Genomic DNA, 121,896 nt, shown 5'->3' on the forward strand with positions numbered 1-121,896 from the left:
TGTTTAGTTTTCCTAAATTCTTTATTCTTGCCACTTTTCAATAAAATATTGATGACCGAAATCGAAAATTCGAAACGAACAGTCACAAGGATTTAAGTTTTTCTTTTAAATGCGATGAACTTCGTCAAATTTGGTGCAGTGGTCGCGGAGAAAAACGAATTCTCCTTCTACATGTATTTAGAAAGGAGCATCCGACCTAAAGTTTCCTCTTAAGGATGAGGCCGAGCTGGAACGTGAGCACCCCCCCCCTCCCCGAACGAAATTTCTGGCTGCGCCACTGGTCGTTTTCGCTCACCTAGGGATCTAGTGAGGACAGAGTGTTTATAAGCAGCCGTGGCGCGACTGCTGGGAGTGCATTCCTCTTTCAGTCATGCTAGACTGATGAACTGTAACGTTCTCCATGTAGATACTGTACATAAATCCCATATTCCTCGTTCTCGACGAGAAGAATTCCTTCCCTTCAACAACGTCCTCAGCGTGGTTGAGTAGGACGACGGCATGGGCCAGCTACCGTCTATTTCATGCCCGACCCCAACCCTTACAGCTGGCTGGCAGCGGTGAGACGGACTTTGCGACGTGGTGCTGTGTCTGCGGCGAGTGCTTGGTTCTTGCTTTGACTCTAGGCTTCATTTTGTGGTTGTTCTGTTTAGAAGAGTAGGGAAGCTCGATTGTTGATTGTTAGCTAGGTTGTGTTTTCCTATGTAGGTTTAGCGAGCAGGACCAAGGCAGTGAAGCAGCAATCATGGAGTTAAGGACACTGCTGAGAGACGAATTGTTGATTGTTGGTGCGGAACTGGGCCTAGAAGTACACAAGGAAATGCTATAATGGGAATTATTGAAGCTGATTTCCGAAAAGGCCTGTGAGGAGGACATTGAAATTGGGCTAGAACTTCTTAGGAAAAGAGAGAAACGGGACACAGAGAGAGAAGAACGGGACAGAGAGGAACGAGAGTTGAGAAAAATGCAACTTGAGCTTGAAAGAAAACGTTTGGAGTTGTCTCAAAGAGGTGAAGGGGCTCTGGGACGATCAAGTAAGGCAGAATCATACCGCATGGACAGGCTGTTAAAGCCATTTGAGGTCCGGAACGACATAGGCTTGTTCCTAGGGAATTTTGAAAGGACTTGCGAGACGATGAACTTCGGCCCGAGTACATGGCCACAGCGGTTGCTGTCTATGTTGCCGTGTGAGGCTGCGGAAGTAATCGCCAGACTCAGTGCGCAGGATGCATATGATTATGCGAAAGTTAAGGCTGGTCTTTTGAAAAAGTACCGCCTTTCAGCCGAAGTTTTTCGGCAGAGGTTTAGAAGCACAGGCAAGAAGGATAGCGAGGAATATCCTGAGTTTGCGTATAGCTTAAAGGCCAACCTAGTCGAGTGGTTGAAAAGCGCGGAAGCGTACGAGAGCAGAGACATGATTATTGACTGCATGTGTCTAGAGCAGTTTTACAGAAGCATCCCACAATCTGTGAAGCTATGGGTGCAAGACAGAGGAAATGTAAACACTGTGGAAAGGGTGGCTGAATTAGCCGAAGAGTACGCAACGCGTAGAAAGCTGAACGCCGAGGACGGAAATTGGGACGGCCGAAATGGACCACGGAAGCCATTTCCGTTCAAAAAGGGTTCGCAGACTAGATGACTGGAGCTTGTAGACGTGGACGAAAAGCTCCTCAGAAAAGAGCGAGGAGAAATCAAACGGGGAAACCGTACAAAAAGAGCAGTGACGAAAATTCGAATCCTTTAGACCAATCCGCTGCTGTAAGTGCCACAAACTCGGACATATCGCTGTAAACTGCGGAAAGCCTAGCGTAGTTTTCTCCTACGTGGATGAAAAAGACGAGAATATGGAACTTTTAAGCCCATATTTTCACGACCTACATGTTAATGGCAAACCATGCCGGGTGCTGCGACTAAGTGCCGCCACGATGGACATTGTCTTACGTGACGGCAGATGACTTCACTGGAGAACCAGCATGGATTAAACAGGTTGTAGAAGAACACAGCGTGTGTCTGCCCATGGCCAAAGTCAAAATCAGTGGACCGTTCGGGGAGCTAGTGACCGAGGCTGCAGTTTCCAAATTTTTTTCGCTGCAGTACCCTTACATTTTTTCGATTCGGTCAGATCAGTTACTGCGTGACAAATGGCATAAACTGGGAGAGGGCGTAGTACAGGCGTTGACGCGACGCCAAGCTCGTAAAATCGCGTCGCTTTCGGCGGAAAATGCAAAAGCTGCTCCAGCGGAAGTAGCAAAAGAGGTAACTTCAGTAACCGAATCCGAGCTAGGCTCGAGGGACGAAAAAAACGGTTGAGGAAACACTGCCAGCTCACCAGCACAATGAGAGCGGATCACTAGGGTGTCAAAGTTCACGCCGGCAGGAAGAGCCAGCCGACGCACTCGTAAGCGAGACAGGGTCGTTACTATCACCGGGCTCAAAGAACTTTGATCAGCTCTTACTTGTGGAAAGGGAGTCACTGACAGCAGAGCAAAAGAATGATGACAGCTTAGCGAAACTGCATCACACAGCTAAAGAAGGCATTCCTAGGCGCAACGTGACGATACAAGAGAGAGGAGGATTGTTGTATCGGTACTAAAGAGACCGAAAGGGTAGGATTCTAGATCAGTTAGTCGTATCTACTAAGTACAGGGAGGACAACTTGAGTCTCTGTCATGGAAATGGGTGGTCTGGCCACCTAGGCATAAACAAATCGAAGGAAAGATTGCTTTTGGGATACTACTAGCCTGGCTGTTTCAAAGACGTAGAAAACTTTGTAAGATCATGCGAAGCCTGCCAGCGCTCGGGAAAACCAGGAGAAATATGGAAAGCTCCACTATAGGTAGTGCCCTTAATAACAGAACCTTTCAGACTTGTGATAGACACGGTAGGGCCTCTACCAAAGACGAAGTCGGGTTACAGGTACTTGTTTACCATGCTGTGTCCGGCTACAAACTTTCCAGAAGCAATCCCCCTGAAAGAGCTCAGCTCCATCGAAGTAGTAGACGCGCTTTTGACAGTATTCGCACGAGTTGGGTTTTCAGCCGAAATTCAGGCGGATCAAGGGTCAGTATTCACCAGAGCACTGACTTCCACATTCTTACAAAAGTGCGGGGTAAAGCTGATACACAGTTCCGTCTATCACCCTCAGTCAAATAGTGCAGAGAGGTGGCATTCAGTGTTTAAGCGAGTTTTGCGCGCGCTTTGTTACGAGCACAAGGAGGACTGGGAGAACTGTCTGCCGGCAACTTTGTTTGCTTTGCGAACGGTTCCACATGAAGCGACAGGGTTCTCGCTAGCAGAACTAGTGTATGGGAGGACACTCCGTTCTCCAGAAGAGAGATGTGGGAGGAAAGAGGAGAGAGTCCTACAGTGGTTGAATACGTGCTAAATCTGCTGGAACGGCTAAGCGCAACCCAAGAACTAGTCGGAAAGAACATGGGAGTAGCTCAAAAGAACGCCAAATTCTATTACGACAAGAATGCGAGGCTTCGTACGTTTAACGCCGGAGACCAGGTAATGATCCTCAAACCTTCAAGAAAAAAGCTTGAAGTTCACTGTGACGGGCCTGTTAAAGTGTTGCACAAACTTTCAGATACTAACTATGCTCTGAAAATGGCCGGTCGCAGGAAGGAGGTGAGGGTATACCACTGCAATTTGATGAAGCCATAGGTAGAGCGGAGCGGAGTCGTTAACTGTGCCATCAAGGAGCAGGATGACACTAGTACCAAGTTTAATGAGTATAAGGCGACCTCCAACTCTGAAATCAGCCTAGAAGAAGTAGTAAAACGTTCGGTAAGCTTGCACGCTCTTGTACCCGAGCAGCTAGATGAGCTAAGAGGGGTGTTAGGGGAATATCTCAGCAGATTCAGCGATCGGAAAGGTAGAACAGAACTAATAACGCACGAAATAGAGCTGACATCAACCAAACCCGTAAGATTAAAGCCTTAAAGGTGTCTACATGACAGAGAGAAATTATGGAGGCAGAGATACAGCGCATGCTAGAGTTGGGAGTTATTGAGTCTGCTGAGAGCGACTACACGTCACCGCCAATACTTGTAGAAACCCCTAATAAGGACCCTCGTCCCTGTGTTGGCTACAGGAAGTTAAATGCTATCACTAGGGATCAGCTGTACCCGATACCCAACATTGAGGAACGAATTGAAAGAGTCAGCGCTGCTAAATACATTTCAACTATAGATCTCGTGCGGGGATACTGGCAAGTTCCCCTTTCAGAAAGTGCCAGCCGGTATGCCGCCTTTATCTCACCTGTAGACACTTTTCGCCCTCTCGTCCTCAGCTTCGGGCTGAAGTACGCGCCCTTTACCTTCTCTAACTTAATGGATATTGTCCTAAAAGACTTGCAGGAGTTTGCCTTGCCATATCTTGATGATGTAGCAATTTTTTCGGACAGCTGCGAACAGCACGTATCGCACCTCAAACAGGTGTTCTCACGGTTGAGAGAAGGTGGCTTAACGATGAAAGCGGAAAAGTGTAGGTTTGGCTGTTCGCACATTACTTATCTGGGCCATGTTGTCGGCCAGGGCACGAGACGGCCGGCCGAGCTGAAAATAGCAACGATTGGAGAATTTTCACAGCCGTGCACGAAAAAAAACATCCGTTCATTTTTGGGACTTGTGGGGTACTATCAACGGTACATTCCGAATTACTCGCAAATAGCAAGTCATTTAACGGACGCCCTCCGAGAGGGAGCACCAAGTAACGTGCACTGGGATAAGGACAAAGAGAACGCTTTCCAAAATTTGAAAACGCTATTGGTTTCTCATCCTGTGCTCCGCGCACCGGACTACGCAAAGGAATTTATAGTTCAGTGCGACGCAAGCGACAGGGGTATGGGCGTGGTACTTTGAGGTCGGCGACGATAGCGAGGAGCATCCTATTCTCTATGCCAGCCGTAAAGTAACTGTAAGAGAGGAAGCCTACAGCGCTTCGGAGAAGGAATGTGCTTGTTTAGTTTATGCAGCCCAGAAGTTGTCGTGTTACTTGTACGGAGCGAGGTGTGCACTGTCCTCTGACGTGGCTCAATCAAATGTCACAAAAATGGCCGCTTGCTCCGATGGAGCCTCACTCTCCAAGAGTACAACTTCTCCGTTAGATATAAGAAGGGGAAAGTTGCATAGCAATGCGGATGGTTTGAGCAGGCTAATTTGAATTCTGTGTTTAAGCATCCCGCCTAAATTTCGGGGTTGTTATTGTTAATTTTGTTAAGCCAAGAAGATCCCCTCTCATTTAGCAGGACTCCCTCCATGATTGCTCAATTTTGTCAGCACGAAATTCATTCAGAAATTGGCGTAGCGAAATGCAGCATTCGTTGTTTCTGCACTTACGTTTTTTTTTTGAAGCCGAGCGGGTCTAAAGTGATATCCATGATACGTCATCACGGCGCAGAGCCGTGTTGTGGGGTTCGTTTTGCAGTTGCCTGTCCTTGTTGGATGTTATGGGGCGGTGTCATCATTTCACCGCTGGTCGCTGCAAGCCCTTGCCACCAGCCATTCTCTTCCTGCCCAGCGGTTATCAGCACTGGCCAGTCGAGATTTTCCTCTTCTTCGTGATTTGGGATAGGGAAAGTACGCTCAATTCTGCAGCCCATATGGGAGCACGGCGCAGCGTAATGGGGGTGGGAGTGGGGGATGAAAGATTAGGGGATAGAGGGGGAAAGGGAGAGTAGGTTTCAGGCAACATACGTCAGCATCATCCAGGGGCGATTGCCGGTGCGCGAGGCAGAGGCCATGGGAGGCCGAAGTCTAGTGGCGATCTATAGGAGCCCGTTTGAGTACACATATTCAAGCAGGATTGCCAGTGCTGGAAAGTGGTAGCGGGCCGGAAAGAGTAGGTGTGTTTCTGATGTAGCGGGGAGTCCATACCGTCGGTAGGTGGCAGTGACTCGAGCGCGCTCCTGGGCTAATGCAGGACAGGTGCAGAGTAGGTGCTCGAGGGTCTCGGCGTCACCGCACCTCCTGCAGGCCGGCGAGGCGAATCGTCCCTTGGCATGAAGCCAAGCTGCCGTCCACGCGGAGCCCGTGCGCAGACGAAGGAGTGTGGTACGGTCCCGTCGCGAGAGACCGTTCTCAGGGAGGAGTTTTGGGGCTCGGTTGGTAGCTACCCTGTTATTCGGATGGCTGGAAGTGAGCAGCTGTTTTAGTCGTTGCCTGGAGAAATCCGATGCTGCGACTGCTCTGGTGAGTGGAACGGTTGGGTGGTGGGCAGCCTTAGCAAGGACATCCGCCTCCTCGTTTCCGGCGATCCCTACTTGGGAAGGCAGCCAGTGGAAGGAGGTGGCTACCCCCACTGCAGAGAGGGCCCATATTTTTGCTCTCAGGAGGGTCTCAGTGACTCCGTGTCGATGGTGATGGGATAGTGCCTGGAGAGCCGGTCGCGAGTCACTTAGCACCGCCACTGGTTTTGTCGGGGGGTCCTCAGCCAGAAGGTCTGCAGCCAGGTGGAGTCCCGCCAGCTCAGCTGCTGTGGAGCTCGCGCGAAAAGGAAGTCGGCACTGCCTGCTCCTGCCCTCAGATGGGATGGTACAGGCCGCCGCTGCGGAGCCATTGGAGAGCACGGAGCCATCCGTGTACACGAGCAGCCTGCCGTCCAGCTCTTCCAGGAGTTTGCCAGTAGCAGCCTGTTGTAGTGGTGCTGCTGGCGTCCGGCTCTTTGATGCTCCATTCAGGGATAGGTGCACCTCTGGAGGTTGCTCGTGTGGCGGAGATGTAACCATGGGCACTGGTCGCTGCACAATCAGCTCCTCGTAGAGCTGACAGAGGCCCCCCATGCGATATAGCGGCTGGCTCCGCAGTCGGCAGAGCAGAGTCCCACGATCTGGAGCACGGTGCAGACGGTCAATGTGCCCAAGGGCACGCTGGAGCATGTGCAGCGACAATGGCCATTCGCCAGCCTCAGCCAGTGTGGCAGCAATTCAGGAGTGCTTGGGGAGACCGAGGATGCTCCTTACTGCACTCCTGTGCAGTCTCTCGAGCTGTTGCTTCCTGGCTGGAGAAAGTAGAACCAGCGGCAGGGCATATAGCAGGATGGATGTGGCTGCAGCTTGGTTCATCCGCAGCGCCCACTTGACGGTGCAGCCCCGACCACGCGGCTGCATCTTGCTCACTGCCCCCTGGACTCTTCGGACTTTGGAGGTGACATCCTTGGCAGCAGGAATCCAGGAGAGCCGATGATCAATGGTTAGGCCCAAATATGTGACCTCCCACTTCCATGGGACGGTGGTGTTTGCAATGCGCAGCTGTTTCACGTAGTGGGGTGCGGAGGCCAGCGGGTGTACAAGTAGTGCCTCTGTCTTTGCCGGGGACACGGAGAGGACAATGCCACCGAGGAAGGAGGTGACCGCTTCTAATGCCCTCTGTAGAGAGCCCCGGATGGCAGCGATGCTTCTCCTGGGTCCTCGTATCCACAGCGCCACGTCATCTGCGTAGATAGTGCAGCAGACTCGGTAGCGGCTGTCAGCCGGTAGTGCTGCTGCGAGTCCTGCCAGAGCCAAGTTGAAGAGGAAAGAGCTCAGCACTGGTCCGAGATTTTCTGGGCCATGGAGGAGCTGTTACGTTCGACCAGCGGGGGCTGGCGATGTTCGGGGAAGCGACCGTCGGAAAGGCGCCACCATGTCTGCTGCGACGGCTCGCTTTGAAAGGACGGCAATACGTCAGTCCCCAGCCCATCGGCGCCACCATGGCTGCGGCGGCGACTCGTTTTGTAAGGAGGACAATGCGCCGCGTCCCCAACGGAATGGTGCCGAGATGTCGAGACGCAGTCGGCGGAGCAAGTATTGTTAGTGTGTACGCCGTCGCCTTCACGGTATGACTGGAGCGGGGGAACTCCTGGAATAAGAAGTTTTGTGGCACCGTCTCACGGTTCTTAGAAGTCGTCAGTCAATGGACAGACGCGGCGGCCACTGTCTGCGGCGTCGACTCTGGGATAAAGAGGCGCCTGCTCGGGGCAGCACCGTGTCTGCGAGAACCATCTCACCTTGGTGTGGTCAGTGCAACCTGTGCGGAAGTGAGTGCGTAAACCCTCCCCCTCAAAGGCGGGTCGGCTACAATGAGTTTGGACGCTCCGTTTGGTCCGACGGCCATTTTCGCTCACCTAGGGATCTAGGGAGGACGGAGTGTTTACAAGCAGCCGTGGCGCGACTGCTGGGAGTGCATTCCTCTTTCAGTCATGCTAGACTGATGAACTGTAACGTTCTCATGTAGATACTGTAAATAAATCCCATATTCCTCGTTCTCGATGAGAACAAGTCCTTTCCCTGAACAACGTCCTCAGCGTGGATGAGTTGGCCGACGGCAGGGGCCATCTATTTCATGCCCGAACCCAAACATTACAATGCCCAGGTGTCCAAACTAGGTGAACTAGTGGGATATGTTGGTTTTTGTGTAGCAATTTATGAGCCATCGGAGAAATCCGGCCTTGTGAGTAGTTTCAACGTGCTTGCTGGGAATCTGTAAGAATATATATTATCTTATCCGGGGGTTCAGCGCTGATGGCGAGAGCTATGGCACATTCTTCCGCTTCCGTGCAGTTGTCGGTCCGTATTGTGGCTGATAATACTGCTTCGCCCTTCCAGTCGGCCACCGCTACCGCTTTAGCTGTAATGTCGGAGTAGCACGTGGCGTCTGTATCGGTCGTCTGTGTATCGGTCACGGCATCTCTCGCGGTCGTTGCCGTATTCTTGGTGCAGCGCCATTACACGTGCAGCGGGCCTGCCTTTATGGTGTTTGGGGTGCATATTCCGATGTATGGGGGACACTGTAATGTATTCTCTGATGTTTAATGCGATTGACAGGGGCTCGCGTGGGGCAAACTCTGATGTTGCATGGGTATCGTAATTGTCTGAGTACGTGCCCTCCAGTCGATGTGCGTTTCAGTCCTTCGATCCGATTGACTTTCTGAGCTTCGATTAATTCGACCATGGTGTTGTGCTAACCAAGCTGTAATAGTGTCACTGTTCAGGTGTAGATTGAAGGCCTGTCTCCGTCTTCGCCGCTGTGCGTATGAGGATGTCTAGCTGGTTTGTTTGATTTTGGGTGAGTCGGTGGTAAGGTGCGTCATAAGTAATGCGGCTTACGATTAAGGCGTGTATGATGCAAATGACGTCGGATTCTTTTAGGCCGTGGCGGCAGTTGGTGACCCGACGGATCATGTGGGCTACCCGATTAATTTGTTTCTTCAGCAGCGTCAGGGTATATGCCGCCTTCGCGTTGGCTTGGATGTGGAGTCCCAGTAACCGTAATTTGTTTACCTTATTCACAGGTTCACTCTCGATAGTCACCGTGATGTCAGGTGGTAGGTGATTTTTTTTTTTTTGGAGTTCTTTTACTATAAGCAGTACTAACTTTTGAGCTGAGAACGTAAGTCCTCCTGCTCGTGAATATTGGTGAGTGACATCCGCTGCTGTTTGTAGTGCGTCCTGTATTTCACCATCTGAGCCACTGGTGGCCCAGATGGTGATGATCATCAGCATAAAGCGCATGCCTAATTTCTCGGTATGGCATCCAGTAGTGGAGGTATATAGTCTGCTCATAGCTATGTTAAATAGTACGGGGGAAAGCACTGACCCTTGTAGCGTGCCTTTTCCCGCAAGAGGAATGGTTTCGCGCGGCCAATCTGCGTGTATTTGCGGGCTTCTTTCATGTTTTGAAAAACACTTTTATGTAGCACGTATTGGGAACAGAAAACTGTATGAGGAGTTTTTCACGCCGCTCTACAATTTTCTCATTGACACTTTTCATCTAATTACAATATTTGAGATGTTGATTTATTAATTAAGACTGATTATGTAATTCGGCAGAATGCGGAAAAGTAATCTGAGTATCTCCAAGCGACGGCAAACAACATTACCTTGGTTCTGTCCAGCTACGTGGCATCCGCATATTTTTAAACTCTGGCTAAACTTAGCTGGGGCACCCTGTATAACGGGAGAACAGTTTGTTCGGACCACTCAAACCTTGAGCCCCTCCGGAAAAAAAAAGAAAAGTCTAGCGACGTGCCTGCTTCAGCAAAAACTTAGTTTTTGATCTTTTCAGATAAATTTTATTCTTTTCCCACGTACCTTATACTGTGTACTTGACGATCGCGCTGCAGGCTCATATATGCAAATTTTTGATAGCTGATTTGTGGACATGGGCCGGTATAACGCAAAACTATGCCTATCTGTGTTTATTCCAAATCGGCCATTAGCCCTTAGTGATAGGTCAGAATGTTTCGGGCTATGCCCATATGGGCGTGGCGCCCGCTCATATAGGCTTGACTCGAACCATTCTGACCTATCACCGAGGGCTAATGGCCGATTTGGAATAAACACAGATGGGCAAATTTTCACGTTATACCGGCTCATATGATGCATTGTACGTTGTCATTTCTTTAAAGGTTTGTCGCTTGTCACCCTGTGAATGTGCTAGCTATATATCAGACTTTTAGAAGTATTTAAATTTTGTATATATTCACGACAAGGTCTTTTTTTTTTTATGCCTGCACTGGTATGTCGCTAAATTACAATGTACCACTTATGAAGCAAAAAAAAAAAGCACTTTATAATTCGGTTGCGACCGTGTGATTTTATGTTTACAAATACCTAAATCCGCGTGCTTATGCGTCTCAGAAGGCTATTTTCTACGATTTCTGGAAAGAGGAAGAGGCGCGCCGCACCACATGGCACACACTGTATAGCGATGCCACTGTCAAGATGGCTGTCTTTATGTGCATGCCTGCTGTAGGTGTATAACTATAAACTTCATTAATCACATTCATGTAAAAACATCAGCTGCTTTCTCCCATGTTCCAGGGAGTCCCTTTCTGTCTCCTCCAGGCAAAAGTTGCGCATGCGCCATGCGGGTAAGTCGATAGCGCTGGGCAACCTGCCGCCATGAGGCTATAAATAAAATGGACTACGCCGAAACAGTTCGTGAACCGTTGTACCTTTATTGCAATAGCAATTATAGGGACACTCGAGGCCAATTTCCGCCGTCACCATCGGCGTCGCCGTGAGGTTCAGTGTAAAGCCCAAGTGTGATAAGACCCTACTGTACCCCGCGCGCCGTATATACTCGAAATAAAAGGAACAAAGCATGGGCAACGTAGAAAAACGATGGCTAACTCTTGGTATATTTCTCGATTTTACGAAAGCCTTCGGTTATTTGCGACATGGTGCTCTTTTCGAAAAGTTACCTCTTTATGAAATCCGCAGTGTCGCTTTATCTTTGATGAAAAGCTACCTCACCTCAAGCATGCAGTTCACAATAATAAATAGCGCCCTAGTTCTGAAATTTAGTATATTAAATACAGGGTGCCACAAGGATACGCTTTAGGAGCTGTTTTATTTTTACTGTACATTAATGATATTGTAAGTGTTCAAGGCTGTTCTAATATTATATGCAGATGACACTAACGCGTTCTGTTCAAGTAGAGAGATACATATTCTTTTTGAGGAAGCTAACATTTGGTTTCAGCAACTAAGTTTATGGCTGAACAAACTTCAGTTTAGCGTCAGCAAAACAAAGTATTTCTTATTCAAATCCAAAGGGACGATAACGGCATCCGCAATTACACCTACAATTTCAAAAAGTTGACATCGAGCAGGCGTCAACAGTTACATTCTTGGGTATCATATTCCATGAGAACCTGTCTTGGTCACAGGACTTAATTAGATCTTCTCAGAAACAATATTTCTCGTTTTTAGGTGCATAAAACACATTGCGTTGTTCACTACTGATAACTCTGGCATGCACATTTTACATTCCACTTATACAGTCTCGATTTACTTAATACTGGCTGGTTTGGTCGACAACTACACAATCTAACTTAAGGTATATTGAAACATTTAAAAAGCGTGCGCTGCACGCAATAGGATACTTGGGACGTACTGAATCTGCTAAACCATACTATAGCAAACATAAAACACTAACAATACTAAAACTTCAGACTCATAAAATCTTTCTGAAAATTTCGCGGCAATATTGGGCAGGTAAATGTTCTTTCCAAAACAAATACCGCGTTAAAACGATTGGCTAAGAATTCAGAAAAAGTTTGATAGTTAAAGCACGTTGCAAAACAACAAACGAAAAAAAAAATGGCAGTACAACTTCCTGATCTTCCAAACAAATAAGCCACTGTATTAGACTTGCAATAAGATCTGGAAGATTTTAAGAAGAACATAAAATAATTGTCGTTATCAAATGGCTGGTGCAAATGCCACCCTACGAGTATAAAATGTTTCATGATGTTTCTTTGTGTTTGAAGTCCTTAACAAACTGTATGAGGCAACTTTTCATTTTCTTTTCTTTATGAATTATTGAACTTCTTAAGCCCCAACCACTGGCACGCGCCGAAAGCTTCGGCGCGCGCTGGCAAGCGAATGCGTCGCTTCGCTTCGGCTGGAGGTAAAGGGCGCGCAACCACTGGAGAAAAGCTCCGACGCGCGCCGAAGCTCGCTCCTCGGCTGCGGCGCACTGTTGCTGGACTACTCCGTCTTCATCCGTCAAAGTCCGGCCTAAAACAGCTTGCTGTAAACTAAGCTCGAAACAATAAGTTATTGATCTGTATGTGCTTTTAGATATTAAAAACACGTTTGAATAATGAATATACACCTACCGCAACAGTTTGTTTTTATTTTTGAAGTAACAATAGTGTATAAAATATCGACATCAGCGCTCGCGCGTCGTCTGTCTGCAAGATCGCTTTGCAAACACCTGCACGACGATGCCATATATCAAAAACTGTTGCACCATTTCATTTTTTGGTAGCTTATTGCACAGCCAACTATGTAAGATATAGGCGTGCAATGTGTAACTGAAAAAAATCTGTGTTGGAAATATTGCCACGTAGTAGTGACGGTAAATGAATAGTGCCGGCTCAATCGCAACGATAGCGGCGAGCAATGTCGGCAATCGTAGAAAATCTCATCTGCGGGTCAAGCGCGTCGGTTTGCATACGGCAGTCGTCGAAAGTTACAGCCTATTCGCTGGTGTCCGCGTGCCTTCCAGAAACTACAACACAATTCGTGTCGCGTATGCAATCAGATTAGCAAGGTTCGTCGACAACAGACAGAACCATCGATAACATTCGCGAAACTTCCGATACGTTCAGGTGCATCCTGCACCGAGCGATAACGTTTAACATTTTTTAGCCGGTGAAATACGGTAACCGCATACAGATAAAGCATCCGTGTCAATATAATTATGCTTGTTGGTGCATGAGAGAAACGTGAACAAGTGGGTTCTGAGAAAATCAGCAAAACAGAATTGAAACCCCTGTAGCATTCAAAAAAAAAAAAAAAACTAGAATAGCTAAAATGTATGCAATTCGTATCTTGTCTCCCCCCAATTCTTGATTCTGCCAAATCTAGCCTATGGAGCACCTCTATTATTCTAGGTTGTTTTGACGCATCAACACCCCACCCGGAGGCCTTCACATTGAGTGAATTGCTACAAAACATTTTCACAGTGTATGGGCCATGTTCTATTGTAACTGGTTTCCACATATCAAGTTTGCCTTTCTTTACATTAATGAAATGACATACCGTCAGATAATACAAGCTTGAGAATTAGAGGGTTTTAATAGGAGTCTTTCGTTGCCCTTTGCCAAGTCGTACTATTGAAGCACTTATTCGAATGTATGGGAGCAGCTCATTTGCATAATATAAGAAATATATAAACAGGTTATTTTCACAATTTATACACTTCGTCACCACAAAAAGAAAAATTGCAGTTTATTGTTTTCAGCCTGCTATGATGTTTTGACTGAGAAAGATATATTCAATTTGTTCTGCGAGGCCCGCAATAATTGCTGTGGCATATTATTTTATTGCACAACACTGCATACAGTAGCCAGCCATTATTAAAACTCAGAAGAAATAAATAGCACAATGCATATGATCAGGCACATAGCATATTATTGCACTTTCTTAATTCATGCCAGAATGACGACCACAGGCGTCCTTCTCCAACAAGGTCAGCATCCATCGTGCCTCCTTACCATCGGGCTTCACACCCTCAGCACGTTCAACCTTAGCTCTGTGGTGTTTACAGCAACCTCAAGTGCGTCTTACGGTTCCAGGGATAAGAAAGAAGACCGTCCTGCCTACCTTGGCCTTGAAGCAAGCAGCTCTGGATTGTTTGCACACTTTCTACTTTGATCGAGTCCACATATATACGGATGGTTCTTCCACTCAGACCAGCTCCACCAGCGCAGTGGTTATACCATCACGATCACTAAGCATCCAATACAAGATTTCTCATTTGACAACATCGACCGGTTCGGAGCTTGTTGCCCTCCGAGGTGCCGTTGATTATATTAATAACCAACCGGCTAATCGGTGGGCAATATTCTGCGATTCAAAGGCGGCCTTACAATGTCTTCTGTCATCTCTTCGTCGCGGGTCATGTGAAACACTCGTGTCGAAGATACGAGAAATGCACCATCACGAGATCATGAAAGGACACGACGTCGTGTTTCAGTGGCTGCCTGGTCATTGCGGTATCTCCGGCAACGACCTCGCTGACGAAGCTGCTACGAAAGCCCACGAAGGAGCAACCCTTATTTCTGTACCTTTATCGCAGACTGACACAGCCCAACACTTAGGCAAGCTAGCACACTCTTTTAACATAGGAAAAGTGGCACACACCTGGATTCACTCTACATCGATTGCATTCCCTCGATCCCTCTATGCAACTGCGGCTGTTACCAGGTCTTCTGCGAAATGAGGAAACAGTGCTGTGCCGCTTACGTTTGGGCGTCGCATTCACCAGTGCATATGCATTTTTGATTAGAATGGCTGATAGCGCCGAGTGCAATGCCTGCGGTGTCGAGGAAACCATAGAACACCTAATGTGCTACTGCCCATCTTTTGAAGATGAAAGGCAAGACCTCTGCAGAGCTCTCAATCAGCTAGATGGAAAGCCGTTCACCTTGAACAAGATCTTGGGACCATGGCCTCGCATATCGCAGCTACAAAAGGCCACAAAAGCGCTGCTGCGATATTTGAAAGATACCGGATTGAGTCAGCGTCTGTGATCCAGACTGAGTGACTGACTGATACCCCCAGTGGACTTTCTCTTCTTTTAATCTTTCCGTCCCCCTTTCCCTTTCCCCAGTGTAGGGTAGCCAACCGGGCTCAGTCCTGGTTAACCTCCCTACCTTTCATTTATCATTTTCTCTCTCTCTTCTTAATTCATGCCCTTTTTTTAATTGCACGAAAGCTACTACACTAAAATAGTATACTAGTACATACTTAAAAAGCACAATTTTATACTACGATAATAGTCAATCATTCAAATTTTTATTGTAGTGCCCAAGAACAGCTAGAGAGCCTTTGTACTGGTGCACTTAACGAGCACTAACTATGTGAGACAAAATGTAGAGAAAACATGAATGCAGTAGACAAAAAAATGGAAGATAGAGAAACAAATAGGGAAAAAAAGAAACGCGAAAAAGTAAAAGGGAGTTAATCCTACGTGATTATTTACAGATACACAAAACACAGGAAATGAACTCTGAAGTATGTTTTGGAGTCGAGTCTTATTAGCACAATCTTGTAACAAGCCCAGGCAACGAATGTGGAATGCTACCTGGTATACTGTTGCGGCACAAACAAATGCATATGATCAAGGAGCTTTAAGGAATGTGTAATGTCATGGACCACCTTATACAGGAACAAAAGGTGCAGGAACAAAGGCTCAACTGTGGTCGCCAGAATGGCAAAAGTGGTGCTTGAAGATAGACATCAATTTATTCTGGATGCGTTCAATGAGGTCAGAATTAGATTTGCTCATTGCACCCCCCTCCTACAGAGGCATACTCTAGTAGTTGGAGGCACACAGCAGAATTTCAGAAACACAACAGGTGAGTGGAAATCATGCAATATACGGCATGCAATTCCAAGAGCGTGAAGGACATCTTGTGTAATTATCTATGTGAAGAGAAGCTTAGCATTTTGTCGAAGTACACACCAAGATCTTTCATTTCATCGACCCTAAGGAGTGGAGCATCACGTAGGGTGTATCAAAATTTCACATGGTGCGTTTTGTGCATATAACTTAATGCCATAGTGTTGGAAGCATTTAAGAGTACTTATTGTTTCTGCACCAGTTCGAGAGTGAAAAAATGTCTTTTTGGAAGTCGATGCAGTAGTGAACACTGTTGACAGTCTGAAAGTCTGAAATGTCGGCACACAAAGTCATGCTGTTCATTTATTAAAATGCTCTTAGCACTAACAGAAAGCGAGGAATCCCATATCGATTCAAACACCTGACGCACTGAAGAGGATAGATATAGGTCGGCAGTTAGTAACTGCACATCTAGCACCTGATTTGTGCATGGGCAATGTTCATGCTACCTTCCGAGTGCTAGAAAAGGTACTAGACTTTAGGGAACTATTGAAGATGCTTGTGAGAACGAGGAACAAGAATGCTTCCATACATCTTAACCCTTTCAGACACCACTTTATCCCGTTGATTGAAAAGTTGCTTTCACCACATCTCTTGCATCCTCAGAATCGTAGAAAGTGTACAGCCGCAGCAAATATTAAGAATTTTCAATAGTTTAGCGAGTTTTGTCAAGTTTACAAAATTTCGACTCCATGCGAAAACTCACTACAGGAGCACAAAATATGAAAACATGTACTATTTCGTGTTTTGAAAAGCTTGAAAAGCACTTATCCAGCCACTTGACAATTATGCCTGGTGCACAACATTGTAAAAAACAATGAAAGAAGTGAACCCGCTACATACAACATACTGACACAGAGTAACAACACCCAGCCGTCCACCTTCTCACTCATTTTGTTAAAACATTCTGCACATTATTCAAAATTGCAGCACAGTTCCAATAATAAGTGTTTCAAGATGTATGAAACACATTTTAAATACCATTACTTTCATCAGTGCTTTTGCTATTGATGCACGCTCCTGCTGTGCCCAATTGTGTAGACAGCGTCTCAAAGGGTTAAGCTCTGTGGAGGAAATACCATCAACAGCACAAGAAAGGGAAAGTTTAAGGCAAAGTTTAAGGCACTTCATATACTTGGAAACGAGGTTTTCATTGACTGTTAGCATACACTGCGCCAGACTGAGAAGGAAGGTTACTTGAAGCATATTTCACGCCATATAGCAAACAGAAATGTTCTGCAAAGGCATCAGCAGTGTTCGAGACAACACCACTATTTTCATGCAGCAGACTTACATCTTTGGCACTCCTTTTAGAAGAGAGAGCCCACAAAGCTCCAGAAATATTTTGAATTATGTGTCACGCTGGCTTCAACACAATCAATTTGGTCAAAGTAATGATTCTAATAATAATAATAATAATAATAATAATAATAATCTTAGTGGTAACTTGGCACACTAGACTACAAAGAAGGCTGATGCCTGTATGTTAGAGAATCTGATAACCAGCCATCTAAAGCAGGAATTTGCAGGATGCAGAAGACACTTCCTTCCCCTCCACGTGCACACACACTTGCTCAATAACACAGCACAGCACACACGCACACACTCGACAGGTGCACAACACACAGGAGTGCCAATGAAGTCTGGTTCCAAGGAAGGAGAATCCAAATCGCCAGGGGGGTGGAGAGAAAGCTCTGCATGCCAGATATAATCATGAGTTGTGGTGTCGGGCCATACAGGCGTGATGAGGGCTCAGGCTGTGCTGACCACTTGTTCAGACGAAGTGAAAAAAGATTAGTGCTGTTTAGAGAGACGTCAAACACCCTGCAGTATAGACTAGTGCAATGTTGCGTTGGTATTGCAGGGTGTGCTACTTGAGGGGTTTGAGGCAATCCTCGAAGGCTGGCATGAGCTTGTGACAACCGAAAAAACGGGAGTAAAGGGTGCGTATTGTCCGGCACAAAACAAGCTGAAGTTTTGTAGCCTCGCGAGTTTGGTACGGGAACTATACTGATGAGCAGTACTCAAGTCGTGACAGAATGATAGAAGTGTAGAGTGCTCGGAAAACCTTAGGTCATCAGGGAAGGGACACACGGGACACAAACCCAAGAAAGGGCCGGTGCTTACATACAGTGCTGGTGACATATGTGGAAAATTTGAGAGAACAGCTAAATGCTACACCCAGAATGAGAAGGGCCCGAACAGTCTTTATAGAAGTGCCTCCAAGGAAGAAGGTTGGACGTGCAGCAGTTTCGTTGTGGCTGATACGCATGGCAGCACTTTTTACGGTGCTACTACAAAGTTTGATATTGTAGGCCCAGTCGTTCACCTTTACGGAATGTATTTATTGTAAGCACATATGCTGTTCATCGGCATATTGTTGTTGTGGAAGCGTTAACTTGTTAATCAAACACATTCTGGGCAGATGCATTAGTAACTTGGTTTTGAGTACATCTTTGTCCTGACTACAATTTATAGTATCGCAGCAAGAAACATTTTAGTAGAGGCTGAAGGGATTCCAGCAGTTTAAGCATACTGACTGCACAAAACACTGATGACACCTTTTCACCTTCCCCACAATGCACTCACACCATCTACACTTTCCATAAGCAAAAAGTGAGATAAAAATTCAATTACAGTTTCATTGACTCAGTACTTGCTGCTTCTGAAGCGGGCATCGAAGCAATCATGGTATACGCTGCTACATGCATAGGTCTTGCATGATGCAGGTCCTGCTATGCACTGCACACAGGGCACACGTTGCAAACAGATAATTTCTTTTTGCAGTGCTCAACTATAACGACACACTGACTCAAATATGACTGCGTTGCCACGTATGCTTCAGTGCGTCAGTGTTCTTGATTGCTACACGAGCGATTTATCCCCAACTAGCCCAAAAGACGGTCGCACTTGAAAGAAGTGAGTGAATGAGTACAGTGAACTTGTACTGAACTGGATTCACATGCCGAATAAAAGAGCGCAATGTCATCTGAAACAGGCGGCACGGCTGATTATGTAAGTACTTCCAATAGTTCGGCTACTAGTGTAGTTCGCTTTCGGGAGTTATCTTTACCACTGGAAACAGCGCAGAGCTTGCCTCGTTAAACTTGAGTCAACCGACACCACACGAAACACGCCGCGGTTGACCAACCCAACTTCCACACGGTTCATTCACCACATCACAGGTCACACGAAGTCAAGAGTGCCATATTTTAAATCACTGCAGCACCAAACGGACCTGAAAATTCATTTCCTTCGACAGATTTCTCGTTCACTCGCCAGTTACGAACTCGATGGACGCGCTAGGCCTACGCGTAACGTAAACAACATCGGCGATAGGCGAGTGTTGATTATCCAGACTTCGGAGCTCGTAAACGTGTTTCCATTCGTTTTGAGCACAACAAAATGCACATACAACAAGCACAGACGTTGCGGCAATCGTGATTCGGTTGGCTGTTTTAGCAGACGATCGTACCGAGCCCGGCGGAACCCAGTGGGCAGGTTGGATTAGTCGGCGTCGTTCGAAGTCGCTTCGAATCCACGTCGCACTGCCACAACCTACGGTCGTCGGTCGGTTGATCGTGTCGTTGTCGGCCTACTTTTACAACACTGTCTTTCAGGAACACTGTCGCGCGCGTCGTGCGTCCAAAACACTCGGACGATCGTTGGTGCCGGCGTCTCCGCACGGTCGGCCACCGTGGTCGGCCATTACAGTCCTAGCAGCCAGAGGCTCCGCAGCCTCCGATTGGTTGACGCCTGCGAGGCGTCGCAGCCTCCCATTGGTGCACGCCGGCGCAGCTTCGCCGCGCGCCGGCAAACTTCTAGCATCGGCAGTAGACGTAATCGCTGCGCGACGTTCCGCTTCAGCGAGTTCCCGACCGACGCTTTGACGCATTTGACCCTTCGGCGCGCGCCGAAGCTTTCCAGCGCGTGCCAGTGGTTGGGGCATTAGGCTAGCAGTGACAGCTGGTGGCTTCGTGTGCGCCATATTCTCGCGTGCCTATATATAGTGTTGGATGTCGCGTAATCTCAATTTTTGGAGACGCGTTGAAGTGATCGATAGGCGGCGCAAAGCGTTCGGTCGCCGCTGCTGCCAGATTTCCTCACGCCAGCATTGTGCATCGAGTGCCCGCGGCCATCGATTGAAATATAGATATGTTCATGTTTGCCTGTGCGCGATGACACCATGCATGTTAATTTAATTAGTAAGAGAACGCTTACTGCAATTTACGCGGCGGATAAAGCTACGTATACCACCCTTACTTCTTGTAATTGTCTAATAATTTGCTATCGGTATCAATGCTTCGCCTTTCGGGCGAAACTGCGACTTCTTTTTTTTAATTTTGTACGAACTAGAACTGAATCGGGACCGAAATCGGAGCTTTGAACACGAATCGAACCGTTATTTCCTTCGGTTCGGCGCCCTGGTTTGGTTATGCCAGTGAGCACCGGTTAGTGCGAATGGACGCCATTATAAGCGTGAACGAGCAAGTGCGAGTGTGAGCAGAAGAGTGTGCAAGTGAGTGAGTTGCATTGCATGTGGGTATACGATATGTGTGAACGTGACTTTATGAGCGATCCTTATGAGTGATCGTTTTAGTGAGCTGGTAATTCACACGACCTTTCATCATCATCAGCCTAGTTACGCCCACTGCAGGGCAAAGGCCTCTCCCATACTTCTCCAACTACTCCGGTCATGTACTAAATGTGGCCATGTTGTCCCTGCAAACGTCTTAATGTCATCCGCCCAGCTAACTTTCTGCCGCCCCCTACTACGCTTCCCTTCCCTTGGAATCCAGTCCGTAACCCTTAATGACCATCGGTTATCTTCCCTCCTCATTACATGTCCGGCCCATGCCCATTTCTTTTTCTTGATTTCAACTAAGATGTCATTTACCCGCGTTTGTTCCCTCACCCAATCTGCTCTTTTCTTATCCCTTAACGTTACACCTATCATTCTTCTTTCCATAGCTCGTTGCGTCGTCCTCAATTTCAGCAGAACTCTTTTCGTAAGCCTCCAGGTTTCTGCCCCGTAGGTGAGTACTGGTAAGACACAGCTGTTATACACTTTCCTCTTGATGGATAGTGGCAACCTGCTGTTCATGATTTGAGAATGCCTGCCAAACGCAACCCAGCCCATTCTTATTCTTCTGGTTATTTCAGTCTCATGATCGGGATCCGTGGTCACTACCTGCCCTAAGTAGATGTATTCCCTTACTACTTCCAGTGCCTCGCTACCTATCGTAAACTGCTGTTCTCTTCCGAGACTGTTAAACATTACTTTAGTTTTCTGTAGATTAATTTTCAGACCCACCCTTCTGCTTTGCCTCTCCAGGTCAGTGAGCATGCATTGCAATTGGTCTCCTGAGTTACTAAGCAAGGCAATATCATCAGCGAATCGCAAGTTACTAAGGTATTCTCCATTAACTTTTATCCCCAATTCTTTCCCACTCCAGGTCTCTGAATACCTCCTGTAAACATGCTGTGAATAGCATTGGAGATATCGTATCTCCCTGTCTGACGCCTTTCTTTATTGGGATTTTGTTGCTTTTTTTGTGGAGGATTACGGTGGCTGTGGAACCGCTATAGATATCTTCCAGTATATTTACATATGGCTCATCTACACCCTGATTCCGTAATGCCTTCATGACTGCTGAGGTTTCGACTGAATCAAATGCTTTTTCGTAATCAATGAAGGCTATATATAAGGGTTGGTTATATTCCGCACATTTCTCTATCACCTGATTGATAGTGTGAATATGGTCTATTGTTGAGTAGCCTTTACGGAATCCTGCCTGGTCCTTTGGTTGACAGAAGTCTAAGGTATTCCTGATTCTATTTGCGATTACCTTAGTAAATACTTTGTAGGCAACGGACAGTAAGCTGATCGGTCTATAATTTTTCAAGTCTTTGGCGTCCCCTTTCTTATGGATTAGGATTATGTTAGCGTTCTTCCAAGATTCCGGTACGTTCGAGGTCATGAGGCATTGTATATATAGGGCGGCCAATCTTTCTAGTACAGTGTTCCCACCATCCTTCAACAAATCTGCTGTTACCTGATCCTCCCCAGCTGCCTTCCCCCTTTGCATAGCTCCCAAGGCGTTCTTTACCTCTTCCGGTGTTACTTGTGGGATTTCAAGTTCCTCTAGCCTATTCTCTCTCACCTTATCCTCGTGGGTGTTACTGGTACTGTATAAATCTCTATAAAACTCTTCAGCCACTTGAACTATCTCATGCATATTAGTAACGATATTGCCGGCTTTGTCTCTTAACGCACACATCTGATTCTTGCCTATTCCTAGTTTCTTCTTCACTGCTTTTAGGCTTCCTCCGTTCCTGAGAGCCTGTTCAATTCTATCCATATTATAGTTCCTTATGTCCGCTGTCTTACGCTTGTTGATTAACTTAGAAAGTTCTGCCAGTTCTAATCTAGCTGTAGGGTTAGAGGCTTTCATACATTGGCGTTTCTTGATCAGATCTTTCGTCTCCTGCGATAACTTACTGGTTTCCTGTTTAACGGCGTTACCACCGACTTCTATTGCGCACTCCTTAATGATGCCCATAAGATTGTCGTTCATTGCTTCAACACTATGGTCCTCTTCCTGGGTTAAAGCCGAATACCTGAGTTTAAATCGAATGAGTCAATGGGTGATTTCATGATTCTAACGGGAGCCTGAGTCCATGATTCCGTTAGTATGAGGGTCCGTAATTATGTGAATTTGAGTGAGCCCGAGCGAGTGAGAGTCCGTGAATCGAAGCGGGTTTGCCTGAATTTGAGTCCGAGTGATCCAATAACAAAAAGAAAGTATTCTGTGAATGAGTCTGATTAAGTTACGTTTATTTTGCTGCCCATGATGACCAGTTTGGTCAATGTAAGCCTTGCTGCAAGACAGCGGGACTTTCAAAACAGCACCCTTACAACAGCGTCTAAAGCTGGCGGTGTAGTTAACTGTACACGCGCATACCCTGATGAGCCTTACCCACCCTGCGCCCTTCTCTGAATGGCCACATTAATGCTGCAAGGCTTTCTTTTGTGAACAGAAAATGACGTCGAAATCGTACCTAGTATACCAACCTTCGTGAGGCGGTGTGACATCGAGTGCAGGTACGAAATAACGACTATTTAGCGATTTTCCACTAGGAGCAGGATTGTCAAGATTCTGTCATGTTGCTGCTTTCATTTTACGAAACGAACTTTCGGTAGCATATGTTTCCGAACGTTTTGGGGCGCAGGTCGACCGTTTTCTGCCGGCTGGGTACTCTACAAGTTTATTAGCTCGCGTGCATTCATAGACACATTGCATTCACCTTTTGACACTGTCGAAGACTTCACAGGCGAAGTAAAGTAGGTGAAGCCGCTGCTTGAGGAACACAGCGCTTACCTGCCCGTATAGCACGGGTTACACTTACAGATTACAGGTCGCACTTGCCGCGCTTACAGACTGCCGCGAGACTGGCCGCTCGAGGCACTTTGCGTGCATTTGCGGGCTTCTTTCACGCTCCGAAAAACACTTTTATGTAGCACGTATTGAGGAGCAGAAAGCTGTATCGGGAGTTTTTCATGTCGCTCTACAATTTTCTCATTGACACTCTTCATGTAATTATAATATTTGAGAAGTTGATTATTAATTAAGACTAATTATGTAATTAGACGGAATGCAAAAAATAATCTCCGTATTTCCAAGCGACGGCAAACAACATTACCTTGGTTCTTTCCAGCTATACGTGGCATTCGTATATCTTTAAACTCTGGCTAAATTTAGCTGGGCTTTCAGATCGTTGGGGTGCACAGCATATAGAAGCAGTTAGTCATTTTCACTTCTTGGTGTCCGCTGGATTCGCCTCAATTACCACCCATAAAGATATGCTTACACAGCCCTAGCAAAAAATTAACTATCTTCGTTCTCGTTGAGAAGAGGATGTGAATAGCTGTGATGATTACAGCATTGACTAAGAAACTTTCGTCTTGTAATAAAGGAACATGTCCTTGCTCGAAAAAAGCAAGTTACTTTTTCTCCAACCAAATACTACAGGAGAAAAATGTTTCGGCTATCCGAATCATGTTAAAATGTCAAACGATTAAACCAAAATTGCACACGTACAGTTTGGTTTAACTGAAATTCTCGGCTATCCTAGTTTAGTTTATAAAATTCTAATTAATCTGGACTCCGCTGCATTCATTCCTTGCACTTAATTCGATGCAACTAAGGACAGCTGGGTCATTTTGCAAAGGTAGAAACGCTGCGCAAGCGACAAGAGAGCCGACAGAACAGGACATCAAGCCGCGCATCGTCAGCGGTGTACTCTTCTTGATCTCTTCGTGCCATATTTCAAGCATGTAGACAATGGAAAGCCGGTGCAGAATTGATCCTCCTAGCATGCGCAATCAGACAACCAACAACATCATCTCGAGCGAACCGAGCTCTTGTTATGATTCTGAGCGTATGGCATTGTTTTGCCATCTAGCCATCCCTTTCGGACGCTATAAAAACCACATGTACTTACACATTAACCTTTGCAGACATTGTATTTGTAAATACGATATATATACGCGATATAAAAAAGGAAGTATCTCAAGCAAGTTACCTAATAATATGCGTTTGCCGAGAACAGATTTATATTGCACCGATAATACAACACTAAAAGTCAAGTTCCGAATTTTCCTATCAAGTGAAAATGTCTACTGGAATTCCAGTTGTATTTTTCAGGAATGCCTTCGTTCGGCATACAAAAGAATACAACATGTATACAACATGAAGTTAGGCGTATGGGTCGCTGAACAAGCGCTCGGGCGTTTCTGAAACAGCTATCCTTTAATCTATGTGGTTTTAGCCACCAGCCAGATTTTAAACGTAATATCTAAGCGATTTTATTGTATGAAAGACTATTTCGAAGGCTAATCTGCTAATTAGTAAGCCAAATGTCCGAGTTAGAATAATATATGGCGTATGTCCAAATTACAATAGGCAGACAGTCTAACTATATGTCGATAATCAGATATATCATGCATAAACATATAATTTATGTTGAGGGACACAGTTCATCTTGCTAACACTGTATTATTCGCACATTCAAGTTTGCTAAGAAAACTAGCGAAGAACCAAGAGCTGTGAGCATTACACCATGTACGTTTGCTATTTGTCGATCTGCGTGGTCACCATGCTCATAGGAGCACAACTTTTTCCACGCTTACTGACATATTGAAATACAACTTTTCCCGACTCACCAGTTCAACCACTGGAACCTCTAGTGCCAGGCAGCATTCGCTCACTGCCGCTACCACCGTTCTGACCAGCCGTCGAAGACGTTTAATTCTGTTCGAGTTCGCACCATTACAGTTCGCTCGTGCTCGTGCGTTCCTGCTGTACGCTCCAGTTGTCGCAGCAGTTAACATTGAGCACCATTTGTATCTAGTATTTTATATATAGACAATCCAGGCGCATTTCTGGCGTCGCCGTTAGGTTCCGTATAAAGTCAAACGGCGATCAAATCGTCGCCGCGCGCCGTATGTGCGAGTGAAAGCGTGCGAGGGTGAGCCAGCTCTCGCGGCGCACTGCATCTTGGGAACCGTCTGCGGAAAGCCCGAAGGGGTCCATTCGCTCGCTGCTGCTGCCGCGCTTTCGCACTCCAGCGTTTCGACAGCGAGCGTGTGCGGTCATCGAGTGATACGTATTGAGATTTGCTTGTGCGCGCGTTACACCATACTTGCTAATTTAGTTAGTATGTCTATGTTTAGAAGTTTACAACGACTATCCTTACTTCGTACAGCTTTCCGCTAAATTGCTATCGCAATCGATGCTTCGCCTTTCGGGCGAAACTGCGACCTCTTTTTTTTACCCTTCGCCCTATGTGATGGATTTTAATTATGTACACGGCGGTATGTATTCTCATCTTGTCTATCTTTCGCCCCCTCCTGCTACGGCACACACGGGCTGCTGCAGCATGCATGCAGGAGTAAATAAATAAATAAATAAATAAATAAATAAATAAATAAACTTCACGTTACCACTTTGCTGCTGTGTCGGTCTCTGGGGGCGTTGAATTCTTCTTTGATGTTCCTATTCTGATGACCCTGTTGCGCCATATGCGGGGTTATCATATTTAAGTTTTATGGAACTTTTAAGAATCGCCTGTGGCAGATATCCTAATTCTTGTCCTTGAGCTGGATAATTCGAAGAGGCGGACATTATTAGCGCGAGAAGACGAAACACTTATTCAACTAATTAACAAAAATTAGCTATTTAAACTCTTAATTACTTTACGGCGCTTAAAACGGGGACAAACGGGGCGCTGCGTGAGTGACCGCATGCGCAAACACGCAAATAAGGCCAGTAAGCAAGGAAGAAATCGCCACCTGTCGCAGTGTTGCGTTGAATGTGGCTGTGAGCAATTTTTGAAAGATTGCGCCACACTGTCAAACTATCACGACAACGCGCACGACTCATCTCTGAAGCATTCCCCATCCAGAAGAGTGGCGATGCTTGTGTAAGCATTCCTTCAATTTCATTCATTCCGAAGGAAATTGGATTCCTATCGGAGTGATTACATTCTTCTTTTTACTTCCAAGAATGCTCCCTTCACGTGTTTTCTGGTTTTTCTTGCAAAGTGGTTTACCTATACGGTCTCACCGTCTCTGCAAATGCTTTAAGTAATATTTAAAGATCAGCTGTAGCAGATAGCAGAATTCTAATCCTTGAGCTGAATTACTCACACAGGCGGACACTATTTGCACGTGACATTGAAATGCACAATCAACAAATTAACAAAAATAATTAATTATGTTACAACTAATTTTCTTGTGGAACTTATTGCAATTTACAAATTGTATCCGGGAAATTCGCAAGGCGGATACAATTAGAACGAATTCTCAGGATGACATCATTTTCTAGATAGTCATTCCCGAACTTTGCGAACAAGTACATTGGCGATGCAGTTACTTTTGTGCTTCAATGCATAAAACGGCGTCTTAAAAAAGTAAGCGGCACGACAATGCATTTTTACTCCAAGTTTGATGGCCCATATCTCGAAAATGATGTCATCCACAGAATTCTTTTTGAAGTAGACATACCTTGCGGTCACCGGCTATAATTTTTTAAATTGCAATATGTGCCATAACGTAACTAATTAGACACGTAATCAGTTTTATCTGGTAATTAGTACATCATGCATTTCAATTTCTTGTGCACGTAATGTCTGTCTCTTCGAGTAGGCCAGCACAATGGCTAGAATTGTGATAGATGCCACAGGCAATCTTTAAAAATTACTTAATGTCTTCGCAGAAGCATCTCGTATACGCTGCTCAAAACAATAAACATTACCTGCCGTGGTGGCGTTGGCTGTTAAGCACGAGGTAGCGGGATCGAATCCCGGCTGCGGCGGCCGCGTTTCGATGGGGGCGAAATGCAAAAACGCCCGTGTCTCGTGCATTGCGCGCACGCTAAAGAACCCCAGGTGGTCAAAACTAATCCGGAGCCCCTCACTACGGCGTGTCTCGTAATCAAATCGTGGTTTCAGTACGCAAAACACCAGGATTTTTGAAGAATGAACGTTTGCTTTTATATGTAGTCAATGCTTATATCTGTCCGTTTCTTACGTCCCGGTATTTTACCTTGCTTCTGCTCAACTCGCTTCAAGTTTTCTTTTATTATTCAACATATAGTTGCGAAATTAATAAAAATAGCGTTTTGAAAGAATACTTTCCCAGCTTAAACTGCATCGTTCTTTCTCTTTAGTAGCGTATGCTCTTCGCAGGTCCCTCAGTACAGCGCTCACGGATTGAAATAGGACACGGAGCATTTAGTACAACCCTACATATGTGCAAAGTACGCGAGAGCACAATGTCATGTCGCTAGGAATTTGGTCACCAAAGGTGACGAGGGCACCGATGTAAGTGTACGCGCCAGAATTACGTCGATGTGACACGAACTGCAGCCGGTTGAAGCGAAAGTATGCGCATTACTTAGCCCTAAATTGACGCGTTTCATTCCGTGAGCACTGTACGTCGCATTATTCCATGACTGCCGTGTAATTTGAGACCTACTTGAAATCAACGAAGCTGAGCGCAGTTTGACGAGGTCAATGAACAGTTGACGTCCATTTTTAGTCACGAAAAACCACTGACACGGCCAGCATATAGCATATAGCGGTTCGCACGAAGGTGATCGTGCGGATTTCCAGAAAATCGTATAAAGGAAGCCGTATAAGAGTGCAGAGAAAATAGGCAAATAAAAAGCAGATTCCTCTTCATCTTTTCTTTTTTCACGACTCTTCGCACATCGTTTCGACGCCGCTTACTGCATAATAATCACCTTGAGCGCAGCGATGAGAAAAAGAAGCGGGGAGGGAAGATGGGTGGGTGGGTATGAGCTCGCTGTGTAAATGCGCGCGACTTGGCTCCGATCTTTTTCATCCGGCAGCAGCGAAGGCGCACTGAAAGGTGTTCCTCCCTCGTCTCCCTCTGCAGTTGTTGCATACATTCCTCACCTCCACCTCCTCCTGGGCGACGCGCAATCCCGCCTTTCAAAGTGCAGCCGCGTCTTGCACCCCCTCTCTCCTCTGCCACGCTGGGAGAGCGACAAAAAGCCACGCGCGTCCCGGCGTGTATGTCGCAGTGCTGCAGTCGTGCCGGAGCACAGCGTGCCCTTCGAAGGATCGGATTGGCGGGGGCAACTCGGTCCCTCAGACGCGAGCCCGTGCGTGGTCGCCGGGAGTCGCTCTTGTTATTGCCGTCTTGCGGTTCGCGCTCTCCCCCCGTGGACGACGGCAGGCGGGCAGGCTCGGGCCGTCCAGGAGCGGGGTCCGTTTTTTATGGGCTTAGTCACACGGTGCCCGCTCGCCCCCCTCTCCGCGTCCTCCTCCTTAATCTCACGTGGAATCGCCGACTGGTGGCTGTGCGGAGTCGCCGCCGCCGCCGCCACTTGTGTAGTTTCGCCGACGATCGCCAGCCGGCCGCAGCGCCGAGCCACCGGTGCCCGGACACGTCGCCACGAGGGCGATCTGCTGCTGACCGCGAACCTGCCCGACGTCTCCTCGCACGCAGCCCTGCAACAGGCGAGTGGTGCATGGCGGGCCGGACGCGCTGTGCCGGCACGCAGGTGCTCCCTGCGAAGACGTGTGTTGCGATGCTGATTGATTGATGGGGGCGCGCGTAACGTCGCAAAGCTACGCCGAGACTGCGAGACACGCCGTAGCTTGTAGATTCATTTAGACCAACTGGTCCGTCGCATTCTAGCGCATTGTGCCGCGGCTGCTCTTGCATTCTGCATCCGGCCGTGGGAATGCGCGCTCCGCGGCTTGGAATCGAACCGGCCACCTCGCGCTCAGGAGAAGAGCGCCATCGATGCTGGCGTCCTCAGCAAAACGGCGCATAGGGATAGTAGAAACGATGAGTCCTGTCATCCTTTCTTGTGTCGTCAAAAAAAAAAAAAAAAAGGGATGAACGCTGCCGTGTGCCAGCAAAACACGAAACCGCTGCAGCTTTTCCAAACCTTAAGATATCAGATACTGCTTGAACGCCCGCCCACAAAAGCTTCAGAGACGGCGGAAGCTGCGACAAGGCTCAAATGCTTCGCCGCCTGAGCAAGCAGCCTGCATGGGCGCTGCGCAGGCTGCACACGAACGAGTGCGCAGCCTGCGAAGCGTTAGTGTGCAGAATGCGCCGTTCACTTTCAGGTTTCCGTGTTCCGAAAACTTCCACCCACGACAGTTTTCGGAAGACAACATTTTTGGATGGAGAGGGTAGGTGGGCAACCAGGGCGTGAACGTTAAATTCCTGACGAATCTGAATTTATGCATGAACCTTCCTTCAGAACTCCTTCGAATCCTTATTCGCTTGTGCTTCACAATTCCTGGCGTGAATTTACCGTCACACGCTGATAAAATGCTTTTGGTAATGGTGAAATACGAAATTGGCGCGTGCGGAAATTGTGTGATGAACTAAGCAAGGTTGCTGTAATAACTGGCGTCTATGACGCCAGTTGTACGAACTGATATCGTAAAGGTGATGCAGTGTATAAGTGTGCTCGCACATGTAAGCGTTACGAACGGAGCGCGCGCTAACCTGTTTGCGCCATGCATGGGAGGATGCATAACGTGCCTATCATCGCCTATCATTCGATTAACAGCGCTTACAAGTTCTTGCGAATGAAACGAGAACACATATACTTCAATATAGTTCCTATATATTTCAATGTGTAGCATCCGTATTTATTATATAATATTCAGGACAGATAACATTGTTTATTTAGAAAAAAAACGTATTATTTTCTTCTCACCCTGTACATTTTGACTATCACGCTGGGCCATGTACGCAAAATACTTGTTGAGCAGATATCATAATAGCTGTAGAAAAATATAAGACTCCGCTGGATGATTGGCACGTAAGCCCGCCGCGGTGGCTTAGCGGCTGTTGCGCTGCTATAGCACGAGGTCGCGGGCAAATCCCGGATGCAGCGGCGGCATTTTGAAAAAAAAAAAAAAAATCCATGTACCGTGCATTGGGTGCAGTTAAGGAACCCCAGGTGGTAAAAATTCATCCGGAGTCCTCCACTACGGCGTGCCTCGTATTCACATCGTGGTTTTGGCCCGTAAAAAAAAAAAAACCCCACGATTTAATTTAATTCGCACGGAACGAAGTGATTCCACAAGCGTGAGGTATTGGTGTGCGTGCGCTGCCGGTTTATTATATTCAAAGTCTGCCAAGTGAATACGTGTCTGCGATCTAAACAATTTGGCCGCTGACTCGTTTCAAAGTGAAGTCGTTAAGCTGTTGCAGCGTCACAAAATGTGCGCGGTGTGCTGAATCTTGCTTGTGCGAGCGCCACCACGCGTTCACGCCAGAAACGGCTGAGAGAGTAACATAGTATCCTTCTCCTTTCCTGACGACACACCATTTGTCGTGGTGACATACCAGAGGCTCATATAAAGCGGCGAAAGGATCATGCAGTGACGCCAACAGTGCGAGCGGAATGGGAAACATATTTTTGCCCGTCGCGCGCTATGCACTCTTGCTTATTCTTTTTTTCTTCTCTCCACCACTGTAGTTATTTCGGAAGCCAGAACGTAACCAGCACTCCGAGAGTGCCACTATACCGCCACTTGCGGAATGATAACTTACGGGGACGAAGCCTTGCGAGAACTACACAGCGAGTGATCATCCGAGACGGGCCGGCTGCATGGTTGGCGTCACGATCTAGCCTGAATCTGCTGCGCACATGCTGCCTGCCGCCACAAGTGCAATGAAGGCACGTTGGCGTGTGTACGGCGCCGGCGGGAAACACGCAAACACTATACAGGACGATATGAAGTGGCTGCCAACCCGCTGTTTACACGTTCCCGCGAGAAGCCCAAGGCGTCACCTTTCTGTATATATACCGATGGCCTCTATACGTGGCTCTTCAGCAGGCGGGGTGACCCGTAGAGCTCCTGCAGTCAGCTTTTGCTTACGCGAACTCGGTTGAGAAAACGTCTCAGCAGACTCTCGTATCATCAGCGTAGTGTTTAGCGAGAAGGGTAAGCCGAGATACAAGACATATTCGTTGGCTTATTTTGCGTGCATGGTATCCCGACATGGCGCCTGGCGGTGAGGTGAGTGAAAGGTGAGTGAAGGTGAATTACCGGCGGTCGCGTTTATATCGTGGAGAAATGCACGCCCGTGTGCTTGCATCTCGGCGCATATACGAAAACAGCCGCAGGTGGTCGAACGTCGAACGTCGCTCCGCTATGCATGACTCCTCGAAAAGCCAAATGTATGACTTTGTGACATAAAAGAAACTTAGCCCAGGTTCCAACGGGACTCTTCTATATCGCGTGATTGTTAGGCATGCATTAAAACGCTGTTATATATATGTCGTACTTCGTCGAGAACCCCGTCTAATACAGATATCACGAATGTGCGAAATCGCTGCCTACGATGCAATCGAACAAAGGTGCATAATAGCAGGCGTAGAAGCGTCGCAATTGTTATATGGCCTTGCATGCATAATTATCTTCCCTACGCATACTGTCAAAGAACTTTGCATAAAAGGACGAAATACACACACACGCACACACACACACACACACACACACACACACAAAAGAAAAACGGGGTGGGGGGATGTGGATATTACTGGGGATTGATTCGCAAAAAGAAAGGAAAGCAAAGATTAGAAGAAAAAATCTACAAAGCAAGAATTTGCCACCTTAGAAAGGAGATGAGAGAGAGAGAGAGAGAGAGATGAACAGGAACAGGTACCAGAAAAGGCCTTCCAATCGCAGGCGTTTGCACAGGCCGGTCGATCTCAACAAGCGCAGTATCGCTTGCACGGCCTTCTGATGCGATGTTAAATCGCGTCGATGTTGTAAAATTCTTTCTTCCGGCAGAGGCTGGTCGTCCAACTGGTTCAGCACAACGAAAAGCGATTGTCTCTGCACACTGTACTGAGGGCACTGGCAAAGAACATGAAGAATCGATTCCGCGTCGCTGCAATCGCCACATGCTGCGGTGTCGGCCATCCCTATTCGCAACACGCAGGCATTAGCCTACACAAAAGGGTCGCGTCTCTTCGGGGAAGTCTTGGTGAAAGTCGGAGGCTTAACGTTGGACCCAGGGTATATAAACGGGCGTGCATAAAGTGTGGTTCATTCCACTCTGATGTAGTGCGTTGGCGCGCAAGTAGGCGGAGCATCCTTGCAGATGTTCCGCCCACTAGACAGACAGCGGGATCGATAGGCGGTTGTCTTCTACATGAGCTGAACGAGGAGCTTGATCGGCACGTTCATTGCTGACGATACCACAGTGACTTGGCAGCCACTGAAAAAAAATATTTTGTGTCCTTTCTCAGTCAGGTGGTGTATGGCCTCTGTGATTTCAAATACCAACTGTTCATGCAGACCGCGCCGTAAGGCTGACAATAAACACTGTCTTCAAGTCGCAGAAAATCGACCATTTGCGTGTTGGCTCGTCATTAATAAAATGTAGTGCGACTAGAAGCGCTGCGAGTTCTGCTGCCCTACAGACGCTGTCAAGTGAGACGTTTTCGACTTGATAGTGGTGCCTTTTGCTGGAATGACGACAGCTGTGGTAGAGCTGTTCGGCAGGAAGGAGCCGTCAGTGTATATGTGAGTGTAATACCGGTACTTCTCATTTAATAGGAGTAAGGTAAGTTGTTTAAGAGCTGGCGATGGCATATCTGCCTTTTTCCGGATGCCAGGTATTGTCAGGTTGATCTTTGGCTGAATGAAGCAGGAGTCGATGGTCTCGCGGCAGGTGTGAATCAAGATGGCATATAGCCTCACGATGTGCGGGTACCGTTCGGAAGAACGAGGCACGTGGTCTCTCCGCAGGTGTAGACAGGCTAGATGGTGGCAGTGAGTGCGGGCAAGGTGCCTTACGTGCAATCTTAGTACTTCAACTGTGATGTGTGTCTTCATGAGGTGGTCTCTGGCGATTGCAATAGTTGACGCACTTCGAGGTAGGCCTAGACAAATCCGGAGCGCCTGGACCAAAACACTTTGTATAGTACGTAAGCTTATTTTACTTACGTTAGTCAATGCTGGCAAGCTGTGCTGCACAAAGCCGAGAAAAAATACCCTATGTAGTTGCGGCATAGCTCTTGTGGATATTCCCGAGGTCTTTCCTGCGAGTAACTTCAAAAGGTGACAGATGCCTCTCAACCGCTTTTTCATGCACAATACATGGGGGCTCCATTATATGTCTGTCAATTATGAGATCCAAGAATTTGTACGACTGTGCAGGTGGTATCATCTGCCCATTGATTAATACACTTTAGTGTGTCGTGGGCTTACGCGTAAATGCCACAAGTGCACATTATCAGATGAAATCTCCAGGCCTTGATTGCGGAGGTAGAGTGTATAGTCTTGAGTGGCAGCTTTCTGAAGCCTTGCGCGCACCTGTAAGTGCGTCACTCCAGACGCCGAAACGCATATGTCATCCGCGCACATTGATAATTTAATTTATCAATGTGCCGTTGATAAATTTAATTTATCAATGTGCCGTTGATAATCAATGTGCCATTGATAATTTATCAACGGGGGGGGGGGGGGTCCAGATTAATTTCGACCACTTGGGACTCTTTAACCCGCCCGCATCTAAACATAAATATACGAGAGCTTTTTGTATTCCGCCTCCGAGTTTCGAACCCGCGACCTCGTGCACAACAGCAGAACGCCATGTCCCATACACACTAGCATCATCATGACGTCACACATTTCAACACGGTTTGCTGGCAACTAATGGGATGTACATGGATAAGCAAATCATTACACTGCATTCATGAGCAACCGAATAACAAATCTTGAGAAGCATATCCTGCACAAAAAAATGGTCCAAACACACGAAAATACGCTGAAATCCGGGAAGTCATGCTGACGCACCGGCACTGCTGTTCAGGTGCTAAAAATGCAAAAAGGAAAACTTTGCCGCCTCTTTTTTTTTTCGCCAGAAAACAACCGATTCTCGCCAGACAAACGCCAAAGATAGCCTTGAAAGAACACTTTTCGCTTTAGAGTTGCTCTTCAGTGCACTTTTAACTAGAGAGCCTTGCAAGTTCTACTCGAGCTTCCCGACATTTATTTAATATTTCTTTAATAGTTCTAGACATTCGTTTAAACTTTTGTCCCCTATTATACATTTGGATTCTGGGCCTAGCTATCCCCTTAGTAAGCTGTGATCGTTTTCACTTGGAGCCAACCAACCAAACTCCTCTTGCTGGGACTAGCTGCAAATTCCGCTTCACTGAAGGAAAAGCACGCGCTTTTTGACGACGGTGACGGTGACTGCACCAACGTGGGAGGACGCGGAACATCAGACGCAGGTGCATTAAAGTTGTTGTTGTTGTTGTTTTTGTTGTTGTTGTGGCCTTAAATAATAACAACGGCTTTTAAAATATTTTCTGTTTACCCGTTGTCACGCTGCTGCTGCTACAAAAAAACAAAAAAAAAAGTCTTTTTTGTTTCAATTTGCTTGCCGGGATTACCATCGCAAGTGAAGCATCGCGAAGAAGTGCAACGAATACGGTTTTCTTTCGTACGGGTTTGTCAGTAGAAATATTCAAAACCGGCGCGAGGACACATTAGCGATGGCAGTCATTAAGTGGGTCGCGCTGTGAGTGGCTATCCAAAGCTGCGCGGCCTTCCCTAAAGCTTGAATTGGATGAGGACGGTTGTCACAAGCTCACTCCAAAGTCAGCCAAATTGTCTCGACAATAAAGCCATTGCGGAAGTTATATGACTCGGCCGTAGCAGTGCTCGATAACCTTTGCATATTCAGTTCCACTCTTTCTCTCGATTTCAATTGCATGCCGACACTTCGATACAACTTGCTGCCAGCGGACGGCATTTCATTTAATTAAGGTACCCGGGCGAGCGTTTAAATGTCCGCTCGAAAATATACGGAGCTTCGATACTACCCTGTCCAGGCGTCATAGGTCTATACAAAGGCGTGGAGAAAGCCTATGCGTGCCTCATGAGACCGACAGTGTATGTCTTAATATGGCTGCGCAATGTCCGCGTCCTCGACCCCGGCATCCCTCCTGACCTGTTTTGCAACACAGTGTCCGCCTCTTCATCCCCTTTAACGATTAATCCAAAGGATTCAGAGCCCTCATGTTTCAGGTTAACTTAGGATTCGGAGTATTCGTTTTGGAAGAAATGACATTTGACTCGAAGTAATGGTAGGCACCATACCAAGCGCGCTAAATCTTGCCACCCAGTCGCTGAATGCAGCAGCGGGCGAAAAACTGTGGCGCAGTAATATATACCGGCTGTGAAACTTCAAGGAGCATTGCAGCCCGCAACCCAATGAAGAAAAACGAATGATTAAAGAATAAATAAACGGAAAGGGTATATACAGGGAAACTGATTTAATAGGTTGAGGAGAGAACTGACGATGACATAAAAAATGCTTATAAAGCCGGTTCTTCGACATTGAACCGAATTATTAAGAATGATATAATCACTTACTGATAATTTCATGTTTTCACTACACCGGGTGTTCTATAAGCGCATAGACTAAATAATTCTTACAAATAGTGAAATAGTAATAAATAGGTCAAGTTTCTGGCAGCACATTATTCGCTCAGGCGGACATCAGAAATTCTTTGAGAATCGCTCATTAGTTGGTAAACTAGGCGATATTTATTAATATAGTCGGCCACTTTAGGACACATATTGCAACAGTAGAATGAAAGCTGGTTAGTTTTGAAGGTGTGTCCACTGAGTACGTACACCGAGACTATATAGAACCAGTTGCAATATATATGGGGTGCTTTTTTAATCGTTAACGTAATTTTTATAAATCGCCCGTCCCACTTAGTAAAATTCCAATTCTGGAGCTAGATAACTCTCAAAGGCACACATTCTTTACGCGATAAATCAAAATTCGAAAGTCATATTCCCTTGGAACGAATCCTGAGGATGACACCACTTTCTGGATATGCGTTCCCAAAGTTTGCGATAAAATTGATTGGTTTCCCGGTAACTTTTGAGCTTCAATGCGTGAAAAGGATGTTTTAAAAAAGTAAATGGAACAGCAGTGCATTTTTATCGTAAGTTTATAGAACTAGGTTCTACTGTGCCGTAAATCATGCCTGCTACCGATTATGTTATTTGCAACAGTACAGAATCAAAAAGCTTTGATCGCAACAACAGAACGCAGGATTCGCAGTTGCCTTTAGTAAACCGTTGCCCGGCCGGTAGGTGCAGTCGGCCGTGTACATTTATCGCTGGCAGCGATTTCCAGCGGTAGCTGGCCAGCGGAGCAGCATGCCTGGCACTCCGTAACTGGTCCGCTTTCTAGCCTGCAGCCAAAATTCGTTTTCCAGACTCATCCTCAGCGAACAGCGCTAGTAGCCCTAAGCGGCCCCGCTACATGCAGATCCAAGTTAAACACAAATAATTAAGTGAAAATCAAACATCCACCCATTTGTAGCAATCGCTACATAGGAAACCCATACGGGTTCCTCGAAAAAAAAGCCTCGTAGTTGAAGAAAAATTCGTCCTGGTCCGGGACTCGAACTCGGGACCACCGCTTTTCCGAGGCAGCCGCTCTACCATGTGAGCTAATTAGGCGGCTAGCAGATGGCAGGGTGAAGTCGAATTTGTCAACAACTAGAAGCAAAGGCAAGAGCTTAATTAATTACTTCTCTCCACCTTGCATCTCAAGGATCCTTCGACAGACCGCCAATACATCCAGACTGCTGAAACGAGTGACCAACCGGCGAGGGGGTATGAAGGAAGACAGCCTCATCCGCCTTGTCCAATCTTTTATCGTCTGTCACATTACTTATGTTGCGCCCTTTCTCAACTGGTACAAAGCTGAAAAGACTAAACTGGACATCATCATTAGAGGAGCCTATAAGCAGGCCTTAGGACTACCCAACCACACCAGCACGGATCTTCTACTACAATTATTATCCTGGAAGGACGACGACGACGAAGTGATCCTATTGCTGAGTGTTTGTTCTCCGTCACCAGTATTTTGTGGTAATTCTCGCTTTCTTCCGGGGAACACTGTTCCCTGCCCGACGGGAATGGAAGTGGAGCCACCCGCACTCCGACCTGATGTAGCGGCGCCCGCGTCGGCAGCCTCAAGGAAGCGGAACAGCCTCTCGAGCGACAGCGAGGCTACCCTGATAGACTCGACCGAGAGCGACGACAGCTGCGACGACGACTACGTGACTGCCCTGAGTCACAAAGCAAAGCGGCGGATGCTTAGGGCCTCTGTGGACACATCTACTATGAGGACTCCGCAGAGTTCGCCAAAGTACACCATCCTTTTCTTACCTGTGCTACCCTCCGACAACATGAGGTTCCTCAACAGGCAAGTTGCATCGGTTGAACTCGAGAGACTGTTGCCAAATGGCATTGAGGACGTACGAGTCAACCCTCGGAAGAATATTGTCGCCGTAGACGTCGCCCAAGCGTCGGCGTTAGATTCTCTGCGAGCTGTCACTGTTCTCGGTGGCATGAACGTCCGTACCATCATCCCGATGGGAAAAGAGACTACTACAGGCGTCATATATGACATTGATGCGGCCATTTCAGGCGAGGATTTACCACTTTTGATAAAGCCTGCCAATCATGGGACCCACATACTACAGGTGGCCCGTCTCGGAACTTCCAGATGCGTGAAAATTGTCTTTAAAGGTGACTGCCTTCCATCGCATGTGAAGGTAGGTCATTTTCGACATGCTGTCCGGCCATTTGTTCCCAAGCCGCTTCAGTGCAGAAACTGTCAGAAATTCGGCCACGTGAGCGCCGTCTGTGGAAAGTCTGCTATATGTTCCCGCTGTGCAGCACAACACTCTGCAGGCAACTGCCAGGCAAAAACTTATAAGTGTCCGAACTGTCAAGGGCCCCACGATGCCTCATCAAAGGATTGTCCTAGAGTTAGGCGAGAACTCTCCATCTTGAAGAAAATGGTGAGGGACCGGTCGACCCATCGTGAAGCAGCTGCTGACGTCAGGCGACGTCGTTCTCGTCGCAGACGCTCATCAAGGAATTCTGCTCTCCGCACAAAGAATACGCGTGCCGCACAGCCTCTTGCTGTTGAATCTGCTCCAACCTCAGTGCAGAATGTTTCCAAACCGTGTATAGATAACGGAGCATCTGAAAAGACTGCCGTGAATGAGGAATGGCCACCACTGCCAAGGATAAGCCCTGTGGAAAAACCCCAACAAGGAAAGGCACCACAATGCTCCACCCCTCACCCAGATGAGCTGACAGATCATGACCGCCGAATTGTAACAATGCTCAAGTCTTTGATAAATGCGATTCGCACGCTTGTGGGCAACTCGAATACGCCAACAGCTCGAAGCGCAGTTCAAGTGTTGGATGCCCTGAGCCCAGTGCTTGCAAATCTTGCATAAGCACAATGGCTCTTCCACTGCCTTCACTCCGTGATGAAGTGCGTAGCGCGACAATTTTCCAGTGGAATGCCAGAGGACTTAAATCACGGATTTCATGTTTCCGCCAATACGTTTTCACGAACCGATTTCCTGTATTGGTAATATGTGAACCTTGTCTTTGTCTTTGAGGCACTCACCCGCAACAAGAACGCCATCCCCTATGTGGTGCTTGAAGAAGCCTCCTGTGTACCTTGCTTGTGTACCAGGAATAGTGAAGAAAGCTAGCCTGACCACCGCGGCTCTCAAGCAGATCACATCGGAACTTCTGCATTGTTCATACTCTAACCGCATTCATGTTTACACGGATGGTTCCGTCTCGGAAAATTCTACGGGCGCCGTTGTTCTACCATCTCAATCGGTCGTCATCAAGTTTAAGACATCACACGCAACGACATCTACAGGCTCTGAACTGGCCGCTCTTCGCGCTGCTGTCGAATACATTGAAAAAGAACCGCCCAACAAATGGGCAATATTTTGTGACTCGAAAGCAGCCCTCCAGAGCTTGAGAAGTTTACGACGTGGCAATTATGAACAGATGGTGTCACAAATCCACGAAACCTGCCATTGCGCTTCTGAAAGAGGACATAATATCATATTTCAGTGGCTGCCAGGACATTGTGGCATCATTGGTAATCACCTCGCCGATGACGCTGCCCGACGCGCCCAGGCTGGCTCACCGACACTCCTTATACCTTTATCCAGAGTCGACGCTGCAAGAGAGCTTCGCAGTCTCGCTCGTACAATCACGTTAGGTTGCTGGCATACACCTCAGAACTCTAAGTGTCGTTTACACAGCCTCGACCCATCACTGAAACTTACATTGCCAGCGAACCTTCCACGACGTGACGCAACACTGCTGTGTCGGCTGTGGGTAGGAGTAGCATTCACCAACTCCTACAGCTATCGTATTGGAATGGCGGATTCACCAATGTGCGCGAAGTGCAAGTGTGAAGAGACCATCAGTCACCTTCTGTGCCACTGTTCTCGCTTCGATAATCAACGCGAGACTCTCCAGTGTGCCTTAAATAGACTGGATGACAGGCCATTTACGGAAGCGAAGATCTTGGGGGCCTGGCCTCATAGTTCATTGGCCCAGAAAGCAGTTCGAGCGCTTTTTCGCTACCTGAGGGAAACAGACTTGAGTGCCAGACTGTAGACATCCTATACCTAAGTTCTCTCTCTCCCTCTTTCACTCCCCATTCCCCTCCCCACGTGTAGGGTAGCAAACTGGACTCAGTCTAGTTAACCTCCCTGCCTTTCTGTCTTCCCTTCTCTCTCTCTCTCTTCTACTACAATTAGGTATCCACAACACGCTAGACGAGTTAATCGAGGCCCAACGTCGATCTCAACTAGAGCGCCTTACTCTCACGGAAACGGGCCGCAGCATTCTAAACAAGCTTAATATCACCTACCACCGTCAACATGGAGACAAACACCCAATACCACGCGAAATTCAGCAATGGATACACGCCGACCCTATTCCGAAAAACATGCACCCAGACTACAACAAAGAACGCAGGAAGGCACGAGCTACTTCCCTCATCAAAGCTTACGCCAACACAGCGGGCGTCACCTTCGTCGACGCAGCTGAGTACCAAGATGGACGGCGCTTTGCGGTGATTACCACAGCAGGCGGCTTGCTCCGACATGCTGCCAGCATCATTACAAAAAATGCCGAGACGGCCGAGGAAGTGGCCATTGCCCTGGCCACTCTTGACCCATCCTGTCACACCATACTGAGCGATTCTCGCGCAGCAGTCAACAACTACATCAAAGGTCGTATTTCTCATCAATCACTCCGTATCTTACGACAAGCCCCGCATTCGTCTGAAAATCAAATCACCCTCGTCTGGATCCCAGCACACGCCGGCGTTGTCCACCCGCACCTCACCAACCTCAACGAGGTTACACACTCCATAGCACGAGGACTAGTCAACCGTGCCGGAGACGGTGCAGGTGCACCCGCAGGGCGCGACCGCCTTACGAGATACAACGACCTTGTAAAGTCATTTTACCTCGCAAGAAGAACCTTCCCCACCCCTCACCGCAAGTTAAACAGGGCACAGGCAACCACCCTTCGCCTGCTACAGACGAATACATACCCCTCCCTCACACGCTATCACACTATATACCCCGACATCTACCCGAGCCAGACGTGCAAGGTCTGTAAAACTGAATCGGCAACACTCCCCCACATGCTATGGGAGTGCAGAGATCAATACCAAGAGCTTAATCCCGTGACCCTCTCGTCGAGATGGCACGCCGCCCTGCGCAGCTCCCATCTCGACGACCAACTCTGGGCGACCCAGCAGGCCTACGAAGCGGCGAAGAGGCAAGACCTCGACGTCCCATCGTGGGAGGCCTAGGCCCAGCCGACAGAACTGCTGGTGTTGATTAAAGTTTACTCTCTCTCTCTCTCTCCACCTTGCAGATTTCCGCAGAACTATTATGTCAAGTTATATACAGTGGAATCTCGTTGATACAAATCTGCATAATACGTTCTTTTTCGGATAATACGCTTGGCTTTCTTTTCCCGGCCAACGTCCCATAGGAGCAATGTATTTTCATAAGGTTATTGCGATCAAGTTTTCACCTGAAATCGAATACGATTGCAGTAGTGGGCTTGTACCGGTATTTCTAAAATTCACAGCTTTTATACTGCTGTGTAATAGCTTAAATAACACTCCAATGACCTACAAAGAACTCGTTAAGCGCTAGCCACGCTGGAGGAAAAACGCACGCGGTGCGCTGACGCCGGTAAAACGCTGTTGCGGCAGTGCGGTCACACCGACTGGCGGTGCGCCGCAGCGAAGTCGAGTGAGGAAACAGAGGCTTCTTTTTTTTAACTTCCACAATAACTTTTTTACGACCATTGAAAAGAAGGAAGTTCAGCGCAAACTGACGAGCTGTGTCAACGTTGCTAAATAAATGTGCGCTGGCTGCGGTTCGTGCGTCGTCTATAGTGATGCTGATCCGCATGACGTGTTATGCGAAGCAGTATTACTCGACGCCACACGAACGTTTGCTATTGAGTTTGTCAACGAGCACGCCTATTTTCACACTTTCTGGAGCTTGCTCTGGATACTACAATTTTCGTATGATACGTCTTATTTTTCGGTTCCCGCGAAGACCGCATCAACGAGATTCCGCCGTATATGCTTCGGACTTCGACGTCCGTTCCGACACACGAGGAGCTTTGTTGCTCTGGCATTGCGTATCTGTGAAGACATGCAACGGCTTCTAATAATGCATCAGCATCGTGTGCGCCAGATTTCGAGAGCACCGAATGATACAGGCATGCAATGCTTCTTGCTTTCCCATGCAACGCTACTTATAGCAAGTGTAAATGCCATTTACTCTGTCTTACTTAAACGCTATGAGAAGGAGGTGCTGCGGAAGGTTGCCATGCTTGAATTCAGGCATTGAGTGAGGCGGAGCCTTTTCGATTTTATATTTCGTAATTTTTTTCCGTTACAGAACCCGTGTGTTGATCCTCTGCGGACTGCGCTCCGGTGAGAGCTACCATAGAGAAGGGCGATGGTGTGGTGGAAGGTTTCGGTGCAACGCGGCTTCTTCGCGCTGCTGTGGTGGCTGCTCCTGTCAGCAGACTGCGGCCGCTGTTCGCGTAAGTTCGCTCGCACACTCGCTGTATTTATGTGTACAGGCTGCACAGCGCAGTAACAGACTGAGGACGCCAATACCGTTCTCGTGTCCTCGTCTGCTCTACGCTGTAAACACAAAGAACAAGCTCTTTGAAGTGTCGCACTTAGTAGGCGTATGGGACTAACGACACAATGGTCGCAGGGGTCTTGAGCCACTCATAACTATTCGAGTAGTGCGCGTGATTCGCTAATTAGGGTAATACTTATGCAGTCTGAAAATAATAATTAAGGACATCGGTTATATTCGAAGAAATGTTGTTGAGCATGTCCGGGAGCACCCAATGCGGTTGTTTCCATAAATGTATTATCCTTTAGACAGTTCTTTCTTCAAGCTCAGGAAAATTTCGGCTAATTATGAATACACGCGACGCCAGCTACGCCACTGCACCTCTCGTTTAGCGCTTTTTAAGGCCCAACCACAAGCACATGTCGGTACGTGCTGACATGCGCCTATATAGGTGTATGGTGTCGCAGCTAACGTTATCCAAGTTGTTAAAGAAATTTGAAGAACACGTTGCAAGATACGATTTTAAGATCTGTGGTGTTCCATCTTCATACCTCTGACGACCGAACAACGTAGGTCTTGTAATCGCATCTTGCACCGTGATTCTTTAATACTTTTTTTTTCTTCGAACAGCTTGGCTAACGTTAGCTGGGACACACGCGACAAAAGCGTCTGTCGGCGTCTGTCACGGAGCGTTTTCAAAGCAAGATTGCGCATGCCCGTCGTATATTCTCTGCAGCCAACTATCGGGCTCGTAAATACGAGTCCGTTAGCGGTGGCTCACGTGCGTGCATCGCTTGGTCAACTTGCAGGCCGTGTCCCCCACCACAGTGAATTCCTTCCATTAATTCTAACTGAACTGCCGAGGTGACCGGGCCGTTATAAATGGAAGGATCTCAATTATTGCGAGATCTGTTGGTTGATGAGATAATGTTTGTACTAAGCGAGACTTCGCTTGTGGGACCTTTATAACTTGGCTCAACTTTACAGTGGGCCAAATGTGAGTATCGAGAGAGAGAGGAAAAGGAAAGCGTGCCCTAACCTTTAGAGAGACACATCAGGGTAACCGCGGCTGGGTAGGGCGCGATCGGGCGTATATAGAGGTGCGCGAATATTCGATGTTTTCAATAAAAATCTGACAATTCTCATTGCTTGATTAGGCCATTTAACAATCGATCGACATACTCATTTGATCGTTAATGGCGAATGTTCGAAATGAGCGTGCCATATGAGATTTCTGCGACCTGGCGTATACCGTATACACGAATGGTGGCTGCCCCAAAAAGGGCCATGGTTCACTTTGACCGGCTTAACAGGGCTTCGAATCACCCAATCCGAGCAGCCCACGGAGGGTGCTTTATTAGGAACAGCAGACAAAGAACAGAGGAAAAAGAAAATAAATGGACTGCATGAAGTGCAGCGAAACATATGGGTCATGGAAAAGAAATGGAAGGATTAGTTGCATACAGTGGAACGTGCAGCCTTCCTGGAACACACAGCAGCCTGCTCTCATTACTGATTGGCTGACACGAGCCCTATAGCCTTCGCTATACTACATGGAATTGGTGGGATAGAGTATATCAGGAAGCGCCGGCTAAATCGTTCGCTGTTGCGTTGTAGTTGAAGGTGTGGCCCGGTATTAATACTATATTCCGAATGCAAAGAGTAGTTCGGTGCTGCAGGCATGCCGAGGGACAATTGATTCCTTCCTATTTAGTCAACAATTTTCAGGCAGCCTCAGTTTTCAGTAAACGGCATTTTCCGCCGGAAATGCCTCAATCACCGCTCCATAGAATTAATCAACAGTCGACGAATATTGATTAACCAAATGGGCTCTACGGAATTCCGCAAGGCGGAAGCCCGTACGAGTTTTCTTTCTAGCCAACTTCCCTTTATAACTTATTCAGCCTGTACGCGTCGTTCACAATTCTTCTCGCGGTGTCAGTTGCCTAACGAATGATGCTTCGTTTGTGGCTGCATTTAGGCGTGTTACCCTCTGTTTACACGCAACGAAATCCTCCATTGTTCCCACGGTGCAGCTCGTCATGGTTGCTTCGCTCATTTGAAGGCTCACTTAAGAGCAACATTTAGGCACTATTTCCTTTTCTGGGCATGCGCACGTCCACAAGTGCGTGCAAGGCTTCAACGTGCGGCTATAGCCGCACGTATACCATCACGGCAAAGTACTTGTGCCGTAGAGGCCTGCAACTCTCAGCAACTAAGTGTTGACATTCACGCGCAAATCAATGTCACAGTATCCAATCGTTGTGGACGGGACGGTGCTCCCTTTAGTCACCCACCACATATTTCTTGGCGTGATAATAGACCGCAATCTTTCTTGCACCAAATATGTTACTGCGCTTAGGGCTAAACTGACCAGCTTCATACACGTTCTTCGTGTAATATCTGGACTGAGATGGGGCCCCTCTGAGCGAAGTTTGCTCCAAGTGCACCAGGCACTTTTTGTGGGCTACATACGCTACGGCATGCCTGTGCTATATAACATGGGATCATCTTGTATACGCACGCTGGAGAGCCTTCAGGCACAAGCACTGCGGATATGCCGTGGCTTGCCACGCTGCACGTCGGCTAAGGGCACAATAGCGGAAGCACGCGCTTGTCCAATCGACATATTCAGGTCTTGTGAACCTGTGCGAACCTATCTTCGCCTGCTGATCAGACACTCACACCATCCTTTCCAACACTTCCAAGAACCAACCTTGACTGCGGTTTTTCTAAAGCAAATGCATGTCACGCAATCATTACACCTGCAAGGTTCCAGGCCACCAACATCCCCGAGACACCTCCATGGACATTGCCAAGACCACTAGTGAGGCTTCAGATGCCCGGAATTATGAAGAAATCCTACGTTTTCTCCATTGGCTTGAAACAACTCACCCTGTCCCATATATTTACATTATATAGTGGGACTGTACAAGTACATACCGATGCTTCGGTCACGTCATCTGCCACAACGGCCGCATTTGTCATCCCGCAACTTGGAATTACTCGGTGATTTCAATCAGACCACAAGTCGACATCCACGGCTGCGGAACTTGCGGGAATACGGGAGGCTGCCCGTTTTATGAGAACGCAGACACCTCATAAATGGACGGTGTTCTGCGATGCCAAATCAGCGCTACAGGCGCTAAAATGCTTTTTAAAGAAAGGACCATACTACCTGCTCGTGCTGGATATCGCCGAACTTCATCACAGTGCCGAGTTAAGTGGCCACGTGATCACTTTTCAATGGGTACCTAGTCATTGCGGTGTGATTGGCAATGAACTCGCTGACATTCGGCTGGGCGTTGCTTTCACCCGTCGCTACGCGCACCTCATTGGCCAATCGAACAGCCCTGATTGTGAACACTAGCTGCCAGATTCCTGAAACACTGGAACACATACTGTGCGATTGCCCAGCATATGTGCTGGAGTGAAGGACGTTAGAAAGTTACCTAGCCAGCGTTGGCAGGTAACCACTGTCGGAGGAAGCTATCCTCGGCCCATGGCCTGGCCCTGCAACTTCAATTCGTGCAACTAAAGTGTTGTTCAAGTTTCTGCAAGACACCAAGCTCGACGAGCGGCTATAGCAAGGCAACTGTCTCATATACATAAGCACTCACCACTTCTCTTATCATCAACATCCATCCCAGTACTTTCACTCCCCTTCCCTCTTCCCCAGTGGAGCGTAGCAGACTAGAGCGCACTAGCTCAGGTCGACCTCTCTGTCTTTCCTGTCAATACATTCTATTCTCTCTTCTTTTCTGGGCGTTACCGAGTGATATCTTCAATCTTGTATCAGCTAAAAGTTGCATGCACAATTCACGCACATTTGTGAGTACTTTCCTGGCTGGCCACTGCAACGATACGCAAATTTTGCGACAGTGACCCAACCTATTGTTGTTGTTGTCGTTGCCTCAACGCTTGTTGCTGTTCTCCTCCTTCTTTTTCTTCTTCTTCTTCTTCTTCTTCTTTGCCGAACCAGAATAACGTTCACGGTTGACTTGTAAGTACAGACATTCGGACCACCGGACATCGTTAGTTGTCGATTGCAAGAATCTGCGCGAGCAATCGACACCGATCCCAGCTCTCGCACGGCTAACTTTCTAATATTTACGGCAGATATGCGAATACTAGACTTTAGAACACATTCGGAAATATGTATTTTAGTTGTTTGCGGCGCGCTAGTCTGCGTGTTTCTTCATTTTTCTTTCCGTGTAAAAAAGAAATAAAGAAAAACGTAAACCCGCGCGACACACAAAAAATACGAACCGGTATTTTGCTCGCGCGCCGCAGCAGTGCTGCTCTGAAGAACACTGCGAACGAACTATAATCCTGGCCCTGTAATCAACGAGTTCGCTCTTAAATATGACGTGTTGCCTTTCTTCGAGGTGACTGCTACATTCGTGTCCATGTTTGGGTTGGCCTCATCTGGCAAATCGATAGCATGCGCTGAAACTTTTTACAACAGTCAGGCTGCTTACTGTTTCAAACGGTCGTGCGTAGAAAGAAAAAAAGAAAAGAAAAAGTAACGCAACGCAAACAATGCAGAGTGATAACGTCTTATGTGATGTAAAACACAGTATTGACATATCGGTCGTTGGTGCAACAACTGAAAAGTTAGCTAGTTAATCAATACAAGCTAATTCAGTAGAACGCACGAAAATACTGGAGGTTCCTTAAGATTGATGATAACATACAATTGGCTTTATCTGTACATATAGCTTAGCTTTTTTTTTTATTCAGCTTGCTGTAACACCCGTGTATGGATGTGTTCGCATATTGCGCGGAGGCTGCCTTCCTTTGGGAGATCACATAGGCACACACTCTTCACCTTTGGCTCCGCGGGAAAGCTTAAATGAGGAGAAGCTTTTTCAAAGTATACGGAGAAGCAGTTCAGACATCGTCCTTTTACGTGAACGCTCACCCTTTGTCTCTGTCTGTCACTCTCTCTCTCTCTCTCTCTCTCTCTCTCTTATTCCCGCGCAACGCCTTCCTTTTCGTTCGCGGCACTTTGAACAGCCGAATGGCACGCAAATCCGCTCGACGCGGCGCCCGGTTCCGCGAACGGCGAGAAGTGACGGGCCCGCACCACCGCGAACGCGGCGGCCACCGCTCTGGCCATCGGGCGACGGCCGCCGCAAGAAGAAGAGCGGCGATAACAGTAATCATAAATAGACCACCCTCCCGCTGGCCAGGCGCCTCGCGAATGCCGCGCGCACGTCTTCTTCCAATTCGCAAGCCTCGGCAACACACTAGCGGCGGCGGCGCATGCACGACCGAAGAGCTGGAGCACCGGGGGGCCCGCGCCGCCGCCTCTGCGCGCGAGCGGAGGTGCGGGGCTAAAGCTACGGGGAGCTGACAGATGACAACGGCGGCAAACGAGAAGGTGGCGGCGGTGGCGGGGCATCGCCCTTGCACCGCCGACACACATCTTGTGCCTCTTCGCGTGCCGCGCTACTCTGGGGCCTCTGGAGACAGGGACCGCGGGACGATGAAGAAGAATGAAGTCGAGAAAAATGATGGCGGAGAGGAGAGAGATGGTGTAACCACACGCCGCTATAAACAGACAGCGCGGTGCGGGCCCGAGAGAAGTCGGTGAAACATAAGGCACACGACCGGGTCGCTTATCCTGATTTAAGAGGAGGCGGCTCGGGGCGGGAAATGTGGGAAGGCGCGCGGGCGATTATTCTTCTTGAAGAGGAGAGCAGGCACTGACTGCAGGCGACATGTGTTCGCTGGCCACGGCGGCACCCGCTCGCTTCGCGCTCCCGATGAGCGACGAAAGAAAAGGAGAGAGAGAGAGAGAAAGTAAAGAAGGAGAGGACGTGCAAATCTTCTGTCATCCGGCCGATAACTGCCCGCTTTGTTATTTATTACGTTAGCGACGAGGGAGAGAGAGAAAAAAAGAACGGATGTATTGGAATTGGGTCTTTTTGTCACGGGCCCCTTCCGGCTTACAGCTGAGAGAGCGACTGACGGAACAACGTACAATACTCGGATATGAAAGGCGATCGAATATCGCGAATCCTCAGAGAGTGTGTGTGTTTGTGCGAATTTCGGACGTCAGGTCTAAGGCTCCACGAGTGCGACTGCCTCGCCGTAAGTTTGCATCCAGGGCTAGAGCACGAAGCTTGGCTGGACATTTCAGTAGCTGGAAGGCGTACTAAATGCAGCGACTTCCGTAAAGTAGCTGAATCCTAATAAAGCGAAGGCGTGAAATATCTCTTTTCGTCCTGGCTTGCCTCGTCGTGGTCGAAACAACTATTATCACGAATATTTTGTGCGCACGTACGCGAACTGCCGGTGTATCACACGGAGGACGTACTTGGGCTGGCGTATACCAAGGCCACGATCCTCCTGGGAGACAGCTAACTCGCCCGAGTGAGAAGTGCCATTATGTACGGGTGCTTCCCATGCGCGCGTACGTGCCGGGACTGAATGCAGTTCGTTCGTTGAACTGCAGAGGATCCGTCCTCTTATTTCCCGTTTCTGTAAAGCAATGCTTTCTGTGCGCTTTGAGAAATACGTGTTCGTGCGCGAGATGTTTGCGGCGTCCGAAGGTTTAGGTGGTCGATGGCGATGCTGCGTGGCGTTTCTCTGCCACCTTGGCCCACGGTCTTGGGGCGCGCATTCGTCGCTGATGGTCTTAAATGAAACGTGCCGTTTCGTCTTGCCGGCTTACCAGAAAGCTTTGCTTACGCCGATTCCCAGAGTGCGTGGGATCTGCAAGATCTGCACGATATATATATATATATATATATATATATATATATATATATATATATATATATATATATATATATATATATCATAAGAAACCAAAAAACAATGACACCAAGTAAAACATAGGGGAAATTACTTGTAATTACTGAATGAATTAAAGAAATGATAGATTAATGGCAGTGAAAGTGGATGAGAAACCACTTAATTGCCGCAGGTGGGGAACGATCCCACGTCTTCGCATTACACGTGCGATGCTTTAATAAAAATTAGACCCCTAGGTTAACCCCCCTTTCTTCTCGTTTATTTATGTATATATATTCTCTCTCTCTCTTGTCCTTATCTAACATGCGCCATGTGGACTAGCGGGCGCTGCACGAAACTAGAAGCACGGGGCGCTCCGTAACACGTCAAGGCTGGTACTTCCGTTGGTTCCTTGTGCCTATTCGGAAGCCCTTAATTACACGCATACGGTGAAAGCTAGAAAAGTGCTTCTCCGGTTACGTTGCACCCGTATGTCTTGCCGTGCACTCGATATTCACCTCGCTTTTTCCGTACGTCGGCAGCAACGTCAATGACTAAAGAGAAAAACAGATATGATCTATTCGTTGGCTCCAAACAAACAACGATGATGGCGCGCGATGCGTCAGAAAGCCAACATGTACACGTCCTCCAGCTGATGGCCGTGTTCTGACGTTCTTTATCCCACGCCGCTGCAGAGGAGGTGACGTGACCCTAATCCGATTGAAGGAAGTTCGTGATCCATCACGCCGCACACGAGTTGCGGCATGCATCCGAGAACCCTCGGGACAGGCCTCGTAATTCTTCGGTGGCCCAGCGCCTTATATAAGCTCGCTATCAGGTCGTTCAGGCCGGCAGTTTTCTTTTCAGCCTATTAAACCAGTCCGACGGCTGCATGTATACAAACCGAGCGGAGGGGTCGCATATACGCGTCCCCCCTCCTCTCCCCCTCCTCATGGCATCTGACTCGCTCTGCTCCATCCTTCGCCTCTGCATAAAACACAGGCAATGAAAGGGCGGTATCTCTACGTGAGATCGATTTCTTTATATGACGTCCCGCATATGCCGCGGCGCCTCGGACGCAAGGGCAGCTGGAGAGAGCACGAAGATGAGGAGGAAGTAGCTGCTTCTCAGACGCGCTCTCAGGTTCACAACACGTCGTCCATTTAAACATGGCGTCTTAGGCAAGGTATGGGGCGGCGCGCTCGTTGGTGATTCATGATGCGAATCCACAGCGCGGAAACAAGACGAGGGCGGGAAGGACGCAAACGAATTCAAGCGCTGAATTCCAACAGATTTTGTTTCTCAAAAGCAACCGATATATGCACATAACACACACGTTTCGATTATCAACGAGCCACGTAATCGGACGCGCACCCCTCAAACCTGCCAAAAGGACCACAAGTTAAAAGAAAGCAGACTAAATGACAACTAAGTAAGCGCGCAACCCACTGGCGCATTCCAAATAGGATATTTCTTTATCCGACACTGCTACGGATGGATGGCTCACGTACTGAACCCGGCCATTGCTACGTTGACTTTCTTCCCGTCCTTGTCTTGTTTCCGCGCCGTGAATGTCGTTCTGAGGCGAACAAGCTAGCTAGGCGTCGCGAGCGGTCGAGCAAATGAATCGGCAGCCAACGCAAGACGGGAGCGGGCGAATACAAAGTAACGCGACGTACGTCGAAAAGGGACACACAGGCAACGATAAAGCAAAACCAGCAGCAGCGCTCTAGCGATATCCGCGGCACTTATTTTATGGACGGTGCTGGCGAGTTTGTACCCAGCGTGCGCGCGCGCTGGCGAACGTGGACATGCCAAGTGGGGATTACACGACAGCGGCGATCGAATCAGAGGGCGCATGCAGCGAGAGCGGCGCGACGTGGGCGCGAACGCACTCTGTCTGAACGGTGCACGTGCGTGGAAATAAGATGAGGCCGCACACTGGTGGGACGAGGACTGGTGGAGCTACGCATGCATGTTTAGGACTGTAGCGTCCAGCTCGGGCGTTCCAGTGCGTGGCAATGCCCTCGCCAGGAAACTTCGCGGGACGGACGCCTGCCGGAGAAAGAAAGAAAACTTCGCAAAACTGAGAGATTGCTGAAATGTTGATCTGACCACAGTGCTAATGCGCGAAACCAACGTAATGTGCTTCGCATAGTTTTTGCTGGATTGTTACAGATTCTTTTTTTTTTTAAATAACCTCTATCTATTTCGCATGTACGCGGAGTTGCCATGCCTTTAATATATAATGGAATCATGGTTGTTAAGGGTGAACTTCAGATACACGTAACTAAATTAGATTTAAACTTTAGAAGTTGGAAGTTGACAATTTGTTAAGTACTCGTACGTGTGGGTTTCGCCTTATTTATGTTATTGCCGGCCCAGCGGTTGGCGTTAAGCTCTGTGTAGTACGTTCGATCACTAATGCCGCGTGTGCGTCTTCACGTGCACAATTATGGTGCATATAAATAACGTGCCTAATAATGCGCGGGCCATATTTTGGAGCAAAACACAGTTATCATGGGCACATTTCAAAGGGGGTGGTTGGGGTTATACACCGCTCGCCAGGATGTATGCATTGACGCTGGTTTCAAATGTAGAAAGCTTCAGTGCAAGATCTTCGCAGTATAAACAACTGTGGCTTCAAATACTCTATTGTACTACATTTATTCTCCAGGTATATTTGTTGTCTGGAGCCAGCGACGCAGTTAACATTAGTGAAAAGAAAAATTGCAGGTTGTTTTTGGGTTCGGGGTTTTGTAATGGCAGCACACAAAAAAAATGTCGTTTTAAGAAATACCGTATTTTATGTCACTTCAGAAACAAGGCTTCAAATATATGATAAGAACGTAATGAGGATTTGATAGGCTATATATTCTATATGCATATTACAGGGAAAAAAACACTTATTCGCTTACCATACGAGAGTCGAAATCGCGCTTGATCCGGTAGCGGTAAACAACGACGACGAGAACGACGGCGACGATTTCGTCACCAACAAATACTGGTTTCGTTGCTTATAGTTTACCGGCTGTGCTAATAGTATGTGTGCAACAACAATCCACGTACATTGCAAACGATCTATTTGCAGTTTATATATAAAGAACGAGGTACGCAGGCACTTTATGTGGATTTTTTTATTTTCTTTATGTGAATTATATGTGTGTGTGTGTGTGTGTGTCTGAAAGAGAGAGAGAGAGAGAGAGAGAGAGAGAGAGAGAGAGAGAGAGAGAGAGAGAGAGAGAGAGAGAGAGAGAGATATCATGAGGTGATCAGAAGGTTGAGGGGATGACAAATGCCCCTGGAAATGTAGCCGGGCACATCCAGGCAGTTTCGCACAACTGATTACATTCGCTATCCACATTTTCGACGTCTTTTGGCGCATGCTTATCAACTAAAGTGCTAACGATCAATTTACAGTTTATATAGAGAACGATGTAAGCAGGCATTTGAAATCCAGGGTCAGTGCCGGGGCCACAAGAATGTGCCACGTTTAGCGTGACTATACCGTGCTCCGCAAAATTTTGTGGAATGGCAGATATAGTATAGACGCGGTCTGCGGAAACAGAGTATAGCTAACTCTCTGTGCGGTAAGGTGCTCTCCTCTGCATGTATTTGCGTCGGTCTGCGGGTTCAACGCATGCCATCCTGTTTCCCACCGACATCGACGTCAAATCATCACCCGATAAAGAGGCACCACTGGGACGCTGGGCCGATCCTCACCGGTACTTAAAGATACAGGCACTAAATAAAGGCGTGCGCACACAGCGGGCAGTCCCGTTTCCCTCTTCCGCGCGACTGCGAGGACGATTGCGCAATAAACGCCGTCCGGCCGCGATAAAAGCCGGGTCGTTAGATGGACGCCGCCTTCTTGATCCCCGGGCATATCCTATACGGCGTATACATTTGGTCCTCCTGCAAAGCACAATCACAACTTTTATTGCAATCCATTTGTCGCAATCGTTTCTTCTCCGCCGGCCCCCGAACGTGGCGTTTCTCCTGGTGCTGCGGAAACTCGCTGCTGCCTGCTGTGGCTACGGGCAGACGATGCTGGCGCGCTGCTCAAACGCCTACTGCGATGCGATTGTACCACGTGCGCGTCTCTCGATTTGAAACCTGCGGTTGCTGTCGATCTAGTTGTATCTAGAGTTGTCACCTGGTCGGTTTTTCACCGGCACAGCCAGTTTTCCTCACGGTGGCTGCTGCCGGTTCGCGACCCCCTCACCGGCACGCCATTTACCCGTTTTCTGGTTCTTCCTGGTGGTCGTGGTAAAACTTTATTTCCCACAGTACTGGTCCTGAAGGACACTCGGCTAGGCGCCAGGTGCTTTCTAAATCTGCACATATATAACTTGCATCGTAAGCGCTCTGTCGAGCCTTTATACAAAGCAAACAACTGAATAGTCGCAATCGGATTAAGTCCTAATTCGTTAAGCTGTTCACTGTCGTCTTATCCCAAATTAATCGCGAGACTGATTAATTACATTAATTTTTTAGACTGATTAAGAATTTTTACCCGCCGTGGTTTCTCAGTGGCTATGGTGTTGGGCTGCTGAGCACGAGGTCGCGGGATCGAATCCCGGCCACGGCGGCCGCATTTCGATCTGGGCGAAATGCGAAACCACCCGTGTACTTAGATTTAGGTGCGCGTTAAAGAACCCCAGGTGGTCGAAATTTCCGGAGTCCTCCACTACGGCGTGCCTTACCCGCCGTGGTTGCTCAGTGGCTATGGTGTTGGGCTGCTGAGCACGAGGTCGCGGGATCGAATCCCGGCCATGGCGGCCGCATTTCGATGGGGACGAAATGCGAAAACACCCGTGTGCTTAGATTTAGGTGCACGTTAAAGAACCCCAGGTGGTCAAAATTCCCGGAGTCCTCCACTACGGCGTGCCTCATAATCAGAAAGTGGTTTTGGCACGTAAAACCTCATAATTATATATATATATATATATATATATATATATATATATATATATACGGCGTGCCTCATAATCAGAAAGTGGTTTTGGCACGTAAAACCCCATAATTTAATTTTTTTTAAGAATTTTTTTCTCTTCTGATCTTTTTTCTTGAGTGGAAGTGCAACTTCTGCTGCTCTCCGATACGTTTTCTCAGAGGCCACCGACTGTTGGCGCTTATCGCATCAGCTGGCACGACCAGCTTGGCATACGTAAGTGGGCGCACATGATTCATTTTCCAGCCTCCACACTTCCCTGAACTTGAATGAAAACGACGCTCAGTGGGCTCGTGGCTTTACCCTTTGGTATATTAGTTTTTGGTGCGAAAGCATCAAATGGCCCATTGAGCGCAAAATTCGGCGTCTGTGCCTGCGAAACGGCACCTAAATTCCCATTGGCTGTGACGCACGTCACGAGCGCGCTTCGACAGAGCACAGTGGCCGATTAGGAGCGCCTGCTGCTGCACTGGCGCGCCAGGTGTTGCGTGAGGAGAGAGGGTATCACCGCGACGCCACGTCACCAGCGCGCCTCGACGATGCTCATACGGCGCCGCGGGGCGGGACGGGTTGTCGTAGGCGTGGCAGTCGAGTGCAGGCGCCACCGTCTCGCTCTGGGAAGCCAGAGCTCGATCCGTGTCTCTCTCTCACCACCACTGCGCTTACCTGCCTGCCCTGATGGCTGTTGCTGCTTCCTCGGTCTCTCGACGCTCACGACATCGGTGGCATGCGGCGTCCTTGATTTCTGAGCAATGTCGTCTAAATTATTCCGGTCTACAGCCAACACGCTAACGTAGAAACTGTACAAAAAGAAATGATAATAAGCCGCACCAATTTAATCGCAAAACTCATAACATATCCCTCAGCGAAACGAGAAAACATTATTCTCAGCGTAAAACTCGAAGGGCCGCTCAGCGGCGTTCAATTGGACACTAATGCTTTCACATTCACAACTCATAAGAAGCGCTTAGGCGTCCTCGAAGATTTTTTAATGTGTACAAAATTGTGTACGACAGCCTTCCCATGTTACGTAGGTTAGTGGGAGGCGAGCGCCGTGGCCGGCTCACGACCGACGGAGTTCTAGTGGCGGTCGACCTCAAGAAGGGGTTCAATACCGTGGAACATATACCGCGTTTCTGGCATCTTTAGAGAATATACTGGGGCTAGCACAACGGTCACAAACTTCATATGGTAGCATTGGAAACCATCGATGATAACCTGCCCCCCACAGGCATGTAGCCGTTCCCAGAGAAAACCAACTATCTCCTGATGCGAGGCTACGACCTTGAACGGGCGAAGGTTTAACTTAATTACAATGGGAGGTCGGCAGATCTCACGTCCAAAAGAGCGATGGACCAGCATCCTGGGCATTCCACTCACAGGGTGTCGAACCGACTAAGTTTCGCGTTCGGTTCGGGTTCAAATCCAGGCTTCCGAATATTTTCCGGTTCGGTTCAGGTTCAGCTCCGGAGCGAAAATATAACGGTTCCAACTGGTTCACTCGAGCTCAGAACGGTTCGTAATACAAGGAGAATGAAATGTTTCAGAAAACAACGTTTTTCGACCTCACGTGCGGACCGATGTATTTCTGGTGTGTTAATATTACGCAAGAAATTGAACAGACTGTGACCGGAGGCGTACAGTCGCACTGTGATTTGTTTTCGAAGGCCACGCTGCATGGGCCCAATGCGCTCCGTTTAGTTGCGCTTGCAAGCTGCCTTACACCTGCCTGCACTTCCTCGTTGAGGTTACGGAACCAGTGGGGAACTAGTATGATAAGATTTAGCAAAGATACAGGCCTGTCTGAGAGGAGCTGCCCTTGAAAAGGATGTTCTTTTTTTGTACAGTCTGCAACAGAGCTAAAATTAAATTTCGGGGTTTTAATTACGTGCCAAAACCGCGATATGATTATAAGGCACGCCGTATGGTGGAGCACTCCGGATTAATTTCGACCCTCCGCCTCCTCGGCGTTCTTTACCGCGCACCCAAATGTACGAGGCACGGGCGTTTCTTGCATTTCGCCCCCATCGAAATGCGGCCGCCACAGCCGTGGTTTGCTATCACGCCCCCGGGCTTAGCGGCGCAACGCCGAAGCCACGGCGCCTTCAGTGCGCGGGCAGCAGCCAATGGTTTTAACGATGCACCCGTGCAAGTTCCGTTATTTCGAAGAGCTGAAATAGACGCGGTCACATGTTTAAGTTCCGTTATTTCGGAGAGCTGAAATAGACGCGGTCACATGTTTAAGTTCCGTTATTTCGGAGAGCTGAAACAGACGCGGTCACATGTTTAAGTTCCGTTATTTCGAAGAGCTGAAATAGACGCGGTCACATGTTTAAGTTCCGTTATTTCGAAGAGCTGAAATAGACGCGGTCACATGTTTAAGTTCCGTTATTTCGAAGAGCTGAAATAGACGCGGTCACATGTTTAAGTTCCGTTATTTCGGAGAGCTGAAATAGGCGCGGTCACATGTTTAAGTTCCGTTATTTCGAAGAGCTGAAATAGACGCGGTCACATGTTTAAGTTCCGTTATTTCGAAGAGCTGAAATAGACGCGGTCACATGTTTAAGTTCCGTTATTTCGAAGAGCTGGAATAGACGCGGTCACATGTTTAAGTTCCGTTATTTCGAAGAGCTGAAATAGACGCGGTCACATGTTTAAGTTCCGTTATTTCGGAGAGCTGAAATAGGCGCGGTCACATGTTTAAGTTCCGTTATTTCGGAGAGCTGAAATAGGCGCGGTCACATGTTTAAGTTCCGTTATTTCGAAGAGCTGAAATAGACGCGGTCACATGTTTAAGTTCCGTTATTTCGAAGAGCTGAAATAGACGCGGTCACATGTTTAAGTTCCGTTATTTCGGAGAGCTGAAATAGGCGCGGTCACATGTTTAAGTTCCGTTATTTCGAAGAGCTGAAATAGACGCGGTCACATGTTTAAGTTCCGTTATTTCGAAGAGCTGAAATAGACGCGGTCACATGTTTAAGTTCCGTTATTTCGAAGAGCTGAAATAGACGCGGTCACATGTTTAAGTTCCGTTATTTCGAAGAGCTGAAATAGACGCGGTCACATGTTTAAGTTCCGTTATTTCGAAGAGCTGAAATAGACGCGGTCACATGTTTAAGTTCCGTTATTTCGGAGAGCTGAAATAGGCGCGGTCACATGTTTAAGTTCCGTTATTTCGAAGAGCTGAAATAGACGCGGTCACATGTTTAAGTTCCGTTATTTCGAAGAGCTGAAATAGACGCGGTCACATGTTTAAGTTCCGTTATTTCGAAGAGCTGAAATAGACGCGGTCACATGTTTAAGTTCCGTTATTTCGAAGAGCTGAAATAGACGCGGTCACATGTTTAAGTTCCGTTATTTCGGAGAGCTGAAATAGGCGCGGTCACATGTTTAAGTTCCGTTATTTCGAAGAGCTGAAATAGGCGCGGTCACATGTTTAAGTTCCGTTATTTCGAAGAGCTGAAATAGACGCGGTCACATGTTTAATGCGTGTTTGAATTAACGCGCCTATCGTGTTGCGGGCCTTTGTGCCATTTTGTAGTTTGCTGTATAGTTGATGGAGATCAATTATTTTGTTACCAAGTGGCGCTGCATCCAAAAAGCTGCTACCGAGATTTTTTTTTGCCTAGTTGTATCATTTTGCAAAATTACATTAATGTATACCAAGTATAGCAATATTACGTCGCACCAAAAAAATCCTTAAATGTAAGAATGATTTTTTTTTTACAAATCGGAAAGTCAGTGGGAGGAAAGGCTTAACGACAAAGACAATGCATATTCATCTGTAAACTAGATGAGCTATATACTATAATAAAGGTTGAGTAACTCTCGACGATCGGAAACGGTGGTAGTTTCATCCTACGATAGGTCAAGTCTAACAAAAATATGGCGAATTCTGCGAAATTCTGCAAGGTGGAGGAAGGTTCATGAAAACACGAATATGCTTAGAGATGGCCAAGCACGCCAATGCACGCAACAGGATTGCAATACAAGGAATCCACTGGCATTTTAGGAGAGAGACCACCAATAACGTTTAACCTTTCTATCTCAATTGAATTAAATGCCGAGTGTTCTAGTCTTTTATGCGTCGTCCATCATGAAATATAATGGTTTCATTGTATCAAATAAGTTTATTAGCACTCCGTGCGTCTCAGAAAGCAGCACCGAAACCCTTCACGGTTACCTGCCCAAGTGATACGGCATGTACACTTGAATGTTGAAAATATCAGCGGACGGCCTAGCAAAGAATAATTAACACTAAAATACTATTTTGACATATTACAAAGCTAACTGTATCTCCGTAAATTTTGGCGTGAGTATAAGCATTTTCTTTTAAACGTATTCCGAAGTATAGCATTATATATACATTCGAGGACGTGCATCGAGTTTTGCTTTCATAAACAAGCGCACTTTATAAATTGGTCCATTGTAATTCTTCAAATGATAAAGCATAATTCATGAAATTTACCCAACGCGATTACAGTGCGAAAACTTCATTGGGTATCAAGAATTATTTAGATCCGGCATACACTGTAAACAAAAAAACACCCAGATGGGCGTTTTTTGCTTGTCCTCTAGCGCATTCCCTTTTGTACATCTTTTTGCTCCCATTGAAAGGGCGTACGATAAAACTCCCATTGACGTGGGCATTAATTGGGCACACAACGGGGGTACCGTATACGCCCACTTCACCCCCGCCCCCCTATTTGACTGGGAGGTACAATGGGAGTATTGTGAAGGAATTAAAGGCATTTTAGTTTAGGTGCGGCAAGCTCGTAGCGAAATGCATGGTGGCACGGGTCACGCGCTTACGCAGTACCAGACGGAACACCGCAGGCCGAAATGTCGAACGCCGGCGATCAAGGCTCAAGGGAACTCGGCCGTCCGTGAGCTGCCACCCGAGCAGGCGTCGCACCTGCTCGGAGCGAACGCCGGCGTCCGACACCTTGGCCTGCGGTGTTCCGTCTGCTGCGTAGGCGCGGCGTACCGCCACGAAGCATTTCGCCGCGGGCTCGCCACACGTGGTCCAATCGACGGCACAGGGCCACCGCTGAATCGACCACGCGCACACGTGGTCCAATGGCGAATGAACCCGTCACCGCACGTCTTCATTTTTTTTTCCCTTTCGCTGATCACAGAGCCACTCTTTGCAAAGCTTTTATACAGTCGTCCTAGCTTATCGGCAGTGCCTCCGAGGCCAGCAAACGCCTTCGAGAGCAGTTGCTACTTGCTGAAAGGAAAAATGCACGAGACACACACTGACAGTGAAGAAAATTTATTTTACACCAAATGTAAGAAATATAATATGTTCACTTCCGGGCCCAAAAGAAAGCACATTTCTGCCCCAGTAAAACAATTGTCTGGATTTTAAAAAAGAGCACTGTACATTGTAAGCATGCCAGTTGCTAGTATTCTACATGTCCTAATACAATGAAATTAGTAAATGAAAGAAATGCTAAGAAACCTTATCTCCTTTCATACTGAACTGTAACTACAGAGCCATGTGTTTGAACTGTTACTTTGTACTGACGCTCCACACTTTTGCACAGACTATATATTGAGCTCGCTTGACTAAGAGTAAAACTTTATTTGGCCTAGTTGGCACATAATTCTGAACTTAAAACTTACAGCGCAAACACCTAAGACGAACCGCAAAAGGCAGATACGACACACGCTGGCACTAACTGACAACTTCTTTATTTCTTCGTCGTCGATGCATATATATGCCCTAGGCCACACAACTGCACAGGCGGCGCACACATTACATTACAGAGATCTCCCAAATTATCACATATGCAAACGTAGGAACTCAAATTCAGATGGGTGCAGGGACAAAGCTATGTCACTGATGCAATTATCATTTTGCCTTTTTATGTCGTAGGCCTCTAAGGCAAGCCGCGCAAGCTCATTCATGCTTTTGCCAAGAATCGACGTCCCATCAAGTCATGCCTCACAATTTTTGCAAGAGTTTATATGTGCAACAATGTGCACTCTTCTATCTACATTTTTGTTTACTTTTTGTGCATGTTCCCTGCGCGGTCCCTTAAACACATAAGGTCATCTATCAACTCAAGAAAATTGCTTGCAGGCATAGTGTTCCTAGCTATGCTCCCGCACCTGCGGAGAGGGCAGAGGAGGACGCCGAATTCGGCATGATGCTTCATACGTGTTGTGCGCGGTCGGCGTGGTTTATACAATTCACTCTCATGTGCTAAGACATAGCTTGGCTAGATAGGGCATTGCATCAATGAGCGACTCAGGGAACATGCGCAACAAGTAAACAAATATGTAGATAGAGGAGCGCACCTTGGTGCGCATATAAACTCTTGCAACAATTGTGAGGCACAACTTGATGGGACGTCGATTCTTGGCAAAAGCAAGAATGAGCATGTGCGGCTTGCCTTAGAGGCTTACCACAAGAAAGGCAGGGCGATAATTGCATTAGTAAGATATCTTTGTCCCTGCATCCATCTGAATTTGACTTCCTACGCTTGCGTATGTGATAATTTGGCAGATCTCTGTAATGTAATCTGAGTGCCTGCGCGGTAGTGTGGCCTAGGGTTTATATTGCATCGACGACGAAGAAATAAAGAAGTTAGCACCAGTGTGTGTCGTATCTTCCTTTTGTGGTTCGTCTTAGGTGTTTGTGCTGTAAGTTTAAGTTGCTTGACTAAGCCATTCCTAATTAACAGTGGCTGGTATAATGAGGCCGATCAGTGGTATTTTGCATGGACTAGCACACAAATATGATAAATGTCAAAGTACTAAATTAAGAAATTGGGACTCATCACACAAACAAGCTACATAATTTAGTGCTGGATTTCTGAGCAAGCTATTAAAAATTATTGTATTTTATGAACCAGAACCCACCTTCTGATTATGACACATGCCATAGCGAGTAACCCGAATTAATTTGGACAACCTGGGGTTCTTTAACATGCACCTGTCTAAGTACACAGGTGCTTTTGCATTTCGCTCCCACTGAAATGCGGTTTTGTTTAAGACTACATTTACGAAAGTTCCAAACACGATCCCCCCCTATATTTTTACAGTGGGTGCTCTTTAAATGGAGCCTCAAGGTGCCAGGGAAATTGGTTCCATTTACCAGGCATTATATTTACTGAGAGACATTGCAGAGAGCCAACCAATTATCAGGATAGTGTCCTATTTAAGCGGCAGTTTCGAAGCGATTTTCGTTTATCGAGATTCCACTGTAGTCCATAATAGTGGATGAGTTGTGTTCTGCATGGACACATTAGCATGGCTACCATGTTTAGTTGAATATTGTGCAAGCAGCAACATTTCACTGTACCCAGTGCAATATATAAAGCCAGCAATGTAACATGTTGCAAATGCAGTCACGAACAAGTACCTTCCCTGATCATATCCAAAAGCAGCATCTTTATACGAAATTAGTCATGCTTTCTCCCGTTTAAGTGCCTTGTTTTCAGAAATCAAATCCTCCTTATCACATTGACCTCCAATTGTGTCATTCCCCGAGCTGAGGTCATTTGAGATTGCATTTAATTGCCCTTCAAATAGCATATTGGTCTTATTTAAAAAGCACATGGCATCACAGTGACCACCTAGACATAGAATTCGAGCTGCAACACAGTAGCAAACATTCTGAGGTAGAAGCCTAACTATTCTTTTGAATTTGGATGCATGCTCAAAACACTGCTATGCAATTGCAGACAGGGCTGATAGTGTAGCAACCAGGACAGATTTAACGGACGTAAAGGAGCAAAATTGTGTGAGCTTCGAATTATTATTCTCTCTGAGGAACCATGCTGTCCAATTATAAAACGGGGATCAAAATAAAGTAATTGGATAGCAAATCTGCATTTCATTAAGTAAATAAAATACTGTTCATGCTACCTTCCAGGGTGCACACTACATTCCCTTTCCTTGAATGTGAATTTGCTACCTTTCCATGGGTTGCCAAATGTATAGGTGTATTGTTGGTCAAGGGTGGTGGAATGGATATAGGTCTCAGGCTAGAGGAAATATTTAGAGAAGGAGACTTGCCAGGTTGAACAACGAATGTCTCAGGCTGGAGCCATTTGGTTCTCTTGCAAAGATGTTGCCTCCAGCTTGAGACTTCCTTTGTTGGACAACTGTTGATGACTAATTTCGCCATCTTTTCATTTACCCTCGTCTTATTCAACCTATTGCTCCACGCAGCAGCTGCACTTTCTTTAAAAAATAAAGATATTAATGAGCTCAAAGGCTTTGTGCATGGCTGCATCCCCAAGTGCAAAAATTTGTTTGCAGAGTGAATGACAGAGTTGGTACGTTTCTTGAGAATTCAATAGGAAGAACCAAAAATTAAGCTAACAGACTGGTTATGACGACAAGTAAACATGAATTGATGTGGAGTGCCATTTCTTCATTTTGCACCAGGCTTGGGGCCAGCCAGACTTCTTCCTAAAATTGAGAAAATTTTTCTAATGAAATACATATTAAGAGTATTTCTTCATAATCTGAAAATTTAAAAACATGGTTATTTGGTTATTCATATTTAGTTGGGAACAGTGCGAAGGACACTGACGAAGTAAGGGCTTATGCAGTAATGCCACATAGTGCTGGCTGAGAACAGATTCAATTTTAGAACAGACAAACAGTTAAGTACTTTGGAATGCTTCCTAAAAGCCATAAAAAACCAAAGCAGGAAGCAGTTGTACAAAATAATGTATGTGCATGAAAAATGCATCTGATCATCGGTTCGCAGACATGTATGCCATTTGCTTGTCAGTTAACAAAACACGTGTTACACTGAAACATTTCTCCTACAATTTGGCAATTCTGTGGGCTTTCATTATTGCTCGGGTCAGTTGGTTTATGTTGTTACTGCTACTAGTGTACGGTGAAGTGTAATGTAGATGGGCAAGTACTACTGACAACTATGAACATTGGCAAATTTTGCTGCACCAGGATAACGCATGCATTGTCCCGCTGCAGCGAAACTTTCCAGTAAACATTCACAGTTGTCTGTAGCACTTTCCCATCTGTCTCGCCTCACACTGTTCCATCTATAGCGCTTCACCATACTGTAATATGCACCACCGACACAAAATTCTACCCTTCTGAAGTTCTTACTGCTACTTCGCACTCGTCACATTCAGGCCGCCAGGCGTACTGAGCCCAATGTAGTATAACTGCATAGACTGGCAGCTCCTGTCATGGACTTATTCTGGTGTAATGGCACCACAGAAGCAAACGAAGACAAAGACATGCAGGACACAAGTGCCTAACCTCAACTCTCGCTTTAATAAGAAAACAGACATCATATACATCACATAGTGACAGGAAGTGATGTCATTAATTCAAAAACAAATTCTTTGTGCAATGTAGCTGATAATGACTGATGCATTTGTCCTTTTCGTGCTAATCTGCCAAAGCTTAATTATCTTATGTACATCTGCTCATAATTTTTGGCTACAAGTTTTGATGAACACAGGAACGAACCAATCTATTTTGCAGTGCATCACTATGTGCGAATGAGAGTTATTCCACACAAACTTCATTAGCCGCAATCTCAAATTAATACAATGTGTGTATGCAATGCAAGCATGACTGGATGGGAATGGCTGACTGTACATAACCTCCGTTGCACAGTGCACCGCCTGCAAATTGTGCTGCACGCAACAAATTAATTTGTTTTCCTGGCTTGTCTTTTTTTCTCATCAGAGCAAATCTCTCATCACGTTTCATACAGAAAAAAAATGTTTGCCCGTAGAGACCAGCTACACAATTACCCATAAAAATTACAAATGCATACGAAACAACTGCAACCACTTTTTTACTTCATCTCATTCATTATATTCCATATTCATGCCTAATTTAGTTGCGCAAATCATTGTTTTCTCAGGCCCTTGTTAGGAGAGTTTTGTGCTGTAATAAAAGGCAGAAGCCAAAAAAAGGAAAAGGTTGGTTGTGGTTGAAGCACAATATGCATCTAGTGAGCTAGGCCGCAAGCGTTGTGTAGTCTGCTGCCATCATAAGGCCGTGCCTACATTGGACAGATGGGATGCTCTATTAATGCGAAATCAGGGAAATTGAGGGAGTATGAGTCATCCGTGTGAAACAATCCTCTATCACACAATGTTAAATACTGCAAAGAATGTGACTGCGGTCCTGTGTTCCACAAAACTTGCGTTGTAGCCAGGTATTACGACCTGACAACATGCAAGGTAATTGTGGCTTGCAACATTTAAAAAGTATGACGAATGTATCAGTGATCCATTAGTTGCACTGCATAAAGAATTTCTTTTAACAGATATCATCACATCATGTCTCCACCTGTTATTAAATATTGCCTGTTTCCTTATTTTAAAGCTTGAAGTGAGATCCGGTGCTTGTGTCATGTGCGTACATATCTGTTTACTTTTTGTGGTGTCATTACACAAGAATTTATATAACCAAATGGCCACACACTGCTTTTGTCACGTTATAGTGGTGCTTGCAAAGCCTCCCAAACAGCAGCCTATTTGGTCAAAACATGCTTTTGTACATATGCTCTTCCAAATAGAAAAGCTATCAAGAAGGTAACAAGAATCAAGAGCATTAAGTTAAATCCACTGCAATGCTTTACTTTTTTGCCTTTATTCCTTACACCTAAGTGGATAAGAAAGAGTGTGAATGTTACAGAAATGCACTAAATAAGTTGTTGAAATTATGCAAGAATGTTAACGCAACTAAGCATAGATTTATGTGCAATAATAGACACCAGTCTCAATTTCTTTCCTTCTGATATAAACATAGTATATCTTATTCCTTTGGCATGAAGGAAAGCATATGTAGACCAGACAAGCTTATATTTGAATGAGAGCCTTCACGATTAAGCACCACTATAATGTGACCATAAGAGTACATACACTGTAAACAGTGCAGATGACAGCCCAAATTTCATAAGTGCAACATGTTAGCGAAAGCAGCAACCATTAACCCAGAAACTAATCAAATCCCACAAAATAACAACAAGAAAAAAAAAGAATAATGTGTCAGCGCAGCACCTGTTCTCTGAAGTTACAGAAAAGTGGTATGCTTGTTAACAAACCTGAAACCACGGCACATTTGTATCTGACCACCCCCTGCCTCTTTATGTGCTTTCGTGCCTCTGACAAGGCATTACTGGATATTTATTTGCTTGTCTGTTGCAAAAACACATCAATTATTAGTCAGTGCACAGTGCACCATGCCATTTATCTATGTGGACTCACTTTGTGTCCTTAGCACTGCTCTCACCTATTCAGAACTAAGGATTGCAAAAAGACTTGTTCCACTTAAATCTACATGCCTTAATATGTGGGTTCTGCAGTTGAAATAGGGTAATTATAAGTAAAATGCATGACATGTTCTGATGAACTTTGTTTTCATAATCTAATTGTTTATTTGGGCACATAACCAGTCAGATCATTTGTACTAAAACAAGAAAACAAATTCAACACACTAGCTTATAGTGCTTGGTGCTCTATTGACTTTAGTACACACATTGAACAAACGACAGGCAGTGAGAAATACCAACAACCACTAACTTCCACACGGCATTATTGGTCACATGTGCACGATATAGCTACAAAAACCCAAACGAAAGTAGACAAAGAAAAAAGTACATTTTAACAGAAAAAGAACAAGACAAAAAAACTTCTTTTGGTAGCTAAGTCACAATCAAGGTGTAAATGACAGCTATAGTTTGGCAAGCACACATGTAGTTACTTTGCTCAGTTCCTCGATATCCCAATTTCTTGTTTGACAGCAACACCAACGGGACATCTACGCATATCTATTGCACATGCCATTTTTGCTTGCTCCAAAATCCTTTCGTGGTTATTCATTTAGTACCTGCTTCGCCTGTACTGGCATTGCAGGGGGGGTATACATTCTGTGTAATGTAACTTACATTCAAATCAAGCACACAAAGCAGGGAGGGAATTATCTTTGAAAACTATGCAAACAATTGCAGGCTGAAAAACCTTGCAGTCCCTTTGGTCCAAGGAAAAAACAATGTCAGGCATCACCTATAAGTAAAGGAAATTAATAAACCTTTTTAGTGTAATCTCTTTCTTGTGAGGTATGATGATAGCCTGATATGAATTTCTCTATCTCTACATGTTTGGAACAGTATATGCTTGAAATAATCTTAACTGAAGAGATTTCCCAGTCTTTTAAATCCTGCCATTGCAGCTTACCCTTACTCTCAGTAATACAAAGCCTTTTAGTATGACTTCCTATTACAAATCTAACTGCCATATTTTGAACATTTTCAAGCAGACCAGCTGACTCAATATTATGGGGATTCTAGCAAACATGTACTTATTTGATTAGTGAATGCACATAAGCAAAATACAGCTGTTCTTTGAGGTTTTCGGGAAGCCAACAAAATGTGTATGGGTGGACACACGACAGCTACTACACCGATAAGCATCGTGGCCAACCAAAATTAAGTTTATTCCTATATGGGCGGGCACGGCGGAGTGTGAGCAGACAATGGTCGGCTTTTTCTGGAGTCATATACAAAGGAACCCCAACATAATGAATGCACTAAAATCAGCAATTTGGTTTGTTGTACTCAGATTCGACCGTTTAGTCAAATAAGTACATTTGCAAATGGATTGTTTTCCCACGGAAAGGGCCGCAGTCAGAAAACACAAATCTGAATGAGAAAAAAATTTTGAATTTGAGAGTCAGCGACCAAAGATACGGTTTCACGGTGTGTTAACGATACCTTCACATAGGTAGCATGAAGCAAACCCAGCCTTGCTTTCGCATCCACCCTGTCCTCTTTGATACTGCCACACACAGTGGAACGACACCATCATGAAAAGTGCTGGCAGTGGAGGCGAATGCTTTGTGTGTATCAAACTTCAATGCATCTCTGAAACTACAGATTATGCAACCCCGTGTACTAAACACGGGGGAAGACTGTGCACATAATACCACGCCATATCAGCACGTCTAGTCTTTCCACACGCAGCAGATCACCTCTAGAACAGGGTGTGCAGGCTGCAGATGTGCTCAGCTGCGCTCACAGCCATGGCGCTAGAAAAGAAGACGCACGGACTGGGCCCTTCTGAGGGCCCCCTTAAAAGCTCAGTTTGTCATTTTTTGTTTCTGTAATAGGCTAGTGATAAAAGTGAATTTGCTTCATGCCTATTAAGAAATGTTGTACACATGGTAGAAAAATTATGAAAGTAGAACATTTTATTACTTTTCACCCCTCTCAGTTGGAATATCGTACAAATGCATAAGCAGCCATTTTTGCCTTGTTTCATCTAAGATGTTTTTTTCATGCTGAAAGAAAGGCATGTGTTTAAAAAATAAGCTTGGTTGCAACATGTAAAGGAATTATGTAATGTCCCAAGGGTTCCTGAAATCAAAATATATTTGTGATTTCTTTGCGACTGGAACACTCAAAAGGAAAATGACCTTTTAAACAGACTAAAACAAAGCCACAGCACATGCACCCATACTAAGCCAGGGACTGTATCAAGCTGATATGAGAAGACTTTCAAGAAAGAATCTTTCCCGGTTTGGGAAAATTCTTAAAACAATGGTTAATACCTGGCCCCACGCCTTAAATCTAGAAGGAATAAAGTTCTTAAGGTACTCTGTGTTCTTTCTTGAACCCAACAAATGTGCCTAGAAAAATGGGTCAAGTCTACATCTTGCCGCATCTGTGGCAAGGTGTGAACAAAAAACTCGCTTTAGCTGGCTGCAGTGCTCCCTGCGATGAATATTCAGGCAGAAAATTGTTACCCCAGTGTGACTGTGCACCCAAGAAAACAAAATGTGGTAGACTACATCAATGCAAACGGAAAAATCTTTAGTCCATGCTTGCTGGCAACCTGTGTCTGTATTGGCCTCTAGGAGAATTGTGGCCCCCACGTGCTGGAATATTTCCGTGGCATAGAAAACATTGTGTGATACCAGCTATCAAGTGCTACCATGAAGTAGCTACCAGCTATCAAGCTATCAAAAGAGCTATAGGCAATTTTGCTGCAATAACAGTACTGTTTTTATAGCATTCGTTGTGGGGAGTGCGGCTTGCCCCTTTTGCCGGAGTTCTTGCTGAACGGCGATTTATTATCAGTTTGTTATATGTGGAACTTGAACAGCTTATATTTTTGTCTCCTCAATCCACACTTCTGCTGCACTTTTGCCAGCATCTCTACACAGGGTGTCCTGACTGAGGTCATACCAAGTAAGCACGCTACAAGCCTTGTGTGCATCGTTTTCATGACTGTTTCGATGACCAAATTTCATTTTCAGTGACTTCATCAACTAAGTATCTAGCGGCAGCTTGAACATGGGTACTCATGAGAACTCGCACCAGGCTTGGTCAAATACGTCCAGCAGTGCAGCACTGAGTAGTGAACCATGCTGTAAGAGTTGGCAACTGAATTGCCACCTTGTGATTGAAACTTTTCATCCTTACAATCAAGGCTTCAATTGCCCAGCCAGCGAGCTGCAGCAAAGGTGTGAACTATAGTCATCTGATGTCACATTCTATGTCATAGCGATAGCAGGTGATCCCTCCAGTGGTGGCCCTCAAGGCCAACAGGCATCCCTTTCTATGCACGTGCTTGTGTAGGACTGGGGAGATGGTGCCAGTTTGTTCTTCAGCATTAACACTGTTCACGCTGTATCAGGAACACATTTTCTTACTCGGTGCAATAGCCCTTGAACCTACATAATTGCCAATGAGTCCTTTGTCGACCAGCCTTTCCTTTGCCATGTCATTTCCTTCTGCCTTGATGTCACAGCAACTTCAGCTATATGAAGCAATGATGGTGTTTGAGTACCCACACAGCCTTGCAGCTTTCCAACCTGAACATTGCTTCATTAAAAGCTGACATGATTTGGTCTCAGCAGACAGATCAGAGTTTAAAAGAAGCCTTAAACTTCTTTCAAAGTCATTCTAACCTTGTCAATAATCCCGTGCCTTTTGATGTGTTATTCAGCATTGTCCAAAGCAAGTCGGCTCTTAAAAATCAAAATAACAACCTTGTGAGGCCACCTACTAGGCTACCACTGTCTCTTCAGCCAGCCTGAAGTGTCTTGCAGCCATCAAAGCTGGAGTGCAAAAAAAACGACAAAGAAAAGTGTGGCAGACAAAATGCTCATGGAAATCCATATGTTTATGGACTGTTACACTGACTGAAAAAGATGGTGGCTTCCCAATACAGTCTTGATGTACGTAGCTGTTTCAGTCACGAATAAACAGCCAGTTGCGCAGTCCTGCACAAGCACAGTGTACAGATGCCCATGGATTAAAATTTGTTGTGTGTGCATGTGGTACAGTGTACCACATTTCATGTTCCTGAGGCTGCAGTACACTGGGAAGACTGGTCGCAACTTCAATAGTACGCCCTTAGAGTATTGCAGCCCTTTGTTCATATTTTGCTGCAGATTGTATCAAATGCAAATGCAAACTGTTTTGCAGGACACGTCAGTTCAGTTCAAGCAATTAGACAGAGTAACCCAAGAAATAGTTTAAGCCTCGAAAAGGTCTTAATACAGTCCCTAGTTTAGTACAGGTTTTCGCCTGATGTTTTGGCTTCTTCTACGGTATAATGCTGTTGCTTGCTAGGTACTGGTGGTGTGATGTGCATACTCTCTTGTGTTGCTATAACGACAACTTGTAAAAAAGATTTTCCTTCCTAACAAACATTTGGATACAGTGCCTGTGAGCTCATCTTTTAACCTGTTTTTCATTTGATCTGTGCATTTACATTGAACGTAAACTAGAAAATATCAGTACTGAGAATCACAAAAGAACACACCTGTGTAACGATTCTGCCGAGATCGTGGGAGTGGTCCAGCCACAGGATGCAACGCAGGTAGAAAGGCCTCCTGAGTTAAAGCAAAATAACAATCGTTGTCAGATGCGAATAAAAAATTTTATTCTGTGAGGCTTTCGGCATGTATACTAATTACCACATTTGTATGTAAAATAGTTTTGCATAATAGCTGAGCAAGGTTAACGTCTCGCCCTGTGACTGTCGGCCAATGCTACTCATGGCAATGGTGGCAAATATGGCACATCCTTTCAAATGGAACTTTTGTGGGTTACATGAATTTAAAAGAACTTAGGTTTACATAATACATAACACCTGTGGTTAGAAGGATGTCTTGCATGCAGCACCAATGCCACAAGTGGCACTGCTTAACACTTCCAGGGCCAGACTTAGTACATAAACAATACAAATGTGCAACAATGTGAACAGGTGGTTAGCTGCTGCTATAACTCAAAGATTGCATGCATCATGTAGATGTGAATGCAGCTCCCATCAGGAGCGAGTTGCCCTTTAGTGCACTTCACTTCTCTTCCTCTTTTGTCTTCATTGCATGTTGGTGCCATATGGTAATAATGAACAAAAATTAAGCACTTCAGTTCCCATTCTTGTTTTACTACATGCTGTAAAGTCATCTAAGTGCGCTTAATACTCTTAAGAATGTACTTTAGCCATTTTGTCAATATTTTTCGCTTGGCTTCACTACACCTTAATGTAGTGCAAATTCTAGACAATGCTTACAAAAAAACCTACTCCACACAATAACACCTCCAATTAACAGTACACAGTCTATGGCTTCGAGATGTGTACATACATACTTTATACATGGTTACAATGAAAATATAAGTGGCTGTTCTAATACGCACACTCAGCATACTGCATAACAGTCACCTGGTTCCAAAATGGCTTTTTGTTATCACACATAGGACGGCCACAACTATAAATTTAATTCTGGCAGTAACTTAAGCCACGGCCAAAACCTTCATAGTGCAATCAATGAAAATTTTCGAATTTAGAGCAGTTAGACATAAACAGGGCAAGTAGTTTTAAAGTGTTAAATAATGAACTGTTATGGAATATGGCGGTAGAAGGCCATGCGCCTGAAACATAGGTACTGTTTATCATATAAGCACATTCTTATATTTTTGCTTAGTTTCCTAGGGATTGCATCAAACAGTTTGCTTGTGTAAATTTTGCTACATGGCTGTATCGTATTAGCCCTTATCTTTTCACATTTGGCTTACTGCAGCTTTATGCACATGCATAAAGCTACTACTGCTACCACTTTCTACACTACTACCTACTACCTACACTACTACCTTCAGCTGAAGGTCAAGCACTATGCTGTCCAACATACATGCATTTAACAACACCGAACAGTAGACAGAGAATGAGCAACTCTTTTAAAAAGTGCAGTTCTTTGGAGACACATTGATATATATCTGGAAAACAGAGATTTTTGCTAAAATTATAACTTAATATAATTGGTACTGAGCATAATGCATCTTGCAATAAACTTGCATTTACCGCACACCATTATACACACTGTGACCTCTGCAGCTTCTCCACAATCTGGCACAATGTGCTCAAGCTGCCTGTAAACCCTGGAAGGGGTCTATGATAGTTTAAGAAGCTTAGCAAACATGAGAAAGACCTAAAATGAAGGTCAGAGAAGCAAAGCAAATTTTTAACCATTCCTCTCTATGTTGCTATGAATGTCAAGGTTCCAGCAAATGATGTGTTTGAACTGTGTTTTTAATCGTGCAATACTAGAGAGCACATTTTTGCAATAATAATGTGACAGAGAAGAATGACAGAAACTAACTTAATGAATATTTTTCTAAACTTGCATGAGGTTTTCATCATTATGCTGATGCACACACCTGCATACCTCTACTGTGAAGTCTTGTTTCAGTTTATTTTATTGTCACATAGTAATTTACACCATACACTTGTCCTGAAATACATCACGTTGGGCTCCTTCAGTATATTTTGCTTACTGGAAACACACATGCCTATACAGGGCAAGCACTCAATACATGCAAGACTGCCACGGGAATGGCCACTCGAGGTCGACTGTTAGTACAGCGCAAAACACGAGGACTGAAGGAAGAACACAACACAGGCGCTGTCACACAGAAACATACTCAAGGCACTTTGCGAGATTCTCAGGCTTCTTTCATGCTCTAAAAACACATTATGTAGCACATATTGAGCCACAGATAGCTGTACTGGGAAATTTTCACGTTGCTCTACAATTTTATAATTGAGACTTTTTATCTAATTACATTTGAGAAGTTGATTAATTGATTAAGACTAATTAGGTAATTAGGCAAAATGCAGCAAATCCAAGTATTTCCAAGAGACAGGAAACAACATTACATAGGTTCTGTGCAGCTAGATGGCATATTCATATTTTTAAAAGTTTGCTAGAGTTACGTGGGATAACCTGCATACCTCCTATGGAACAGGTGTCACACCAATCACTCTAAGTAATGCCGCTAAACTAGCCATTGCGCTCAAAACATACAGGGTAAAAAAGCAAACTCTAGGTAAGAGCATACCAAGGCCTCTATTGCTGAAAAGGGAAACTGATGGGAGGCGCCCGATCTCCGGCCATGAAGCTGCTTCATCCTCACAGTTGGCAATGAAACGACCGCAGCCGCAGTCCTGAAATAAAAATGAAAAATTTGACACTACAATGATCACACAGAACACAAAAAAGCTGGTCACAAGCTTATCTTGGAGAACATCTGCTGCTACATTAGGTTTTGTATATTCGTCAGCTTATTGTTAAACTAAGCTTGCGAATATTTCATATCTTAATGGCTTTGCTCTTTACAAACCAATACCTTTGCCCAACTCATGCACATATGCACTACTTAAGCTATGAGATGTTTACTGATCCCTTACAATGAATGGCTTCTAAGACAAATTATTTCACACAAAAGGATGCATAACTTATGAGTGTTACTGACATTGAATACCAAGGTAGTACCTTTTTTTATAGACAATCGCGGACTTGAAGCACATTTTTCTCACAGATACAGTTTACAGGTTGATCGGTCTGCCCTTTTTTTTTTTTTTCACCAGCAACAGAAATTTTGTTATTAATACTCGTGCAATATAGGATGACGCTGTGATGTGTGATATGATCCTGAGTTGAAAAGCGCAACTTCTTTGTGTTAATTTGGCACCTAGAATTCAATACTAAATATCTGTACCCAATAGGCAATGGCACAGCAGCAAAGTAATTAAACATTAAACAAGTTCAGGTATCCAGAGCACAGCGCCAGCTGTTGAATAACAACATTGCACAAGCATCGACTATATAGATATAACGTAGTAAGTGCACCGCAGGCGTAGTGGCGGCCTCAGAAAAGAACACAGGCATGGAGCGACGCGCCCGTATGACCTATCACCGGCAATGCTATCGCGTAAATTGATATATCTCGTCACGGCACGGGCACCGTTTTCTGCCGGCCGAGCTGCCGGCGCCACTGGTACTCACCTGCTCCGGCCGCCGAGGTTCAAGTGACGGCGTATCCAGTAATCTGAACCCAAGCAGGACACCTGTTACCGCCAAGCAGTACGCTAACAATAAAGAGGTTCTTATACTCTGACCGGCAGCTCATGCGGCGTTGACCCGTAGTGCCGTTGGAAGCTCACCACACGCTTTTAATACCACAAACGCGCCGCCGACATTTCACGCCCGTAGATCAAAGTCGACGGGCGCAGGCTCTACATGCTACGTGCCGCAGTCGCGCACTGTCTGCACAATCAACGACGTGGGCGCGAAGAGACACAGACGATAGAAAGGAGCGTACTGGCAAATCTGCACAATGCGCGCTAAGTGGGCGACCTACTGCACACAATCGCACGAGCTAGGGGATTGGCGCCACGTACGCGCCAGCTAGCAGATACCGCGCACAAAGAAGCGCCGCCGGTTCTCGCTCAAATGATCGCTGTACAAACACTCACACACGCGCACCGCAGTAAGCCCTTAACGAGCCGCCACATTTTCAGGCCGCGGTTAGGCGGCGAAGCTTAGCTCACCTCGCACTGCACGTAACTATTATGGTAGTGGCTTGCGCTTCGGGGATCATGTCGAATGCTCACATCCGCCCAATTAAAGACGCGGCAAAGTCCCTCATTATATAAAATCCTCATTTTTAAGTACACTCGCTTGACTCTGAGCACTCAAGTCGCCTCGATTACGACAAAGCTCGAAGAAACACAGTGATCGTGCAAAATGGTTCTGGACGGTCAACTGTCGCGCCATGTTGTATCGAGACCTTCAACAAGTCATATCAGCGCGTCTCCTCACTTAGAACACATGCACACTCATAGAACATGTAATAATCGTTCAAAGTCACTTACCGTGGAGTCTTGGGGGTTCAAAGCAGTGAGAAACATCAACCAAGGTAGAAGAATGTGCCGTCGCTGGTCGAATTGCCGTCGCTGAAAGCTGCTTCAACGCGCGCGCGCGCGCTCCGAAGGCTGGTGTTCCTCCGCGCGTAGTTCCGACTTCGGCGTCCTCTGCAGCACCAAGGCGCGGCTACTCCGAACAGAAAAACAGCGCCGACACACATTGCGCGGGATATTTCGAATCTGACTGCAGAAATAATCCTACTGAAATTGTCGCTGCGGCTGACTGCCTTGTTGGTCATGGCTGAGTTATTCTTTTCTCTGTTTGGCTCGTCTCAATTTCCCCTACGCCACCGTTATTCCTTGAAAACCCCCATTTTACAACCGCAATGCCCCTTCAAATGGGGTCGGGGGTATAATAATGGTTCTAGCTTATTTTACTTCTTCTCGTGGGCGTACTCATTTTAAGCTAGGGGGGAAAAATGGCATATCAACTGTTAAAACGCCCATACGGGCTCATTTGTGTTTACAGTGTAGGTTTTTCATGAGCCTAATGGTTTAAGACAGAAAAGGAAGTTGAACAGAATTATTCCGGTTCCTGAGCTGCAGCAAGATGTACGAGTAAAGCGCCCGCACTTTTCATCGCTAAAGGACAGCCTTGGTTGCGCAAAAATTAACAACATAAAAAGTGACAGAACGGAGTTGAGGTTATTTGAAGTTCCCTATTTGAGTCTTGCCTGTAACGTGGGAATAGTTTGCCGACTACGAGAGGCTTTGAGCCTTTGTCCACCGTTTCTCCTCTGACTTAATTTCCCTATAGCAGAACCGTTGGTCTAATTGGTTCGGAACGGTTCCTCCAGTAAGTTCCGGTTCGGGTTAAGTTCCAAGGTGGCCGGAATATAACGGTTCGGTTCAGTTCGGCTGCAAATAACCGTTCAGCTCCGGTTTTCGGTTCGATTCCGGTTCGATTCGACACCCTCTTCAACTGTATAAGTACTCCAGTCTGCCACCACTGCAAGCTATAATCGAAGCTCGTAACAAGGGTCACGAGCTGCGCCTGCAAAACACGGAGGGAGGTCGGAGATCGCGTGGCCTCACATACAACCCACCACGTACAGACGCGCCTGCTCTTCCTCGACTATACTGGAACCATGGCGAGACGTCCTCGTCAAGCTTCCGAAACCGCTTCCAAAGAAGTGCAATACTCACGATTACGGTGCAGAGCGTAGATCGATGGCGTCCCGCACAAACAACATTAAGGAAAGACGCCCCACGGGACGCCTCTACCCGACTCACAAGGCTTGCCCTGGTATCACTGTACGACATGTTGCACATACATGTACTAGTATGACCATGAACCTAGCTCGGGTCAGCTCCGACGTTGCGCGGTCTTACGTGCGGTTGATAAAGTGCATGAGGAGGCACGCCAGGGGTTGCTTGAATGTGGATAACGCGTCGTCTTTCATACCGACAGCAAGGAAGCGATCAAGCGGCCCCGCAAGACCCCCACAATGGGCACCATTGCCTGTGACACAAAGATGGTGATCTTAGCTTTTCAGGAACAACATGACATAGACGTGAGGGTGTATGTACTGGAAGGCGGGACACGCCGGCAGCATCGGCGACGAAGTTGCGCATGCGTTGGCGACCAAGGGTTCTGACGACCACTCCGTCCTGGCACCTCAGATCCTGCCTGCACCGGATGAATCCACAGCGCGAATCCCGGCGGCGAAGCAAAAATGACGCCGCGACCTCAAGGCACAAGTTCCTGTCAACGAGCCTCCGATGCCACAGAGGCTGCTACGCGATGCTCAAGTCTTAATACACAAGGTCCGCACGGGAGCCGCACTGACGGGAGGCTGCCTCCATAAATGGAGTGCACGTAAGAGACGCCTATACTTAACGCACAGTGAAGGCGAAAGCGCACCCGAATCACAGCCCACCGAATCAGTCGCATGTCCCACATGCACAACGGGCGCCCGTCCTATCGCCAGACATATGCTGTAGGACTGCCCCGTATACATCCGACAGAAATACAGGCGACCTGATCACCTCATTTGAATACTGGACTACCCCGCCCGACGACCACAGAGCCCGCGACACGCTGCTCCACGTTACTGAACCTTCGCCCAATTTCTTTTTAGGCCGTGGAGCCATCACTTTTCCCAATACAGATGTTTCATTCATTCATCAAGAAGCAGTATTGTTTTTAAGCTCTCCTAAGCTATGTCGCAAACGAGCAGTTCCACTGCAGGATTAACTGTTCCATTCTTTTCCTTTATGCTTGTTCTTATATTTAGTTTATACAGGCACTGCAGCCTAAGCAAGGAGGATAAAGTGCGATAATGTGGTCGCCGCGCGCAGTTGAAAAAGTGGAAATAGGATCTCTCACTTTTTGCCTTCGAGTGCGCTTACAAACGACAATTGTACAGCAGTGTTACCCGAACCTGAAAGCGGGGAGGACAACTGGAGTGTAAGGGTACTTAAAATGTTGCTTGGCTAGTTGGTTCATACTTGCAGGGTTTAACACTTGAGACAAGTCGAAGGAAGGTAGGCACCTTCTTTCGTTAAAACCTGCGGGTAAGGTGGCTCACGGGCGCTCAGACAAACAGTCCGTTAAAAAAAGAAAAAGCATTATATTTCACTTTCTTTAAGGTCCAGCGGATCAACTGTTGAGTCTATACAGGAGTCGTCGCGAACCGTAAATGTCAAGATAAATAAACCTGGGCCGAACGCTCCTTCAGTGGCCGAGCTCCGTGTGACCCAAGTTCTCTGAGGGCGAGTACTCATACGATATAGCACTATCCGGCAAATACGACTGGAAGTAATGACTTTCCGCCACGATTCCTCGTTGAGCATATCGGGCCAAGCGTGGCCGAAACCGCACTATACGCTACGCACTTCAAGGAGGGCCTGTGTCGCATTCTGATGTCGTACTGGGTGTGTTCGCGTGATCACGCAAGGCAGCAGGACCGCTGTTTTGTTGCCCAGTCACGTCCACGTTACGCCACACGTGCTCGGGGGTGCGGGGGGCGGGGGGGTTAGACCCCCCCTTTCTATGCACACACCTTCTTTTCCACGCGCGCTTGCGATGTACGTACTTGTAAAAGCAAAGCGAGGGCCGACTGAGCGCCGTTCACACTCGACCAGTCCTGCTTCTCATTGAACCCGCATACAGCGTAGTGGAAGATACGGCGCTGGGGTCTGCAACCAGGGAGTAGCATTCACAAGGCTTTGGCCTTACGATAACTGCTTGGCATCCGTGAACTGGGCGGAACGATGGTCAAAGATTCGAAGGCGGTGCCGTAATCGCAAAGTGTTTTGGCGTGCGGCCGCTATAGCTTTGTGAATGTCCTCCCTGGTCAGTTGAAGCCCGCTGCTGCTGACGATGACAAATAGTCACCTAGCTTTCTTGAGCTAATCAGGCAATGTATACATGATTATCAAGCAATAGCGTTTTGCCTACATCTCCTTGATATTTACTCTGTTCCTTACAACCTGTGTGTATATATATATATATATCAATCTCTTTCCTTGCTTTTTTCCCCCCACCAGTACTTTAAACGTCTCTTGCTTATCTCGACTGCTGACCAGTTAACGCTTCCATTCGCTTTGAATATCGGCGCTTCTGGGATGTGGACGTTACCTACATCAAGCCTCGCTGTGTACCTTCGCACTTCATAACATCGGATGTACTGATCTGCCTTTCCTGTGGACACGCTGCGCCTTCTGGCGACGCCGACGTGAAGTCTGCGCATACTCAGTGGCACATACCCAAGTTGCCGTCCGTTCATTGAAGAGCGGCACATATTCAGTGGCACATATTCAGTGGCACATACGCAGTGGCACATACGTATGTGAAGGACCACATTTTAGACTGCGCTACCTTCGCAATCGACGTATACATTTTTTTTTTACTGTAATATCTTCGGTATCGGCCCACATATTTAGTGGGATAAGTGGATAGCTAGATAGTCGGGGAAAAAAACCTGGTCTGACAATCCCAAGAATGCTATTCGCATTAAAAAAAAATTTCTTACCAACCCGCTGCAAAGGGAAAGACCCAACATCCATCCATCCGTTGCCAAATATGTTTTGTTAGTCTTAAAATAGTTGGAACCCTGCCAAAGCAGACTTTCAGTTTGAAGAGGAAGCCTTCGTTGCCTTCATTAGTCGTCCACACGCGAATAACCTCGGGAAGGAAACAACGATACCAACAGTTCATGCAGGTGTTGGCAAGTATTTTCGCAATGATGAGAGAATACCAGCACGTCTCAAGCAACCCACTAAGTTAGACGCTCAGGCATCTCGACGATGTGATGTTGTGTATGAAGCTGATATTGTATGTTGTGCAATCGTCATTCGAAGATCGAACACGAATCGTATTGCGTTTCGGATATCACATATCACTATATCACATCTCCACGATGCGGTATTGTGTATGAAGCTCCGAAACGCCTACGATTCGTGGTCGATCTCCGAATGACGATTGCACAACAAACCTCTTGAATCAGGTGGCCGACCGCTGAAAGTACTTGCTCAGCTTCGACAATGCTGCACTCCATACCGCAGACCGAGCATACAGGGGTACACACGCCCGGCCGGCCTGGCACTCTCTCGTCACTGGGGGCAGCGCCCGACTTGGTGCACGCGTGGCGCGGCAACTGCATTTGCGATCGAGTCCCTCTTCAAGTGGAACGAGCGTGCGCGTTCACGCACTTCCTAATTTCTGCACGGCGCGCACCTCGGAGAAGCGAAGGCGTAGGTAGCATCATCGTGGGTGTTCCCTGGAGACATTCACGCAATATCTTTCGTGAAGTAGCGCGACTTCAAGAAAATCTGGTCTGAATTCAGATTTAGGGCCCTAGTCTCACCGAGCGCATTTTGATGGCGAAGCTTGGGTGACGACGCTCTTTTTTGCGAGAAAGAGATTTGGAGGAAGAAGGGGGTGCACTGAGGACTGGGGTGAACGGTGGGTTTATTTCCATCCTTTCGTATCCAGCTTCCCCTTGTACTGTAAATTGTGATATTGTCTTCGAGACGGCAACGCAGAAAGAAATGGCCTGTGCACGCGCGGTTCACCTTATCTGTGGCTAAATACGAGGTGCCTTTTTTTTTTTACCATACAGAAATTTTCAAGATCGACTGAGGCAGATAGCGTGATTGTACTCCTTGCAGCTGGATTACTTGAAGCGGCGGACATTACTGGCACGAGAAATGGAAATGCATAATCACTAATTAACAAAAAAGTCATTAATTGCCTTCTTTATTATTTGCTTTACGACACATATTGTAATCTAAAATTGTAGCCCGTGAGTTAATTTGCAAGGCATATTCACTAACGAATTCTAAGCATAGCACAGGTTTCGAGATATATATGCGCCGTCAGACGTGCAGTAAAAGATGCACTTTTCTTCCACTTATTCAGCAAACCGCCGTTTTACGCACTGAAGCACAAAAGTAAATGAAACGCATTTGCATTTCGTCTGCACACTTTCGGAATGAATATCTCGAAACTAGTGTCACCTTGCGAGTTCGTTCCAAGCAGGTACGCCTTGTGAACTCACCGGCGCTGCCATTTGTAAATTGCAACATGTGGCGTAAATTAATTAATTAGAAATAATTAGCGATATTTTTGTTATTTAGTCGATTATAAATTTTGATTTCTCGTGATAGTAATGTCTACCGCTTCGAGTTGACCAGATCAAGGACTACAATTACGCTGTCTGCCACAGGTGATTTTCAAAAAACACTCTGTATGGTCAAAAAAAAAAAACTGGTATATAGTGGAGTGTAGTCGCTGGCACGGCTTTCAGAAATATTCGCTGCGATGCTTGCTTTAAGTTTATACAGACCAGTATAGAGTGCCGAACCCGAGTCCTGCCCACTCAGCCGTACCGTACACCATGACGAACATCTCACCAAGTGTAAGGAAAATACACGCATTCCCGGCGTGTAGTGCAGGAAGAGAAATAGTTCACAACAACTCAGAAAACAACCTCTCTTGTCCCCACCTTCTAGTGGGGGAGTATTTTGGAGGAAGAACACAGAAACACACGAAAAGGGCAAACAAACAAACAAGAACGAATGTGGTTCTTGGTGGCAGTGTGTTGTAACATGTTGTTTTCTATTTCCGTTTCCCAGAAAGGAACTCGCCGAGTCACAGCCCAGCGACGTTGAATTTCACGGTGAGTGTACAGAAAGCGACAAACAGTGTGTAAATTGCGCGTGCATCCCAGTCAAAAATAGCGCAAAGCCATGATCGCTCGAGCTGTCCGCGAAGCGCTTCCTCCCACGGTATGTATAATAGCATACAGCCGGCGGCAGCTTCATAGTTTATGCATGAGCGCTTGCAGAAGCGGGCAATGTGTAGCAGTCGACGGATATCCAGCATTCAACAGCTCTAACTTGATATATATATATATATATATACACGACGCATATCTTTATGCCACTTGGCTAAATGCCTAATGGCCCCCTTATGCGGGGAAGAGGCCGGCACGCTATGCAAAATAATGAGAGCATGCACAGACATGCAGAAGTTCTCACTTTCTTTCTTTCTTTTTTTCTTTCCTTACTTATTTATTTATTATGGTCTTAAAAAAATCACCGACGATTACCGTACTCCCTAGCACGAAATTTGGGCACGGCTCTATACGTGTTTGCATTTCGCGATATATAGGCCGGCGTGGATAATCGTCTCGTGCGGCACGTTGCAAACGGAACGAAGTGTGGCGCGACTGCCTCGCTAATCGGGAGATCGCGAGAGGCAGCACGCGCGTGACGCGTGGGCGCGATTCACAGCAGCCGCCGCAGACAGATCTCCGCTCACGCAGCGCTTTGTCTCCGTACATAGCATCGGTGGCGTCAGCGGTGAACACACAACTGCGCTAACAACGCGCTACTCTGGCGCCATCTCGTAGCCATCGTCGCTGCAGAACCAGTCTTGCGAGGCACTACGCTTTTCTTCGCACGGTTTCGCCATACTCTCCTCCTCCGCTTTCCTCCTCGTGGTCATGCTGCGCCCTCCTCCACTACTTTCCTCCTCGCACTTTCTTCGCTATCACCGGCTTTCATCAGCCGCTGCGGTCCGTGTTCGCTCTTTCGTCCTTCACTGTGCTTGTTCGCTCGATTACGCCGAAGACGCCGACGCTCACCGCAGGAACGGGCGCCTAAGTGCTGCGCTCTAAAAACGAATTTATTATATACTTTTCGAAAACGCTTCTTTCTGTGCATAACTAGCGCGGTGCTAAGTATTTCAATTATTTACTTTTTTCTGGGTGCTGGTGGCGCAATCTCGCGATTTTCAGGTGAAGCAAGCGGCGGCAAAGAAACCAGAAGTTAGAGACAGGAAACCGTTGGACAATTTCGTGGACACCGGAGCACCGGGTGAAGATACTGGTGCGTACGTAACACAGTGAGTTTAAGTATTATAGCATTATATAAAGGGTTACTGGCTTGGAAGAAAGTTGTGTATACGAACAACTCCTCCACCCTCCCCATTTTTATTATTTTTTGTTTCTTAATTTCATTTTCTCGCAAAAATGGTAGGTTATATAATTAACATGGGAAAGAAACATCTGACCGTCACGTCGTGCGACTGCGAGTGCCGCATTTGACTACGCTATATAAACTAAACGTTACAAAAAAAAAGAAAAACGATAATAACGGGCGGCATGCATTTATGCAGGCGCCCCGTTATGCATGCATTAACGGGGCGCCTTGCTGCTGCAAGGAAACGATTGAGTGTGTATCGAAAGCATTGGACTCGCACGTCGTCGAGTGCATTGCCCGTGGCAGAGAGAGAGAGAGATAGAGGAAAGGGGAAAGGCAGGGAGGTTAACCAGAGGGGAAGATCCGGTTTGCTACCCTACGCTGGGGAAAGAGGGGAGGGGGAGGTAAAGTGATAACAAAGTAGAGATAAAGAAGGAAAGGAGCACAGACATACAATCACAGTGGGTCACTGTCACCGCATAATGTCACCGCACAGCACAGTAGCACTTGCAGCTCTATAAACCACCTGTTCATGCTACAGCCGCTTGTCCAATTCTGTTGCCCTTAAAAACTGCAACAGTGCTCTCGTCGCCCTCTGCTGCGATGGCTTTGATGACGGTATTTTAAAATAAGTTCCTCTGTTAGAGGTCTTCGGTCAAAGCGCGCTATCGCGTTTGCGAGTGATTGTCTCTATAAATTATAGCGAGGACAGTCACAGAGAAGGTGTTGAAGAGTCTCCTCGTCACCACAGTCATCACACGAGGCATCGTCAGCCCATCCGATTCGGAAAGCAAAAGACTTGGTGAACGCCACCCCTAGCCATATTCGACAAAGCAGGGTAGCTTCGCGACGGCAGAGTCCAGCTGGAATGCAAAGGCGTAGAGAAGAGTCTAGGTTGTGCAGCCGGTTATTTTGAAAACTTCCTGCATTCCACAAGGAGAACGTGATATCACGGCTAAGCATTCGAAGCTTTCTAGCGGCATCTGTCCTTGATAATGGTATCGGCTCTTCTTCGTCGCCTTGAAGAGCCGACCGAGCAGCGTTATCGGCGTGTTCGTTCCCTATGACGCCGCAGTGACTTGGAAACCACTGAAATATCACGTGGTGTCCTTTCTCAGTCAAGGTATGGATTAGTTCTCTAATCTCGAATACCAGCTGTTCGTGTGGTCCACGTCGCAGGGCTGATAGCAAAGACTGCAATGCTGCCTTCGAGTCACTGAATATTGACCATCTTCGAGGTTGTTCTTGGCTGACGAGACGAAGTGCAGCGCGAAGAGCTGAAAGTTCCGCAGCCATTGCTGTCGTTGGGTGACATGTCTTGAAACTGATGGTGGTGGCTTTCGCTGGGAAAACCACGGCTCCAGAGGAACACTGGAGAGTTGCCGATCCATCAGTATAAATATGTACGTGGTCAGCGTACCTCTCGTGCAAAAGGAGCAGAGTTAGTTGTTTAAGAGCAGGTGATGACAGCTCAGATTTTTTCCTGATTCCTGGTATGGTGAGGTGCACTGTAGGTCGAGCCAAACACCATGGAGGAATCGATGGCTTAGTTGCGGGGGTGAAGTCTGATGGAATGTGTGTGTTTGTATGGGTTGGTCCCGGGCGATCGCAATAGTCGCTACTGTCGATGTGCATTTTGGCAAACCAAGACAAACCCTGAGAGCCCGAGCTTGAATAGCCTGTAGAGCACGAAGATTTGTCTGGCAAGTGTTGGTCAGTGCGGGCAAACTGTATCTCAAGAAGCCCAGAAAAAGAGCCCTGTACAGCTCCAACATTGCATGCACTGACATTCCCCAAGTCTTTCCAGCCAGAAACTTGAAGAGATGGGAGATTGCTGTCAGACGCTGTTTCAAGTAGGTCACGTGTGGGCTCCATGAGACATCTCTATCAATGATTATTCCAAGAAATATGTGAGTCTTCTCGTAAGAAATTATCTGTCCATTTATTGATATGGCGTAGGGTGTCATTGGCTTGCAAGTGAATGCCATCAGTGCACATTTGTATGACGAGATTTCAAGCCCTTGGTTGCGGAGGTATATAGCTGTCAGAGTAGCAGCTTTTTGAAGTCTTGCACGCATCTGAGGACGTGTCACACCTGAAGTCCATATACATATGTCATCTGCGTACATTGATATCTTGATCGCTGCTGGGAGATGATCAACGAGACCAGTGAGTGTGAGGTTAAATAGGGTAGGGCTTAGTACACCGCCTTGAGGAACACCTCGGTAGGTGTAGTGTCGTGCGGTTTTACCATCGTCGGTACACACAAAGAAAGATCTCATAAAACGGTAATGAGAAATCCACTGGAAAACGCGACCACCTAGGCCAACCATCTCAAGAGCATCGAGGATAGCCTCGTGAGATACGTTATCGTATGCTCCCTTGACATCCATTGCCCGTGGCAGGCTCGCATTTTACCAGGGGGTCCGGCGGGTGTTGTCGCGCGCTGTTTTATGGCAGGCATCGAGATACACAAAAGTATCGACGGGGGGAGAGCACGTGCCCGGTGTGCCACTCCATCCCCCTTCTCCTTGGCTGCAGTACTTCGCTACACCCCTGGACGAGTGGGAGTTAGAAAGTTTCGGGTCGACGGAATGGAGATATAGTCGAAGTGCTATGACTGGGTGAGATACTGTAGTAACTGGATGAGGTGGGGGGCGAAGTGGAGTAGGGGAGATGGAGGTGGTACAAGAATCGTCTGAGGTATATGCATGACGCGTGACATCGAAAATTGAGTTGCTTGACGCAGTACTCGATTCAGGCTTGCTATGAGTCTGTCGCTTCTTTTTCTTTGTTTCTTCTACACTTTGAATAATGAAGATGTCTAAGTGCGCATAGCTATAAATGTGCTCACAGTTTGGATAAAGCTATTTTTTCTTGTCCTTTCCTTCCTTCCTCTAGATGTGGCTGATAACCGAAGACCACATGATGTGCGCACGCTGGTTGAAGATATGGAAGGCGTCCAGTTCCATCCGGCTCAGCTCGTAAAATACACCCAGTCAGCCAATGCAACGGCCCTGCCGCCCACCAGCTCGGCAGTTACCAGTGCTCTCACCGTGCCAGTTGTGAGTAAGACTCGAAGGGCCTGAACCAATGCTCTGTGAAACAATATTTTGCCCAGAGAGGCGATCACACGCGAAGAGTAAGCCTCTTAGTACTTCACGCGAACGACGTCCGTTCTGAAAGTCATGGGATGGCACGTGCAGTAGAACATTAATCAAAAGTAGCCGTCTAAGGCGAGCTTGTTTTAAGCACTACTGCAGGCCGCATGCTTGCTTCGTATACTCTCACAGCATCGCGAATTGCCTGCGTGTTATGCGTACGGGGCAGGGGTCCACTCCCCTGCGTGTCCGGGCGGCAACTGCTTAGGTTTTCTTTTTGTTTTTCAGTGCTAGGAAGAGCTCTGAAAACAAAAACCTCGACACCACCCTTCCCGGGTGGTGTCCAGTGACGAGTCACAGTGCGCGCCGTGGAGGCGCGGTACGGACGTGAAGAAAGAATTCGGAGAACGTGGTCTTGCAAACAAAGAGTTTCGCCGATGGTCATAATTTGTCTCCGTGAGACAAACTTCGAGTGAGATTGGTGTACGCGGTGCTGCGGCGGCGCCGTTTCCCGGTGGCTGTAGAGACGCCGCCGAGGTTTGAAATGGCATAACAATAAATTGTGCGTGCCTAGCGTTTTTCGCTGAAGCCGTGACTGACTACGTGGAAATGTGCAAGGGATACGTAGGTGTAGAAATAAATAAAAAAATATTTGTTTTCCAATACCTTTACTTTTAAGAGTAGGCACATCTCTGTGGGTTGTGGCCTACGAAACTTTCGACTCTCATTGGCAATTGAATCTATGGGAGAGGCCAATGGCCCTACCGCCCCTTTTCTGTCTGTTTGAGCTATGTTAACCCGGGCAATGTCCTGTCTCACAGTCTCGGTTGAAATCAGGATTGCTAATAGATCAATGAGGCTCCGCACAATGTACGTTAAAAGGAGTCTATAGGCTGTAATCAGATTTGGTGATCGATCAGCGAGGCACTGTATACAGTAGTCTGGGCTCTAACCGTTATTGAGACAGTCGAAGAATGAGACACTGCTTCAGGCACATACCCAGGGGCGGGAGGGGGCGAGCCCCTCCCCCCGAAATTAAGCGGCATACTCCCCCCCACCCCCCCCCCCCCCCCGCGCGCCACTACTCCTTACTCATATTCCTAAAACGCCGCCAAATCAATCTTGAGACTTGAGAGCTATTCGGCGCTCAACAATGGGCTACTGTTACAGTATTATTGTGGCCGAGGCGTGGAAGCGATCGCTGATCGGGTCAAGGGAAAGGCCACTGAGCTGAGGGCGTGACACAGATTGATATTCCCCCAGATAAAAAATGGCGGAATGTTATCGCCTTTCTCATTACTTCGATGCTTGTTTCGAAATCTCAAGGTGCTGCCGCTGGAAAGGCCCCACTGATACCTTCAACGATCTACATTCCACAGCCATCCCAAAAATTCAAAATTTCAATCAAGCCCTGCAATAACCGTGGAACCCATAACCAATGTGAATGTCACCCGTTAGCTCGCCTGGCTTTTCTTCCCCCTAATTGTACAGCACTTTTCGTGCAAAATTGGCAACGGGAGACAAGAGTCGCAAGAAGTTGAAAAATTAAGCTATCTACTAAGGAAGAGAGCCGATGCAACAGCCAGACAGGAAGGAAAAGCGAAAATTAACAAATTGAACCGTTGTTGGTGGAAATATTTATGAATGAAAATTCTTTTATATAAAAAGGAAGTAGAGAATGGTTCCCTGTATTTTGAATGACGCTTCTACAGTTATTATTCGAGCCGCCTGACGTAGGCACTTTTGTGCTGCGCTTACGTAGATGTTTTTCTAACCTACCGCGGGGGCGCAGCACGTCTAGATCCGCAGCTTCCTGCGCTTTACGCGGTTGCACGGGACTGGTGGCCAGATTTCATTACGCAACTTCCCGAATAACAATACGAGTAAGTTTCGGCCTCTAACTTGGTAGAGCAGTAAACGAGGGACACAAAAGAACTGTGATTGTTCCGCAAATATATCTTTCTCGATAATTCTTCCAGAGCTCATTAGAAAAAACACTACTAGAAATCATTTTACGCTTTCGTTTGTTTACTTGTTCTTGGCTGCGTCGTTCCTGCGTTTGTTTCCTGCGCGAGCCAGTTTGATGTGGTTCCTGGTTTGCCAAGTAAAGGATACGTGTATATCACAGGCGTGCTTGTGATATACACACCTTATTTCATTTCTCTTCTGCGGGTTTAAGCACCTTTTTAGCGAACGGTGGGAATTATTAACGTTTGTACTAGTAAAAGTACACCCCCCCCCCCTCATTCGCATTGAAATGTTACCTTGCGGGAGCCGCCCCCCCACCCCCCCCCCCCGAAAGAAATACTGGGAACGTGCCTGCACTGCTTGCTCTATTGTTCAAGAGGTAATTAATTTGCTTTATCTGTGATATGTATCTGCATAGAAACATTTATTTTAAGCACTTATTGTTCATCTGGACTACATCGCTATTCGCTTCCTGTCTGCGTTTGATCATCACTGCCGATCATCATCAAAGAAACTTCCCGTTCCAACAACGAACGGACCAAAGAAGAACCGAATAAAACCCCTTACTACCACAGAAGCTAAGTCGAGTGTATGCAAGATCTTTTTGACTCAGTTGCCCTTGAAGCGCGAATCCCTAATGAGGTGCAATTGTTTCTCTCCGATGAATGTTGCACTTTAGTCTGCCAAGATGAAAGTGAACCGCGTAGTACACTTATCACCGCCATCTTCGTAGTCCTCTTAATTACCGCGCGCGTTTTTATACTTCTTTCCTTACACAGGTGGTGTCCCTGCTGCACTATGACGACGTCAAGGGCCACTTGGGACAGCCGGCACCAGCAGGATACCCCGTCGTGTGCGTCCCGGTAACATGCAGCTTGTAGTTTGTACGACGAGTTGAATGCGTATGTGCCACACACACACACACACACACACACACACACACACACACACACACACACACACACACACACACACACACACACACACACACACACACACACACACACACACACACACACACACACACACACACACACACACACACACACACACACACGCACGCACACACACACACACACACACACACACACACACACACGCGCGCGCGCGCACGCGCACGCACACGCACACGCACACACGACCATACGATGCATTTAACTTACGATGACGGGTTAATGCTGCGTCCGGTATTTCGGCAGGATCAGCCATCTGGTTCCCACCCAATTGCTTCTTGCAGCCGTGCGACCCGCATCACCCGGGCTTTGCCACTCTGGGCGCCAGCTGCAAGGAATCCACCAGGAGCGGTCCTCCGAGTACCCTGCAGTACACATGGGATGCTGCAGCTACGGACGACGATGGGTCGATCACATTCGAGCCCATTTCCCGGGAGACACCTTTCGCATCTGTACAGCAGCGGGTGAGCAACCGAGGACACAGTGCTTCCTCGCAGCCCCGAGGCTGTTGAGGTGAAAAGTAGAGTGCGGGAAAAGATATTTCACTTTTAATTCACGCGGACATTGGGACAAGACTGAAAACCGTTGGCCACCCGTCTTCGCAGCCCACAGAAAGACATATACGAAGAATGATAGACAGCGACAGACGGTCCGCTTTTAACTGGGCTAATTGTTGAAGGGCACGATATAGATCATGAAGGCTCTACAATATCGAACACCTTCATACGCACTAATCTCGCTGCGATGATCAGGCGAGCTTGTGAATGCGTAGCATCATATGACTTCGATTCGCAGAACACGTAAGTTAGCACACAATATACTTTGTAAGTTGGTGGCACAGAAGTCTCGTTTCTCAGGTGAAAGGCCTGCAACGCTGCAGAGCACATATAATCCTCGGGGTGCTCGTGTTTTAACACCCAACAGCGTAGCCTAATGCCTTTCAACATTTCCAGGGGAAGCTCTTACACAAATAGTTTATACGCTATCTCAAGAGATAGCGTATGAAGTATATATAGTAATGGAAGCTTCAACTGTAAGTATACGCTCTGGGTTGGAACTGAAGTTTTCGGTGAATCTCCGCAGGTCCTTGACAGTATGTACCTCCCAGGCGGATCTACTGTGAGGTGCATCGTTGAGGAAACACGAGGCGCTTTTGGTCACCGACGGACTTTCAGCGACCCTGTGGTCATCAGCCCTAAAGGTGGGCGTGGCGCATTTCACAGTATACGAATGAGTTCATCATGTTACATTATTCAGTACGATGTGATCGGCAGTCGAGAGCTGCAAGCTTCACTTCTCGATTGAAATATAAAACACGGGCACTAAAGCGTGGCCCCATGTTGTGATGTCAGAAGCCAAGAATCACGTGTCCGCGTGCTTATGCCAAATAGTCTGTAACAACGCTCCGGCAATTTCCTTGTAACTTGATGTTATTTATTTATGTATACATAAACAGAGGTATTTTAATAAAGGCAAGCATATCGGCGACAACTAACAGTTCCTTTTATAGCAGACAAATGGCTATGTAAGCGGCGTAATAGCCGCATGTAGCATCTGTGCATGCATCATCTCGTGCTTTCCCAATGTGGAATTTGTGCATGGTGTACTGGCCGACACGTTCCACAAATGCGTTTTCCAAAGGCTGCACAGCCCAATAATCAATTTAGAAAGATGTGCTGCAGAGCACGCACATCTTTCTGTAATCAGTCGAGTTGTATACATTAAAGGAGTCCCACACCTTTGCTGCGACTTTCCTCGAATTTTTTTATGCAGGTATCTGTCCTGCTGACAAACAACAGGTGCAAGACGTCACTGCCTCCATGGAATATCTGAACGGCACCGGTCCCTCAGCACAACCTGATCGCTTGCGCATTACTGTTCACCTAAAGCACAGAGTGTGTACAAGCGTACTGTCTGCTTGCCAAAGTATTGATAGCATGCGTACGAACTATTATTAATATTTCTCGCCGCTGCAGATCGCTTTAGTTTCGTTGATTCCTGTCATCGTATAGTCCTGACGAGGCACATGATGATGATTTTTTCCTGTGGCTTTGCAGCGGATAGATGATGAGGGTGTTCGCGGTGGTGGGTGGAAAAGAGACGATGCGACTGAGCACGTAATGTAAAATTAGCCATATTATTTTCCAACAGTTCGCTTCAGAAATCAGTCACTTGCGTATGTGGTTTGGTTTCGGACAAATACACCACGCCTAATACTTCTTGTGCGCGCTCTTTTGTTTACTGTGTAGCTCCCGAATGACAGCAAATTCATCGAGCGGTAAGCGGGCAATTCCCATAGCGACATTGGCATAAAGCCGCCTGGCGGTCGTACTTGTATTGTGGTCGAAACGCAGGAATAAATCATGTGGTCTGCGAGTTCGACGTAGGAGACCCAAATATTTGAACAACACCTCTATGGTATACTCGCTTTAAGAAGCTCTTAAACTATACACGCTGGCTCACCTCCCTGTCTTCCCAATCTTTTTCCTCATACTACTCCTCCTCCTAATTAAGATACAGCGCGAGCGAACACGCAGCTTCGGCTTCAGCCGAAATGTGGCGGGGCTCCTGTGGAAGCCGTGGTATGAGAGGCCTTTGAAGCCGCTAGGCTTATAAGCTCACTTGTCCGGTCTAGAGTTTATAGCTCTGATCGCTCGTGCCCGGTCCTGGTGTTGTGCCGGTATTCATAGTTACTTGCTATGCGTTCCGTCATGAGAAACTATTTTAAGGATCTTCGTCTTTGCTAGCGACCCGCGATGCATGCCACTGCTCTTTCTAGCGTTCCTGCCATATGCGTCCTCGTCCGCTGCCTCGATAGGAAGCGCAAACAGGGCGCGGAGTTCATCGTGCGAGTGCGTGGCTAAATAAAACTGAAACGAGTAGTGCGCTTCCCGTGGCTTGATAAATGCGCGCATTCTTGCTTTCTTTTCTACGAAAGGACTCCATGCTGCCTCTGGTCTCGACGCATCCGCTACCCAGCGCCGAGCAACTCTTCGGGAACGTTGTTTCGCAGAAGCAGCACGTCTGCTCCAATGTAGCGGGCCGCGGAGACCATGACTTGGCGTTTGCCGCCTTCATGAATTCTGCGGCCGGTACGTGGGCGCCGAGTGTTCCTTGCAGAAATGTTTTGTCTCAAAACCCGGTTAAAATTCCCTGTCTCTTTTTTTTTTTTCTCGCTGAAACACTGTGCTCGTTCTTCCACAAATGAACAGAAAGCACAGTTTGTGCACGGCCTCACCCGCGGTGTTTGTTACTGTGTTCACGCACGAACGAACAAAACGCGCCGTTTCAGGTGATCCTGGCACAGGGGAGGCGAGGCCTTACCAGAACGACCCAGCAATCCGCGGTTCTCCTACGGTGGCCCTGTACCGACACCTTGATCTGGACCGGTGCCTATGGACGTTTGAGGCCGCCATATCACTCAAGGATGCAGTTGGCGTCTGTGGCGGTGTCCTGCTCGAAGATTTCAAGGTGCGCAACTACGGGAAGACTCTTGACAAAACGAATGAGTTTTTGAAAGCGACGCGCAATATTCGAACATCGGAATATGTGCGCTTGGCCATGAATAGTTAATGTTTCTCAGCAGTTTTACTCCACAAACGCTTTGCTCTTCTGCCTTTGCGCATGGCTAGGCGTCTCTAAAACGGTGTGGGATAGCCAAGCAGCGAATTGAAGACATACTGGAAAGTCGTTATGGAACGAGGGTAATCTAACCAACGTTGCCATTGAACATGCTTGTTTCCAAATGTGTTAAGGAGTAGATGGCTTGCTTCTCATTACTATACCGCCCTATTTTGTGTGAAATACTGATCAATACTGGAAGGAAGCACTTCCTATGTTGCAAGATCCACACGGGACCGATTATACATACTTCGCACCATGTGCGTGCCTTTGTGCATCCAATGGACTCTTCACCGTGGAGGTGAGTGAAGTAGCCATCAGCGGCTCCGAAGCCTGTGGAGAGAAAAGAACCGCAGAACTTTTACGCTCTCGGAGTACATACCTTCATGACACCATTATAACCTATCTTTTATCGCGGCTTCCGAAGGCACCATCATCATAGCCTAAATGATTTGCATGTTCAGAACATCGTTAAAGCTGATTTATGTGTTCGCGTGACTTCTTTTGCTTAACGTACTTAGACGTAATCTTTCAACGCTCCTTGATGCCTGTATAGGAGCCCGATTCGCACCGACGGTTTGTCACGGCGCGGCTACCGCTGTACGTGACGCTGGCTTTCCCGGTAGTTGGCGCAGCCTTTGGAGAGGCGGCCCCTCGATGGACGAGCGTGGAGCGGCGCTCGCAGCTGGAGCTGAGCTTCGCGTACGGGCCGGCGCTGTGGTCAGAACGGCCTCTGGGCACGCGAGCGACGCCGAAGGCCAAAGTTTCAGTGACCAGGGTGTCGCTAAGCCGCGACGGCAGGCTCAGCGTGCATCTGCTCTCCAAGGCGCTGTTCCACGGTAAGCGCCGAGGTCACCGCGAAAGGTTTCTCCTTTTCGAGCGAGCGCAGATGCCGGAACAAGTTCCTTGCCGTTGTGCGCGTGCTCGAGCACGCTCTCAGGCATTTGGGCGTTAAGTCGTGAAAACTTACAAGCGCCACATACTGTGGGTAACAGGGGCTCAAGCGATGACAGATTGTAGCTGGATCGGATGATTTCGACGTGCACTTGCTACACCTGGACACTACATGGTGTGCGAACTTTTCTTTTGCTTTCTCTTTGAAAGAGTAATGCCGCCGCTTGAAGAGAGTTCAATCCAGATGCCTACGTGGCTAGAACGCGCTGGTGAGATAAGGACGCCGCTTACGTATTCCCGAACGGGTCATCGCAGAGGTAGTTTAGCGTCAAACGTCACAGACATGGCAGTTTTAAACGTCCAGCATAGGCGCTATAATCGTAGTGCGTTTTGTCTTCATAATTCTTGTTGTTCTGTTTGTTTGTTTGTTTCCGCAGCACGTTGCAAAGGCTTTTCACACATTTGAGATTTCTCTTATTATTGAAATGAGAGTCACATAAAATGTCAAGCTGTAACCTACCACCGATTAAGTATTCTCAGTAGTTAAGGGACTTTATCAGCACTGCGTGTGCATAGTTGTGCACGCGGACACCACTGAGCTCGCGTAAATAGCCAGAACCCGGAATGCTCACTATAGCAGGCAAAATCAGCTGGCCTCACGAAGTAGCGGTACAATGTAGCCGTCGCGTTTACGCTGTCGGTAAAGCACATACGTGTGTATGTGCTGTAGGGGGAGCGCACGAGCCTGTAGTGAAGGAAGCGTGCTTGCTGAGAATTTCGCATTGAATAGATTATTAATTCGTTTACTTGCCATATTTCTAAGTTTCTTCTCCGATTAGGGTTTCTTTTTTTCTCTGCAGGGGGACATCTACAAAGGTTTCCAGGTGGAATTACATTTCTCTTCTCTTTTTAATAATCGACGATAGAGTAGCCTCGGCAACAATTAATTGAATTGTTGCCACACTGTCTGCCGTAAAAGAAAGATGCGCTAAAAATTCGTAAGTGGCGTTGCCACGCGTCTTACACTTCGACGTCATTTTCTGTCACACTGAGTAGGGAGCGATATCCGGCATTATCTTGCTATAGGAAGTATAAAGTGATATATGCATAGTAGTTGTTACAGCAGATGTGTAATCAATCGTGCTGTGCTCGAAGTAGTCGCGTGGCAATATGTTACCTTATTGTTCCTCTAACAACGGGAAGGTGTGCTAGCACAGACCCTGGAAGGCATAATGTGCCCAGAATGACGTCTCGTTCCCGCTTTCTTCATCGGTTGCGTGCAGGCATGTTGGCGCTGAGCCACACGACCAAGAAGGACGTCCGCGGCCGATTCTCGAAGCCAGCGTCCGGGGACTCGGGCCACTACTCTCTCACTCTGTTGTGGGCCGAGCCATCGTTCGACGCACCGTCGCAACTATGGAAAGCTGTGTCCGAGCACAGCTTCAAGGTGTTTACTCCTGATGTATGAGCGCATGAATCACCCGTAGCGTCATATTTAGCCGTAATGTCTCTCAGCGCCCGTGAATGCTACAAGGGGTCGTATTGCCGATCGATCACATCGCATTCAGATATACGCCTTCGCAACTATCGACTGGCTCGTGCAAGCGCCTTTGACCGCGTAATGCTGCGTGTGCACGTGCACATGTTCACCGCATTCCTCTCTCTATTCTTTCCATTCCCCTCTCCCCAGCGTAGGGTAGCTACTCACCGTGTAACATGTTCATTTTACTATTCTTTATTGCTACGTGAAAATAAGAGGCCGTCACTCTTGCGCAGTTGCTAGATTTGCTTCTTGTCGTTCCGCGAATAAAACAAAAGTGCCCCCAGAAGTGATCGATCCACAATACTCTCTTAGCAGACCCAGCTCGAGGCGTCGGAGACTCAGAATATCAGTGGTGAGTCCGGAGCGGAAGTCACTTGCCGGAGCGACAATAAGAGAGGATGTATCACATTTTATTCGACGCGTTCATCTCCCTTATATCATTGTACTCTATATTCACGCTTACGACAACAATGGCGTATGCTTTTCAGAACGCGCACCATTCCGAGAGCTCATTTTAAGCACTGACACCCAGTCCGCGCCTTTGAGGGGACGGGATTGTTGGGATAAGTCTCTCGTTCCCCGGCTTTTCGCTTGAAGGTCACAGCTCTTCGTTGTCAGGCCTAATTTCCACCTTTGGTATAAAAGCGCCGACGAAATGTCCGCGCCGCTACGAGTTCGAAAACATACAGTGTACCCTCCTTTTTCTATTCGTTTTTCCGAAGGATTACTCGGGTCTTCACGAGTTGGAACTTGTACCATGCGTCGCCGCGCCAACCCAGGAGTACAAAATACCTCCAGAGGACTTCTGCACGTCCCTCGACCCGCTAAGGTACGAATTCGACTGCGAGCCAAAGTTCGACTAATTCATTATTGGTCCCTGATTTCGAGGTGGTTTCTACGCACCGACGTGTATTTAGGTGGCTTTCCTTCCATTTAGAGCACCATTTTAAATGGTGGTCGATTTAGGAATAAACTAAAAAAGAAAAAAAAAGAGAATTAAATATTAGACGTGTGGCTTACTCCCTCGGAAAGGACCTGGGAGCACTTCCTTTGTTCGTATCATGATTACAGCGTTGCCATAATTTTTTGAACCATATCGCCAAAGTAAGACAGAGGAGTCGCTAAATTTCCATTATGTTTCCTTGCAATGTTGCTAAAGTTATCGCTAAGGCTTTAAAGTAAACTTAGGTAACGTAGGCATTTTGTAACACTGTAATATACGCTAACGTACCGTATATTACAGTGTTATTTACCGGAACGTCTGACGTTTCTCTGGGGTCCGTGTCGGTTAGGAATAAACAGTGAATTTACTAGCAGTGTGGCTTTTACTTTATTAATATACAGGGTGTCCCAACTTTCATGCACCAAGACTTAAAAATATTCGAATGCCACGTAGCTGGACAGAACCAAGGTAATGTTGTTTGGCGTCGCTTGGAGATACACGGAGTATTTGTTTGCATTCCGTCTAATTGCATAATTAGTCGTAAGTAATTTATCAACTTTTAAAATATTATAATTACATGAAAAGTGACAATGAGAATGTTGTAGAGTAACACGAAAAACTCCCGGTACAGCTTTATGTTGCTGAACACGTGCTGCATAAAGGCGTTTTTCCGAGCATGAAAGGAGCCCGCAAATACACGCAAAATTGCCGCGCGTGGCAATTTTGCGTGAAGTCTGTCAGCTTTAGGGCTGGCGGACTTTAAGTTACTCGGCGTCACCCAGTGTATCGACTGGCCGATGTTCAAATCAATTGTGGAAGACGGTTGTCGTGATGGCTTATCCTCTAGCCTAGAAGACACTATAAAAGGTGCCCTAGAGGCTGCCACGCATTCGCTTTCAATAACGTCTACACTCACCGACTATGACAATGATATGGAGGAGCTTCGTGGATTTCGTCGTTGTGCGGAGCAAATATATAGACGTGCAAAATCCGTACATGACTTGAGGTTGGCCAGACGAACTCAAAAGAATATTCAGCGGCGCATGAATGAACTCGCACCGCAAAGATGGATGTCGTTCTGCGAGTCTTTGGATCCAAGGAAACCTTTGTTTCACATATGGAGAACTGTTTGTGGTTTCCGTAGAACCCCTCAGCAGCGCCACCCTTTCATGTCTTCGACCCTTCACTAACAATGCAGAGAGGTTGACGACGCTGACAATTACTGAAGGAGGATCGCTGGCGAAACCAGTCCAGCTGGAACACATCGGCGCTCGACCACTCACCGATTTCGCGCGACACCGGCATGGGCAGTCCTTTCACTATGGGCAAATTCGAAGCTGCACTTGCCTTGCGCAAGCGTTGATCATCGCCAGGACACAACGGTATAACCTACCATGCGCTATGTAATCTTGGCGAAGAAGCTCGGAAAATGCTCCTGCTCCTGTTCAACAGTTCCTGGTAGACAGGCACGGTTTCCCAGGAACGAAAGACCAGTCGCCTAATTCCACTACTCACGTCTGGCAAGTCGCCTGTAGACATTTCATCATACTGACCGATTGCACTTGCCAGCTGCATTGGAAGACTAATGGAGAGAATGGTTCTAGCACGATTAGAATGGCACCTCAAAGATTACGAGGTATATCCCGATGCAATGGTCGGTTTCAGGCGTGGTCGTTCTTCCATAGACAACGTTATCGACTTGATGACGTACGTCGAGCACCAGAAGTCCTGCAAACGATTATTACTGCGCTGTTTATGGATATTAAATGAGCATATGATAACGTAACACATGAAGTGATTTTCAACACGTTAGAGGCAGTAGGACTTCGCGGCAAGATCTATTTCCGGATTAGTAAAAGATATCCTTTTTCATACTTACTGCGAGGATGGCCCAACCCCGCAGCATTACAGTAACCGTGGGGTGCCTCAGGGCAGAGTACTGAGCCCAACTCTCTTCAATCTAACACTCATTGGACTCGCTGAAATATTTCCGTGCACCGTTCGGTTATCCATCTATGCCGACGGCATTTGTATTGGGACGTCGGGTGTGACGCGACTCCAACTTCGCGCGCGGCGCCTAATGTGGCGCCTTCAGAAGGCAGCCACTTTAACATCATCTTACCTTCGGGAACAAGGACTTCAAATATCATGTGAAAAGTGTGCAGTGGTGGAATCTATCAGGAAAACAATGTCTCCATACGTGATATCCGTCGGCGGACAGCTGATCTCGTACAGCACAAGTCACAGATTTTGGGGGGTGGTTATTGAAAAAATCTCTCCTGGACCGCTCACGTGTATTATGTGAAAAAACGTCTGACGGGAATTTGCCATATGTTTATGTTCCTAGAAAGAAAGACCTGGGGAGTGTCGCTACACCCTATGCTGCAACTTTACCGGTCATCTTCAACACCTGCAAAACTAACCTGAATACGATGCAAGGTATTAAAGCCCAAGCCCTCAGGATATGCCTTGGTCTACTGCGGGGCGCATCAAGGACAGAAGTTATTGCAATCGCTCCCAAGATTATGCTTGGGAGCATAATCTTAACAATGCGTGCACATGCACACAAAACTCTTCGCCACTTCAACACCCACCACCTCGCAAGCCTCCCAGTAGAAAGGCTCCACACGGCATTCAGTGCAACTGTATTCGCGCACCCTGCCTCTCTTACGTCAGGGTACGCACCTGCGGCAAGGCCTTCGATTACGCCATGGTGTGTGAGCCGTACTCAAGTAAATCTCACATTACAAGGACTTCAGAAAAAGTCGGATTTATCGTCATCTGCACTCAAACAACTTAGTTTACTCCTCTTGTACGAGAAATACAGCGACTGCACACGCGTCTATCCTGATGGCTCAACTACACCAACCAGTTCAAGTGACGCTGTAGTTATACCACCAAGGGGTATAACCCAACGGTTCAAGACTTCCCATATCACTACGTCTGCAGCTGCAGAGCTCGCGGCTCTCCGCCGTGCGCTTCATGCGATCAATACAGAGAGTCTTGGAAAATGGGCAGTCTTCTGCGATTCAAGGTCGACCTTACAACGTTTGCAGTCGTTTCTCTGACATGAACCTCACGATCAATTGACGTTCGAAATCGTGGAACTTATCCATCACTAGAGAGAAAAAGCCCACGATATCTCTTATCAATGGATACCGGACCATTAAGGTATCACTGGAAATAATGACGCAGATAAGGCAGCCCGGACGTCAAACCAAGACCGCTGCGTCCCCATTCCTCTCTCAAGGACAGACGCTGCGTGACAGCTTTGCGTTCTAGCACGCACACTCTCTTGAAGGGTTGTACGGTAGCGCGATTAAAAGACAGGACAAAAGAAGACACACAGGGACACACACAGCGCTAATTTCCAACAATGTTTATTATCGAAAACCAGGTCGTACTTATACACTCAGCCAACATGAGTCACAGCCACGTGGACAGATAAACAATCAGAGCGAAACATTTTTGTAAGCGATATGTTAAGCCAGGCGCTAAAATTACGGTTTGCTGATACAGGAATCCCGTAGGGCATCAATTCTCGGCTTCTATTATAAGTCTAGTCAGTTCGCACTTATTTCTACCAGTAATGGTTGTTGATTCGAAGAGAGGGGAGCACTTATGTTGCTTACAATACAGAGAAACCCATCTGATGCAACTTTGCCGACTTTATTTTTGTGTTTATTTATGGGTTTGTGCAGGAAAACAAGACCAGAAAAGATAGTACTCCTAGCTGCCAAGTTAAACACAGGAAGAAGTTTAGGGATTGTAAGACATCAATTACATATACTGTACCCTTATCGTGTGGAAAGTATTACCTCGGACAGTCGGGCAGATGCATTAATGCTAGACTGCGCGAACACAAAAATAAAGTTAATTAATAAAACCGGCAATTAGTTAAATTAGGTAGTGGAGTTTAACGTCTTGAAAATGCACAGTGGTTTGTGAAGGATGCCGTATAGTGGAGGGCTACAGCTTAATTTTTACCAGCTGGGGTTCTTTAACATGCTTTTAGCTATCAAGGGATCACCAGACCTTTACACTGATTTGCCCCACCGTTTTTGTTCCCGAAAAAGGATATATATATATATATATATATATATATATATATATATATATATATATATATATATATATATATATATATATATATATATATATATATATATATATATGCACTGCACTCTATGCAAAAAAAAAAAGATGAAAAAAAAACAAAGAAAGAAAAGGAAAGGCTGCTCAATCCTTATTATGAGACACATGATCCCAAGACATGTTTGGGCTAATACCATAGATTTCCTTTTCCTGTTAATTAAAGACGGCCACCTTTAGGATAACGTAGGTGCTTTACCAATAGACGCACTCAGGCACACATAATAAAAAAATAAGATTGAAAACTGGCAAAGATGGCGCTTGTTTTCTCTCTCTCTCGCTCTCTCTGCGGAGCGTGCATGCATGCGCTTTTACGACCTTTGTTTTCATGGCTTCGATGCGCAAGCTGACGCAAGCTTGCAAGTTCTAGGGGCAATCTACACGTCGTGCGCGAGTTTATATACGCGTGGACCGACGCGTGCCGCAGGTTCCAGGTCTCGGTCCTGGCTCCCCAGCCCATTAATGCCCTCGACGGTGCAGTCTACAACATGGGCACAGAGTTGCAGTTGCTCAGCAGCAGGGAGGAGTTCCTCTCCGACCCCAGGGACTTGCCGCACGGTTTTGGAGACGTCGACGAGAGGCGCATCTTCTTCAGAGGTACACACGTGTGCTTGTCACCGATTGGCCTGTCGCCGTCGAAAGCTTACGATCCGCGAGAGGCATAAAAATGTTGAATTTCCGGTCAGCTATTGTTATGCTGCAGCCAGTAAAAGAGTACAACAGTACGTTGTACTGTTGTCGAAGGAGACCACAGTACAGGCTGGAAATGTGGGCCCGTATTCACGAAGAGCTTTTACGCTAGAATTTTTCGTAAGAGGTAATTCCAGCCAATTCTGATGCTGAAAATATTATTGGCGAAGGCGGCCGGCCAATGGCACCTACGAACCAAAAGGTTTGTGAATATTCGGCCCCTGAATACCAAGCAGCGTTCCCTGCAGGCTGCAGAAATATTCAGCTTTTTCTCAAATAGTGCGGTCTGTGAACCTCTGACGCCGACTTTACGTGCTTGTTGCTAAGCTTACCCACGATTGTCCGACAATGCTGAAAGCCTGGTCGCGCTTTGGTTACGAGCACTTTCGAGCAACCGAAATGGTCTGTATTTGCGGCTAAGATTGCGTGTGTGTGCTTGCCTAATAAACATAGGCATGTTTAAAAACTCCATGACATATTGTTCCTACCGAGATCGCAACCTGATTGTCATGCTTAGCGTTTTATTCACTGCATCTGCCTTACCCTTTCCGAAGAAACCCATTCTGCCAGGCAAGCTTGTAGATTTTGTTGACTATAAGATTAACCACTTGTGAGCTCATTGTACGCTGACGTATCTGGCCTTCACTCGTATCCTTCCAGCAACATTGATTACTGCCTGCATAATACGTGCAGATTAAATCCAAGGTATCACGGTAACCCGTCTGGCCGGGGAAATACATATTGAAGAAGTGCGAAAAGATACACCAACCAAAAAAACTGAAAATTTAATGACGTTTCGGCTCTCATACGGGAGTCTTGTTCATAATAAAACCCATAACAGAGACACGCAATCGACTCAATTGCGTGAGGATAGTGAAAAATAGCTTAGAAAATAGCTGAATCGTTACCGCTGTACCGCAGCCGATTGGATGGTCGCATTCCTTCCCTTAGTACGGCTGTAAAGAAGTAAAGCAAGAATAGTTGCTATACATAATGTAAAGGTACTGCAACATTTCTGTATATTGTATGTTTTTAGCACACATTTTGAACATGTTCTGTACGTGCCGTTAGACGCATGACATTCTGTACGCAATCGTTACTTCGTTTTTTTTTTTCCTCTTTCTTTTTTGCGCACGGGTAAGCTGGTAGAAAACTTTCGCGTTGCAGGGAACGCGTGAGTTGCAGAAGAGGCGTGGGTTGAAGCCGACATGCTTCTCAATAAACTTTTTATGCGCTCTGATGAGGTGTAGTGCCAACAGCAATTGTGCGACTCATAGCCGGTTTGTATACAGGTTTTTTTTTTTTTAGCTGCACCAAATTTTTTAGATTGCCTATGGCAGATAGCAGAATTCTAACCCTTGATCTAAATTACTCGATGAGGCGGCCATTACTTCTACGAGAAACCCGGAAGTGGTACTGTCCACAGAATTCGTTCCAAGCGGATATGCCGTGCGAACTCAGCGGCTATAATTCGTAGATAGAAATATGTGGCGTAAAATAATTAATTAAATAGTTAATTATTAAATCGAACATCTTGATTTCTCGTAGAAGTAATGGCCGCCTCATCGAGTAATTTAGATCAAGGGTTAGAATTGTGCCATCTGCCACAGACAGTCTTTAAAAAAGTTGGTGCGCTGCAGCTAAAAAAGAAAAAGAAAAACTCTGTATAGCCCATACTATTTTACGCTTTCGGGCAGCGCTAAATGGAATCCGTGAACCAAGAACATCGCTTCTTTTTGAGTTGGGATAAGATGTCGCCAACTGTATGTGCTCACACAAAACCTGTACCAACCATGATTCTCCTCGGCGAGCAAATATTTTATTATCAAAACATACTGAGGAATGAAACGATAATGCTTACTGTGTGATCATTTGTAAATTCGCGCGCATTTAATTTACTACTTTACCTGTCAAAGTAACTTATACACGTCGGAATATTGCGGTAGTTTACATCAGTGGTATTAAACTTGTCGTAAATCTGCACACAGTCGTATCGCCCACGAAAGGGTTGACGTTGTTCGTTCTATCATTGCAAATTTAATTATTATATTATCGTTTGCGCGAGTTAAAAATGATGAACGTCTTGTGACGGCAGACGTACCCTCATCTCAAAAGCTCAAAAGTCATTCCGCTTGTCACCGCAACTTCAATCTGGGAGGTACGATCATTATGATATATGGGTTTTATTGGCGCAAGGGCCAGCGATGGCCGAAGAGCGCCGGTTGGGAAGCACGTTAACTCTTGTTTTGTACATGCTAATGCTCGAAAGTTAAGCAATTGAAAGCTCTTCGCGGAGCATACGAATGTCATGGAAGGGCCAATATATACACAGATTAGCATCAGTCGCACTTACGGTCACATTAACCTTGGTCACCTTGAATGTCTAAAAAGGAGATGTTTTACGTAAGGGTATCAGTCAGTTTTGTGGAGCTACAAAATACATGCGCGATATCGCAGTGTTTAAATGCTCTTGTTGTCTCGCTGGTGTTTAAGACTGTTGATGGGATGGTGGTGAGTTGTAGCAACAGACGGGTACAGCCTGGCGATCAAGGCCGGCGATTGCTGCGCACGAGCGTCTCTTATAGGAGAATCTCTGGGGTGTTTCACCACCATGTCTATCAGACCAGTCTCCCTTAAGAATGCGATAAGGAGACGTGGTGTTTCTTTGCGGGCTATAATTGGTCCTTCAGGAAACACAAGGTGTTGCAGGCACGTATGCGGTCCTTTTGTAGCAGATTTTCAAGGAGAACATCCCTTTCATCTTGGAATTTTGAGCACGACCACAGAAAGTGTTCGACGTCTCCTGTCTCGTCGCATGCCGTACAGTTTGGAGAATTGATACGCCCCGTCTTAAATAACCATGCCGGTGTACTAGCAGATACTGTCCTTATTCGATATAGAAGTGAGGCTTCCTCTCTACGAAATCTCTTGGTTACGCATGGCATATGTGGTAGAACCCAAAGTGACTCAAAGTGATTTCGAATGTCAGATTTTTTTTACTTCATTACTCTTTGGGCCCTTGGCTTCGGGAGGATAATGGAGCGCTGCGTATGCAAGAGCATCAGCTTTTTCGTTGCCAGCAATGGCAATGACGGAGGGAATCCAGTGAAACTTTAATGTGAAGCATTTGTTGCCGAGTTCTTTCACGAGGGCTAGTGATATGCGCGGGAATTTGATGGACGGTAGACCACGGCAGAGATGCTGCAACACGGTCTTTGAGTCCGTAAAGAGGACCACATTCTGTGGAGGCAATGTGTTTAGTTTGCGCGGAGCAGCAGCTATCGTCACGCTTTCCACAAAGCTGTGCAATCCAGATGGCCAGACCACGCATATCTCAGAGAAGGCATATAGAATGCAGCTGCTCAGCGATCTTCGTCAACTTTGACAGAGCCATCTGTGTATACTTGGAGGTGATTCGGGTAAGTCGTATTCAAATGTTCCAGAGCTAGTGACTTGATTTCTGCAGCTTGAATGCAGCTCTTTGACCGCAGTCGTAGTACACTTAGGTTGCATGTGGTATACTCGAATGCCCAGAGTGGGTCTACCTTTTCCTTCTGTCTCAAGCAGCGTAATCCTAAGACTCAAAACGTGTTCAGTGCTGCATAAAAATGTGAGCGCGGCCTGTTACCTACACGTCTTAAGAAGGCTTTGCCGGGCGAAGACTCACTCAAACGTAGTAGCTGGGTCATGAGAGTCTGGGAAGCCTGAAGTCGCAGAGGGCGTGACTCAGCTCCGTAGAACGCTTTTTCGTTTGATGCCGGATGAGGGATTCTCAAGTACAGCCGAAGGCCTTTTCTGTGTATTGTTTCCAAGCGCTCGTATGGGCTATCTGAGGGTGATAGACGTCAGAGGTAGCTGGCATAGGATCCGACTTGTAACCAACGCTGTATGTAGCCGTAGCATCGATGTCCGGTGGTTGCCCCAGCGTATGCCAGCGACTCGCTTGAGAAGCCCTCTGTGACGATGACGCGCCACAACGCAGTCAACAGCGCGGCGCCAGAGTAGCTTGTGGTCCGAGGTAATACCAAGAAATCGGGCGTTGGTGGCTTGTCAAATCTAGTACCCGTTCAAACTCAGTTTCAAGCATGTAGATTTTCTTTTAATTCCAGGAAATAGTATGAATGATTATTTCTCTGCTGATAGGGATAAGCCAAGCGTTGTCAAGTGGCCCTGAATGGCATTTACTGTTCCCTTCAGCTATTCGTGCGAGGCGACGATGCTGGTAGCCGGAGGCCCACATGCAGATATCATCGGCATATATAGACATCTTTACGGGTGTTCGATGGTGTAGCATTCTTGAGAGAATCGCCTTGGTTATGGTATATAAGAAGGGAGATAAAACACTTCCCTGTGGTACGCCGCGAAATATACTAATTTCATCGCTCAAAGTGTCGCCAAGACGAACTCTGATGCGGCGATCATTGAGAAACGTATGTATGAAGAGCAAGAGATAAACCGTGACGCCTATAGCTTGTAACTGGTTGATGATGGCTGTTTGAGACACGTAGTCGTAAGCCTTGGAGACATCCATAAAAGCAGCAAGTGTCGGCAGACCGTCTGCACTGTAATGTTTCATGTGACTTAGCAGGTCCAGCACATTGTCTTGAGCACTTAGACGCTGCCGAAACCCAGTCATGCAGGACGGTAGTTTCCGACCCTGCTCGACGCACCAAGTGAGTCTTGTGCACGCCATCTTCTCTATTAGCTTCGCTGCACAGGAGCTCAGAGATACCGGTCTGTACTACTGTTCCTTAAAGCAAGTGTTGCGTCTACTACGCTCGACTTGGCACTGATTGTGGCCTCTCTGCTTTTGCTTTTTCTATCGCGGCAGGAGAGACTTTGTTCGGCCGCGTCTTGTGGAAGCCGCTGGAAGATCTCAGCGCTAGTCTCCGCATCGACCAAGTCTACCTGTGCACAGGAAAGGCGGGCTTCACGCCCAGCTTCGACCCAACGGGCCACGAGCTTGCCCGAGCACCGAGTTTTGGCTGCGTGCAGCCCAGTCCAGACCTAGAACACCGTTTCCTCATTCTGGTAAGATCGAAAAGGCCGGAGGCGCACGCCACGCCGCGAGGCTGTGTGTATCTTAGCGGTCTGAGAGTTACCACCGCAGTAGCTTAGTTGCTATGGCATTGCGATGCTAAGCTCGAGGTCGCGAGCCCGCGGCCCCAGGTGGTTGACGTTAATCCAGAGTCCCACCTCCCTCCCCCAATACGGCGTGCCTCATAATCAAATCGTAGTTTCGGCACCTGAAACGCCAGATCCCTTTTCTCTCTCTCTCTCTCTCTCTTTAGAGGAACAGTAAACCACTCAGAGAGCGACCTTTATTTCCTACGCTGGAAGTTACAGGACACTCTTTAGTTAACATTTTCTCACAATATTTTTTGTTGTAGCCGAGTTTTGGCGCCTTGGAGTGATTAATCGGAGCAGCGCCGTTCGCCAGTGCGTTTCTACCCATACCGTGCACCCTTACGAAATGCGGATGCCAACGAAGGCAATTGGAGAAATGTCAATCCATGCGAGCGCTATATAGGCCAGCGCTGGATTCATCCTGCGTGTTCCCCGATGACGCCGGTTCCTGTTTGCGTTTCTACTGTTTGCATAATTTCGCGATCGATTTACTATAAAGCACCAAAGGGTGAAGTCGCCAATACCAAGTTTCGCTAGTGGCGATGACCAGTTTGTCATCATTGATTGCACGCCTACACATGTGAATGGCTTCGGAAGGCTACCTTCTTTTGTTCATGCAAGGAGACAGGCGCAAATTGACACACATACGTAACTCCTCCAGCGTTTTCATAGGAAAAACGCCATCGCAGCATCAATTTCACGCCAGACCAAGGCGTACATTGCAGTGAAAATGTACTTTACTGCAATGTACTCTTTGGACTCAAAAAGAAAAAAAAGAAGAAGAAATCAGGGCTAAGAAAATGCTGCGCTCAAACTTCCTAAACAATTAGTTTTACATGTCCTGTTACTAACTGCCTTATCATGTTTTAATGAATTACGCCCATAGTCCACTTATAGCAGAACACAGGGCAAATGAGCAATTTTTTTTTAATTCAGACAATTTTTCATGTACGTTTCGCTTTTCTTACATGCCAAACCATTTTTGACAAATTATATATGTTTAAGATTACTATTCTGAGTTAATGAAATAACTAAGAAGGAAGCTGAAATTCTTATTGAAAAACTGCCAAACCTGCCCGAAATTGTAATTTTCGCATCGACAAAAAATGCAGCAAAAATATTATGAAGGTCTCAATAGGGGGGCGCGCATCAAAACGCTATCTCCCTCAATTATCCGGGAAAAATTGATGCACTCCTGCTATTAAGCACTTCTTTTTTGTATACCACGTTTTACTTTACATTGTTAAATTCAAATAACGCTCAGACAGACAAAAATGGTTTTCGCCAGAAATATTTTACGAGTGCGTTTAACTAAGTGTAGTAAGCCAAAATGTTAAAATAAAAATTGGAGAGAATCAAGTTCACGGCTTGTGCGTTTGGCGTGGAATGATTCAACACCAACACCGGGAAAACTTAGTGTGACGAACATATGGTGCTTTATGTCGCTCTGTCGTTTCGTTTCGGTGAAGCGGCATATGAATCAATAAAAGCAGGATACATTGCTATATTCTTTAATTAGGCTGTAGTTCCACGCATTCGGGTATCTACTTCATGGAGAGTTCAATGTTAAGGCGATATCATATTCAGTTGTGCATAACATTTTAGGACACGACAGCGATAGTGTAATATCAGATTCGGATTTATTGGTTCCGAAAAAGTAGTTACAACATCACAAATATACAGACGAGGGTCCTCAAGTGAAAGAACTGTAGTGGAACCCTCGGTTAATAATATAACATTGATGGTGATATCCACACACAGCAAATGAACGCTATTATCAAATAACATTGACAGATTAAATTCATTGTTACACATTTCATTTCAAATCAAGCAAACTTGAAAAGCACGGCATAAAACAAAGCCGGGAACAAGCAAGGATGAAAATAACATCGATAAATCACAAAAAAAGTGACATATGAGAGAGAGAAGTCTAAGATACACCGCCAAGATCGGTGTACAGTTATCGCAGGAAATGATACTTAAGGTAAGTTTTAATGCGAAAACATTACGCGAAAATCCGGCGTGGTAGTCGGCGGCGTGACCGAATCATGGCACCAAAAGTGGCCGACGGCAAAGGGTAAAACCACATGAAAAAATACTCGAACAGACGTCGAATTTCTCAGGGAGGTTCCTGTAAACAAAGTAAATTAACGCCTTTGAAAACAGTATTAGGTAAATTTCGGTCTGGGTCTCATGTCGCACCCCGGAGGGGTGCGACATGAGCACGGTTCTCGATGACTGAATGTGTGCCTAGCGCGTGCGTCATTGCGCACGTCACGTGGCAGCCATCTGGCTGACTAAAGGTGTGGCCTATAGAGCGTCCATCGTTGGGCACGTGACGGCGCAGCCAATGGGTAAGAGGTGGCGCCACGTCACGAGGGTATAAAATGAGCGTATAAAATAAAGGTAATAAATGTCCCATTGAACACAGCTCAGCGTTCCTTCGAGTTATGAACTCCCTTCGAGTTATGAACTCCTCGCGGGCAAGCGAGTGCGTTGAGACACTTGGCGCGCTTTCACTTGGCCTTACTGGGGCGCAGTTAAAACGCAGGTGAGAATTTGCGCGGATAAGGAAAGCGCAGAAAAAAAAAAACATTTTATCAAAGCGACTATATAGCTATCGCATTCCCACACGTAAGCAGTCTTAGGTGTCTCTGCCGAATTTTTGAAAAATATTTCAAGAGAAGTACATGATTTTATAGTTAATGGTAATTTATTCCAAAGAGAAACTGCAGCGAATGCAGATTTTTTTTTTTTGCCATAATTGTTGCTAGCAGCAAATTTGATTACACCTTTATTCTGCAAAAGGTCAACTGCAATGAACGAACACGTGAGGTTATTACGAAGCAACTTGTGAAATAAGACGACTATGTTAAACAGAAACAAATAATTAACAGGCAAGATATTGTATCAGCGAAGTAAGACAGAGGCATTGGATTGCATGGAACTAGAAGTTATAATGCGTATTTGACTGATTTTGGATATGTAGAATTGATGATAAGTGACAAGCGTACGTGTTGCCCCATGAAACAATACCGTAATTAATGTGACTATGAATGAAAGCAAAATAAAATGCTAGCAGAGCCTCCCAATAAAAAGAAAAGGCGAGTTTTGATTAATGCGCGGTTACCAAACGCAGCCTTCTGCTTGAGATGTTGGAAGTGACAGCCAAATGTCAGGGTCAAGATATATGCCAAGAAAAGTAACATCGTTGCAAGCGGGAACTGAATGAATTGCAAGCTTTAGTTCAGGAATAAAAGTAAAGGGCCGCTGAGCACTTTTAAACAACCTAAATTTAGTTTTTAGAGGATTATAGAACTAAGTAATTGTTGCTACACCATGTCCTGATGTTACTGAATGCAATGTTTAACCTTGAAGTAAGAGTAGTAATAGATTTATCGGATGAAGATATGGTTGTGTCATCTGCATATAAAATACAACGATCGTAGTTGGAGGATTAAAGAGAATCCGGAAGATCATTAATATATAGAACGAAAAGCAAAGGACCTAGAACTCAGCATTGTGGTACACCCTGGTTAATACATTTCGTTACAGAGAAAGTATTTGCTGCATGTACTGTGTATTGCCTTTAAAGTATTTTTTAAAGAATGTTAGCTCACGATCAGTTATACCATAACACTCAAGTTTATTAAACAGGGCTTGATGGTAAACCATGTCAAAAGCTTCTAAGTCAAAAAACAGACCCGACAAAGTTTCCCGAATCGATACTTTTTTTTTATGTAGTCAGTTAGAGACAGCACAGCTAGATTAGTGGAACTTCGAGATCGGTCAGTACGCAGCTTGGCTTAAAAAGCAGCTTCAGAAAAATTGGCCTGAAGCAATTAATTGTCTCGGATTCTTAAAGTTATGCATTCTTGCGAAGGTTGGTGTCACGCTGTCCTCTGCAAAGCGTCCCATCGACTGATTTTCTTAAGGCAGGGGGATACTTTTCGCCAATACACGAGTAGGACAGCTCACAATGGTGCATTAGAAGAGAAAGGTCTGCTTTATAGCGTACACTTCCTGTGTGTTTCTGTCGAATAGGACCGCAGCAATCCAGACCACGTCCATGATTCGGTAGCAGGTGTGCCTTTCAAGGCCAAACTTGCCGAACAGGATTCTCTCACCAGCCGGTTGCGGGACTATCCGGGAGTTGACGGATTCTCCATGCTGGTTGATCCTCTGTATGAGGTGAGCTGGCTTTTCATGCAAGAGTATTCTAACCACTGCTTCCAGAGTAACTTTCGTGGAGGTCCACTCCAGTACAGTGTCTGGAATAGCCACTATTCTAGCCACTGTACCTCCAGAACACCGCCGGCACTACGGTACGCAAATTTGATAGTTCGAAATGGCCAAATATGAGTTGTTATTTAATACGGACCCCTATCACAGTGCGCAATCTAACATGTTGCTTTAAACAGCTGTTGTTGTTGTTGTTGTTGTTGCTGCTGCTGTTGTTTTGCAAGCGGAGGGGGGGAGGATGTACAGCAAGCACGCTTCGGCGACGCATCACATTAACCACTCACAACAGTGTGTGTTCCTTTCGCCTCGCGCTGATGTGCCAGCCTCTCTTTCGCCCTGTTTATAGGTACGACTGTTCTTCTCCCATTGTACTTGTTACATAAAAAAAAAAAAGATTACCATTTATTACAGGTGTTTTTGCCTTAGCTGAGATTCATCAGGATTAGTAGGAAACTAACCGATCGCGACTTCGCAAGTCCGGTGTGCTTGTTCCGCTTCGCCGCACATCCCGCCTGACATGCAGCGAAGGTAACTCTCGCCGAGATCGGTGGGGGTAAGCTGTAGGGTAGCCTTCTAAATGTACGCACTCGTTGCAAGCTCGCACTCTGACACAGCTGACTTCGGCAGAGAACGTTGGTTGAGCTGAAAGTACGATTAATGGAACATAAACAATTATGCAGATCCAGGACGCATGTTGGAATTTGTGTAAAAAGAATCTTTCGTGAAATGGTTAAATAAAATGCACTAAACATTATTGCGACACGTACGAACGACTACATTGTCGTGCGGTTGAACGTGTAATCTCATGCAACGTTTATGTTTATGGACTACACCATTCACAAGCTATGCCGACATGAAACAGTGGTGCCACGAAGACAATAGACAATGTTTGTCGAGGGAAAGAATGTGTAGGAGATCGGAATACACAGAGAGAGAAGTACTCCGCGAAAGACAATGCTATGGTTGACTATTATTCGCCCGTTTCATTCCGGCGCCGGTGGTCATTATAGAAATCAGCACGCGCGCACGTGCTATCGTGCAAAACATGCGATGCGTGTACGACGCGCGCACCAATCGTCTGAAATAGCAACTTGGCGTTGACGCGGGACAGCTACCGCCAAGTGCTAACGCATTCGTCTGTGTGTTCGTGTTCCTAGCATGCCGTTTGGTGACGCTGACTTCAGTTAATGAGAGATAAAAAAAAACAGCATATCATTACTCTTTTGCCAATATTTCGCGCATCGACCGGAATGGGACATTTAATATTGAGAACACGGCGGAGTGAGTGGCGATGCCTTTAATTCATTGAATGCATTCTTCAGAAATTATTAAATGAGAGTTAATAACAATGGAGGTATAAAGGGAGCAGTATATATGCTTTCCCATTCCTCCTCAACACATTTCCTCTCAGCTGTGGCGGTGCCGATAGCGATAGGACCCTGTCTTACTTTCTATTTCTTGCGCGGCGCACTTATGGTAACCCGTTGGGCGTCTGACAAATGTGCCGGAGAGCGACATAGAAGCAGGGACATGAACGGCGGGGCGCGTGAACCATCGCTTCACCGTTTGTTAGAATATTGGAGGAGTGTGCATGCGTTAGCGAGGTTTCGCTCGGGAGTAACTGGTAATCATGACCAATCGCCCAAAGGCTCGCGTCTATTGGCGTTCGCGCGGGTCTACGACGTCGCAGACGGTGCATATATAAAGGGTGCCTCGAAAGCCACAGGAGAGAGCGATCGTTTTGTTACCGTGTTCACAAAGTGCTGCAGTGTCCCGTTAAGGTGGCCCTCTTATAACTGGTGCCCTTTCGCAGACTGCGTCCGGCGGCCAGTGGTACTTGCAGGTGCTGTATTCGGTCGTGCCCCACGGCAGAGGCGGACATAGACGGCGCCGAGGCATGACGGTGACTTCACCGAGCAACGAGACGGCGACTGCGACCGAGATGCACTCGTTCCGCATAGGCGGCAAGTCGGCTGGCGCCGCTTCCACAGTGCTCGCAGCAGGGAGCTCTGCGCTCTCGGTGCTGCTGCTTGGCGGTTGGGCCGCATACCGGCACCGCCGAGCAGTCGTCGCATCTTCTGCAGCCACAAGTACTGGCGCGCGAAACGGCGGTCGCTACGCTGCTCTGTGCGGCCATCACCATCATCATAGCCACTGTCACCATTACAATGTATCGTCGCTGTGCATGCAAGGAGCGCGGGTTGTGGCGTGGCCTCCCGTGTTAGACACTGTGCGCCCTGACACCACCGAAGTGTGACATTTAGCCCCGTGAAGGCGTTGCACGATTTTTCGCTCCCGACAGTTGAAACCGAAAGCTCCCGCTTTTGCATGCTCCCGCGAACTATACGACACGTTTCACGCGCACCAAGACGTTTGCACAAGACAAGCACGCGTGAAAGTTCGTCCGATCTGAATGCTGCAGTCATGCTGGCCACGAGTGAAGGAGTAGCGTACATGGACAACAAGCTTCATCTTCCGAAAATGCAGCGGGCTATGTGCAGGGTCAATCGCGCTTGACTAAAACAAAGGTTACTTGCTTAACGACCACTCCTAAAGGAACGGCTACTGAATCCAAGGAAAAGAGCTTCTCCGCTGTCAAGGGGAGATATTTCAGCAGATGTTAGATCAATGGCTAAAAATAAGCATCATGACAGCAAAGCCGTGAAAAAGTATTAGCGCGATTGTGTTTCCGTAGCAGTACCAAGAAAACACAAAAACCTCAAGGGGTCAACGTTGAGCCGTGTGAACTGTAATACAGCTAAGACATCTTTAAGCGTTCGCTCTTTGCCACGATCCAATCCTTAATGGACCGTCAGTTCGAAGGAGTACGAGGACAGTGTGCTGATGCGGTTGGGAAGGGGTGAGAGGAGGTGGAAGAGGAATCTATCGCGTTTCTCCAACTGCGCGTCATACCACATAAATAACGCTATAGGCATGTAATCATGTGTACTATACACATAAAGATGTGCCGGCGACCGGCTCTGTTCTCTACGGAATTACGCAATGAAGCAACAAATGCTAAATGTTGTGACTACAACAAATGCAAGCCTTCGAGCGCATAATTCTTTTACGAAAGCGAAGCTTTCTTTGCCACCTTCCACGAGTTTTGTCCGTCGACTCGATTGGTTTCTCGCCGATTAAAGTGGGCCGATCCCGGAGTCAGTTTAATAGTAAGCTGCACCGGTCCTGCAGAAACGAAAACTTGGCCAAACCAATGTAAAGGAATTATATGGAATGACGTGAGGGGGTTATGGAGGAATGAGAGGAGTAATTTGGAGAGGTGGAGGGGGCGACGGAAAGCTGCTTCACCAAAGTTTTGCGCTGGACTAGTTGGTGCATGTATTGACAAAATTTCCCAGCGCATCAGACATGAAAAAGAAATAGACACTCACAGCTTTTACTAACTGCCATACCTTCTCTCAGGGAGATGAACTTTAACTATTTATTTCAGTGCTGTGAAAGTGTATTTCTAGTTGTCCGTTCTATAACGCACTGGGAAATTTTGGAAAGAGATGCTTTCTAAGCCGGAAACTCAACGGATTTACAGCAAATTTCAAAGGAGTTAACGCTATCTTTGACACCCATTATCGATGGTTTCTGCAGGAATGTATTGTAGCGCAGGTGAAAACGCAATGCGCGTTTCCGGTCGTATTGAAGAAGTGCATGTAAATGAACGCAACCTTGTTCCAAGCATCACTGTCTTTAGACAAACTTGATCGTTACTGAGCTTTCGTGACAGTAAAGATGGGTTACGGAACTGCTGTCAGACCCTCCCGGTATGCGCATCCCGTCCAGCCACAGATGCACAAAAGAGGTATCCTCTATTTATAAATTATACTCACTCATAATCTGAAAGGAGGTCGATTATGCATTAAATGGACCCTAAAGGGAAATATTAAATCACGCCTGTCCGGTGTATTTCTCTTGGCAGTCCAACCCAAAGGCGTCCCCACCTCAATGGGTGCATTTGGGGCGCCACGTGGAAAATGGCCGCCATGGCAGCGGTCCAAACATCACTTTTTCTGTGTGTGTGTGTGTGTGTGTGTGTGTGTGTGTGTGTGTGTGTGTGTGTGTGTGTGTGTGTGTGTGTGTGTGTGTGTGTGTGTGTGTGTGTGTGTGTGTGTGTGTGTGTGTGTGTGTGTGTGTGTGTGTGTGTGTGTGTGTGTGTGTGTGTGTGTGTGTGTGTGTGTGTGTGTGTGTGTGTGTGTGTGTGTGTGTGTGTGTGTGTGTGTGTGTGTGTGTGTGTGTGTGTGTGTGTGTGTGTGTGTGTGTGTGTGTGTGTGTGTGTGTGTGTGTGTGTGTGTGTGTGTGTGTGTGTGTGTGTGTGTGTGTGTGTGTGTGTGTGTGTGTGTGTGTGTGTGTGTGTGTGTGTGTGTGTGTGTGTGTGTGTGTGTGTGTGTGTGTGTGTGTGTGTGTGTGTGTGTGTGTGTGTGTGTGTGTGTGTGTGTGTGTGTGTGTGTGTGTGTGTGTGTGTGTGTGTGTGTGTGTGTGTGTGTGTGTGTGTGTGTGTGTGTGTGTGTGTGTGTGTGTGTGTGTGTGTGTGTGTGTGTGTGTGTGTGTGTGTGTGTGTGTGTGTGTGTGTGTGTGTGTGTGTGTGTGTGTGTGTGTGTGTGTGTGTGTGTGTGTGTGTGTGTGTGTGTGTGTGTGTGTGTGTGTGTGTGTGTGTGTGTGTGTGTGTGTGTGTGTGTGTGTGTGTGTGTGTGTGTGTGTGTGTGTGTGTGTGTGTGTGTGTGTGTGTGTGTGTGTGTGTGTGTGTGTGTGTGTGTGTGTGTGTGTGTGTGTGTGTGTGTGTGTGTGTGTGTGTGTGTGTGTGTGTGTGTGTGTGTGTGTGTGTGTGTGTGTGTGTGTGTGTGTGTGTGCGCGTGTGTGTGTACTCACGAGAATCTCGACAGGAATTTAGGGCGCAGGCTTCCTTCCCAAGCCTATTACCCCTAAAGGAAGTCGAACACCAGGCAGGGATACACTGCATAGTGCCCATTTGAACCAGTGGGTGCCCGGCGGCGGTGGAAATCGAACCCACAACCTCCTGCAGCCGAGGCGGGCGCTCCACAACTAGGCCACGAGTAATAACAACAACATAAAAAAATAATAATAATTAAAAACGGAGAGCAGACTTTTTTGTGTGACCTTGCATAAATAATCACAACCCGATTTGCAGTGGAGCTATATCTTTCGAGAAGTTGCATTAATAAATTCAGTTCCCTGCAATTATTCTTTAACAAATTACTGCAGGCCCAAGCAGGAGGAGGAGGAGGACATGACACTTCGAAAAACGAATGCACAAGGCACATAGTAGAACGAGCTGTTCGGAAAACAATAAACATATTGTAAGAACAATGATTGTGAAATGTGAGCTATCAAAATACGATAAAACTTTGCGAATTTTACATTTGTTAAACGAAAAAAAAAATAACTGGAAGACATATGGACATTTGTAATATGGAAAAATAAGGGAATAGTTCAGAAAGCAACAAACCTGATTTGAGAATAAGGATTGTGAGTTCGAAACCATCAAAGTACAACAAAACATTGCTAGTTGGAAACGCTATTCTCGATATCATTGACGCCGGTCGATGACATCAGTGGGAGCTGGTTCCACTCGTGGGAAAAATGAAAACTTAGGAGCATTTGTATTGGTGGCGTATGACCCGCCGTGGTTGCTCAGTGGCTATGGTGTTGGGCTGCTGAGCACGAGGTCGCGGGATCGAATCCCGGCCGCGGCGGCCGCATTTCGATGGGGGCGAAATGCGAAAACACCCGTGTGCTTAGATTTAGGTGCACGTTAGAGAACCCCAGGTGGTCGAAATTTCCGGTGTCCTCCACTTCGGCGTGCCTCATAATCAGAAAGTGGTTTTGGCACGTAAAACCCCATAATGTTTTTATTGGTGACGTATGGTGTTAAGAAACCAGCGTGTCATGTCTGGTGCGCCTGGCTGTTAGCGGTTGGAGATAGCATTGAGAATGTAATGATAGCTTGTTATTTTTGTGCTGGAAAAGAAGGGTATTGAGCCTGCGTATTTTCTGCCTTAGCTGTAATGTTTAAATGCTGTGCTTTTCAAATTAGGTTAATTCAATTGGTGTGAATCAGTGGAACGAGACTCGAAATATATGAACCAGACGGATTTTCTTCGAATCAGCTCTAGCGTTTCGATATTGCGTTTAGTATGGGGGTGCCAAACGACGCTGGCACATTAAAGTGTCGGCCTGATGATAGATTATATGCTAAACGTTGTTTCTGCAGGGGGCGCGTTTTAACCTATGTCGCACTGGGCCAAGTTCACGGAAGGAGGAGGTGCATATGTTGCTGATGTGAGAGTTTCAACTTAACGCTTTAGATATCCTTATTGCCAGGTATTCAAGTTCATGAACTTCAGCGAGAGGTCGGGAAAAAATGTTATATGGAAACGAGAAGTAAGTTCTCTTTCTGGTTATCCTCACAAACACGGCTTTGTCTGCTTTGAGGTCCATGTCCCACCTGGTGCACCATCAATGCGTGTTATGAAGACTAGAATTAAGAAGTGTTTGATAATCACTGGAGTTTATTTCACTAAACAAAACACAGTCGTCAAAGTGATGTGCGGAAAATGATAACGAGAAATTCTGCTAGCTTCTCCGCGTAACGGCGCAGGAAAACATTCGGTATGTGAATCAGTGTCCGGTGATGTTTTAGTTTTAAGGTTCAGCAACACAGAAACAACGCCAGCTAGCGATATTATGTCAGAGTCGTGTTGACAAGAAGTGTTACTGTGGTACACAGGTTCATCTGGTCCTGAGAAGACAAGTATTTGTTGAAGTGTTCCGCAATGTCCTGTTTTTCAATAACGGATATGTCTTCATGGATAATTCGATCCACTCACTTGTTCCTTTTGCTTAAAAAATTCACCGACTATTACGATACTCCCTAATTCGAGCGCAGTCGCACGCGTGTTTTCATTTCGCGATATAGTGGCTGACGCGGACGATCTGTCTCGTGCGGCACGTTGCAAACAGCGCGAAGTGTGGCGCGACTGCCTCACTAATCGGGGGATCTCGGGAGGAAGCGCGCGGATGGCGCGTGGGCGCGATTCACAGCAGCCGCCGCAGACAGGCCTCCGCTCATGCAGCGCTTTGTTTCCATACAGACGACGCGCGCTACTCTGGCGCCATCTCGTAGCCATCGTCGCCGCAAAGTCCCTCGTGCGCGGCACTACGTTTTTCTTCTCACGCGTTTGCCATACCCTACTCCTCCGCTTTCCTCCTCGTACTCTTTTCACTCTTGCTGACTTATTCACTGCGTTTCCGCGTTCGCTCTCATATTTCGCTGTGCTCGTTCGCTCGGTTGCCAGGTGGGACGCCGACGCCGACTCAGGAACGGGTGCCTAAGAGCCGCGCTCTAAAAAATCCAAAATTTTTGCGGCGAATTACAAATGAAGTTTGGTAGCGTGGTTTAAAAGTAGCACTGCTTGACACAACTTGTGGCTTGTTTTATACCCTTAAATCTAATCGATTGTGCAAGTGATTCAAAACCAGCACCAGGTTTCAACCGTTTCATTTTTCGTTTGAGGTGCAAGATCTCTCGCGTAACTCGTGAGTTTTCTGGGCGCGTTCTTTCTTTTTTTTCATCCGATTAAGAACAGTTATTTAGGCAATATTATACAATTCCTTAAGTTTGCCCTAAAACACGGAAGAATCATTTCCTTCAAGGCTGCTCAATTTAAGATCCAAATAATGAAGTACACTTTCATCATGGGCTCACGAGAAGTCTTTCCCTATAATCGTTTCATAGAGGTGACATTGCGAACATCAAGAGGGCATGAGAAATATTTAATGATCACAGCTGGCAGTAGCTAAATTTATAAAGACCGGTTAATGAAAATTAGATCCAAATGAGAGGCAAATGTACCATTAATACACGTCCGTTTTAATATTTCGTTGACGTCTTGGATCAACATTATACCAGGTAAGTACCCGACGTGTGTGTCGAACTCGGGATTTGTAACAGGACAATCCCAGTCTACAACGGGAAGGTTAAAATCACCCAACAGTGAATGTATATATACACACAGGGTGTTTCAGCGAACACTTTCAAAATTTTTTAAAGGTTGCCTATGACAGATAGCTCAATTCTAGTTTATGAGCCGGTCTGCTGGAAGTGGCGGACACTACTTGCACAAAAAATTGAAATGCTAAATCGACGAATTACTTATTAGCTCATTATCTTATGACCCATATTGCAATTTAAAAATCCTAGCAGTTGACTTCGCAAGGCGGGTCCACTTGGAACGAATTCTCAGGACGACACCAGTTTCGAGATATAAATTCCCGAACTTTGCGGAGAAATGCATTGGCGTTCCAGTTACTTGTGTGCTTCAGTGCATAAAACGACGTTTTGCTAACAAATTAACTGGAACGCAGCTATGCATTTCTCCGCAAAGTTCGGCAATTTATATCTCGAAACTGGTGTCATCTTGAAAATTCGTTCCAAGTGGATCCCCCTAGCGAACTCCACGGCTAGAATTTGTAAATTGCAATATGGGCAATAATGCAATTAGTTAAAAACTTAATTAGCGAATTTTAATAAATTAGTCGATTTTGGATCTCAATTATTTGTGCAAGTATTGTCCGCCGCTTCGAGTAGACCAGCTCATGCACTAGAAATGTGATATCTGCCACATGCAACCTTTAAAGCTTTTTTAAAGTGTTCGCTGAAACACCCTGTATATATTACTCATATCATAAGAAGCCAACAAAGACACCAAGGAGAACACAGGGGAAACTACTTGTACTTACGAATTGAATTAAAGCAATGAGATATTAATGGAAATGAAAGTGGATGAGAAAACAACTGGTCATAGCTGGGGAACGATCTCACGTATTCGCATTACGCATGCGATGCATGAAACAATACTGATGAGCGGCACATACCCACCGCCACATACGACGTGGCCCAAGATGGTGACCCAAGTGCTTGATTTTTTTATCCGGATCCATCAGCTCAACAGCCCAATAGACAAGAACGGCACCGAGAGCGGCGCTGCTGCGCCGGCGTTGAGAGCGCCGCATGCGGGGCAAAATTCAACTAGCGGGTTGTACGCCTCTCCCATCTCTCGTTCGCACCGCCTTGATTGCCTCTTGCACTGCGCGTGTTTGGGCACGTTTCGTACCGCGCGCGGTGTGTGCCTACGTGTGTGTGCGTGAACATTTTATTCGAAGGACGATGTACAGTCTGTTTTACACTTAGGGAAAAACTCGGAGCGCATTGCATCGCGATGCGGCGAGCGCTTGAGTCAGGCGGCAGCAGCAGCTCGCGCAGGCTCAGGTGGTCGAGGGGCGGGGTCTTGAACGGCGGCACGCGCTGGACGCATTGTCGGGAAGCGTTCTACTGTCAGTTGCAGTGCGCCGATCTCATCGTTGCTGCGTGAAATGAGCCGCTAGTCTTTACTAAGCGTTGTGCGACGCCCACTGATACGCCTCGAAGGTAAGTTCATGCTGAAAGGTGCAGGGCAGTCATAGACGACGTACTGATTCCATACATTCTTGACGGCCCGTTCCTGGAAGGCGACTATATATTCTAACACGATAGGCCACCGATCCACACTGCTCGTGTTGTGCAAGAACTGCTGGAAGAGCGCGCCGTCACTCTCTTGGAGTGGCCGCGTCAATCCCCGGGCGCCAACATCATTTAAAATGTATGGGGCTCGTTGAAAGTATCGCTGGCGCACTATCCCTTCTATCAGTCGCCCGAGGATAGGCTTCGATCCACCATCGTCAGCGACTGAGACGTGCTGCGAATGAACACATCCCTGATTAAGTCACTCTATACTTCACTGCCTTCCGATGAGCGCTGTCATCGCTGCCGCTGGGGACATGACGAGATACTAACTGAAGTTCGGAGCGTGACGTGTCCAATTCCCCGCCGGCGGGCAGGGTCTGTCTGGTGTAGTGAATGATTGTCGAGAAAAATAACTTCCAGCTCATTGTCTTAACCTAAAACATTCCTTTAATCGTATCCATTTGTTTCATCGTGTTCGACCACCATAGTTATCAATGTCGAGTGCTTCGTTTTCCTCTCGAGTCAAATAAAGACTGAGCACGTTGCGCGCACATCTTGGTGCGTCTTGTCGCTGCTTATTACGGTAGCACACACAGTGAAGGAATATACGTGCACGCGCTCAGTACCCCAGCCTTTCGAAAGAACAAACGAAGCATGCTGTCAAAAGAAGTTTGTGGAACTCCATTAACGCCAATGAAGGCTCCGAGTTTGGCGTCGCACAACGTTTAGTAATGAATATCAGCTCAGTTCCTGCAGTACAGATTAAATCGGTGCACTGCCCCTGGCAGTAGCACGCTTCCCGACAATGCGGCCAGCGCACGCCGCCGTAGCAGACGACGCAGACCACGACTCCCTCCCTCGAGCGTCTGCGCTTGCTCGAGCTGCTGCCGCCGCAGGACTCCATTGCTTGCCGCATCGCGATGCAATACGTTACGAGTTTTCCCCTAAGTGTGAAACAGACTGCACACGCTTCTATTTGCCTTTAAGAAGGTCGGTACGCTTGAAGATTATTTTTATGGCTGCAGTGCGGCGAAAGGGCAGAGTCTGCCTAGCCATGTAAGTGACACTGAGCAGGTAATTGGAAACGACATCGTATATGCCGCCGGAAAAATCGTCGGCACATGCGAGCTTAAGTCATTTTTGCAGTTTCTCACAAAATGTTTGCTACAAATCCGTGTTGTCCCTGATGGCAACAACGGACTTCTATTGACACTGTGCGGAAATAAACAAAATATATCGCTGCATAGCACGAGTACGACATGTGCACACAACTTTAACTAGTACGTTAAAAAAATTATGGGGTTTTACGTGCCAAAACCACTTTCTGATTGTGAGGCACGCCGTAGTGGAGGACTCCGGAAATTTTGACCACCTGGGGTTCTTTAACGTGCACCTAAATCTAAGTACACGAGTGTTTTCGTATTTCGCCCCCATACAAATGCGGCCGCCGTGGCCGGGATTTGATCCCGCGACCTCGTGCTCAGCAGCCCAACACCATAGCCACTGAGCAACCACGGCGGGTTAACTAGTAAGTACCCTCCAATATAGAATAGAGGCAGCAATGTAAATAGCTTGGCCATTTTTTAACAGTGCTCAAGAGACTGAAGTTGAAAGTATAAGTAATCATTTCTGCTTCAGCAATGCCTGCGCGACCCAGACGCGGGCGTGTATCGTCCAGTAACTCGATTGATCGATGCAGTGGTGATGCAGGAATGAACTCCGGTCATGTTCAATGCATCGTACACATATTTAATTTCTCGGCACGCGTGAACTTCGGCCACTGCTAGCGCATAAAACAGAAGTGGTTTCCATTCTTGGGCAGCGCGCACACAAACGGCACACGAGAAAGACAGGGCAAGCGCTGGTCGAACAACTGAAAGTTTTTATATGAATAAAAGAATTAAATACCAAGCAATTATTAAATTCATGTGGGTTACATACAAAAACCGTCATACACTTAGGAGTTTACCAGTTGTTTACTTCGTTCGAAGCACCGCAGTAATCCATGTCCGTCGTCTGAATTTTTCGTACCATTTTCTTGTGAATCGGCAGAATTTCACTGGTGGCATCAACCCTTTCGTGTTTACATTGCTGTCGTGACAGTTAACAACACAATCATAATTTCCGGCCATCCGAAGAGGCGCCGTCGCAAACAAGAGACGTTTCCCGCGCAGCGCGAACTGAACGCGGGCGCGACCGTGAAGGGAAGCGGCGGCGGAAACTACACCCGTTTGAGGTGAAATCGTTCCGCCAGGGGAGAAACGAGCGCTGGCGTCTAGGATGAAACTTGGCGTGCGGACGTCCGTGCTCTACGCATTATTTGACCATGGACTTCCCAGTGAGCCAAGTTGGCGGAAAAACAGTTCAGACAGACAGACAGACAGACAGACAGACAGACAGACAGACAGACAGACAGACAGACAGACAGACAGACAGACAGACAGACAGACAGACAGACACAGACAGACAGACAGACAGACAGACAGACAGACAGACAGACAGACAGACAGACAGACAGACAGACAGATCCCATTCTCTGCAAATATGGAATTGACATATTTTGTTATTTCAGGGCAGCGGGGAATCTTTATAAGCGTTTCAATAATGCCTCGAAAAACGCAAAAGACGAGGGTTTAGCAATTTTCTTCTGACCCCTATTTAACCCATATCCATTGAGTGTAGAACATATTTAACGTTTTGGTACTGATAAGCAAAAACAGACAGCAGACTTGCGTGACCTTGCAGAATCGCAACCCGATTTGCAGCGAAGCTATATCTTTCGAGCAGTTGCATTAAGAGTTTCAGTTACCTGAAATTAAATCACATATATAAAACATTTCCCGTATATAATTCCCACGAAAAGAGAGAGAGAGAGATACTCGCCCGTTCGAAACTGCCCTGCACTTTCGGTTTCGAGCACTTTCTCGAGAATTTTTTTACATCAGCCTGCGTGAGTGTGTTGTTGCGGCTCAGGGTGGCGTTAGGGCAAGGAATCCACCAAGCCCATCGACGAGTACGTCCAGTAGTAGGAATGAAGGAAAAAGGTTTTATTGGCCTAGTTAAACAGCTCCAGTTACGGAAGCCCACTCCATGCAGGAGAAACGTCCGAGTTCACATCAGGACCGTCGGGCTTCCTGCATGAAAAGTCTCCGCTTCTAATACCGTCGTCTTCCCTAGGCGAGTCAACTAGGGACTCTGAAGACTGTCTGGCAGCAAATGACAATCGTCGAATCCGTTGCGATACCACGCCCATGCTATCGCAACGCTCCGCAGTAACCTCGCCTCCGAAGCCCGATGG

The 121,896-nt window shown here is 46.7% G+C and overlaps 1 protein-coding gene and 1 long non-coding RNA gene across 4 annotated transcripts; one reads left to right on the top strand and one right to left on the bottom strand.

Moving 5' to 3' along the window:
- Nucleotides 1-42,298: 42,298 nt before the first annotated feature.
- On the top strand, nucleotides 42,299-112,966 carry LOC126547240 (extracellular matrix organizing protein FRAS1-like). Of its 2 annotated transcripts, XM_050195187.2 has the most exons (17): nucleotides 42,299-42,431; nucleotides 80,483-80,526; nucleotides 81,649-81,739; nucleotides 84,734-84,897; nucleotides 87,681-87,764; nucleotides 88,139-88,318; nucleotides 88,938-89,055; nucleotides 89,628-89,749; nucleotides 90,793-90,946; nucleotides 91,147-91,325; nucleotides 92,032-92,314; nucleotides 93,653-93,816; nucleotides 94,635-94,741; nucleotides 99,435-99,604; nucleotides 104,529-104,728; nucleotides 108,869-109,015; nucleotides 110,880-112,966. In XM_050195187.2, exons 1-17 carry the CDS (start codon nucleotides 42,344-42,346, stop codon nucleotides 111,321-111,323), a joined length of 2,739 nt encoding a protein of 912 aa, XP_050051144.1. In that variant the 5' UTR covers nucleotides 42,299-42,343; the 3' UTR covers nucleotides 111,324-112,966. The 2 variants fall into 2 exon arrangements, with proteins under 2 accessions (XP_050051144.1, XP_054918812.1); XM_055062837.1 differs by lacking the exons at nucleotides 104,529-104,728; nucleotides 110,880-112,966 and having other exon boundaries at nucleotides 108,869-108,987.
- On the bottom strand, nucleotides 59,433-74,820 carry LOC129380817 (uncharacterized). 2 transcript variants are annotated; one of them, XR_008609015.2, is made up of 4 exons: nucleotides 74,351-74,820; nucleotides 72,535-72,640; nucleotides 69,959-70,028; nucleotides 59,433-62,600 (listed from the first exon to the last, which is right to left on the bottom strand). It is a non-coding gene; the product is annotated as an uncharacterized lncRNA (long non-coding RNA). The 2 variants fall into 2 exon arrangements; XR_008609016.2 differs by lacking the exon at nucleotides 74,351-74,820 and adding an exon at nucleotides 73,482-74,328.
- Nucleotides 112,967-121,896: the final 8,930 nt, after the last annotated feature.

The sequence above is a fragment of the Dermacentor andersoni genome, chromosome 1, assembly GCF_023375885.2.
Source record: "Dermacentor andersoni chromosome 1, qqDerAnde1_hic_scaffold, whole genome shotgun sequence".
NCBI classification, from domain to species: domain Eukaryota; kingdom Metazoa; phylum Arthropoda; class Arachnida; order Ixodida; family Ixodidae; genus Dermacentor; species Dermacentor andersoni.

Coding starts and splice junctions, on each gene's coding strand:
- LOC126547240 (XM_050195187.2), top strand. CDS start 42,344: ATGGTGTGGTGGAAGGTTTCGGTGCAACGCGGCTTCTTCGCGCTGCTG. Junction 80,527..81,648: donor CAGCGACGTTGAATTTCACG/GTGAGTGTACAG, acceptor CGCGATTTTCAG/GTGAAGCAAGCGGCGGCAAA. Junction 81,740..84,733: donor AGCACCGGGTGAAGATACTG/GTGCGTACGTAA, acceptor TCCTTCCTCTAG/ATGTGGCTGATAACCGAAGA.